This window comes from Lepisosteus platostomus, chromosome 4, assembly GCF_059453375.1.
Source record: "Lepisosteus platostomus isolate fLepPlt1 chromosome 4, fLepPlt1.hap1, whole genome shotgun sequence".
In the NCBI taxonomy this organism is placed as follows: Eukaryota; Metazoa; Chordata; class Actinopteri; order Semionotiformes; family Lepisosteidae; genus Lepisosteus; species Lepisosteus platostomus.
Window position 1 is genome coordinate 46,818,558 of NC_142614.1, and position 144,179 is coordinate 46,962,736.

General features: G+C 36.4%; 3 protein-coding genes across 11 annotated transcripts; 2 read left to right on the top strand and 1 right to left on the bottom strand.

Annotated features, from left to right (window-relative positions):
* Nucleotides 1–1,491: 1,491 nt before the first annotated feature.
* On the top strand, nucleotides 1,492–49,183 carry LOC148673263 (soluble lamin-associated protein of 75 kDa-like). Of its 3 annotated transcripts, none has more exons than XM_088629685.1 (13): nucleotides 1,492–1,819; nucleotides 34,748–34,884; nucleotides 35,776–35,875; nucleotides 36,062–36,147; nucleotides 37,002–37,173; nucleotides 39,222–39,401; nucleotides 40,593–40,715; nucleotides 40,817–40,923; nucleotides 41,353–41,407; nucleotides 41,643–41,751; nucleotides 42,273–42,438; nucleotides 42,935–43,150; nucleotides 43,870–49,183. In XM_088629685.1, exons 2-13 carry the CDS (start codon nucleotides 34,750–34,752, stop codon nucleotides 44,467–44,469), a joined length of 2,049 nt encoding a protein of 682 aa, XP_088485811.1. In that variant the 5' UTR covers nucleotides 1,492–1,819; nucleotides 34,748–34,749; the 3' UTR covers nucleotides 44,470–49,183. The 3 variants fall into 3 exon arrangements, with proteins under 3 accessions (XP_088485811.1, XP_088485810.1, XP_088485812.1); XM_088629684.1 differs by lacking the exon at nucleotides 1,492–1,819 and adding an exon at nucleotides 19,413–19,554; XM_088629686.1 differs by lacking the exon at nucleotides 1,492–1,819 and adding an exon at nucleotides 19,413–19,554 and having other exon boundaries at nucleotides 40,817–40,917.
* Nucleotides 49,184–50,065: 882 nt separating this feature from the next.
* On the bottom strand, nucleotides 50,066–55,641 carry nsa2 (NSA2 ribosome biogenesis homolog (S. cerevisiae)). Its single transcript, XM_088629687.1, has 6 exons — nucleotides 55,487–55,641; nucleotides 54,012–54,199; nucleotides 53,228–53,378; nucleotides 52,034–52,213; nucleotides 50,634–50,826; nucleotides 50,066–50,337 (listed from the first exon to the last, which is right to left on the bottom strand). Exons 1-6 carry the CDS (start codon nucleotides 55,487–55,489, stop codon nucleotides 50,270–50,272), a joined length of 783 nt encoding a protein of 260 aa, XP_088485813.1. The 5' UTR covers nucleotides 55,490–55,641; the 3' UTR covers nucleotides 50,066–50,269.
* Nucleotides 55,642–55,713: 72 nt separating this feature from the next.
* Nucleotides 55,714–72,445, top strand: gfm2 (GTP dependent ribosome recycling factor mitochondrial 2). Of its 7 annotated transcripts, XM_088629680.1 has the most exons (23): nucleotides 56,107–56,228; nucleotides 56,372–56,421; nucleotides 56,670–56,742; nucleotides 57,149–57,231; nucleotides 57,342–57,423; nucleotides 57,746–57,791; nucleotides 58,262–58,359; nucleotides 58,983–59,108; nucleotides 59,875–59,963; nucleotides 60,528–60,616; nucleotides 61,396–61,456; nucleotides 61,786–61,971; nucleotides 63,970–64,050; nucleotides 64,606–64,754; nucleotides 65,864–66,004; nucleotides 67,285–67,384; nucleotides 68,085–68,274; nucleotides 68,734–68,810; nucleotides 69,673–69,811; nucleotides 69,888–70,073; nucleotides 70,733–70,848; nucleotides 71,228–71,410; nucleotides 71,947–72,445. In XM_088629680.1, exons 4-23 carry the CDS (start codon nucleotides 57,181–57,183, stop codon nucleotides 72,073–72,075), a joined length of 2,319 nt encoding a protein of 772 aa, XP_088485806.1. In that variant the 5' UTR covers nucleotides 56,107–56,228; nucleotides 56,372–56,421; nucleotides 56,670–56,742; nucleotides 57,149–57,180; the 3' UTR covers nucleotides 72,076–72,445. The 7 variants fall into 7 exon arrangements, with proteins under 7 accessions (XP_088485805.1, XP_088485806.1, XP_088485803.1 ...); XM_088629679.1 differs by lacking the exons at nucleotides 56,107–56,228; nucleotides 56,670–56,742 and adding an exon at nucleotides 55,714–56,015; XM_088629677.1 differs by lacking the exon at nucleotides 56,670–56,742.
* Nucleotides 72,446–144,179: the final 71,734 nt, after the last annotated feature.

A 144,179-nucleotide genomic window follows, 5' to 3' on the forward strand; every position in this document is an offset into this window, starting at 1 on the left:
TGTTTTGGATTAAATAAACATTGAAAAAATGAGCAAGGGGCACTGTTACTGCAACTTTTTCACAGTCTCACCCCCCATTTAAATGAGAGATGATTTGCAATTTGTGAAGCATGGAACACTGCCCTGGCAGTAAAACTTTGTATGCTTCCCTGATGTTAACAAAAAAGAAGTTTCTTACCACTTCTTGATCACAGGAAGTATTTAATAGTTAAGCACGTTGTAATACAATTTCTAACTTTGTCTTCATTTTGACAAAGGCAGCTATTTCTTTTTTCTTTTATTTTATCTGCAGTCTTGATCATGGTTATTTTTGTTTTCCTTTTAAAACAGAAAACAAATTAGTTAACCCTCCTGGTGGATTTGCATAACAAATATGCTAGTTAATAAAATGTAAATGTAACATGTTAGGTCTAGAGAAACCCAGAATTGATTCACGTTTCTAAGATATTATGTGTGAATCAGCATACTGTATATCAAGTGTGTGGTTAACCTCAATTAAACTTCTCCTGTTCGCTAAAACCTACTGAACACCCAAGTAAAATATAAAGATAGTTTTGGAAATAGCTTTTAAAAATTAGTTTGAAAATCTCCAGCTATAACTTCTGCTGCTAGTAAGTAACAATAAAATGCCTTATCCTATCTATTATTTTCACTAGTTTAAGTTCTAGTAATTTAGAAACAATCATCATCCCGACTTTAATGTGTTCAATATGACACATTTTTGGTTTGAGTTGAGAACCTTAACCCTTCAAAGTATTTTTCCTGGCTCTGTCTGTCCTGTTCTATTTGAGTGACTAGAGAATACAGGTGATAAAACCTTTCATTAATTAAACATTGAAAAACACCCTAGGTAGTCTAAATATACTGCAATTCTTTCCAACATGTATCAGAAACCTCACACTGTTTTGTGGTTTAAAGTATCAGGAAATCATGCTCATAACACACTATGCTCTTCAGCATGCAGCTGTGCAGGAAAGTCCCTGAACCTTTCAGTTAGTTTTCAGAAAACAGAAAGTCCACTGCATTGTCACCACACTACTGTATATAATAATACGATCTGTTGCAGTATGAGACAGGTTTGTTTTTTCCTTCTGAACTGTACACGGAAAGGGATTTTTTCACCACCAATAGCAGGTTTCTTGTTAACTTAAAACATGCTTTTTCAACTGATCTTATCAACTCTTCACCTTGCATTCCAATATATTACTCTGCACTGCCCACCAGGATGGCTGGGATGGGTCAGGTGGTGTTCTGGACCGAAGAGCAAGGGCTCCACAATCCAGGGGTAGCGGTCTACGAACTCCAGAAGGTCCTCTGCTTTACAAAGACAATGGCAGGAGCTGGACGAGTTGGTCCTCTGGGAGGCACGCCAAGTACTGGGCTGAGCAGAGCGCGTGCTATTAACCAGAGACTAAGCCAAGCGCTCGATGTCAGGGTGGATTGGGAAGGCAGGCCAGAAACGTGACCGAGGACCGCTCCTACTGAGACCCAATCCAGTGCAGAGTCCCAGAGGCAGGACAGGACATTGGACGGGCAGAAAGAGGTTGGCAGACTGAAGCAGCATCCAGAGGGGGCATGCCTGGGCAGTGAGCTAGCAGGCTGGAGTGCAGGCTGGAAACAGGGCTGGAGAGGAAAGGAACGACCATCAAGGTCAGCCAGCCCAGCACAGCAGCAGACCCCAGCTCCAGTGCACACACCAAAGGGGGAAAGTGTCACGCCCACTGTGGGGAAAACACAGTGCAATGTGGGCACAAAAAAAGAAGGAACACCTTACGGCCACAGGGGGACGTGAGTGCCAGGAGAACAGAAGTTTGTTCAGGTGGGTAGCTGCGTCAGCATGCGTAGGCTGCAAAGGAACAAGTAATAAGTTTATTCCATCTTGAAAAGAGAAGAAAGAAAACACAACATTTCAGCCCGGGAGCCAGGTCTCTCACACCTGAAGAACACAGTTGAAACGTTGTGCTTTCTTTCTTCTCTTTTCAGCATGGAACAGAAATGTGTGCACTGGCAGCAGGCAGCCACCACAGCTCTCCACAGTGAAAGACAGCTTCCCCAGATGGAGTCCGGGTGGGTTAGGGTACATATAGGCATCAGGAATGTACTTTCAAGCAGGGAAAGAGGAGAAAATGGGAAACAGGCAGACTGGTAACAGGAAGGAAAGCAGGGAAAACATCGCTAGTGCAGGGCAAGGACCGTAAACGCAATTCCAAGCTTGCTGAGGAGAACCTGAACAGGGCTTAAATAGAAGTACCTGATATAGAATGACTACGAGTACTATGCCTCCTTAGTAAGTGCTGCAGGGCAGGTAGGGGAGGGGAGGCGTGACCTGCAGCCACTACAGCTGCACACGCTCCTCCGCTTTGCCACAGTGTGGTGATGACACTCCAGTGATGTTCTCCCAAACCAGTCTATTCAAGATCATTTTTCAAAGGTGAGATATTACTGACAAATAGAACACCAAAATGGAGCTTTCAGCGGATGTCGAAGACAACATTAGTTTTATTTTTATTCCATTTACAGAGCTCGCCTCGTTGTGGCAATGCATGTGCAAGAACAAGGTTTTGAAAATCAACAATTACAATCTTGTGAATTCACCTAAAACAGAGTAGTTTTGTATAATTTGGCAAATGATCTTTCATTAATTAAAGACAAATTTTCCATGGAGCAGAAACTCGTCTCACAAACTAGTGGGTTCTATGTGCTTTAATGAGATTTATACTGGACTTTTAGAAGTGAAGGCCAAGTTCAATCAGCCTCAGCTGTCGGTAATTCATCATCATTCCTGGTGTAATTTCCTTACTTACAACATTATAAATAGCATACCTAATCCCCTTCACTTCATTGCATATGTCTTCAACCCACCCCAACCCCATCTCCACCTGTACAGCTGCCTCTTGGTCACTCCTTGTTCTGTATGGGTGTCCTAGCCCGCACGTCCTCTGGCCAGGAAATCATCTCTTAAAGCCAAATGTATTGTGACTAAAAACTACATAAACCTTTCAATCTGCTTAATTCTTGGATGTTGTTATTCCTACTGTAGTGAATTCAGCTCTAGACGTTACTGAGCTCTTCAGCTCTTAACTGACCACATTTGAAAGGTGTTTTTTCCTAACGCTGCTGTTTTCAGAAGCTCTGGCAGGAAGTGACTGTTTTTTCTCAAGCTGCCAGCTTACCTTTCACTAACACAACCTGGCTGCTCTGTGATGTACATATTAATTGAAGGTCATCAATTAGAGGCTCCTGCCTAATTGCGTGATTAAATTACTAAGAGCCCAACGCAGACATCTTGGCTTTGAGTTTGATTATGTAATTCACACAGACTTTTGGTTGGGTAATACAAAACAATCAAGATCTAGGAAGAAAGTTGACTTTAGAAGGTACAGTATTTTATAGATATACCGCACATTATGTTATAATGTGTTTTGGCGGGCTTAATCAACTAACTATACCACCCTTTTTATTTCAAAGGAAACTCTTTACAACTCTTTACAATAATACAAAAAATATACCTAATTTACTAACCCTTGGCATTAGTTACGGCTTAGACATTATTTGACTATCGAATTAGTATTCTGTAATCTCAACCTTACAGGTATAATTCTAGTTCAAAAAGTATTAAATTTAGGAATACATATGAAAATTGGATTCTTTTTAAAACCAGGAAGGCGTGTAGCTGTCCAGTCATGTTCTCTGTTCTCTCATTTTTCTCACATTTGTTGTCAATACACAGCCCACAAGACTTAACTGCTGCTATTTAGAAACCGATTAATCATCTCTGATTCACTTCTGTTGCTGTGTAGGCAGAAGGCTGCATGACCACCATTGTTTTCTCACACCTCAAAGTGCCTCTGTCTTAGCAACTGCCTCATCAATTGATGTGAAATTTGACAAATATAATGAGCAACCAAAACCGCTTCTGATTTTCTTCTTACAAGATATTTTCCCTGATTACGGAGAGTCATTAAGTTAGCTAACTCTTTCACTGATGACACTTCAAAGGTATCATTCCAGTTCCCTCTGAGTTGACTTGCATTTCATTCACAGTTAAAGTACAGTAAGCATGGAAGAGCACAAACAGATAGTCCAAATAAGTGGAAGTGGAGCAGAAGAGGAACTTGGCTGTTGCTTAGGCAACAGACTGCAACAGGTTTTATTTTTATCTGACAGTCCTTTGTTCAATCAATAAAAATACCACAAGAATTCTGAATTTAGGGAAGTTATATTAAACATTATGCAATGTTTTAGATTGGTTATTGATAAATACACCTGCTCCAATTACTATATAATATACTGTCGCTATTACGTGGGGGTTTAATGAATATTCAGGAGGGATGACAGCAGCCAAGCTTAATTTCACCTCAGCTGCCCTAACCTTGAATAATTCCTGATATTTGTCCTATAAGCATGGTATATCAGCCTTGTCTCCTTCACATTACTCATATGAGTCCCTCCTCCACCCCATCTCCACCAGTGCAGCTCCCCCTTGGTCACTCCTCACTCTGCAGGGAGGTCCTACAGTCATTAAACATTTTAAAATACTTTTAATGCTTGGGTGTTTTTATTTCCCATGAAATATAAAAGAAAGATGAAAATACAGACATAGAATCATGAGTATACATGGAAATGAGGTGTGTATTGTCCTTGAAACACATAACTCATTTGTAACTGTTCTTATAATTTTAACATTTTTCCATTTTCCTCTTGAGTGTCCTATATGGTATGCTTAGAATCAGTAGTGAAATACTGCATCATTTAAATTAAATTGTTTACTAGGCTTTGGAACCTTAAAAGGTTAGGATAACAGGGTGTGTGATGTCTATTTTATACACACATTAAAACATGCTATGTATTTCCGTTTGATGGGTGACTTTATCTCCTGCAAGGGTAAAACATAAGGATGTATATAATAAACATGTCCTGTGCTTATTGTGAGTGACACACAATCCCAAAATCAAATTTCATCCTACTGTACCTGCATATGTAACATAAAGCATATGCCTGCCTTAGAATGAGTTGAAAGGAACTCATTATAAAAAACTTGTGTATAACAAGTTCCTCATTTTAATACGGCCTTTTATGTCCTGCCACTGCAAACATAAACAAACAAGAACCCATTTTCTAACTGCCTTATCAAGACACGGTTGTTCACGTTTCCAGTCTAACCTGGTAAGCTACTGTATGGGCGCAAGGCAGGATACACCCTGGATAGGATGTCTGTCCATTGCAACACACACTCAGACAAACACAAATACACACAATAACACTATGGCCAATTTTTAAAAGAAGCCAATTAGGCTACCAGTATGTCTCTGGGCTTTGAGAGAAAACCTTAGAACCACAAGAAAACTAAATGGAGATCATTATACACAAAGCTACTGTGTATTGCCAAAGTTATTTACAGTAGATATGAGAAACACCAGGCCAACAATGAGCTGACTCTAAAATTTGCAGCTTTTCTTACAGAGGGTGATACAAAACTTTACAAAGGGCCCTCTGACTCCCACCTAAAGATGATGAACATTTTCCAGTTGGATAGCAAAACACAAAATACATTTGTGCAATCGGTGGTGATAGAAGAAAGTCACGTTGGCAGTGATAGCTGAATGGTGGAGCCATCCCAGGGTCGCTAATCAACCTGACATGAAAAGACATAGTTCTGATCAACAACCTTTCTTGAGAATTCAAGATTAATTGAAATTGTCCTAATTTGAAATAATTGTCAAAATAAATGGGTAGAAATGGAATGGTTGCCTTTAGAAACAAGATTTCTGCAACATCCTCCAGATTTTATGGTCTCCAAATGTTGGGAGCAAAACAACAGTTTCCAGGGCTGAATCAGCACCAATTCCTATAACACATGCCTGCTTCACCCTGTTTGGCAGTTCCCCTATGCTGCTAAATGACACCTGCACTCCATTTCCAATAATGAAATACATAAGGTATGAGACTATTACCTTGGTACCAGCTGCATATTGGAGTTTATGCAGATTACTCAGTAACAGTATGTTTATGTAATATAAATCCTTGAGAAATAAAAACGATCTGAAATAGAAAGAAACTGTTTAAAATTGTAACTAGAAATAACCAGTTAAAATAGTAGCATTGGCGAAATATGCTGTTAATTTGTGATGGATATAGACTGTTCACAGTTTCTGGCCAAATCAAAACAGTGCTTTTAAAAAACCTTTTAAATAAAATAAAAACCAGACACTCTTTAGAAATGTTAGTTTGGACATACACTGTAAAAGCAGAGTGAAATACAGCAAAACAAGGAAGAAAGGGAAGCATCACTTTACAACCAAGATGTAAATTCCTGTGTCCATATAATTTACCTTTTAATAAGAACAACTTATTTAATTTGCCTATGCTTATTTTGTTCTAAGCCACTGAAAAAAGTCAATGGTGGTGCTCCAAATGTGAAGAACCAAAATCATCTGCTTTTGATATGATTCTAATCTATGATTGGTAATTTGAATTATAGCTTGAATTTTAAAGAATTCTAAAGATTTTAAAGATAGCTCCCAGGAAACATGTAGGTCCTATCTTCACAGCACAGTGCACAATACTATCAGTTTGGAGTGTTATTTCCTCCATTTTCTTTCATTGTCTCTCTAATGACAGGATAAGGTAATTAAAGAATATTGCATTCTAGGCTCATTAATTAATCAACTCAGTGAGGTACATTTTCAATTAATAATTAAACCCTTTGGCTCATATAACTAACCATGTGCTGTTTGTATAAGTGTATTTAGCATTGAGTTTGAGCAGTGTAAATGCTGAGGGCAAAGGAGCTGACGTGATGCAAATTCCATATTTGCTGTGACCTTTTACCCTGGTGTGCTTTTTCCATAACTCTCATTTCATGGGGCCAAGACGACCAAGCCAAATAATTAATGATCTAATTGATAATATGACCAAAGATGTTTGGGTTACATAATAAAAAGGCCTACAGTATCTGAAATAATTATTTTAGGCCCAAAATTGAGTACATGAGTGCGGACCTAATGCTTTAGGAAGGTTTTGTAAGCAATTTGGCAACTTGCAAGACATTTGTTTATTCCTGTTTATCTGATTCTACTTTATAAGAAAATGAGAGAGCTTCCAGGTCAGATAAAACTTAATATCTATATTCACTTTATACACTTGATGTGAATGTTTTGTGTTTGTCAATTAAAAATTAGAAATATTACATCTCTCTAGGTGTTGGATTGTATAGTTTCACGAGCACTATGAGACGTACAGTGTATTTTACATATCAAAAAAAGGTTACAAGGAGCCCACTGGGCTAATTCACTCTTTTTTAGGCAATGAAAGAATATTGTCCCTCAGAACATGCATTGGTCTAAAGCAAATCAGCATACTCATCCTGTGTGACTGTAATACACTTTAATACAAAAGGGGTTTGGTGTAGGCTCTTTCTGTCTTCATGACATTATAAATTGTCATTATAAACAGTTATGATGTTTATTCTTTTTGACATAAAAATTAGATCGTACTTAATTAAAAATTTTGAAAGTTTTCTTTCAGCTGTGTTTCTAAATGCTCTTTTTTTCTAGTTCTGGCTCTGATTTAGATCTTTGTTTTTTATCTGCAGTTTGACTTTCAACCGCTATCTTTATACCGCAGTTGGGACACACTGCCAACATGAGAGAGGAGAAAAGCAAACTCCTACAGAAACTAGTACACAGTAATGGATCTTTGTGTTAACAGAGTCTAAGCTACAATGTTAAAGGTTTCAAGGAGTTCGGGGACAACTGCAGTGTTTTGAAAAAAACAATTCAAGTCCAGTAGTGAGCAAAGACAAAACTCCAATAATGTCAGCATGAATGAATTTACTCATGAGTGTAAACAGAACTTTCCTTCTTGCAAAGGAAAGTAACTTTTATGATTGTAGAGATGGAATGGGGTACATATTGCCATCTGCTGGTAATTAATTGTGTAACTCACAGAATATGGGATACAGACACACAATTTCAGCTAAGCTTTTTACTGTGCTCATAAACCATCTCTCAGATTTTCTGAATGACCCGCTGGTTTTTAAAAGTCATTGTTTAGGAAAATGACAATTAAAATTTTGTTTCGAACTGCAGTTCAGGTAGCTAAGAGTCTAAAAATACCATGAGGTACAGCTGTATCTTCTGTCTGGTCTATGTACAGTATTTTAATGACTCACCCTCTAAGAACCTATCCCACCATGTGCCAGGATCTGTACACATTGGCCTGTGAAACACTGTGCCAACATGTCTCATAAACATGGGTTATACTACAGGGAGACACAGTGCTTCCAGAAGGGTGGGAGGATTGGCAGTTCGGAGATATTCCACTTCACTAACTCTGTGGCAAAAAATTAGGAGACAGAGGTGGCAGGCAACAACAGTTTTTGCTGATACTGTTTTGTAAAACAATTTTGTTCTATAGAAGAGGGAGTGTGAAGAAATCATGGAGCTTCCCGCACGCCCACTGAGCGTTAGTACTCAGCTGTTGTTTACAGTTGTAGCTGCGAGGTGGTTGGTCGTTCTAGTTTCTATTCTGCTCCCAGTCCTCTCTTTCTTCTTTCCTCTTTTTTTCTCAGCTAGTTTGTTTCTTAACTGGAGACGTTCAATATTCATCCAGTCCTAAGGAAACAGCTGTGCACCTGTGATATAATGTGCTGCTTCTTTGGTACAGGGACTTCATGTGGAGCTACATGAAATGACATGACATACTGTGTGCCTCTGCCTGCTAGGATTCAATTTGTCCAATACAGGGTCACTGGGGGACCAGAGCCTATCCTGGCAAGCAATGGGCTCGAGACAGGATACACCTGGAAAGGACTCCACTCCATCGCAGGGCACATAGGCACAAAAACAGAGATCCACAACCTCACACTGGGGCCAATTTTCCAAGAAAACAATTAACCTACCAGCATGTCCACAACATGCTGTATGGGGAGAAAATACAAACTCCTCCCAGATAACACACCAGGTCCAGAGCCCTAGTGCTGTGAGGCAGCAATGCCATCCACTGCACCACGGTGCTGTCTGGAATTCGACATCCTGTGTATAAACACAATGAACAACACTTTGCTTGTTTTCCCTGCCTCCTAAACCCACCATACTTCTAATGCTACATTTGACTCTTGCATTTGATAAAATTATATGTTTTGTTGTTTATCTGTTTTTGTAGGAAGTCACATTTAAAAAGATCTGCTTTGTTTGATACAGTATTTTGTAGAACTTGGTTAAATCAAATCAAGGCTTGAAAGCTGAGCCTTCTAGACCTTTTTTTTACTTTCATACGATATCTAAGTGTTTTATTGTGCGACACAGTATCCAGAATTGTATAGTATGCTAGACATGGCCTTTGTAGGTAATTGTGTAGCCTGATAATATCATCTGAGATACAAATCCAAACATGTCTTTTGTTTCTTAATCGCTTCTCCATTATATTGCCATCTTTCCTTTTGGGCTTTGTGAGTGTAATAATATTCCTTTTCTGTCTTAGTCAGTTCTCTGTCTTTGGGTCTGAAGTTTATGAGAAACTGCTCTGGGCTGCTTTTCACTGTTTTCACACCTACACGCATTGAAAGGAAAGACAGGAGTTACAACAAAACACACAATGTGTTTCCCCGGGGAAACCCCCTTGTAGCAAAATGAGGTCACAATATGTAAAAGATTTCCAAAGCTGGAACAGCTTAAAGTGAAGGAGTACATGAGGTTTTGGTTAACAGTGTGTAACTACTGCTAATCACAGTAGAGTTAAACACATATCAAAATTATTAATGGCTGCATAAATAAATATATTTTCTAATGTGACTTTATACACTTACTATTCTATATGCTTTTAAATGACTTCTTTCACATTTTGTACAGAGGCAGCACGGCACAGTGGTGCTGTTAAGTTCCAGGCCTGGGGTGCTATTTACATGGAGTTTGTATGTCCTCCCTGTGGGTTTCCTCTAGGTGCTCCGGTTTTCACAAAAAAATGTTTTCGCATGGATGTCGGAAGGGACGAACCATGGAATGGCAGGAGAGCGAAAAAGACCCTATGTGTAGCGGCGAGAAGGGGGTTTGCCCGGGCTCAGCTGTTCAGCTGCCCTCAGGTAGCGGACGTGGGGCGACCTGGTGCTAGGCGGGTTTCAGGGCATCAGAACCTCAATGCTGAGCAAGGAGCAGAGCAGAAGCAGGAAGTAAATAGGCTACACAACAAGACACACAAGAAATACATGAATAATCACAGGGAACTAGAAACATGAGAGAAATAGAGCGCCCTCTAGGTGGACTGGGTGTGACAGTACTCCACCCCTTTAAGGGTGGCTCCTGACGCCCAAAAAAGAGCTGCACAGCACTGGAGGGAGGAAAAACCTCATTTAACTGAAAGGAAACCTCTGGGAGTCCATGGCTGAGAGCTACCCCCTCCTCCGGGGTAAAAAATGTTTATTGAGCAGAGGAGGGGGGGAGGGGCAGCGGTCTGGCCTCAGGAGGAGCAAGACAAAAATAAAACCAGACCGAACAAGCAAAAAGTCAACAACAACAAAAATAAACCCTGACGGAACAGTGGAACAAATAACACATAAGGGCATGGAAGCCAGACCAGGGGGCGTGGGAGCCCGGAGCCAGGAAGACCAGAGGGCGTGGGAGCCCAGAACACAGAAGCAGCATGGGAGCCCGGGACAGAGACAGAGACAGCAGCAGGGGGCATGGGAGCCCGGAACAGGGACAGGGACAGCAGCAGGGGGCGTGGGAGCCCGGAACAGAGACAAAACATGTAACAAATATAAACCCTGAAGGAACAGGGGAACAAACAACACGTAAAAGAAACAACCCACAACAGAGAGGGAGGGCAGGGGGCACAGAAGCCCAGAACCAGGGGTAAAGTAAAAAACCCAAAAGCCAGGAAACAAACAAAAAAAACACTGACGGGGTCTACAGTAGGCTCAGCATTCTGTCACGGATGTCGGGAGGGACAAACTGTGGAATGGCAGGAGTGCGAAAAAGACCCTATGTGTAGCGGCAAGACGGGGGTTAGCCGAGGCTCAGCTGTTCAGGAAATGCCGTATAGAAACCTATGCCCTCAGGTAGCGGACGTGGGGCGACCTGGTGCTAAGCGGGTTTCAGGACATCGGAACCTCAATGCTGAGCAAGGAGCAGAGCAGAAGCAGGAAGTAAATAGGCTACACAACAAGACACACCAAGAAGACATGAATAATCACAGGGAACTAGGAACAGGAGAGAAGTAGAGCGCCCTCTAGGTGTACTGGGCGTGACACAATCCAAAGACATGCCAGTAGATTATATTGGTTTCTTGGAAAAATGGCCCTGGTGTGAGTGTGTCTGTGTCTGCCCTGTGATGGACTGAAATTCTATCTAGGGTCTATCCTGCTTTGTGCCCAAAGCTTGTAGGGATAGACTCCATCTCTCTCATGGTCCCATATGGGATATAGCAGTTATAAAATGGATATGGGAAAAAAAATCAACATAATTTTGATACACCCATAAAAAACATCCACCAGAGTGAATATGAAGCTGAAGTGCCCAGGACCTGCAAGGACTTCAATCTGTACCATGCTGCAGTGTTCCTTAATTATAAGAAGGTTTCAGAGAATTATCAATTAAAGAGCAGCTTGTGGCAAAATAATGCAATTACAAATGGCCTCTTCTTTAATATGCCCTGCTTTCAAGTGATATAAATTCCAGTTACATAACTTGAATACAGTGTGCACCTTACAAATGTCTCCTCCAGAAATAAGAAAAAAAGCCAATGTTACCCTCTAGTGGTCCAAATTATTCCTGCAGCAGCTCACACAACATTGTAGAAAAGGATGGAAGGACTTTCTAGATGCTATCCCCTTTCCAAACTACTACTATGTTTGATATTTTGCTTGCTTTTTTATGTGCATTTGTACAGGAACACTCTTCACTGCCACAGACCTCCAGAGGCAATTTCCACCTGGAATGATATCCCTTCAAACATTATGTAAAGTCTCTGGAAGTACAGTATAGGCAGTAAAGGCCCGGTTTAGGGATTAAATTGAAGCTAAATAAATTAATGTTGTTGTATGTACAATTAAGGGTAATTATAATTACAAATACAAACGCTTAAGGACCGATATTGGGGGGGGTTCTCAAGGAGGCCCAGTATCCTCCCACAGTCCAAAGATGTACTAGTAGGTTAATTGGCTTCTGGGACAATTGGCCCTGGTGTGAGTCTGTATGCTTGTGTGTGTGAGAAATGGAACGGCATCTCGTCCAGGATGTATTCCCTTTTGAGTGGGATAGGCTCTGGCTCCACCATGACCCTGTATTGGATAAAGCATGAAGAAAATGGAAAGATGGAAATTCTGTTTAATTTGTACAATACCAGACTTGTAAAACCCCAATGAAAAAGAAACAACCCTATTCATTTTAAAACAGGGGACTGATTCAAATATTCAAAATCCTCATTAATACTGTCTCTCCTATGGACACCTTCAAAATCAGCACTAAAACATAAACTAGAAGATGCTAATGGAAATTATGGAGGAGAGAGGTTTCCTGTTTTCAGTGTAAATCTGAGAACAGGATGCATTTATTTACACAAAGCATTGTGGGAGCTGCGACAAGCTGCCCAGCTATGTTATTGAAGCTGACACTCTTTCCAGAAACAGCTGGATGAAATCCTTGGATTAGTTATCTAGTGAAAAACAGCCAGATTGGCTCATAGCCCTCTCTATTTTGTAACCTTTTGTCGTGACAGGTGTCCTGCAGTGTCATTCAGCTAGAAGTTGCCCTGGGAAACTATTGCATTTTCATGAGGGCTCATGGTTTTCCAGGGCTGCTCTGACTGGATCCACTTTTTGCAATCTGCCTTAGTTAGTAATTATCCAATTCATTAGTCAATTCCCTGTTTTCTATTTAATGCCAAGGTGCCACTTTTGACGGAGCTTCGTCATTATTAATTTCACCCCGGGTTTTCCTCACTGGCAGTACTGCTTTCACACTCTCTGCTGAATCAGCCTGCACTCCCAGCCCTTGTTTCACTCTGAGGACAAGTTGCAGTCTCAAGCCTACCCTTCAAACTCACTGGGTCCCCTTTTTTAAGAGGCATGCCATTCTGTTTCTCCCAATACCTGAGGCTCCCTTTTTCTGAACAATGGGCTGTGTGTGGAAGCCTCAGCTTCAAGCCTGCTCTCCAAACCTGCCAACACTTACTCTTTTCGCTGTTGTGGTCCTTTACGCAACGTGTCGAACCTCAAATTTGCCGACTTGCACCCCTGACACTCTTGAGGCCTGCCCTTCAAAGCCCGTTTGGTTCCCTTTTCAGGGGGGCTCGCCATTCGGTTTCTTTCCGTACCCCAGATTCCCTTTTTCTGACCAATGGGCTGTATTTAGCAGCCTCATTTTGCCAGGGATGGAGTCATCCGGCTTCTCCTAGAACCCAGGCAAACCTGCCCATTTTTTTTTTCTTTTCCAGTACTGACTGGCCTGGGCCGATTAAGCCCCACCACCAGTAATCAAGTATTTCATAACCGCCTCCTTTCATTTTTCATTCTCCCTCTGTCCCGGAGCACTCACATCCCTATCGGTCAGGTCTCTTCAGGTGTTCCGCCATTCTCCGGTATCTTGCTCTTGGGTTCTGACAAATCACGCAGCTGTGTCGATACACCTTTCTTATGTTCCTATATATTGCCTGTAGAACGGAGCTGAACACAAAGATGAAAGACAAAAAAATATTTGTTTATGTGTTCACATGAAAGGGAGAGAGGCAAAATAACATATTTCTGTTGCTAATTACGTTTCTTATTTAAGCTCCAATGTACTGTTAGGCTATAAGAATGTAAAATATTTGTTAAACAGGCATTATAGGTTGTTGTTTTTGTAATGTTGTTAATAACCATTAGCAAAACTGAGAATCAGTTATTCAGTCTACCTGCATGCTGCTTTAGTCTGCTGGAAGAAGACTATGACTCTCCTAAGTTCCATCTTTGCTCTGTGGAAGACTGTAAACGTTTAAGATTCTGGCTTTCTTTGAATGGGCTGCCTGCATACAGTATAGTCTATTCAATACACAGTTTTGGTGGTGCACCTTTCTTGTTCAGTTGCTAAGAAAAAAGGTAATTATATGGCTTACGTGATACTAAGCCAGAATAACTTCTGGGTTGTAAGCAATGTTTTCAAACCTTTAACCCATTTGAAACTTTCGAAACAATTAGCTACTGTAGCTACCCATTTTTATGCCTCCCTATTTTGAAAGGATTCTGAGATGAAGCTATCAAAGTATCAAAGTTATGGAATCTATTTAGAAATGTCAACTCTATTAATGCTCAGAGAACTTTCTTGTTGGACAACCCCACTGGTATTGTTTTCTGAAATAGATAAATACCTTTTTAGAATATGGAGCAGATATCAAGACTGTGGGTTACACCACAAGCACCTCAAATCAGTCAATGGAGGGAAACAATCAGTGAAGTTTATTAAATATTACATGGAATGGGTAACACTCTGAAGAAGGAATTAGAGTAAATGTTTTGAAGATAGATGGGAAAAAAGGATTGATATTAAATAATGTTTGTGAAATAATAATTGATAATTAATGTTTGTTTAATTTAATTTGTAATAATTTACAAATATAAAATAAGTAACTCAAATATAAAGCATACTTCCACTAAGAAATATAAATATGAAGTAATATATGAACATATACTGTTTACTGTATATGCATATTTTTCAGATGTATTGGTTGTTATGTATTATATATACAGTATATACACCCTGCATTTTCTGGGGGGAGGGGTGGAATGGCAAAATGGGATCATTTTTGTGTATATCTGGTTTTATAACTGTAGATTATTGTTCACATGATAATTATGAAAAATATTTGATGGTAATAAAAAACAAATATAAACAATGAAACAATTAGCTATAATTAAAAATGGCACAGTTGTTTTGAGGGTAAAACGGTTGTACTTCAGACCTCATAAAATATGTGCATTGACAGGTTCTCTCTAGTTTGACAAACATTTCTTTCTACTTCTGTTCTGTTCAGTTCACCCTTATATTATCTGCGTCCTTCTATAAAATGAATGGAAACTTTCTTAATTTAGGGAAAGATAAAATATGGGTAAACTGCACTTTACATTTTGGTTTGAAACCTTTTCCCTTTTCAAAACTCGCTGCAAAATTGCATGAAAATTGTAAAAGGTGATGGGTGCGCCATCATGTGGCAGCAAGAGGACCGTGCAGTCTAAAACTGATGTTCCTTCAGACTGATGTGCTGTAAAACCTTCCAGACACTCCAAGTACTGGAGAAAGAACTATCGTATCATCGTAATGGCAAACCTGTTACACAAGGAATTGACAGTTCAGTTTATTCAATAAAGCTTCATTTAAAAATAAGTAGTTTACCACAATGATAATTGTGGGTTTTTGTGTAAATTTAAGCATACAATGTGTCCTATGTGGAGATTATAATAATAGTAATAAAAAACTAATTTGATATAGTGCCTTTAAAAGCAGTTTGTCAAACAAACCTACAGTGAGAAAAATAGCACACATGGAAGAGACAGAAAAATTACACAATTTCAACAAAGGTTTGGAATTCAGTAGGAAAGCAAAGACACAGAAACAATTGAATCACAGCCGCCCCTCTAAAAGAGGGGTTTGAGTCTTCATTTGAAAATGCTCAGAGAAGGGACTCTCTGACACCTTTAGGTATAAAATTCCAGAGCTTTGGAGCAAAGCAAGAGAAGGCCCTGCGAGGTGGTGTGTAGGACTATAGCAAGCCAGACAGGTACTAGTGTCAAGCCATGTAGAGCCTCATACAGTAGGTGACCATGAGGATTTTGAAGTTGACTCGAAACCTGATAAGAAGCCAGTTCTAGGATGCCTCGTTAGGGGAAATGTGATCACTTCACTAGACCTGATCAGGATTCTGGCTGCACTGAATTATGGACATACTGAAGTTTGTAAAGTGTGGAGTTTAGATACCCCAGTGATCTGAGAGGAGATGAAAGTGTTGACCAACTTTTGAACTACAGATAGCAATAACATAGGACATAGTATAGTGATATTTCTCTGGTGGAAGAATGATGCTTTCACAATATTTTGCACAAACCTCAATTATAAAACATAATAGGTCGAATGCATGCAAAGAGCAGTGCGCTATTGTGGATGGTCAGTAAAATAGCTAATGTTTGAACAGATGGGCTGAATGGCCTTCTCTCGTTAGTAACCTTTCTTATGAAGAAAATAGACTGTAATGAGAAGACAAATTCATAACAAAACCCTGGAAGATTAAAAACTTTTATTTATTATGTAAAATACATTTTTTACATTAGAATCTTACTTAAATATTTCATTAAACTACAGAAATATTTAAGATAAAAAAGAGATATTAACACTTACAGTTGTGAAAATTAATATGTAGAGTGTAAACCTGAAACATTTCTTGTGGTCAACTGCAGCCAACAAAATACAAAACCATGAAGGTCCTTCTTGAATACTCAGCTATTATACTACTGAGAATGACTGCAGGGTTTTAATCTTTTTACTGATAGAAAATGACAAGGTGATGTACAATCTAATCTTTCTTTGAGAATTTAGTGTAGAGTATTATATGTTAGTTCCCATTTCCAGTAGAGAGGAAGTTTTTGACTGTCTCTTTTACAGATACGTCCTTGCTGAGGAAGATGATATAAGACTTTCATTGCTAGCAAAAATACTGCAGTAATTAAAATTTAAACTAATGTTCTTATTATACATGCCTTTCAAGCTTCTGAGAGCCAGTAAGGTGAATGTTTTTCAGGTGCTGCAGAGATTAAAGCTCCTTGAAGGTCAAGAATCACCTCTATTACTACATTTTGTTATAATGCAAATCAGTGGTTTTCAAATAACCTAATGTGAGAGCTCTTTGTTGTATATGAAAATCGTTTTCATTTTGTCACTCCTACATTTACTTCTCCAACACTGGAATGGTGACCTCCATTAAGGCTCTCATTCTGTGCACCTCCTTAGCCATCTTCTCTCTGTATTACTAACTGATCTATCTGAGGCTCTGTCGATTACACCCTCTTTTCTTCTGTTACTTTAATTTGGGATGACTGTGATCTATCACTTGTGCCCTTTACCCTTTGTATCTCCTCTCTTGCTCCTTACTCTTCATCTATGGATGCCCTTTAATCTAGTTAGCCTGGAGTGCATTTGTTCTGCTCAGAATTATTAAAAATGATAGAAATTCCTTACTGATCCCTTCTCTCCCTCCTCCCCGTATTACAGTATTGCTTCCTGTCTGTTATTTAGTCCTCTATTAAGAACCCACAAATTTCTTCTCTGTTACCAGATTATTTCCCCCATTTTCTGCTCCAAAGTGACCCATATCTACTTAACTATCCCTTTCTACAGTAAATCATCTTCAGCTCTCTGCCTTCTTTTCCCCCTGCCTTTTTTCTCACTCCTGATATAATCTCTTCTACATCCACTCACTCCTGATAAAAGCTCTTTGTTCATCCTGTCACACCTGTTTTCATTCTCTACCTCATGATTTCATCTCCTATCCAACCCCTCACTCCTGATTTCATCCTCACACTCTTGATATAATCTCTTCTTCATCCTCTCAATTCTGATTTCATCCTCTGACTCCTGACAAAATCACTTGTTCATCCTGTCACACCTGTTTTCATTGTCTAACTCCTGATTTCATCTCTTGTTCATCCTCTCACTCCTGATTTAATTTCTTGTTCATCCACCCATTCCTGGTTTAAGATCTTGTTCCTCCCACTCCTGATTTCATCCTGTAACCTATGATTTCATCATGAACATTTCATCTGTTCATCCTCTCACTCCTGATTTCATCTGTTGTTCGTCCTCTCACTCCTGACTTAAACTCTTGTCCCCCCACTCCTGATTTCATACACTTGTATCATACCTGTTATATATGATGCAATTGATAATGTATTACTTTCCTGAAGAATCATTTGCTTCTCTGCTTACCTGTGTCTCCATTCACTCTGATTCTCTCCCTCAACTCCTCTGAACTCCAAAGTGACTCTTGACACCACCCCCTTTTTTGGGGCTTGGGTTCCTTTGCGCAATCCTACTGAGCAACACCTACAGTATAGATTCAGCCCCTTCTCTCATACCTGCTAGACCAGTCCCTAGTGACTCACCACTCAACACTACTGCTCCCCTACTTGCTTGGACAACTTAAGGAATCTCAGCCCTGGTGTAACACTTCACTTAATCACTCTGTTCCTACTTATCTCCATTTCTTTCACTATTTATTCTTGTCCTCTGCATTCCCCTTCTTCAGGCCAGCTAATCGTGTCTTCATCTCCAGTATGCCTCGTTGGCTCCTTCTCCTCCCCTGTCCCTTGTGGTGGAACCAGTTGTCACAGGGCATTCATTTCAGAACCGAATTTTCTCCAAAGTAGTTACTGTAGCATTGCTGCCTCGCAGCACTGGGTCCTGGGTTCAACTCTTGGGGTACTATCTGCGTGGAGTTTGTATATTCTCCCTGTGTTTAGTTGGGATTCCCCTGGGTGCTCCCATAGTCTAAAGACATATTGGTGCTGTACATGTAGGTTAATTGGCTGCACTCAATTGCTGGATTTGGATTTCTGATTTTCACTCTTTTGCCTCTCTGTAAACAGAACAAACGCGCATCAGGTTACACCTATAGATTACGTGCCTGTACTATATGTACGATATGTACGGTGTTTGTTGTATCTTGCATTGTTCTTCTTATTGTGTAACTTATTGTATCGTGATCAATTCTACATTTTTTGTTATAACACTTTACACCAGTAGTTGTACAAGTAATTGTTTTGAATTAAGGTCCTGGATTGCATTAATTATAGCGATAAATTAATTTACAGTATCTAATCTGTACATGTATATTCATAGTTAAATATCCATTTTCATTATCAGATAATAAAAAAGGAATCGAAGACCCTTTTCAGATTTAAAAAATGTATATTTTGAAGTACTGTAGTTTTTGTTTCAAAGCGTGACGTGCTAATTGTGTTAAGTAATGTTAACGTTTTGCCGTATAAATGATTAGCGAGTCGATATATGTATTATTTAGGTAATGCACATGATGAAATTTTCAAGTAAGATTTAATAATAACATTTAAATCGTAACATTTCCTCGCAATGCAAATGTTTGTTTTTTATACTTTTGCTAAAAGAAAAGATGCATAATCTAGCAATACACTATTTGAATTTTAGAAAACAATATCAAAATGTAATTTTTATAATGCATTTTGCTCCACCATACAGTAGTTTAAAGTAATGCAATTTTCTTTAGTTTTCTTGATTATTGGTAGCATACTAAGATAGTATAGTCTGATTGCTCACGTTTTAAGCAAATAAGTAAAAAATCCTGTCCTAAATGTTTTGATAAAATGCAGTTACATAAGGGGATTGTCCACGGTCTACAAGGCTGGCTGCTTTAACTCGGGGCAAAGCACAGTGAGTTTGCGTCAGACACAGCGCAGGCTAGTATCAGGCAAGCACTGCGATCCACAGCGGTTTACGGAATTATCAATAATAACACAAACATCCCCGGAAAAGGAAAAGACGACACTACCTCAAGGCAAAGGTGAGGAATTGATTACTTCAACTCCTCAAAGCGAAATTGCATTTTTTTTTCAAGGGTTTAAATATGAAGCGTAAATTAATCAACGATTGTGAATACTGTAGCATGGCCCTACGGGTCTGGAAAACCATCAGTTGGGTAGGATTAGAGACTGCTGGTTAAATCCACCCTGCATCAGAGAATGCACGTACACGTCTAATACCACACTGCGGCGATTGCAATTTTAAGTGCTATTTATTTATTTAGTTTTGATAGCGGGGTGTTTGTGGTAAGAGGAGCAAGCGTAGGAATTTCTAGGCATGGAAATCTATTAAGCCAGATAATGTCAGGTGAGCCAGTCGAAATGGAAAAACCGAAACCGACCGCTTTTCACTCGAGCAAATATATTTTGGTAAAAAGAAAATGTATCCGTTTTGCTCAGGTGCAGCATGATACCTAAGGAACGGAAAATCAAAATCGAATTTGCATTTTGTTTTTAGTTTGTTGATTCTGTTCTGCAAAGTTTTAAGCGAGAATCAGTTGATGTGGAGAGTAATGTCTGTTGAGGTGTGTTATGTGTAAAACATCAGAGGCAATCAAAAATATACATCATGCATTAAAATAAACTTTTTGTAATATTTAGCACAGTTTATACTGGTACCATTGGTTGTGGTATAAATGAAGATATTGGGGTGCAGTAAATTGCCCGTATTAAAATTAAGGCAACTTCCTCCACGTCTAGTGAATGGGTTCCTTTCACCTGGATGAGTCTTCACATTTCTTATAAGGCTTTTATACTGTAAAAAAAAGTACTATTATAAAGTTATAAAGTTTATTTACAAGTACTACTACTGCAATGCAGTATCTGAAAAGTAATCAGAAACTTTGAACGTAAACCTTTTCAATGAATTAACTTTAATTTGCTGTTTTTGTTGATTGTGATATTAACAAAAACACTTTATGCAACTTCTTAAAACCTTTTTGATTAAAGAACTGTACTATCTAAACCTTACGCCAAAAGCTAATGGCAGTCATTTTGTATTGTAGCATTAAGAACTTAGAATAAATTTAGATTTCTAGTAGAAATCTTCCATCCTAGTTAACTTGTGCCTTCCTGATATACCGTATAGCTGACTAGTATCTTTGGCAACTGTATTTTCAGAATACAATATTTACATGCTTTAATTAGGCCTATATATATATATTATTTTTACAGGCACATACACACATCTTGGTGTTCTCTGTTTACAGATATGTTAAATATATTGAAAGAATTAGGTATTTCAAGGCTGCTGAACACTTATTCATCTGAACAAGTGGTAAAGAATTTTAAATGAATTTAGATGAATTGATTAAAATGGGATGTAGGCAGCATATACTTAATTTCTTTGTGTAAAATCTGTGATGTAACAGAAAAGATTAAAAACTCTCTTTACACAAGTGAATAATAGACTGAATCTGCAACCTGATAAGTTGCTTGATCACAAAATTTGCAGAGAGATGCTAGTCTCCTCTAAGGCACAAAATCTACAAAAACAACAATGCTTTTTTTAGAGACTTGTGATTTAATAAATGCTAAATAAATGCTTTTGAACTGGCAGTGTTTTCTTGGCAATCTTGAAGTTTGTACAAGAACTGTTTTGGAATGGTAGCAATCTAAAATGAGCGCATTAACTTGCATAGGAGTTTCAGTAAGAAGTACGATTGAGCACATAAGACTTAATATATAAGAAAATTATATGATTGGTATGTTATGCTCTTACTTCTTTAGTTGAGTAGCAATATTATTATCCATAAAGATTTTTCAAATGTTTGGCTTGGATCATTATAAACCTAATGGGAACTCTACATCATATGGTGCATACTGTAAGTCAGTGTTTCAGCTGGTTAGTTATGAAAAGATAACATTTTATATTTATTTTAACATAAATATCAAGCACAGATATCAAGAACAGATACTGTAGTATTACTACGTTAAAATTTTTTCAAAGTTACTTTCAGATTCTTCTATCTACTTTTTACAAAATGTAAGCAAAGTCAAAAGAGAGGAACAAAACAGCAAATTGTGACAGATGCACTGTAATGCTGACTTTTGAAATGTTTATATTGATGCTGAAAGAAAGATCTTTAAGCCTCCTGGCAATATATCAGCAGTCGTGGTTTGTCTAACAGACCTGGACAGTGAGTTCCATAGACCCAGTGATGCATTTAAAAAATGCTCAACTCTGAAAGGAATATAGACCTAATGGCACTTATCACTTGATCACATGACATGGTTTCCTGCTCAGTTACTTTGTTAATTGAAAGAAACGTGTGTTTTGTAGTGACAACATTACATGCATGCAAGTATTACATATTTTATAAGCTACTCTCCTACTGTATTGCTTTGCTAATACTCAGTTTCTTTAGAAAAGAACATACTGTATTAAAAGTTACACATATATACTGTAAGTGTCTTCTTAAAGTAAAACTGCATTTACTGTTTCTGGGACTGAGAGCATACTGAAAGAGTTATGTAGACATGTTATTTGGAAAACATAGACTTCTGGAAATATTGGCCCTTGTGTGAGTGTGTGCATATCTGTGTCTGTGTGTGCCCTGCGATGGACTGGCATCCTATCCAGGGTGTACCCTGCCTTGTGTCCGTTGTTGGCCAGAAAAGGCTTCGACTCCCCCTTGACCCCGAAATGGATGAAGTGGCTAGAAGATGGAAGGATTGTTGTTTTGTACTGTTTTGTTTTTGCATTCAGACCACATTTCTGATCTTGCAGAGACATCCCTTCAATATTTAAAGCCCATTCCCCCTGAGGGAAGTAAGGTTCAGATGGATCTACTAATGCTCCATACAGGTTTCTGCATCATTTGTAATTCTTCCTGACAAGGGGGTGTGCTTCTGCTAGCTGTAGTGTTTAACCAGGCAGAGAACATGTAGACTGGAGTAGTTCAGAAGCTGTGCAAATTAAAATATACTTCCAGAGATACCATCAGATCTGCTTGCTGACATATCATCTTGATATTCCAGGCCATTAGCTATTCCACGTTTATGAAAAGCAAGAATGTCTGCATTCCTATTGCAAATACTCAAATGAAGGCATCTCCTGAAAAAAATATCTGTATGCTTGGGAGATCTTTCCATCTTTACACCAGAATATGTCTCTAAACATCACAGCATTTTACATGACACCAGACCTATTGCACCCTGCAGCAGGATTAATGACTTCTCTTGATTACCAATGGTTTGCACTTACCAGCTTTGTTGAGGTACTGCACCTACAGTTAAAGCAATTCTGTGCTGACAGCATGTTCCCTTTCTGTATTTCCTCTCCATTGTGCTTTGTCCTCAGTATTCTGGCTCATTTTACACCAAAACTTTTTCTACCTCTTTGTTGCTTTAGTGTCCCTTACAGTCTACTTTACAATTCTTTAAGACCTTTATTTTCACATTTATGATTCTTGTATTCCTCAAACTCAAGGCCCACTTGCCAAATATCACTGTGATCCAGCTCTCTCTTTAACTAAATCAGGATTGCAGAACCCTGTAGTAAACATATTTATTTCCATTACATTAGTGATTCATGTAAGATGTTTAGAACACATCTGCTGCTTATTGTTTAGTAACGGTTCACAAATTCAGTTATGATGCTTTCCTATCTGAGTACAATACATACAATACAACGCCTGTGCTGTCAGAGAACAATGGTGTAAATTATTCAGATCTTCTGATTTCACTTTCTTTTCTGTCTTGGTTTTATGTTTCATTTTCCCGTGCCGTTTGCCGTCTCGCCAGCCTCCTCTCCTTGTAGGACAGGCCTTTCTTGATTGTAAATCTACCTTATGGTCGAGTCAGGCCCATTGGATGACCTGTTAATATCTTTTACCACAGGATGAAGCGTATGGCTATTATTACACTGCTTTTCATTCAAGGTTGTGTTTGCACTGTTTAGCAAATCATTCCATTAAAACTGACTTTACCTTGATATTTGCATCTCATAGGACGCAAAAACAGAAGTCTTTCTACCTTCAGTTTAGAATTGAATCCCATACATGTTATTGAAGGATATTGTCCTCCATGCTGCAGATGCTGAAAAACCCTGTCATTATCACAAACCTTAAGCTTGAACTGGGGACATTGTCATAGGTTTTGTCCACATTTTGATGTATGTAATGTGTGTTTCAAGGGCAGCATGGTGGTAAGGCGGTTAGCATTGCTGCCCCACAGCACTAGGCCCTGTGTTCAGTTCCTGGGGTGCTGTCTGTGTGGAGCTTGTATGTTCTACTCATGTTTGCTTGGATTAGCTCCATGTGCTATTGTTTCTTTCCAGAGTCCAAAAACATACGGGTACATACTAGGCCTCAGGTTCAATTTTTTTGGATTCGTATGTTCTCCCTGTGTTTGCTTGGGTTTCCCCTGGGTGCTCTGGTTTCCTCCCACAGTCCAAAAACATGCTCCTAGGTTAATTGGCTTCTGGGGAAATTGTCCCTGTTGTGACTATGTGTGTCTGCCTTGCAATGGACTGGCATCCCATCCAGGGTGAATCCTGCCTTCTGCCTGTTGCCCCAGTTCCCCCATGACCCTGAACGTGAAGAAGGATTTAGAAAATGGATGGATGGGTAATATGTGTCACCCACCAACACAAGCACATCGAAGTTTAATAAAATCAATGCAGAACCAATGGCATTTTTTGATTCTGTACCTACACCTTTATAGCTCAAATACATATCTTTGATGTGGCTTCAGAATAACTGTGTAAATGGTCATAAAGCTGACTGGTGCCCATTGGAACGTTTTCCTGTGAGATTTCAATTGTATATTTGTTTACTTTTTCATAATCTGTAGCTTCTTTGAGTCGCAGTGGGTTGTTTACAGATTTGAGCATGCCAGATGAGAATGTGTACTGTACGTGACCATGATGAGGCCTGTGTTTGTCTGCTTGAGTAAAAGAAAAAACTCTCTGATGCTTGTGTTCTGTTTTTCAAACAGCAAAGTGGATTTGGATGAGTGGTGTGAATGCTAGGTTGCAGTGAATAATAGGTTACCTCAAATTGATTAATGGTGAAAAAAACATTTTGGTGAAATGGTGAAAAAACAGAGCAACCTTTACTGGTATAGTAGAGGTACAGAAGGTACAGTACAGAGATACTTTAGTTCTAGAAGTACTGGAACAATAGTGCTAAACCTCCATTTTAAAGCTAGATACATTTAATCCAAATACTTTAGTGGTGGTAACCATAGGATGTTGCAGTGACATTAACTGAAGCCAGTGCATAATTGTGTTTTTAAAGTTTATTTCGGTGAGGGTGCTTCATTGTGTCTGACCACACCTTAAGACATCGCCTGACAAATCGGACCACGTGCAGTAAAACCGAAAAATCGGCCCCTCCTTCCAAGCTGCGAGGGGAATCTGGGATGTGGACATACTGTATGTTTTCAGGCAGTTCACACCTCTAGTTTTGTTTAAATTCTGGGCCTCTGGTGGCAACTAAAAAAAGTTTCATTAAATGGAGAACAGATTCTGAAGTTCTCCAACATGTGGCTGCTTGTAAATGTCTCTAGGGCTGTTACATAAGCTGTTGGAGAAAACATGAGTGTTCTTGAACATACTTTTATCATTCTGTTTCAGAGTTTGCTTCAGGGGGCCGTGCTACAACAGCTATTTTGTTGAATGTTGTTTGACCAGTTTATTTTAATTTTTCAGGTGTGAAGAATTTCCTGAGGAGATGGCAGTTCTCAGAACTTTAACTGAAATTTTCCAGTACAGTATATCCCATTTAGAGTGGCGTGCCACAGCCCGTATTAAATATGTAGCCTCTGTAATATTTATGCATGTCATGTATTTAAATGACTCATAAAAGCTAAGATATGAGTAGTAGTTTTAATATCTGTAAATGTTTAAGAGAATGTCAATCTAATTAAAAGCCAGAAATTATTTCCTACACCCATTGACTGGGTCATCATGCAACACCAGGTTTTAATCTGTGTTCTAGCATGCTGAAATCTGCTCATGTTGACGTAGGTATTTTTTATATATGAGTAAGATAAAGTACACCCTGACAGTAGTTGCACAAAGGTGCACAATGCTTTTATATACATAGTAAAACTTTAAAAAGTCAATTTGGTTTTCAGGGTGATGGTCTGGATTTTGTGCTCAAGCAATTTGTGCCAATCACATCAGGGCCAATTCTTTTACAGAAACCGGTTAACCTACAGGTACCAGCATGTGTTTGGACTTTAGGTGGAAACTGGAGCACCCGTAAGAAATCGGGTACAAACCCCATACAGACGGCACCTCAGGAATTGAACTCCGGGCTCCAGAGGTGTAAGGCAGCAGTGTTAAATCGCTAAATTTATGAGACAGTTTATTTGGACTTTTTTTCACTTATTTGATCAGTACATACTCTTTTATACTGGCAAATCCAGGGGAAAGGTAGTTTTAAAAGTATAGTTATAGTGATCGGTTGTAACTTAATGAACAAGTTACAAGTTACTTGTGAAACTGATTACTTTAGTTAGACCTTGGAAGATATTTCTTATAAGCAATTATGTATTACTTAACACGATAACGATACACATACTCCATTGAGCCCTGTAACTGATAACTTGTATAATTAAGAAGTGGGGAGAACAGTTCAATGAACTGTCTCTGAAAGTCCCTCTTTTTATTGCAGGGTATTCTGTTTATGAATATTGTTAAGCATAAAATGAAGCAGTTTTTGAATGTTAATTGTGCTACAGGATCACGATGTGAAAAATGTGAAAGCTGAGTGTTGGAATGCTTTCATCTCTTGCCCTGCCTCTCCTGCCCCTGCAGGTTTTTTCTCATTTCTTGTGCTGTCCACTGGCTGAAACGCAGAGTTCAAGCAGCCATGCCAGCACATGGATGGGAGTGTCGGTTTCCCCACCAGTCAATTCTAACACCTCTTTTTTCAGCTGCAGAGTCTGTTTTCTACTTTCCATCAATTATATCAAACCATGTAATTCCACTTAAAAGAATCCACTCATGGGCTGCTAACAGGAGTCAGCTCCTTGTGGCTCCTTGTAAAATCCTACACTTAATTCTTATTTCCATTCAGTACTTTATACAGAACTTGTCTGGTTTACCATAATGTTTTTTATAGTACCGCTTTTTAATGATTTAAGAAACACTTTGAAGCTATCTAGTTTGTATGAAGTGTTAGTCTTAATGAACTATTTGACAATGCAGAACATTCAGCAGAATGTTTAAAGTATTCTAGTCTACATCTTAGCCAAGGAGTACCGTAATTCCAGAGTTGACACATATGTACACAACAATCTACAGTATTTTGCATTTTTCAAATTCAGGAGATGCTCCTTCCCACAGAAAGCTTTAATTTATTGTCTGTTGTATTTGTGCCTCATAATCGGAGCCCTCCTTTCATTTGCTATAGAATGGTAGTTCTTAAAGTTCACTGTTTCTTGACCTTGTGTAGCCTACATTTTGCTGTTATATTTACTTTTCCTGTGTTCATCTGCCATTTAAAGATAAGTTTAACCTTTCAGAACTATAGTTGTAGGGCTTTGTTTTAGGGTGTTAAAGAATGCATGCAGCATCTGAATTGAATTAGCAGTGTATGTTGTGTGATATTGTTTAGTTACTGTTGCATGTAGCACTTTTGTAATTCAAGTTATTTTGAGGGCAAGACAAAAACAGCTTCTGGTATTTCCTTCTGTGTGAAAGATGTTCAACATATCCGAATATGTTACAGTATTTGATTCCTATACAGCAAATATCAAGAAACCTTGTTTGTATTTATATCTCTACTGTGCTACAGGTATGAAGATTATGTTCTATGCAGATTCCAATTATAGTCTAGTCCTGTTCAAAAGTTTGAGTAGGTAGCTGTCCGCATGCATAGGCTGCAAAGGAACAAGTAAAGATTTATTCCATGCTGAAAGGAAAACACAAGAGACAACATTTTGGCTGTGGAGCCTTCTTGACACCTGAAAAGGGCTCCACAGCTGAAACATAGTGTATCTTTGCTTTTCAGCATGGAATACACTTTTACCCGTTCCTTTGCAGCCCTCTTAAAATCACATATTGTGGCTAAAACCTATTAATTATTTCACTTGGTAAAAGGCCTTCCCTGATATCAGTCTGGCAAATGTGTTTTGGATTTAAGCAAATAAACCTTGCAGTTTCTTGAATACAAAAAAGGTTATGTCAGTCAGGTTCGTACCATTCATGTCGTAAAGTAATAATTTACCTAAATTGTGTATTTCTATAGATTACATTTGACCTTAAGGAGATTAATGCTGTTAACCCTTTCTTATCCAGGTATGTAAGAAACATGGAACGTATACAGTCTTGAATATTTTTATGCAGAAATTTAAAAAAGGTACTGTATAGAATATTTCCCAAGACAATCTTCACACTATAATGAGAACTGTTCTGCACAAGAAGCTGCTGAAATGCATTATAGTATTTTAATGCTGTCTGCGCTACAGTGTTGTGTACTGTACTGTTATTGAGACTGCATTCCTTGTGATGGCTCTGCTCTGAGCACATTAATGTCTCTACACTGCACTCTAGCACAGTTGTGACATGGATTCTGTGTGACAGTTGTGGAGTCACACAAGAGATGAGGCTTAGAGATAAGAACTGATGGACCAGTTAAGCTGCTCACTAGCCCATTAAATTGCTGCATTCTGGGAAACACTGTGCCTTTGATGTTATTTTCTTCTGCTCTGTAATTATACAATTTTTGTTAGTGGTCCTTAGAATTTTTCTGTTATTGTTTTCATATTCAAAATTTCCCATTTTTAAGAAGTCCCCTTTCCAGATTGAAGGCATAGAAGTATTCATGTTTTGCAGTTTTTTTCAGTTTACTTTGTTGATGGACAGTGCATATCGCACTCTACCAAACTGCCACTAGACTAATTGTAGGATACATATTTAATGCTGTGAAAAACACAGAGCTGAACTCTCATTAAACAAGACTAAAACAAGAATAATAATTATAATAATAATAATTGCTTACACTTATATAGCGCTTTTCTGGCCACTCCACTCAAAGCGCTTTACAGGTAATGGGGACTCCTCTCCACCACCAATGTGCAGCATCCACCTGGATGATAGTTTTATGGAATGGTTAGAATGGATTAATGCCTTTAAAAGTTCTGAAGGGGCCTGTAAAAGATTATTGTATTTCAAACGTAGAAAATGGGTTTCCAGCTCTGGTCCTTGAGTAATGCAAGTTTATCCCTGATTTCCTTCCAACTAATCTGTCTGCTACTTATTTGGACCAATATTGACTTAAAAATGAATACATTTACAATTTTTCTCATAAGAGATGTTTGTGAAATTCCATGGCACATCCATTAAAGTCTGAAGGCTTGTCACTGTGCCACAACATGCCAGTTGGGAAACACCACTGTAGTTTCTATTTGTGTCCTCAGGTTTGTGGTTTAGTACTGATTCTGAAGGAGTTTATTAGGTTGACCTTATGCATTTGATGATTTGATTTTGAATACCTGGATTAGGTTCCGGCTTTGTTCTAGGACTAAAAAGATGCGGTTCTATTGGCCTGTCATGGACAGTATCTTTAGGATATTGACGATAAAGGTAAAGGATATTACTGTACTTTGAGTCTGTGATGCATGTGGCTGCACTTCATCTAATTCCGTTTTTCCAGAATTATACAATGTTTATTTCCAAACTAGTCTAACATGATGAATTTGTCTAACAGAGTAAAAACTTGTTTTTGGAAACCATGAATGCCTTCCTAGAGCACAGAAAGAGAACTTTATCTGAGATGAGAGATAGCTAAGTCTTCATTTTCAAATTATTCATTTATTTTTACACTCTTTATAATCTGTCATCACATACCCTTAAAATAAACCAATATTAAATTTTCCTGAAGTACCCTCTTGTCTGAAGCCACACTACCTATTGAGTGGAATCAGATAACTTGAAAAGTTGCCTCACACAGTATAAGCAGGTTAGTAGAGCACATGTCTATTCTTATAATTCAGATGTCACTTGAAAATGTGTTGACAATTCAGGATATCGAGGAACATAGCTGGCAAAAAGGAAAATAATTCTTCTTTACATCAATGTTTCTTTTTTGTCCCAGTAACATGCCATATTTTTCTGAAAAGTAATGTCCACCTGGTTTGCGGACATTAATGAAAACCTAATACAGTAACTGTCAATAAACAGCGATTCTCAATCTGTCCCCATTAAATCACTTTTAACTCTGCCTGATCCAGCAATTACAAGTATGGTTGCATCACATATGTGCCATTTAGTCATTTAGCCATTTAGGCCCTGGTGTGAGTGTGTGTTTGTGTCTGTCAGCTGCAGAAAAGGATCATCATGGACAGCAGAAATTCCTCTGATAATGTAAACTTTGTTGCCATAGTTCCACACTGGTTGGCATTTGATTGTGCTGTAGAGTGTAGGTTAAAGGCTTCAGTACTCTGTACAGTCTAGAAACAAAGCCAGCTACACGAGAAGCAAAATAGTGAGTCTCTGTTTTCTGTTTAAAATTTGTATGTGGTGTATATTTAGTGTAGTAATAGTGTTTTCCAGTATCATTTGTTAATTGATGTGCTTCTTTGGTGAGTTGTATGCCTCTAGGATTTAGCAGTCAGAGTGACAGCTGCTGTGGTTATAAACACAGTACTGTTCATTAATTGCAAAAAGTAAGGGTTCTTCATGTCTAGGAACAAGACTGAAATTGTCAGCTGATTTCAGAACTGCTTCAAAAATCTGAATTAAAGGAAGGTAGCACATTACTGCTAACTGCAGATTATGCAATGTAAATGGAGAGCCAACTGCTTTTCAAGTTCCAGGACAGCTAAAGTTAACTATGCTTTTTTAACTTTATGGAGAACAGTGGCTGATTGCATCATGAGTTTTGAACACCACATTCAGTATTACAAATGTGATCCAGAGTTCTTCTCATTTTTGAATGATAAAGTAAAGGGTCTCCACAATGGGAGGCTAAAGACCCTGGAGGAAGGTACAGAATTACAGAAATATTTAAAAAATATCTGGTATTTCTCTGTGTACGTAGAACGAACATTCTTGCCATGAGTCAGGCCAAGCCTACAGCAAGAGGATGATCGACATGGTTATGAAAAATGCCCACTTAAACATAAATGTTAAAAAACAAGGTATTTAAATGTTTAGTTTGGGAAGATCTTTGTTGTATTTGTTTTGAACATAATGAATGATCTTGTAGCTTCTGCATTTGGTCTTTAACAATATCCTTGAAAGCTTTCACATACTGTATAACTTGCAGATTAGAATGCTTAAAATTCAACTGTGCTTCTTTAATCTCTTTAAGCAAGAAGTATGCACAGAAAAAATTGATTGATGTAGCAATTGAACAAATAAAATAACTTAGAAATTGGAAACATGTTCCTCAGACCTTGAAGGCGAAAAAAAGTCAAAGGGGAAATGAAAGTATTTTCTAGAAAAGAATAGCTTCTCTACTTTATTTAAGCTCCTGGAATTGTAAGCTGTGTTTTTGCCATCTGTTTAAAATAATGTGCATTTTCTCTTAAAAGACACCTTTGCCAGCAAAGAGGGATCAAATCTCCAAACTCAGTGAACCCAGTTTTCACCACAACACTGTATGAAACTCCATAGTGAAGAAAGTTTAAGAGAAGGAAAATGTATTTCAAACATTATATGTATTTGGCAAATGTTCAAATTTAGTTTGGTTTATTTGATTTGACACAGTGTTTCAATTTGGACTTGACTTCTTGTGATCCTCTGACTTGTGTTTTGCGTACATCAGATCTATTGTAACATTTGTTTTTCTTAGCACATCTTTTGTTTTGAAGTCTCACACAAACATTTTCTCTGTCGTCTTCTAACAAAAAAGAAATGCAAAGGCTTTAATGTGTTTTCCAGTTTTGTGTCTGACCATATTTCTAAAAAAGTGCTTCCCACCTTCTTTCTTATCCATTTCAATCTCCTGGACGTGTTGCTTGATGTGAGAATCTGCTATAAAGCCACGATAACTTTTATCCCAGCGCTGTTAGCATGTAATTAATTTCCTCATTTACAAATGAACCAATATGCTAACATGTTTCAGAACATTTCAGTGAGATCCACTCCATCATTTTGTTCACAGTCAGGTTAGTAAAGTATATGGCGGTCTGTCCCTGTGGTCTCTGTTCATTTCAATTTTCATTAATTTGGAAAATGGAAAAAAAAATCTAGAAAACTAATACAGGTAAAGAATCTCACCAACCTTCAATGGGATTTTGATAAGGAAACTCAGAGGCCATTTATCCCCATCTAATCCATTTGGCTTCTGGTTGCTTATTGAGCCAGAACACATAATTGAGCCACTTCATGAAGGAGCCCAGTGTACAAAGTGTACAAAGAGTGGATTAAGAACATGACTAACTACGTTAACTTCTTGCTCACTATTGATTCTGAAGATGTCTATTGAGTTGCCTTGGAGGAGCAAGTCAGTTTAATGTTAGCCTTTCCGATTAAATTATTAAAATATAACATTTAATATTATTCCCTGCTCAAAATGATAGACTAGAAAGTTGCAAACCCTAGAATGTTAGTGGGCATCTCAGTGGTCCAGTGGTTACAATTGCAGTCTTAAAGTGCTAGACTCCCGGGTTCAATTCAAGACTTTGGGTGCTATCTGTGTGGTGTTTATATGTTCACCCTGTGTTCATATGGGTTTCCTCTGGGTGCTCTGGTTTCAAGTTCAAGTTCACTTTTATTTGTCATTCCAGCCACATACAAGTATACAGTGGAACAAAATATCGTTCCTCCTGGTCCACGGTGCAAATACAGACAGGACAGACAGGGCACTGACATAGACACTGTAGACAGGATGCACATAGTGCAAAGTGCAGATAGTGCAAATACTTAATACAATATGCACAACACACTGGGGGGATTTCAACCCTGTTTCTGGAATTGGGGTGGGTGCAAATAGATTCCAGGGTGTTGAGGAGCCTGACAGCCTGCGGGAGGAAGCTGTTACAGAGTCTGGTGGAGCTAGCCTGTAGACTGCGAGATCTTTTTCCAGGTGGTAGGAGGGCAAAGAGTTTATGGGAGCGTTGGGAGGGGTCATCTACTATACTGAAGGCCCTATGTAAGCAGCGTTTGTGATAGGTGACAATTCATTGGTTGCAGGGCCTTGCGGTCTGAAGCGTCGAATTCCCAAACCAAAACATGATACATCTGCTCAAGGTGCTCTCAATGGTGCTTCTGTAGAAAGTGGTAAGAATGGGCGGGGGAAGGTTTGCTCTCCTCAGTTGCTGCAGTCTCCCAGAGTCCAAAGAAATACTAGTAAGTTAACTGGCTTCTGGGAAAATTGACCCTGGTGTGAGTGTGTGGTTGTGTCTGTCAGCCCCATGATGGACGCGTCCCGTTCTGGGTGAATCCCGGCTTGTACCCATTTCTTGATAGGACAAGTTTCAGCTCCCCTGCAACCCTGAATTGGAAAAAGTGGTTAGGAAATGGAGGGATAATATTTTTCAAAATTCTAACCCTATGTCGTTAACATTTCTTGTTTTTGAATTTATAGAAATGTACCAACAGCCTGGAAGTGAAATCTTTTTTTTTTCTTATGGGAAACAGTGTTTAGAGGAATGCTAAAAAGTAGTTGGCAACTCACATTTTCTTTTCTTAATTATTCCACCATGTTTGGTTGCAGGGCAACCTGTGAGCCATGCTTTCAGTCCCATTACAAGATGTGGGTACAGTGGCCTCTTTCATTATCCAGTCAGACCAATTAAGCAATTAAAATAACGGTGCTTGCCAAAATCCTCAGATGAATAAAGCTCAATTGGAAGAGACTGCTATAAAAACATGGAGTGGGCTGTTAAAATAATTATGATTAGTGGATCCAGAAGAAATGTACTATGGTATCTATTGTTTTTGGCTTTTTTCACAGGAGCTTATATCAAACTCTTTGTTTTAGCATTGCAACATGTATTAGACAGTTTAAACTTTTTAAATGTATGCATTATGATTAGATAAAGATGGTTCATAGAATAAAGTCTGTGAAATTGTGGCATTTTGTTTTTCTTTTAAATACACAATGTTTTTTTTTCATAGGCATTGTTATCACTTTCATGCACTAGCTCTCTGTATCCATAATCCCTTGGAGATAGCTATTCTTTCTGACAGCTTCAGGTGGATTTTAACTAAGAGAGCAAGTACTATGTGGAAAGCAACATCTGTGGTTCAGTTCTGCCCGTGAAAGATTTATGTATTGCAAACCCGTTTCTGTTCATTGTACTTGTTTTTTAAAATTTTGCTGCTGTCACCACAGAAGCAAATGCATCATATTTTGTACATAGTAGCAAATCCGCAGGTGCTCTAAGTAATTTTATCTCCAGAAAAATTAAACTCTTACCAATGCATAAAGATTGAGTAATACAGATTTAGTTTGTTGAATAGTAAGGTTGAAAAATTAGGTTTGAGTTAGGTTTGAAAATTGTTTGGAGTTTGAAACCGTGGAAGTGGAACAAAATGTTTTGAAAGTTTACCTTTGACAGGTCGACAGCTTACAGACCTGAGAAACAAACTAGACAGTTATCCCATTGTATTTTGTGTAAAATGTATAGAAATTATAAATAATCCATTGTCCTTTAATTGTTTATGTAATCAGATAGACCAGTTGAGAACCAATTTTCATTTACAACAGCAACAACAACAACCTGGAAACTCGTTTACACTGCAGGGTGTTTACTGGAGCAATTTTTGTAAAGTACCTTGCTCAAGTGCACTCTAACCTAGTGATTTGAACCTACAACCTCCTAGCTGGGATACCAGACCCTTGACCAATGTTGGAAGTACAAGTTGTAGAGATGCAAGAAGTCATAGCGCCATTTATTAAAGGATTGGGATGTTTTAATTTGTGAGGAAAGGGGCTATTTCTGGAGAATACTGAAGAAACCACACACAAGGTGTATCCACCACATAGTTCTAAATTCCAACAGTGGTAGCAGTGAGGGTTTTATAGTTTGAATACAGCTATGATCTCCCTATGTTATGACCATGAAATTACTGACCATTGGCTACATATTAAAACGTCCACATATGGCATAGTGCCTGTTTCTGATAATGTTATCTCCATCTTTCGGTTATTTCTGGAATGACACAACATTCAACAACAGGAATGTGTTTAAAATGTGCTCAGACCAGGTCACAGGAATGACCTCAGGCCAGAGTCAAATTTCTATAGTCTTGGGTTTTGTGTTTTCTAGGGATGGAATTCCCTGTGGATGCCCTGGCTACCTTCAGTCATGAAGACCTTGGGCGCTCAGCAGAAGATTATATGTCTAACCTTCTCTACAGCAACCCTGACAGCCCTGAGTACTTCGCCCTGCCCAACCAGAGACAGGTAGAATAAAATACACATCCAACACAAGCTATATTCCCTTTATTGAGCTAAAGGCAATTTATTTCAGTCATTTAGGTTTTATCATACATACCTGTATAAGGCTTGTGATGCACTTGCTGCAACTTGTTGCAAGAGAAATTTGCAAAAAGACATTGGGTGTCAACCTGTTATCTCTTATTTCGTAATGAGAAAGGAACTATATATAGTTTTATTACCGCAGATTCATCTGTATATCATTTTGAAGATTGTTCATAGATTACTAAGACACGAGCAGCTAGACTGGCTCAGTGGTCTTCACTTAAGGATTGTTTCTCAAGCAAGTAGAGGAAGGGGCAAAAGAATACATTCTGAGCTGTCTGATGAGAAATTCAACAATTGCTTTTTTTTCTGTACAATCATTGTGTACATTTAGAATGAATATTTTCTACACTGCAGGAGCATCATACCATCTTGTTTTGTTCAAAGCTAATTCAGAATATCAAGTGAAATAACTCTGGAGAAACCAGGGAACACAGGAAGACATCCCGATGGCAGTGGGCCCTTTGATTACTTAGTAGCTCAGCTAGGCTTATCAAGGTTCTCTGTTACACAGAAGCCTTTAAGATTTCCTGTTCTGTGTGTCACTTCTGTAGAAGCATACACCCTGTCTTTGCTTCCTAATTCTGTTCCATAGAATACTTTATGGACAAGGTCGTTTCTGACCTGTCTATAAAGTTTGTAAGTAGTGGTGTGAACTGAGCTTTGAGAACATCTTTCTTTCCTTTGTGTGGGCCTGCGAGATCTTTAGCCCTTCGTTACTGACTTATACATACCCAGGCCTGAAAAGCATGTCTGTAATTTCCCATGATGCCGTGGCTGACATACTGTATTTCTCACTTTTGTCTCTGACAGATTCCTCTGAGTCTTTCGACTGTGGGCATCGTTCCGCTGTATGGAGCTGATGTAAAACACAAAGTCCTGGCCCTGTTTGCACCAGAGGATCAATTCACAGGTAGTCCCAGATCACTGGTTGCACAAATCGCCAAGATGCAAAGGTGTTGGTTTTTGTATTGTTTAAATAATGATTAATTATCAACAGTCAATGCATGCCTGCCATGTAATTACTGGAGTGCCTATGCTTTATTATTTTGTTAATTAATGTTTTATCACCACGTTTGTTTCTTCTGTTTTCTCAAAGCTGTAGCACTGTACCTAATGCATCAGTGGTGGGCTGTAGAGGACATACTCAAAACTGCAAATCCTTCCCGAAATGGACTCCTGGAGGTAAGTGCCACTCCTCTGAAACTAAGCACAGGCATTCATGCAGCTAATATTATAACATTCACTGTCCCTTTCTAGGAAGGTATTTAATTATATGATGCCAGAACACTGCTAGTTTGAAGTTTTTTAGTTGAGTTCATAATTTCAATCTTAGTATGTTATTATGTGGCATTGACCATTCAGTTCTCTAAACAGGCCAGTGCACAAGATATCCAAATAGTACATTCACAATCAAGATAACACCAGGAAAACAGTCAGGAAATCTTAATTGAACACAAAGTAGAACATGACCAACTCTTCCTGAATAATTAATTACTCTCGAATTTGCAGCTTTTTCTTTGTCTCTGATCTTTTGTACACCTATGGTATGAAATTCTTCTTCCAAATTATAGAACAAAATGTATATTCAAAAATAAATGTAAGATGAGATAAGTTCACTTTATTAGCATTATACAATTTCTTGCATTAGGAATTCGTCTTTTTCACATACCCCAGCTTGCTCTCCGTGAGACATACAGACACACAGACAGGGAGAGAAGCTTGGGGTCGGAGCGCAGGATCAGCCATTGTACAGCACCCCTGGAGCAGTTGGGGTTAAGGGCCTTGCTCAGGGGCCCAACGGAGTAGGATTCCTATGTGTACAAAACAATACACAGACAAAAGATTTGGCTTAGGGAATCGGTATTACTAGACTGTGGGCCTGTAATGTACAGAATGCTTTTATTATATGTGATTTTTGTTTTATCTCTGCAAAACAAATTTCCTTTAATATCCTCCTAAATCTACAACCAATGACAGGAAATGTGATGAACTGAAACACTGCTCATGATAAAACTGTTTTTTTTTTTGTTTTGTAGGTGAAATCCCTTGGGGAGAGGATAGTTCTGTATGTCCTCAATCGCATAATTTATAGAGCCCATGAAATGAGCAAAAATGAAGCCCCTTTTCTTTGCCACAGTGAAAACAGTTTTGCCAAAATTCTTTGGAAAGATGGAGAGGCCGTTGGATTTTATTCAGTGAAACCAGAAGGTAAATCCTTTTTTTCCAAGAAATGCTGAGAAGGGGGTATACTGGTTGATCAAGGTTCCTTGCATTTCTGCAAAGTCATTCACACTATCAATGGTCACATTATTTAACTTAGCCACAACTCGGCAGCATGCTGAGCTGCTGGTCTGCCAATCTCCAGTCTGGCTAACCACTGGAACATCTCGAAAGAGCAAGTTTTGCATTTTATAAACAAGTGAATTCATAGCTCGATCAAAGACCGTGTCCTGCTAAACTATGGAGAGAACTGGTTTCAATTTTCAACTTTAAAGCTTGAGTCACTACCATTCAGGTAGCCTCTTCATGTTCGAGCTGTCCTGCAAACAGTAAAGACACGCCTGTCCTCTGCAATCATATCACTTCAGATAAAGTCAACAGCAGAGACATACTTGTGACATGCTGCTGCATGCAAACCCACAACTATTCCAACTGTTCTCCAACTCTGACGGCCCCAATCTGGAGTAGCGTGAGGGCAGCTCTGTGCTGTGTCTTCATTTTACCATCATTGACTCAAATTGTTGTTGCCCTTCTGCTAGGCTATCTTCTTAAAACCACATCTCCAAGACTTTTATTTTGGGGTTTCAGAAGGGCTTTTGGGATCACCTCCCACTTTTTCCTTTGGTGGTTTATGTTATGCATACGTACTGTATATAAAAGGAGTAATTATAAAAGATACAATAGGCTACATTTTGGGTGTTTTCTTTAATTTGTGTTCTGAATCTCTTTAAAATGAATGACCAGTAGCCTGAAGGCATGCTGCAAATATAACAATGATAATGGATAAGAAAAGGCAAGCCATTTGCTTGTAATGATAAAAGCTTGATTATCCAGTATCCCCATCATTAGAATTTTCAGCCCACCAAGTGACTCAGCAGCCACATTGTGACACAGTAGTTTTAGTCCATACAGTAATTTAACCTCTGTGAAAAAAGGTGACTCTTTTTTTCAGTTACAAATCTATTTGAATTTAATTTCCATTTATGCGTTCTGGGTTGACATCATTGTACCCTTTTGAGTTGTGACAGTTGACTAGATGAAATGTGCTGCAACTTTGCATGAGGGTGGCAAACCTGCTTTAAATATTTTAATGTAAGATTGAACATGAAATGAGAAGGCTGAACAATGGCATTGTTGTAATATGGAAAACTGAATTATAGCATAAAAGAAATGATGCTGACCAATTTGTATTAGTGGCTGCTATTAAAAAGCAAATGTAATATGTAATAAACTTTGGAATTTTAAAAATGTGCTGTTTTCTTTTGCTTTTATTAGATCCATACTGGATCATGTGCTTTGCCAGAAAGAATATTCCTCTGTTTTTCAATCTTTAATGCATGACACCACACTTAAAAAAAAAAGTCTTATGCAGTGTTCCTTTTAACTGTAGCAGGTTTTTCACATTGCTGGTTTTATGGAAACCAGTATTACTTAGGAGTGTTTCCTTATCTATTGTATCAGTGGAGATTAGAAATGCAGCTCAGATTCTATTTCAGATTCCTGAAGAGACTGGAGAGCATTTTATATTTAAAAAAAAATTCTCACTTTTCATGCGCCAGAAAGAGAGTGCATGAGTGAAAGAGTTGATTTAAGAAGAGTTGATTGGTACAAGAATCTTGTTAATTCTTAGAGAAATATGGAACAGGATTTAAACTTTTGTTTGAAATCAGTGTTTAAGGGTGTTTTGGGCATCATCCTCAAAGTAGCAAAGAAAGAAATGTTTTGAACACATCGTGTGGCTTTTTCATATCATTGTTACATATTTTAAAAATGTTACTTTGGATGAAAAAAAGCACAGAACTTAGTGGAGTGAAAAAGAAAATATATTCATGCACAGTACCACAAGTTCTGACTGAATCGAATGCTTTTTCTTACTTCTAAATATGGAATCTTGTTAGGAATATTTTAAAGGTGTAAAAGATGTGATTTTTTTACATTGGTAGAAAGCTACAGTATGATGCTTTTTAAATACTAGCACACTTGTTATATTTGGAAAAATGAAACACTAACATGAGCCTCTTGGTTGTCGGCTACAGGCAGTTTGTGCAGCAGTTACTTAACTCAGCGGTACCAGCTTCCTGTCCTGGACTCAATATTTGTCAGGAAGAGGCATCGTGGAAAAGGATACGGACTCCAGATACTTGAAGACTTTGTTGACTGCTTTAATGAGGAGTCACTGGGTTTGAAATACCCCCTCTCGTCTGCTATGTGTAGAGGTATTTACATAACGGGGATGGAGGTGGTGGTGATGTCATTAACTTATTGTGTACCATGCTACATAGCGGTTTGGCAGCCTGTTGTATTTGAAGGGTTGAAGTTTACAAAATTACATTAGTTCTGTACTTTTTTTTTCTTGAGATTGTTTTAAGCAGCTACCAATCATGGCACAGTAGGAACGTTCATAGATGCAAAAGATCAGCTGAAGACCTTGAACACCCTGTACCTGATTCGATACCTGTCCTGTCGACGTGTTGTTCTGTAGAAAACTATATATATCAAAAGTGAAACTATTAACAGTGGAAATCAAGGATGACCAACATTGAAGAACAAAGGCAAAACATCTTGATGAATAGTTTGACTGTTTTGGCTAAAATCCAATGCATTATAGGCCTTTACAGGGTACAGTATGTGTAGAGCAGCGACTTTCCTAATTGTCCTGGAACTTGGTACAGAGGGAAGAAGCATTGTTCAGTTGCTCATGCACAAAGAATTAAAAATTCTAGAAATGATATTCAACACAGCACAAATATTTATTATTTTTAAGATTAGAAATTTGAATTATTTTCTATTTCATACCCACCCATTTTGTAATGACCAGTTGTTTATCAGCATGGGTACTATGAAACCCTGCACTTTGGATTTGTGGCCTATGTACTCCCTTCTCCAGTATGCTCACTGGTCAGAGGCCATTTGACACCCCATGCAACATGTATTTCATTACATAAAACTTGTAGTTTGCATTATTTTGAATTTGTATGTATGTATTATATAAAAGCAGGAAAAACAATCCAGTGTATAGTACATAGCTGTTCAGGTGTTTATTATACTATTCCCAGAGCCAGAATGTGTACAGCATAGCAGGTAGGTCACTGAATGCTTTGAGAGTTTTCAGTTGATCTAGATTTTCAAAACTCATTTAAATCTCAGTGAAACTAAATCCGTGTTTAATTTTTTTAATTTGTTGGGATTTGTTTAGAGTAAGTACTCTTGTTTTTACCCAAAGAGCCTATCACAGTGTGTTTTCCACCTGTGCATGTGTGTAGTTTCTAAAAATGTAGTACTGCATGAATTAGGACACACAAGTTCTATTTAGGACGTTAAATATGAAAGTAGTGTTAAGGCTTTGGTGACCCAGCTCTTACAGTTACATCATTGTAAATTTGCCTTTTTGGTGTTTACTCCTTCAGTGTGTGAGCAGTATCTCAATAAGTACCCTGAAGACCAAGACTTGCTGTGGGAGGTTGAGGGTATTGGAGGGCTGTTCCAGAGGTCCCCTGTCACCAGCAGAATACAGGTCCTGGCTTTGAAGAGTAAGGCTCAACTACAATCTAGATTAAAGACAATTGTTATTTTTATGAAACAAAGATACTGTCATTTGTGGTTATTTATTTCTTTTTTTGGTGTTTCTAAGAGAATTTCCAATCTCAGATGGAGTTTCAGACATCAGCAGAGAATGAAACCCTAGTGTTGGAAGAAAACGAAGACGCAGAGCCCACTCTAAATTCAGAAAAAGTTGCTGTATGTAATTTCCTTTGCCTTTTGAAAAGAATGTTTGACACCTTTGAAGGTACCTCATTAAAACTGTTTACACACCTAGCTGATCAGCGGGACGTTTAACAGTAGGGAAACAATCCTAAAATAAGTCACTTCAACTAAATGACTTCAATTAAAACCAGAAAAAGAAAGCTCTTTATAATCCAGGCTTTCTGCGTTATTTTGTGTCCCTTTAAGGTAAAATAAAGAAACATTCACAATTAAGAGTTGTCTTTCTTTTCAATAATGCCATCCATAATGAACTCAAAGTGAAAAATAGATACATGAAAAGCAATTTTTCCTTTATCTTTAAGTATGTTTTATCAAAAAGTCCTGTTTTTCCATAACATGACGGTTTTGTTACATTTAACTGGTTTGTACAGCAGTTTTTAATACTTGGTGGTACTTTTGCAGGAAGAAGAAGAAAAACTAACCAAACACAGTAATGTAACAGAAGCTGTTGAAGAAGGCAAGTAATGCATTTATCATAATTTTGTTTGTTCATTAACTACAAAGATACAATCTTTGTTTTAGACTTCAACTTGTTCTGTTGTATTTGTTTTGTAAATTGAACGTTCTTCAAATTACATGACATACAAAACACAACAAGTTGAAGGTGCTGCAGCTAAATCCTCTGGAGTGCGTTTTAAATAAATTGATGTGGTATTAGGTGTTCAATTTGTTTCTGTCGTCTCCGTTTTCAGGCATTGAAGACACGCCTGTGTCGACGCGTACCAGAAGCAATCAGTACAGACGCAAGAGACTGAGGGAAGAGGTGGAGGAAGAGGAAGACGCTCTAGAAAAGGTTAACAGGTAATCATTCTCCGATGTATGTTACAGTATGTGTTGTTAGCATCATTTTCAGGCTAATGAAATACCTTCCTTGTGTTTGTGTGGGTTACCTCTGGGTGCTCTGTTTTTTCCTGTAATGCAAAGACATACAGATGGGTGCATTGGCTTCTGGGAAACCTGACCCTGGTGCGAATGTGTCCCTGTCTGTGTCTGCCCTGCGACAGGCCTGACATTGTGCCCAGGGTGTACCCAGCCTTGCGCTCGCTTCTTCCGGGTTAGGCTCTGGTTCCCTGGTGACCCTGTATTGGACAAAGCGATAAGAAAATGGATGGGATGGATTGAAATACCTTCTGAGGTGGTACCTTTTAAATTAAAAGTGTGTTATTTAACCTGCAGAGGGATATTATTTGCAGATATTTGCAGTGTGATGCTTTTGAAAACTTGTATTAAGATGGATGAGCTGACTCTAAGGAAGAGAGCGAGTTGAAGCTTTGCGCAGATTTTGGTTCCAGAGGTGTCCTCTATCATCTGATTTACTGTAGGGTGGAGACAGAGGAAGCTCTTGTTGAAGCAACAGCAGGAGATGAGGGAGCTGAAAAAGAGCCTGAGCTACAGGAGACTGAGCCTCCTGCTGAGAAGGCGGAGGAGGCCCAGGGGACTGAAGAGCAAGGCCAGACTGAGGAAGGCACAGAAGAGGAGCAGACACTGGTAAGGGTGAACAGTGCACAACTACTGAAGACTTGAAGTTAGATGTGTCCCGAGTTTACAGTTCTGGGAATTAATTCTGAGGGGTCAAGCGGATGTACAGTATTTGACACATTTTGACTGTATGATTATACAGTATAAACATACATTTCAGAATGTTCTAGGATGAGGCCTTGACAGGGTATTATAAGGAGAAAAATATTATTTGATTAATTCAGAAATATTCATTGTTCTTTTATTTCTTTTGTTTTTCTTTTGATCTTTTCACTGCCGTGTTTCCAGTTCTTGCAGTGCCTAAGCGCGTTATCTAAAACTGCAGCGTTTTTTAGCTTATTTCATACATTATTGTTGTAAATTTTCTTACACATCTGAAATGACACTGTTACCCAACAGTTATTCCATCTTTAATTAAGTAACATGGGGCGCAGGGAGAAACTCAATTGTGTATGAAAAGCGGGGTTTTAAGGGCTTTATTTTCTTACACGGAATAATGTTGCAGGAAAGAGAGCTGTTCAAGACGTCTGACATGGAGCCGGTGAACGGCGAAGTGACAGATGATTTGACGCAGACGTCCTCGGTGGCTGAAGAGGGAACGACCAGCGAGCTGTCGGATGGCCCGCCCCATGTGCAGTCCGACAGTCCGGAGGAGGAGGCTGCAGCCACACAGGACACTGTGAACCTGGAGCAGCTGACCCAGAAGGATACAGAGGAAAAGGTGTTGGACTAGCCCGTTTAGTCTCTCCCACACCAGTGGGAATAACCATTTTGATTTGAGACCTGTACATTTTAACAGAAACCTGGCTTTAGACAAGTTTTTAGCTGTTCTTAATCCATGGTGAAAAGCTGTGCGACACACGCACAGTGCTTTGACACTTCTTTCACTCCATTGAAAACGCAAGGTTATAGTGGTTTGGATTGTGGGTCTTAGAACTGCAGACTTCTGTTTTTTTGTTATTGGAAGATCTTAATAAACAGAAGGGCCCTTTCACTTGGGTTAATTTGGCCAGAATTATAAAGTGTTCTCAGTGCTCCATGATTTATGTGTGCCTATAAAATCAGGAGGATGCTGATTAACAAGGAACAGGAATTTTTTCAGCAGTAAATTTCTAAATGACACAAGTCCCAGTAACTCCAAAGCCTAATGGACACCTTTTCACTACTGAGTTTTATTTAGAAGTAATTCATATATCTTAAAGTAAAAAAACAAAGATTTTCAGTTAACTTTCTTCTAAATACTGTACTGTACATGTATGAAAGCTTAATATATAGCGTATGTCCTTTAACAGTTCTGTATATTCTCTTGTCTGTGTCCTGGGTGATTCTCTGTTAATTGGGTTACTGGCTATGATTAAACTACACAATGAGATTGAATTCCCTATTCATATTAAACCTTTATTTCTTGTGTGTTTATTTATCTGCTTTTAAATCCTGCAGGATGATATGGATGAAAGTTCTGCAACAGCTACCGAAGACACCACTGAGGAAGAAGCCGTTTTGTTGGAAGAACAGATTGAAACGACCACAGAGAAGGAGACTCCCCAAAAGCAAGACCTGGCTGTCCCTGAAGTGCCCCTTGAGGCTGAGGCCGAGCCGAGCGAGGAAGTGCCCCCAGAGAAATCCAGAAGTGCTGAAAAAGATGCCCAAGCTGGTGATGCTGCTCCAGAAGAAGAGAGAGAACCTTCTGAGAAACCCAGCCTGTCAGAAGAGGATAACCAGCAGGTCGAGGCAGATGAAGAGGATCCTTCAGCTCCTATGGATCTCAGTCATGACACTTTGCTGGTCGTGGGCCTAAAAGATGTGTCTTTCCAATCACCAGAGGGGGAGCAAGATAAGAGTCATCTTGCAGAGCCAGGTGAGAAAGAGGAGGAGCAGGAGGAAGAGAAGGAAAAGGAAACTGCCCCAACAGCAAAGGAGGAAGTGGCCGAGAGGAGTTCTGATGATGTGGATAGTGAGCCCCCTGTCGTGGACAGGAGGGTATTGAGGAGGAAGGCTAAAACGGCAAGGGGACCAGCTAAAAAACGGAGTAAGACTTAAGAAAACACATGTGATGCAGTTGAAAAGTAATATTTGCAATAGATGTTTTTAGAGGGGGTTTTAGGGTAAAGGTTTTAATGGTACTGGGTACAAGATCTTTAATGTTTTTATTTCATTTATATAGAAATCAAGTTTTTTTTAAATATGTATACATTTTTATGAAAAAATCCAACAAAAGAGTTAAGGGACGTGCCTGTACTACATTGGAGAAGTTTTATATCAATCCTGGCATCATAGTTCGTAGATGTTGAAATGGCAGTGTCCTAATTATTTGTGACTTTCAAGATAGTAGTTTGCTGCTCTGTTTTCCTCAATTCAGTTGTTTTTTGTCATAGTCGATGGTTACATTTGTTTAAAGCTATTTTCTTTCCCCACACTGAATCAAAGCTGGGTCTGTAACAGTAAAATAAACCCAGTGGTTTGGATAAGAAATGTGGAAAAGCAAATTTTCAAGCTCATCATTTACACATGGATATCAGCACAGGGTCAGCAAGAATTTAGTTTTTTTAAACTGAATTTGTCCATGCTTCCTGCCATTCTGTGGCAGGAATGAGACTAGGGTATGTATCCGCAATGCAACTCAAGACATTTCACCTTTGAATAAAGTTTTATATTACTTATTTTTTACAGATTAAAACTGCATACCAGGTATCAAAGCACAAAAACATTAACTCATATCACCATTCTCTGCATTTCCTGATTTATACTACTTTTGTCTGAAGTCCTGAAAATACTTTCATATTTGTTACCCATTAGCTTGTAATCTCCTTTTATAGAAATCTACCTTTATGTGTAAACAGACATAAACAAGCATATATAAACAGCGGTGAAACGAGGGGATCAGTAGAGAATGTACTGTATTCCTACATGACTGTTGGTGAAACAGATTATACAAATACAAGAATTTTATCCAGTTGCAAAAATTCGAAGTTATGGATGTAACAGGTTTTTATTATGATGAACTATCTAAATTAAAACATGTAATGTGAATAAAGTATCTCAGGATTACCTGACATTTACAGTATATCTCTGTGGGTTTGCATTTGGTATAGTGGAGGCTGGATTCACATACTGGGGTTGATCCAAAGTTTGTAGTGCTGAAACAATGCTGTGTCACCAAGACGGATTGGCTATCTGATGTGAAGGCACCTCTCACTGTGGATTGGATTGCAGCAAACCCTCTTATCATATCTGGGGTGGTCTTGGAAGATGCGTTAACATCAGCAACAAAGTAGAAACATTCCACACCCAGGATTCCAAAGTTACAGAAAGCCCCAGTAATGTGGTTATGGTCTGAATCTTTAATGATATTTTGGCTTTAAACTCTGCTTAGTTTTAAAGGACAACTGTCTGGCCATGTGCAATAGAAATTCTGAACCCCCTCACCAACCAAGAGGGTGCTGCATAACCAGAGGAAATGGAGGTGAAGGAGGGGTGTTAGTGCGACAGACGCATTACATTTCAAATTGATACCCTAGAGCTGGTGATTGAGAGGAAGTGGGGTTTGTTCCCCTTCTTTTGAATTCCATGAAAGGGTGTCATGCAGAAACATATCAGCTTCTGTTTATTGGGCATTCATAATCTGGGTTTGTGGTGCAGCCTTAGGTGACTAAACACTGTATGTAGGAATACATCCATTTCTTAGCTGAACTAAATTAGTAGTCCTGTCCTGTTTTGTTAGCAGTAATAGTAATGGTTTTGCTATAGTTACACTGACACACTTGAGTAACAAAGTGTTATACAGTACAAGGGCTTATTGTGTGTCCTTATGCTCAGGAGACATTTGTGTTTGTCCATGTATCTATGTATGCACTTAGGTAAACTACTTCCGATGATATTCTTGAATGATTATAGAGTGTGATTCATATAAAAACCTTTGAAGTTTATCATAACCTTAAGGTCAATTTAAAATTGGCTTCGATCATGCATTTTATAAGAACATAAAAAAGCTTCAAATGAGAGGAGGCCAATTTGCCCACCTAACACATTTGGTAGTTATTAGCTAACTAATCAACTAGCTAAGTGTCTCATCCAGCTGTTTCTTGTAAAAAATCTAACGGGTGTCGGCTTCATCAACATGGCTGGGTAGTTTGTTCCATACTCCCTCAACTGTGGGATTATAGATGTGCTTTCCACTCCTGGTTTTAAATCCTGACTTGAACCTAGGATTCTGAGTTCAGTAGTGTAGCATACTGTACATCACTTGAAGCACTGCTTTAGATACTGCAGATGCTATTCTCTTGATTTGTAACTATGCTTGCTTTCACACAATACTACATTTCATTTTTGAAAACGATTGCATTTCAAAGACCCAATAACCCTGACTACCACTGAAGGCAAAATACAGTGCCAAAAAATACTGCCGTGTTTCTAATTTTCTTACAGTGCCCCCCCCCCCCCCCCCCCGTGCTCTCCTTAGATTTGTAATTAGAAAAAAAAAACTGGGTCAAATTATACTCGTTTTTTCTTCTTTTTTTAAAGGGTGTTTGGATAATAGCACAGTATTTAGTTTCCTAAAACGATTTCAAGAATGTTAACCTATAAATGTGTTTTTAAAATGTGGGTGGTATTTTGAAGTTGTACCATTTTAAAATAAGAACATCAAGGCTCTTGTACCATTCAACCTAGTGACACAAAAACACCAAGTAAACTTCCAACTATTGAGTTCTCCCATTTTTATTAAAATATATTTATAAGATAGATTTATAGAAAGGCATAGTCCTAACAACAAATCCAGAAAGTTATTGAAATGGTCCAGATTCAATAATAATTAATCTAATTGATGTTAAGGATACTAGTATAGTACATACAGTACTCTCATTTGTTGATTTCCTTCATCTTCACAGTCATAGCTCAAAATGTAGTAAATGCATTTTGACTTTTGTCTGCATCCAATTGAATACAGTAATATAAAACTGAATAGTTACTGTACATTAAGGAATTTAGTATATGTAACAAAAATGCTTCACAAAGAACACTTTTTTGTATTAGACCCAGGAATCTCTTTGTACAAACCCTGCCTGCTTGAACTATTTTCAGACTCTAGTGGTGCATTTAGGAAGCTATTGGGGAAAAATATTTCAAACATTAATTCACAGAAAACACATTAGGAGATAGCTGGCTAGAAGAAAATGCTGCACTGGGAGAAAGAAGGATTTAGAGATGTCGTGCAAAAGCTGTCAACAAATTCTGGAATATGGGACTAGAATAGTGTTTTTAAAAACAGATGCCCAACCAACAATCCACTGTGCTTACTGCATCTCTGAAGTTCTGTGTTCTTGACCTCTTGACCTTAACTGCCCTTATCCATTAACTCAGGATTTTCACAGTGCCTTGTGTGTATGGAGGCTCATTAATTCAGACACTTGCAAAAGGCAATCTTTCATATAAGTCGTCTGTGGATTTTTCCACATTAACCAAAGCATTATGGGATAATCAGTTAATTCTACTTTTAATAAATGTAGTGCTTGATTTGTAACTCACGTCTATTGTTCCATTTTTGGCCATACGAGAATAAAAAATCTGGTACCCTGACACCTTGAACATTATTTCTGAAATATTTAATGATTCGGTGGCACAGAAGTGCAATCTTTTTTTTCTGTGATTCACCTTGGGAAGACAAGCCCATAAACATCTGCTCATGGAGACATGAACATAATCACTGTCGATTTACTTGTTTATTACCAAAGCAGGCTCTGGTTTTGTCTAAAATCATATGCAGAGATACTGATCACTACCTTTTCACAACTGATCTGTTTTTTATTTTTGGTCTTCCATGTTGTCGAAAGGGAATATGCAAGTTTAGATTAGCATTGTTAAAACCCTAAATGTTTTTTCCCTACAAGTTGGGTAAATTAACCTTTAGAAAGCTTATAGCTATTTTTTTAGTAAACCACTAAATGTTTCAAAAAATGGTCCTTACTAATTTTTCATTAAAACACAAATCTCAGTTATAGTATGGTGGAAGTGAATTAGGTTTTGAGAGATACATTGGCTATGCTTAACAACTTTATAGGTCGTGAAGCTTAACTTTGTAGAGTTCAGCTTTATCAGGTTCTGTAGTGAAATCTGGCGAGGAGGAGCTTGGTGCAGGGAATGGAAAAGCTGCACTAATTCTGCTCAAGTCTGCAGATCAACCTTTCATTTCTAAAATACCAATCCAATTGAACACCTTGATTTCGTAGTATAAATGATTAGCACTCAGTGTAAGGTTCTTACTATAGTAGGCGGTTGCATGTTTTTAAGGGAACACTTTTGAAGGGAAAGTTTACTGCAGCAATTTAGTCTTTTGTATTCTTGTTTTCCAATTACGTCCTGGCACCTATACCCAAACCTTTGCATTTGCCTCATCTGATGCACAGAACTCAAAAGCCATGGAAAAGATTGTTTCACTAGCGTAACCTAAAAGTATTATCATTTGTAAAACTGCCAGCAGTTTCATTCCTGATTTTTGTGTCACAATTTTAGCCTGTATGGTAAATGTTCATGGTTTGTGCTTAAGATCCAAGATATGTTAAGATGGCAAACAAAAGGATAGTTATGCTGCTCTAGTTTTTTACCTGAAATTTTACTGATTATCATTAACATTTTGGTATTGGTAGACCTTTAAGAAACAATGTGCATTAGTTATTTGTGTTTACTGAGCCCTTTTTTCCAATGCTGTGATTTGTAACATTAATATATGAGTATGATTAAAGATATTTCTTGTTGAAAACTGCAGTTTTGTCATTTAACACCCCTACTCTTTTCGAGAAATGCCCTGGGATTTTTAATGACCACAGAGTCGGGACCTCAGTTTTACATCTCATCCGAAGGACGGTGCCTGTTTACAGTATAGTGTCCCCATGGCTATACTGGGGCTTTAGGACCCACATGGACCTTAGTTTTTCCCAGAAGGTCTCCCATCCAGGTACTGACCAGGCTCACACCTGCTTAGCTTCAGTGGGTTGCCAGTTGTGAGTTGCAGAGTGATATGGCTGCTGGTGATAATACTAATACTGATTAACATTGTAGTAATATCAGTAAATCAATAATTAGCTCTGGGAAAACTGGCCCTGCTGCGAGTATGTCTGCCATTTCCCCTGCTGCTTGCTTGTATGTGTTCTGGCTTCCCCGTGACACTGAATTGGATAAAGTGTTTGAAAATGAATGGATGGACTACATAAAGCGCTGCTGTCACCACAGGCAAATGAGTCTGTGTCCACTTAAGAGCTAAAAAGTCTTAATTTCTGTTCTTATATAAAACTGCATCCTTGGGTCTAGAAAAGCATTTTATAAATAAGTTGATTAATTTGCAAGAACATATTGTGGTGCACTCTCTCCCTTTATCATAACATGATTATACTTTCTACAGTAATTATATTTCTATAGTACTGTACTGTGACAGGATGATCTGTAGTCAGTTGGTGCTTCCCATGAAATATTATTTTTTATACACATCACAATCCAACCATCATTTTAAATTTCAGAAGGATGTAAGTACAACATTTTAGTAGTTTCATTTAGTAATGCTTCCATCATTGAACTTAGATATTTCTTAGAACTAGAGGTGGCTCCAGAATACATCCATCTGAACTGAAGTTTAAACATCACAACATAGGCAAAAATAATGAGTTTATTTTGCTTTCTTGTCTTCATTACAAGTAACCAGTGTGGCAATGGGTGTCGCTGGCCACTGTTCAGTGCTGACTCTTCTATCTGGATGTTATCCTTTAAAAGCTGCTTCTGACTTTCTGGAATCTTAGAATGGGCATCAAGTCCTGGTCTCTGTCCAAATGGTACAGTTCATAAAGCAGTGTCTTTACACAAGCAAAACTGCATTAATGCATCCATCATTTTCTGGGTTGTTTGTTACTTGGGCATATTTACCTAAAAGGAAATACAAAAAAATATTAAACTCCATCATCCACAAATTACATCCAGATAAGAAAAGGTAGACCTGCACTGCAAGAGCTGTATTGCAACGAGACATTCAAAGAAACACACTTTAATATACACTTCTACCTCCATCTGAACCCCTACATACAACATCTGTTTTCAAGTGAGTGCAAATGTTGCAGACCTTTCGCTTTAATTTTAAAAGTACTTCAAAAAGTACTCGCAGGCAATTGGATAGAAACAATTCACAAAAAAGCCATAAGAGCTAACCCAAAATCAGATCTTACCCCAGATGACTTTGCCCCCCTGTGTGACCAGGCCAAGCTCGCTGACGTTGACCTCAATTACTGTGCCCTTGGTGATCACTCCCAGAGAGGTGTACAAGGGGGACGAGGGGTTCTTTTTCACACCAAGGATTGGAAGGCAAAAAGTGGCTTTTAGCTCCGGATGCGTTACGTGTGCTTTCTTGAAACGTAAACCCTAAAAAGAGACACCACACGCATTATGTCAAAGGCGACATGCAACTCTTAATCCAGCGTGGTTGACATTTTGTCACAAGAACTTGCCAGTATGAATTAAGAGAACACATTGTATATGGAGAACGCAGAAGCTTTCTAACAAATGACTCTTCATGACAGTATTCGAGGACCGTGCAGCAGTATGGCAAACTAATAGAAGCAGGGGTTGCATTTAGAGGTTATCGAAATTATCTTCTTCCCTAACAGATTTCACATTTTGTAATGTTTTGTAAGCAAACCACAACATTCTTAATAAAAACCAGCAAAGTCCATATCCTTGCTTTATGACCCAACTGTAGAATGCTTTTAACATTGCTCTTAACGAGTATTTTTGTTGCTAAAACAAGAAATTAAAAAGGATACAAGAATAATAACAGAAGCATGGAACTGTTCTAATGAATAAGAGACGCTACATCAAGGCTTGAGATTTGACAAGCAATCACTGCTTTTCCCTCTTTAAAGAACTCTCTCCACAGTGCCGTCTCCAAAGGTCAATAACCTTATTTAAATGTGTTAACTGCTTGTTAACAAGTACTTTAATTCACACTTCTTTTCAATGATTAGGATAATGTATCATTAGCAGAATGAACATGGCACTGTCATTTCTGAACAGATTGGTCAGGCTGTGTAGAAAATAACATTGATTACAACACGTGCATGGCAGCCACCAGTAGTTATGGTAGACTTGATCAGCAATTACACAAGAGCATGCCACTATATGAAATATAAACACATTCTTTGAAATCCAGTATACACACAGTAAAAAGAACGGGATACAAAGATAATTCTTAATCTTATAAATATTTTTGTATAACCCTTATAATAATATAATATGTAGCACCCATAGTACTGAAATGTGCTTAAAGCTTTGCAGTTTCTCACTCTAAATATTAAACCTCCTTTAAAAGATATTTGCTTATAACGTTTTTTATTGTGGAGAAAAACTACACATAATAAGACAATTAAATTTACACTGTCATAGCACAGTTGTTGGTGTTGGTTCTGAGCATGAAATAAAAATTAAAAAGGAATCTGATCTTATCCAGCAGCTAGCCCCTGTTAGTCCATATAAAATATTTTAAAAATGTAACTGAGAATACGTTCGCAAAGGGAACAGGGTGATTAAACTGCAATTAACTTCAGGTCTTGCCATGTTCCTTGCTGCTTACCATGGGTCTGATGAATCTCTCGTATTTGGGTGGCTTACGAGTGAATCCATCTCCAACGAAGCACACTTTGGTGACCATTCTCTTCCATGCTTTCTTTTGCCTCTTTCCTGTGCGAATGACCTTGAGCACCTCCGTCTCACCCTGAGCTCGTACTTTGGGTAGTGGAACTTCCCATTTACCCTAGAGGACAACAAAGCTTTAGTTATTCATATTACAGAAAACAACACTTTTACTCCAATGGGTCATATAATCATTTATTCTAATACAGGACACACCTATTAATACCAATCAAGCAACTCCTAGATAAGGAACAGGTACTCGATACACCTGGAAGTCCACAGTACTTTTTGCTTCAAAACATTACTTTTCAATTCTTAGTTGCTGTTCAATGGTAATATCTGCCGTGCTGGCAAAATATAAAAAAATGTTCATGTGTCTAATGACCTGTAACGTAAAAAGGATAAGAGGAAGAAAAGTAGAAGATGATTGTACTAATAGTGCCTAAGAACACAAAAGACACTTACAAGTTACTCTAATACATCAGGTGTCAGATAATTCCTGTAGGCTTAGCATATTGTTTTCTTTTCTCAGCACACGTTCTCTGTTAACAAACTGCTAATTAAATGGATAATGGTAACATTTCTAACCAATTCTATAATTGGTTATAGAACCAAGCTATAACTGTAGCTTTAATAAATTGAAGATTTTTGAGTAATAAACTGTAAAACACCTTAAGAAACATTCTATATTGCTGTGAAAATGTTGATGAAATGATGTATGAAAGGGATATTAACTGCCTTATTGACTACTTGGATTGTAACCAACGGAAGATGGTAAACTCTTGAAAAAAAATGGGTTTAAATTATCTAAATCATTCTAGCTAAATGCTAGAAAACTATCTTTGTAACTTGTTCACTTTGTAAACTTTCCCCGTGTCTTAATAAAATGGGGATCATTTAATAACCTTTGTCACAGATGCATTAGCTAAAACTTAAGAACTTTTCCCACATATGTGTCAGTTTTCTGTAAGGGAAAACACATGCTAAAAGGGTTTTAACTTTCTCTTCTTGCATTCCTTTTAACTTTCCTGACTGGATGCAAAAAGGCAGGCAAAAACCATTTTTTTCCATTAGATTTTGAGTAAAGTCTGCCCAGCCATTACTATGCTATAGAATCCCAGGCTTCAGTACTTACAGCCTTTTCCTTCCTCTTCTGTTTGATCATGTTGGAGAGAACTTTGGCACGGGATTGCCCTTCGCGATCCAGCAGGTAAGCAGGTACCGCTCCTGTTGGCGTCTTGTCGTCGTTCTTCTGCTTCGTCTGTCTCTGCTCATGCATTTTGATGCTATCAAAACAAGATGACATTTTTAATTTGTAGCCACCAGCTATATTACCCTGCAACTCACAACTGGCAACCCACTGAAACTAAGCAGGTGAGAGCCTGGCCAATACCTGGGCTACAGACCTCCTGGGAAAGCTAAGGTTGCTGCTGGAAGAGGTGTTAGTGGGACCAGTAGGGGGCACTCACCCTGCAGTCGGTGTGACTCCTAATGCCCAAGTGTAGTGATGGGGACACTTTACTGTAAAAAGGCGCTACCCTCCGGATGAAACGTAAAACTATGGTCCTGATTCTCTGTGGTCGCAGGGTGTTTCTCGGAAAGAGCAGCCGTGTAACACTGGTGTGCTGGTCAAACTGCCCCCTGGCCTTTACCAATCACAGCCTCCTAATAATCCCCGTCTATGAATTGGCTGCATTACTCTGTTCTCCTCCCCACTAATAGCTGATATGTGGTGAGCGCGTACTGGTGCACTTTGGCTGCCGTTGCATCATCCAGGTGGTGGAGGGGAGTCCCCTTGATCTGTAAAGTTCTCTATAAGTGTAATCGTATTAGTATTACTGCGATACTATCCCTAAAATCCCGATTCCCCATCTCTTGTTCAACTCGTGGGGTACAATTACATTAACTGCTGTACTCACGTCTTTTTCATCTGGATCTTTTCAGCGTGTCTCTGCTTGTGGTAAAGTTTGGCCTTCAGGCCGATCATCTTCCTGGCCTTCTGTGACCGCTCGTGGGCCTCCCGGCCCTCCTTCTTCCTCTTCTTCTCATGGTAGTCCAGGCGGTAGCCCTGCCGCTTGCGGTGCAATTCAATGTGTTCGTTCTGAGGCTGGGAAAGGCGAGGGAGGACAACAGTAATCAGCAGCAGCGGACATCCGTGACAGTGCTTTGAAAACTCTGACACTGTTTAACCAGTGCTCAGACCACAAGACTGCAAAAAGAAAAGATCAGGCTTTCAGGTCCTGAACCTGGAGGGCTGTGATATGTCAGCAGGCCTTCATTCCACCTTTCATTAACAAGTTCAAAAAGCTTGATTACTGTCTTAATCAGTTTACCTGCTTCTCCCAGGTCTTCAGGTGCTGCTTTAAAGAGACCTAGAGAAGCAGACATGCTGGCCCTCCAGGAGTAGAACCGGAGTTGTTTGAATTTTAGTTTGCTGTATTATTGTTTTTTTTTTTTCTAAATTAGGACTTTTACATGTTCATTTAAAAACAATACAATAAACGCACAGTACTGTTTCCTTCTCTATCTCTCCTCTCCTGCACTGTCATCTGTGCATGATTTAATCCTTGTCTCAATTTTGAAATGAACAGAGCTCTTATTTTCCAGGACAAACAAAAGAACATTTAAGAAACTACAAATTTCAGTCCAATATTCTTCTTATTATTAGGCTGATGCTTTTACCTAAATTGACAGGAGGTTTTATTCACTTATACATCTGGAAATCTTACTGGAGCAGTCTGATTACGGTGATTTGCTCAAGGGTAAAACCCACAACACTGCAGGTCCAAGTCCAGAGCTCTGACCACAAGACCTCCATGAATGTACAGTTAAGAGTCTGAATTTTAATATATTTACAGTATAAGCTCCAGCAGTGTTTAGTTACACACCTGTAACAATTTATATAGATTTACTACACGCAATTATTAAGAAATTATATTACTTTTATTTCCTTACTCACATATGAACTTAACGTTTTCCGACAAAGCTAAAAAAACAGACCCAACCACATTTTATTTAAAACATAAATTAATCACCTTTTAAAATACAGTTATTAAGATTGGAATTGTGCTTCATGTCTAAGCCAACCATACTAACGCATCACTCACATTAATAATTTTCTATAATATTGGTTCCATATACTAACATATTAAAATAAAACATAAGGAACAAAACAGATCATAACGAGTAAATATCTTATGATTATTCAGTTTTTAATAAGACACCAACAACGTTTTAAAAACAAACCTGGACAAGTACAGAAACTGAAAAACAACACACTGGCCTGTAACAGACGACTCTGATGTTAAAATCTAGCATTTCCAGCCGTCACCGCCACGTGTTTTCAACAAAAATTACAAACAGCCGATTTCTGATACTGAGCTCGGTAACTTACCATGATGAAGACTACTCTGTTTTACAGATTCCAGGTAAACAGTGCTATCCGGGAGGGGGGTATCCTTTCTTTTTGCTCCTTTTTTAAACCTTAAATTTCCCAACTCCTTTCTCCCCCGTCCCCCAGTGGAAAAGGAAGTTCAGCCCACAAATACAACGTCACATACGGAAAAACCGGAAAAGACGTTAGCTGGAGCAACAAAATAATATCACCGCACGGACGTTTACGTCTTCTACAACTTAATTATGTGGATTTTCTGTCGTCTTTATTTTTTTGGAATAACCTCTGTAAACATTCTTCAGATCATAGGACACATTAAATATACTATATTATAATTGTCTTTTCTTCTTCTGCAAGAATGTGAATTAAATCCAGAATAAGAAAATATATGTTCTCTCTTGAAATTGGGTGTGCTTCGTTTATCATCGTTGGGATAGTTCACCTTGCAGTGGTAATAGTATAACCAAAGCCCAGAACTATGAGACCGGTAGTTATGTGCAGAAGTTGCAAAATGACGGGTTCGTGAAAGGTAAATAAAAGAAAACTTTTCGCCTTGGGGGCTTCTTCACGTTCTGTAGAAAATGAACTGATTAGTTAATTCGAGTTTCTCTCCGGAACTTTCTTTTACAGTAGTACAGTTACCCGGGAGAATTTATTTTCAAGAAACACCCCTTTAGCAGGTTTGCAGGGGCATGTGAAGGAAATGTCACGCTGGGCTGCGGTAGTTGTATAGCTGTCTTTGGTAAGATGTGGATAGTCTCTTAGTTGCGTGATCAGTAAAACCAAAACTTGTTTCAGTTGGCTTACTTTAAAAATAATGTATACAAATGAGCTTTTCGCTGTTTCCAAAAAGCAACTAATATTTAATTGATGTCATTTCATCAGGACGTCTAGACGATGGTCTAGCCTAGCTTCAGTCTGGAAATAGTGTACAGGTAAGGTCAACCTGTTCATGGGTGCAGTATTTATATAATTGGTTAGCTTTAATGACGTTTCCTTGAAAACGAGACAGATTAAATTGTTCTTAAATTAGTTTAATGGTCCTCGAACAACAAAACACCGTTCTCAGTCCCAATATATTCCTGTAGACACACAAATATAACTTTTGCCATGACAGAAACCTACTGTATAAAAGGCGGAGAAAAAAAGAAAAGTCAGTTGATGTGAAATGTTTGTTTTTCAGTGGTTTTGTCGCAACGTATATATTATCTTATTATTTATAAACGAACAAATATAGGGGAAACGGAAAGACTAAGGTAACCACAACTATCATGCACTATATTGTACAATTCTTAACACAATTCTAAGTTTTTAATAAGTATAATTTAAAAAAAGCAATTCAGCAACAACCATACAATTATGTTTCTGGCTTCTAATCTACATGAACAAAATTATCAGATTAATCAGTATAAATAAGACATTGTAAGACATTCAATGTTCAGAATTGTAGACTGCTCAGATCCAAACTGAAATGTATGATCATATATCTCCTGTTTTAGCTTGTTTGTATTAGTTTCCTATGGATTTAATTTAAAAAATCCTCAATTGTTACTACCCTTATTTTGTGTTGTTGTAAACTGCCTTGAGATGATGTTTTGAAAGGATCTATGTAAGAGAAATGTTATCTTCAATGTTACCTGTGGTGTTTTCATTTTATTTCAGAAGTCCCGTCTGAAAATAATTTTACAGTGTTAATGAGGATGACAGTATCACACATGCGTTGGTCTTCCAAACTCTGCAGTGGGGTAAGATTCAAACAAGATATTGATAAATGTGTGCATTGTGTATTTGTACTATGGTAATCTATAAAAAGACATTGGATTATTTTTGCTGAGGTTTGTGTGTCTGTTTCTAGTGCACTCAATGCTGGAAGACCAGATGTCAAGCTGAGTTTAGATGGAGATTACAAGGAAACAGGAACTACAGTTTCTTACAAGGCACGTTTTATAAAATAATTGACTTGCTAATGCTTGGGTACTTGAAGGCCCATTTCAGTAAGGATGAGTAATTATAACAGGAAATAAGAATAATAGAAATATTTACATTCAAAGCACAATACCCTCACATAGAGGTCACAGAGTTGTATCTTAATACTGATTGTGCAAAAGAAGGTTTCAAATTTGTTCTGAATTTTTATATGTGGTAAAGATCTTCATTAACTCAAGTGTTCGTGTGTCATTAAACATTAACTTGTTAAACTGTACAAGCATCCCCCAGAGAGAAGTGTCTTATAATCTGTTTTTTTAATCTAAATTATAGAAGATGTCAAGTCAGTACGAGGAGTGGTCAGCCCAGATATATCTAAGTAAGTATTACACAGATCCTTGTGGCCTGAGAGATTTCACTCTATCTGTAATATATATTATAATATATAATTCTATGATCATCACTGCTCAATACTGATAAAACATATTGCTGCTATAAATCAGCTCATTTTATTGTTGCAATAACAATGCAACATGAGATATTATGATTTATTATTATACATCAAGGGCATATCAGAAAACACCACATGGTTCTAAAGGCTTTCTTTGAGCTTCATGCGTGGTACTTGTGGAATACAGTATTATATAATGCAGTATATTTTATGCTGTTATCCACATTCTGATTTACCCCAATCATTTTTGTCTAATGTAAAGTTCTGTTAATATGGCACAGTCTGTTGAACTGCTCCACTAAAGTGTTTTGTTTTTTCACATTTTTGTTTTCCTCTTATCCTTTTTTTTTATAATTGATTTTAAAGAGTGGACATTTCTTTTGCTTTTCTGTCTTCAGAATCCGCAACATCGGCATCATGGCTCACATTGATGCAGGAAAGACTACAACAACAGAAAGAATGCTGTATTATGCAGGATATACCCGGGCTCTAGGAGGTGAATCTAGTTTTTAACACATGTATTTACCTCTAATGTTCATTATAAATAGCATGGTAGTTTTCATTAACCAATCTTGGGATTCCTAAAGAATAAATGACTATGGAAGCTGAAATTCCTCTTTCTCTAAGCTTAGATCCTCATGATGATGATGTCATTTTAGGGTTTTGCTTTTCAGTAAACCTTGCATCACTGAATGTCTTTTTTTTTTAACTGCAGCAACAGTGTGTTAGTTCTAAAAATGAATGTGCTGTGCAAAGTTGCTAAACTGGAACCACAAAAAAGTGTTTTGTACTCTGGGTCCAGTAATGCTAGAAATCCGTGTGATGGTCTTTCAAACTTCTGGTAAATATTTGAATGTTCTATAAACATGCATCTTAAGGTGATGTTTATATTTTCACGTAATAAAATCTACCAATTACACAATTAGTACTTCTAGAAATTTGTCAAAAATAGAATGGGCTTTTTTCACAAATCTGATTTTATGTGCTGTAATCAGTTAATCACTTGTTTTTATCCATAATTTCAGTTGAAGGCTGTGTGAAGTCTAAGTGTCTGTGTGATTGTCTAAAGGAGTTTGGACTCTTAAACATATTTATTTGTTTAAAAACGATGTACCTTAGATGTTGACGATGGCGATACGGTGACAGACTTCATGGCGCAGGAGAGAGAGCGAGGCATCACTATTCAATCTGCTGCTGTGACCTTCGACTGGAAAGGGCACAGGATTAATCTCATAGACACTCCAGGTACAGACGGGACGCTGTGTGTCATGTGAGAAGAGACACTTTTACAGTACAGTCTGAATTTGTCAGTGGTTGAACTTACAGTAACAGTATAGTACCATTACATAGCAATATACAACATATTAGTTTATATATAAGGAGACAATAAATATTTAAGATCTAGCAGACAAGCATATTTAATAAAATGCACGTGCTCTCTTGTGGACAGTTAAGACTTTCTAGGTACACATCAGCCTTGCAATATTTACTGTATATATGCTACCTCATATGCAGTAGATATGTATAATCCAGTAAACTGTCTGCCTACTGATCTGCATCTGTCTATGCCACATGCCTTGGCCAGCCAAACTACCAGATATGTATGTTTTTGCTTCTGCTCTGTTTTATGCTGGGTGTTATGCCTCTGTTGGGTTTGGTTGTCAGACCTCGTTTTGATAAGACGACTGTACATTTGCTGCTAGCACACCCTGCTTTAATGATATTCCTTGGAAATCTCTACTCAAAGAAAAAAAAATAGACCAGAGAGAGAGAGAATCCTCTAAGGATTGAAATGTTAGATTACATTTGTGCTTGTTTTTATACATGAAACAGTAAAGGATAACTTTGGTTTTAGAGAGTAGGGAACTATTTTCATGGCTGACTAATCTTTTTTTTGGTTGCACCTCTATCCCTTTATTCATTGACTAGCAGTCTCTCTTTTTTCGCAGGCAGAGCATATTGCATGTTTCCGTTGATTTAAGGAATAAATTCATGTTCTTGTCCTTGACAGGCCATGTAGATTTCACAGTGGAAGTGGAGAGAGCTCTGCGAGTGTTAGACGGAGCTGTAGCTGTATTTGATGCCTCAGCGGGTGTGGAGGTGGGTAGGATTCTGACCTGGTTTGAGAGTCTCACGTATTTAATTTCTTTTTTTTGTATGCAAGACAGAAAACATAAAGATTTGTTATTAAAATATCAAGCATCATGACATTGCATTTAAGTTAGTAATGTTGTTGTTTCCAGTACCTAAAACTTTATTAATCTCCTTGAAGTACTGGTATATTTTAATATAAAATCATAGCTCACTTCTTTACAATTTTCATGAATGTTTGAGATCTGCTTTTCAGAAGTAAGTCTTATTTAGGTATTGAAGGAGGACAAAGCTCTTCCTGTTAAACATAAGAGGCTGAGTGAAATTAAAAACTCTTTAGTCTTTCTGTTGTGAAAACAAACAGCAAACTTTCAAGTTTCATTTTTTCATCTAATACCCTTTCTTTGTTTAGATCGTATCTGCAAATATTGCAAAAAAAAAAGGTTAGAGCGCTAGCAGGTTAAGTTTTTGACTTGTTCTTACAAGCCAACAGCTAGTGCTCTATGTAATGAAAGACGAAGCCGTGTGACAGATGAATTTTGTTGTGAGTTGTTATTTTCTCTGTGCTCCCAGGCTCAAACTCTCACAGTGTGGCGTCAAGCTGACAAGCATCACATACCGCGGATCTGCTTTCTCAACAAAATGGACAAGCCTGGAGCCAGGTAAAAAAATCCTCAGAGGCAAGAAAATCACCTTCTGGAGTGGCTAGTTCCTTTATTCTCTGGAGGTAAAATGTCCACTTAATAGCAGTCCATTGAGACGAGCAGTTTGCCTAGCTGGAGAATGATTCCACCGTCATATCAGCAAAGTGTTAATAAAAGCTATTTCATTTCCCCATAGTAGTTCTTGATTTCATTACCCCTTTATTACATTTGTGCTACAATTTTGCAAGTTTTTAATCTGAAGCCTTGAAGTGTGATTCAGACTTTCTTTAAAATTTGCTAAATGGAAAATTTAGTATTTGCTGTTTATAAAGGCTGGTGTAGTTGTCTTTGCCATTAGTCCTTTACCTAGTATTCACTGAATAATCTTGCCACCTCTAGTAAGAAAGTATTATACACTCTTTCCACGCGATTTGCAATTTGGCTTACTCACAATGTTGATTGGCAAGCCTGGCTTGAGAGGTGTTCTCAAAGCTTCTAGAACATTCCCAGAGCCCTGAAGATTCTCAGACTGTCTCCAAGGCTGAATTCAAAATTGAATTGCCGGCATTTTCCTTTGCTGCCTTCTTCTACACATCTTCTTGAAATTTACTGCGATCTATTTTCGTTGTATGGAGACAATTCAGGAATGTATCTCTTGTGAACTTATTACACTGTACTTATTCATATTTTCTGTTGCGTCAATATTAGTGTTAAATTGTAAAATGTTAAACTTTTAATTTAAAGTTTACTTTAAATTTAATTTTAAATTTATTTAAATTACTAAACCTATTTTTCAGTTTTTCCTATTCAGTTGAGAGCATCAAGAAGAAACTGAAGGCAAATCCAATGCCTTTACAGGTAATATTGGAAAAGTCTTAAGACATCAGAACTGTAAGTTTAGTAAAGTACAAATGTAAAATTCCAAAATGTTTTTATTTTCTGGAGAGACGCTGGTACCTTTTCCATCCTGTGTGTTTCATCCTGTTTTTATTCCTTATTGTAAATTGTGGTATATACTGTAGTTACAGACAGATCATGAGTAGAAAAGTAATAATAATTGAACTGAATTAAAGGAATATGACATCTTTCTCAAAATAAATATCTGCTAAAGAAGATTAAACTTTCTTGTTTGCTATCTGTTTAACTTTGATAGCTCCCTGATGTTATGTCTTCTTTTTGCATCACAGCTGCCTATTGGAAGTGGTAAATGTTTCACAGGGTTGGTTGATTTGGTTACCAATGAAAGACTGATGTGGCACACAAACTCTCGAACAGACGACGGACGAGCGTTTAAGAGTAGACCCATCAGCTCCACAGATGATCCTGAACTACATAAAGAAGTCAAAGAAGCAAGAAGTGCCCTTATAGAACAAGTAAAGTTTTAAAGTAAATGCATCATGCACAGTATACCATCCTTCTTGTTGAACTTGTTTCAAATGTGTAATTAGCCACAAACACAACAGATAAAATTAATTAGGCATACAGTAGTATTGTACTGTAATGCACTGATATTGATTATTTTTTGTGCTTAGCCTTAACCTAAAAGTACCTAAGTCTTCTGTTGTTTAATATATGATATTTTATCACCTAAATCCTCTCTAGTTACAGTATATAGATTTATAATAAATTCCATCTGTACCAAAACCTTAGTATTTCACAGGTTGAAAACATTTTAAAAACAAAGTTAATGGTGAGTTCCCATTAAAGATGACAGTTATCCATAGGGCGAGCCTCTGGATTCAATGCTCAGCTCGACTTAATGCTGCAGTAACCAGGATTAATTCTGGCTGTTGTGCTCTTGTATGGACTTTATCTTTTTTTTTTACCTTGGTTCCCAATACTACTTATTTTTCATTTTATTATTAGATGATACAAGTAGACAGAAGTTTAAAATCATATATTTTAAGCAAAATCACTGGTAAAATCATTTAAATTCTATGCTTATGAATAAGAGCAAAGATTTCTGTGAGCTATTGAAAAGCCAGAAGTCACCAAATATGTGTATGCACACGTGTACAGCTCTGTCAGAAGTTAAGGAAACTAGATTCAAGGTTAGAAGGTCTTTTTCTATAAAACTTAATTTTCATTTTTCACTTAAGAAATAATAAACACAAAACAGATAGACTTAAAGGAGTCCATTGTATACCTTGTATTTTTCTTTTTATTTAGTTGATTTACATCTGAATATCTTGTAGTGTGATTTGTACCTGTTAAAGGTACTCACAAACTCGCAGGTTGATTTCTTTGACCTTGGGTTCGAGCCTGTTACTATCAGACTGTGACCAGGACTTCCCAGGCAGTGGAGTATAGTTGGGGGGGTAAAGTGGGATTATTCAGCCAGGACTCTGAGAGAAAAATAACATTCAGAACAATTGATAAATAAACAACTTTAAATGTCACAGACATGCCTGATCAGGATATAATGTTTTTTTTTTACACAATAAAATTGACTTCATGGTTTTGTTGGCCTTCAAATGTGAGAAATGTACATTAACTATAAGGATTTCTTTCTTATCACCTTTGAAACTGCTTGTATTTAAAGCTGAACAATCTCAATCTACTGTAGGTAGGTATACTCAGATAGCAGATACATTTGTGAATAACCGGGGGCTTTTGCTAACTAGCTTTCTTGCTCATATGTTCAAAAACTCTTTTAAAATCTTCATCTTAAATTGATTTCAAACTTTGATGATGAATAACCAAAGCTTTTTCAATATTGCATCTGTGAAGTTGCTAAGATAGTTTTGTATGATTGCAGTGGGTCATAAATCATTTTCTGAAATGTGGCCCACCACACAAACTGTTTCCATTCAAAAACCATCTGGTCAGTTAACTCCATACTTAGTATGTGTTAGTGGTGATATTAATAAAATATAAATTCAGATTCCTTTTTAAATCAAGCAAACTAACAGCCATTTCTTAAAAACATCAGACTACTACTGTTATAAGAACTGCTCCATGGATTGCCTCAAAACTTGTTTTGGTTTCATTACACTAAAATATTTGCTTCAGAAATGTATTAGACATTATGTAGAAACATATTTAAGTCCACAGCGGGTCTCATCAAAAGCTGTTTGGCTAATTAACTTATTTGGTCCATTCTGAGTTCCGCTTTGATTAGTCTCAGTTCTCTCATACTGTAAGTGGGGACTTATGTTTGTCAAAACTACCCTTTTCTACTTTTATTTTATTGGTAATAATACCAACTTTTGTAGTAAAAATAAGGTTTTTCTTTGTGACTGCATTTGCACTGTTCATTAGGTTAAGAGCTGTGATAACTACCTAGACCTAGTTTCAAATTATCTGTCAGACCCAGTCATTGAGTAAAGGGTAACAGAAATGTAATTCTAACTTCTGATTGATATTTGCAGGTTGCTGATCTGGATGATGAATTTGCTGAACTAGTGTTAGGAGACTTCAGTGACAATTTGGACTTGATGCCTCTCGAGAAAGTAAGACGTCACAGTTAAAGTTGTCTAACTAGTAATGGGCTAGATCACCTTTCTGTTGACTCTGTTGTTTGTCCAGGATCTAGTGAAAATACACAAACACTATTATATTACAATCTTGTAGAACCATAAACAAAATGACTAGACAATCTGAGATGTCAGGTAAATCTCTTACCAGAATTTCCTGTATATCAATATGACTTATTGCACCTTCGTGTCTTGATTAATAATTACAATTCCCTGCATTTGCACCCGTGTTTGCATGGGTTTCCTCCAGGCATTCCGGTTTCCTCCCGCAGTCCAAAGACATACTGGTAGGTTAGTTGTCTTCTGGGAGAATTGGCCCTGGTGTGAGTGTGTGTGTCTGCGTGTGCCCTGCGATGGACTGGTGTCCTGTCCAGGGTGTTCCGTGCCCCCCCGTGACCGTGAACTGGATGAAGAGGTCAGAAAACGGATGGATAGATGGATAGATAGATGGATTTCCTTATTGCGGGGTTAGGGGAGAATGTAATAGAAAGCTCGATGTAAATATGCTCATCAGCAGTGTCCCGTCTTAAGCTGCAGGCTGCGATTCGCCGGGTGACTCTGGCTCGGAGCGCTGTTCCTGTGCTGTGCGGAAGTGCCCTGAAGAACAAGGGAGTGCAGCCGTTACTGGACGCCATCAACACATACCTGCCTGCGCCCAATGAAAGACACCATGACCTCCTGTGAGTACGGTGCTAATGACTTCAGTGTCTCTTTTGAGACATTTAAATTAGGGTGACCATATTTTGGTTTTCAAAAAAAGAGGACAGGGATGGTAATCGACACTTGACACATGCCTCCAAAGTAATGAATCTTTATTACTTTTTCTAATAAAAAATCAATTTAAACTCTCTAGTTATTTTTAATCTTCTTACTAAACTTTTAAAAAGTTGCAGGGCTGCTATTTCTCTTTCATATTGGCAAATAAGGAAAAAACTAAACTATAGCCCTATTTTAAACTTTTTTTTTCTCCATTTTAACACATCAAAAGTCTTAACATCTGAGGGAAAAATTAAGACATCATAACTTAGGAGAAGTCCTCATTGGTTGCAAAAATGATCAATTCTAATGAAACATTTTGAAATATAATGAAATAAGTTAAACATTGCTATTTCTCATGGCCATAAAAACAACCACACACACAAAAACCCTTTCTGAGCTACACTGCTTGTAAGTTCAAAACATCTACTGGTAATACATGGAATGAACGAAAATATGTAGGCCTATGTTTGTTTCACAGTCTGAGTAATGAGCAAAACAAAATCCCGGACAATTTTTGGAATTTTATAAATCCTGTTCAGACCGATATTTTTGGTCTCAAAAAAAGGACATGTCCGGGGAAAAGAGGATGTCTGGTCACCCTAATTTAAACACTTTCTTTAGTTTCTGTCTATAAACTATATTTATCTGTTCATTTAAAATTCTGTTGATCTTTTCCGATGCAATCAAAGGATTTATCCTCTCACTGTGATTTTACCTTCCAATAACAGTTGTAATTATTGCTGTGTCATGCAGGTGTTTTTGCCGGTTTGTTTTGGGTTTACTTTCCGATCAAAAGGGAGAAGGAATCTCAGACCTGCTTACCTTTGAATTATGGAAAACAGTAGATAAAGTCACAGAAACAGAAATAGCACTGCTTGTAAAACATAGTTGTTTTAAATAGAAAACACTTTTACACTTCTGTGTTTATATTTTTCTCTGTTGAACAAAAATATTTAATCCTTATGTAAAGTGTAGCACATAATGTAAAATGAATATATAAAATAATAACACCTGCTTTCACTTTATTTAGGAGCTGCTATAAGGATGATCTGTGTGCCCTTGCTTTTAAAGTTCTCCATGATAAACAGCGTGGACCTCTAGTGTTTGTCCGCATCTATGCAGGAACCATGAAGCCCCAGTCTGCTGTCTACAACATGAGTAGAAATACCATGTAGGTATACGGATCTGACTTCAAATGCAGTAGAATCTGATCAAAGACATCATTAATAATGACAGGATTTTTAATAAAAAGCATAATTTTGTGAAATTGAATAAGCAGTAACGAGTCAGTGTAATGCAAAATGGTTTCAGATTAAATGCACTTAGTTAACTGTGCAGTGGGCTGACTGACCTTCAGAAAATTTGTTTAGCATTAATAGGTTGACTCTCACTGGCCTGTGTTGCCACACAATCTCTTTTTAAAGTTCAGAGTGCCAGCTCCGATCTGCTTTCTGTCCTAGAGTAAGACCGATTCTTCAGTATTTTTCTACTATTTTGGTACAAAGGATACAAATGTTAGAGTCAGCATTATAAAAATTAAGTGAAGAAAACAGAATCACTAAGTTTTTCTAGAACCAGCAAAAACCTTCCAAGATTATTAGCTGATAAGAGATTTGATTGTACATTGGAACAAGAAAAGTGAAATAATAATTCTCCAATAAAGGTTCTGAAACTAGAGGTGTGGTTACCCATTTCAAGACAGAAGAAAATATCTTGAAAAGTCAGAAGTGATTATAATTGCTTTTGCACTAAAAACTGTTCCTATTTATGTGGAACAGCAGCCATATCACCCTGCAACTCACAACTGGCAACCCACTGAAGCTAAGCAGGTGTGAGCCTGGGAGACCTCTTGGGAAAAAATAAGGTTGCTGCTGGAAGAGGCGTTAGTGGGGCCAGCAGGGGGCGCTAACTCTGCGGCTCATGTGGGCCCTAATGCCCCAGTGTAGTGACGGGGACACTATACTGTAAACAGGTAAACAGGATGAGACGTAAAACCGAGGTCCTGACTCTCTGTGGTCATTAAAAATCCCAGGGTGTTTCTCGAAAAGAGTAGGGGTGTACCCCGGCGTCCTGGCCAAATTTCCCATCGGCCTTCTAACAATCCCCCTCCATAAATTGGGTTCATTACTCTGCTCTCCTCCCCACTGATAGCTGATTTGTGGTGAGCGTTCTGGCGCACGATGGCTGCCATTGCATCATCCAGGTGGATGCTGCACATTGATGGTGGTGGAGGGGATCCCCATTACCTGTAAAGCGCTTTGAGTGGAATGTCCAGAAAAAGCGCTATATAAGTGTAAGCAATTATTATTATTATGTGTAGAATCTATTGAGATGATGTGCTGTTTAGCCGTACAACACAGTATTTGATATGGAGATCCCTTTTTATTTTCTTTTTATCCTTACAGGAGAATCAAATGTGGATTTTATTTGTTATCTCTTGCATCCATCTAGGGAGAGGATGAGTCGGCTCTTGCTTCCATTTGCTGACCAGCATGTTGAGATTCCTTCTCTAACTGCTGGAAATATCGCTCTCACTGTTGGCCTGAAGCAGGTGAGCCTTCCATATTCCACCACCAAGAGTAGAAGAAACCACATACCCAAATCAAATTGCTCTGTGGCTGGGGTTCTGTAATATCCTTCAAGCATAACTACAATGCTGTTTTCATAATTCAGGATTAGAAAGAATCAGCATTGATGAATGCATTTCAAACCATAATGAAACATGTAACATTAACGTATAATCCTCCATTTTAAATTAAAAAATTGACTACATTTCTAGGTATGGACAGTGCCATATTCTGCGATTTAGAACTGGGCAACCAGACGTCCGATGAGGTGAATTACACTGTAAACAAGCAGGCTTGTGAATACTTTTAATCCAATAGAAATATTACTCTTGAATTTAAGACTGTTTTGCTGACAGAAAAGACTTACTTGTTAACTCTGCATGCAGATCATGTTGGAACATTTCTGCGGGCAAGTGTCTGCTACACAACCTGTACTCGCACACCTTATTACATTAGCCATTTCAGTGACTAGTGAGCTGGAAGGGCTGCATCACATTGCAATTCTCGCAATCTCTCAACAACATGGCGACTGTAAAGTACTGACACAAAGTTCACAATTTTGTACTTAATTCTGAATTTAAACCATTTTGCGATTCAATGAATTTGGTTTGTCACCTAGGTTTAGTAACCGGTCTGAGAAATTGGGATTGCAGTTCCCCTTTAAATAATAAAACTTTTTTGCAGACTGTCACTGGGGACACCATTGTCTCCTCCAAATCTTCTGCAGCAGCTGCCGCCCGCAGAGCTGTCAAAACTCACGGCAAAGAGCAATTTTCAGGCCGGGAGCAGGAGACCCTCGTTCTGGTGGGAGTAGAGATCCCTGAGCCTGTTTTCTTCTGCACCATTGAGCCCCCTTCAATGGCCAAGCTGCCAGGTAGATGCTTTTCAGTAGTCAATAGCTTGAAATATTATTTAAAGAGCAAATTTGGTTGAATACAGTAGGTAAAATACTCAGTAATGATTTTGATTAAATGTTCTCTCATTAATACAGTTATGTAAAAAGTCTGATTAGGGCATTTTTCCTTTAGTTCCTGAGCGGTCAGGAACGGCAATCTAAATTCAAAACTCAAATATTGTGTAATAAGATTTTGTGAAAGTGTATTTGTTTGTCCAGTTTCAATTCTGTTATAGGAGGTTGTTTTTTTCTGCTGTATTTTGTAAAATTAACTTTTTAATGTTTGACTGTTCATTGGATCCTAACTTTAAGGTTTGGGTATGTCAGTAATTTACCTAAATTTGAGTAATGTTGCCCTAATGAAGTGAGCAGTGTTTAGATTTAAGATGCATTCAGACCCAGCTAAAAGCCTCTTCTTTGTTTCGGCTATTCTGGAAGACTTGGAGCATGCCCTGACTTGCCTGCAAAGGGAAGACCCCAGCCTGAAAGTCAAGACAGATCCCGACTCAGGACAGGTGATAATAATTAATTGCCAGTTATTTTTGTTTTTTATATAAAAAGAGTAAAGATAATGTGCACACCTTCCTTTGATACATATACTGTGGAGTTGTCTTTCTACAGCTGAGTTAAATCTGAGTTAAATTATTGATGTACATGTTCGATGATAAAACATAAGCATCTAACAAGCCAGCTTTATGTTCCACTCAAGGAAACCCAGTCACGGTTGGCAATTTATAAGATAAGATAGATAAGATAAAATCACTGTATTGGCCATATACAATTTCTTGTATTCGGAATCTGTCTTTTTGCATACCCTACCTTGCTCTCCAGGAGACACAGACTGGGAGGGAAGCTTGCGGTTAGAGCACACGGTCAGCCATTTATACGGCACACCTGGAGCAGTTGGGGTTAAGGGTCTTACTCAGGGGCCCAAGTAGTAGCTGGAGTAGGATTCCTCTGAAGGCCATGGGATTCAAAACACAGCTGCAGATCCTTAGGCACAGAGCCACTGCACCATATTGGGTGTACTCCAGTCTTGTATCATGTGTAATTGGATGTGCAGAAGGATTCATTTATTATCTGTATGAGCCTATGTGGGGTTAAGATCCAGTTATGACCATAAGTGAAAAGTGATGGGAGTTCTTGCCTTGTTATTTAGTAAACATAAACTGATTTTAGACCATAGTCTTTTGATGTTGTTAAGGAAGGGCTAAGGCATTAGCAAGCAAGGCATTAGCAGGACACAAGTGCCCTGCAGACTCCAAAGTGATGTGTTACAACACAGGTTATAGCACCTTGGTACAGCTTACTGTTGTAATTTAGCGCCTTAGTGATTTCTACTGTTTTGTCAAATTAATTTGCCTTATTCTTTCAAAGACTGTACTGTGTGGAATGGGGGAGCTACACATTGAGATCATTCATGATCGAATAAGAAGAGAATATGGCATTGAGACTCACCTTGGACCTCTACAGGTGGCCTACAGGGAAACCATCTTGCAGTCGGTTTCCACCACAGGTAACACATTCACACTTAGGCACAATATGCCAGTAAAATATTCAGTATGCCAGTAAAAGTTGTTCTCCTCTGTCAGACACACTGGACAGGAGCGTTGGAGACAAGAGACACCTGGTGACAGTTGAGCTGGGAGTGAGCCCCTGCGCAGAGGGTAGCTCCACTTCTGCCCCTGCCATCAGCTTTGAGGACAGTGTGGAAGAGCAGCTTCCTTTGGATGTGAAACAGGCAGTGGAGAATGGAATACAAAGTGCTTATCTCCAAGGTAATGGGGCTCTTAAATGGACTTGGGCTGTCAGTGACAGGAAGTTTTCTGTGGTTATTAAAGCACCATTATTTGGGTCAGTTTCAGATTCTGATACCATGAATAGCTTCCTATACAGAGGATGTGTACTATTGTATGACAAAATGTCCAAAAAAAGTTTATCCCATTTGATATTGTGATAATAAAGTCATGTATGTGAAGACTCACCTTGAAGCATTATTTTTAAGCACTGCAGTTTGCATAAACTCTGGTTGTTTACATGTCTTTTGTTTTGAACAACTTTTCATTTAACTTCTTAAGAGTCAGTAGTGGAGATCAAGTTCTGGTGCTACGGTGTCAATTTTTACTGACGTGTTTGAAATAGTGATGTATATTTTGTACATTTTATAAGTCCTTTAAAATTATACTTTCATATGTTATGCTGTCTAATTAACTAAGGTAAGGAGTATTTATGGCATTTAATATTTATGGTGTATACACAGCTGAAGAGAGGTTTTGAACTACTCCACCTGAATTAGGTAGTGTTAAATAATGACATAGATGTGTAGGTGTACTGTCAAAAAAGCTTCTAAAAAGCTGCAGTTTTACATGTTTGTCCATGTGATTTCTACATATGCAGCCATTTCCTGATTCTCCAATGCCATTAAATGTAATTCCAGGTCCACTGCTGGGGTTCCCGGTGCAGGATGTGGTCACTACAGTTTACTCTGTCAGCATACAGCCTGGGACATCAATGGCCATGGTCTCAGCCTGTGTGTCTCGCTGTATGCACAAGGTAACATTTACTCAGAAAGGAAAGATGAAGACTAGGATAATCATGCAGTGCAATACAATTTTTGAAATCCGCAGAGGCCCAAACCTGAAAGCTTAAAAAACAAGGATGTGAGCTGTTGACTAAGTGCACTGGGAGCAAGCGCTCATGATGGAAGACTGATTTCTAGAAAGTAGTCCCCAAAATGAATAAACCAACGAAAGAAAATATATGTAGAAAGAAAAGTCATTGCTTATTGCAAGACAGAAGTTAAAGATGCAATTGTTAAATGTTCTGAGTAGCCCAGGGCACAATACATAGTGGTTAGAAGAAGTGTTGTGCTGTTTTTTATCATGTGATCAGGTTCTTATAGTGCAGCCTGTTTCTGCTCTGTTACCCAAAGGCTCTTAAGCAGGCTGGAGGACAGGTGCTGGAGCCATTGATGAGTCTTGAGATAACAGCCAATGAGGAGCACCTGGGTGCTGTGCTGGGAGACCTGGCGCAGAGGCGTGGCTGTATTCATGAGATCCAGAGTCGACTGGACAACAAAGTGGTGATGGCTTCTGTACCTCTGGCCGAAATGATGGTACATACTGCATCACTGACTCAGATATCTACCAGGCTCTTGGATTTCTATATGTGCCTGTTTTATTCCACATTTCTACCATGCAATCATCATTGAAAGTGTCATAAAGCACGCTTCGTTTTTATGTACCAGTTCTTTAATATTTAAACAATCTATTTGATGCTGCTTTAACATATTGTTAAACCAATATGCCAACAACAAAATCAGTTTGGTTTCTTCCAGTTTTATTTAAAAATACAACTCAAATAAATATCAAATGATATGTTAACTAATGTTTACTCCTGCATTCAGTCTTAATCTATTCAAATTTATTGATTAATAGACTGGCCAAAAGACAGGGGTTTTGTGAGAGAGTAAAGGTTTATTTTTTGTAAAGAACATTTTATAAGTTTGTCTGTCCTTCAGGTTTCATTACTATATGGGTTTTGTTGTTTAAAAACATTTAAAACAAAATATTCATCAGGAAACAATGGAGTGTGATGGGAGTGAGCATTTCTTTACAAAGATGATTTTTCTTTTGTTCATCTTTCTCACAGGGTTACTCCACCGTCCTTCGCTCTTTGACATCTGGCACTGCCACCTTCACACTGGAACTGTCCAGCTACGAAGCCATGACTGCCCATGATCAGAACACCCTTCTCAGCCGAATGACAGGAGTGGCATGAAGCCTTCAGCCAAACATCTTTGAACCAAGGAGTACAAGAAACTGTTTCACTCTTGAAAGCACCAGGCTCATACAAAATACAAAATGGGCTTTGTCTTTTAAGAAGGGGTTGAACAGACCTGCATTTCCTTTCATGTGTTGTCATCCATTTTGCTACATGATATAACTTTGGAAACACACTAAATTGACTTAAAACTTTGGAATTTCCTGCTAAAATCCTCTTAATAAATTATGTGCAAAACCTCTGACTGACAGAGTAGGATAGGTTATTGTTATAGATAAATTAAGATGTACTGAACAAAGTAACATTTTACACACTTGCACGGATTATCTTTTTATACAAGTCAATAAAAGTTTAAAATGCACAAGCATTGCAAAAGTTACCGCCTTTTTCTTTCAGTCTTATTTCCACCGTGGAGTCTTAGATCATGGTTGAACTGAGTTTAATGGGACATATTTTAACATGGAGTGTTGCTACGGCTGCAAACATCAGTACCTCTTCCAACAGGAGACACTTTTATGTTCAAATGCGGAACTTTGTGGGTCACAAGGGTCAGCTTGCAACAGTTCTCGCCTCAAAAGCTGAGGAGTCCTCATGCGTCATTCTGTTGCGGTGGGAGACATGAGTGAGCACAGTGTCGTGTGTTGATGAGAAGTTGCTCAAACCTAACATTTCCGAAGTGGTGGAATGGGCAGTACGGGCATAAATACGATGGTGGAGCGTTGATAGTGCTACGCCGAAATAACAGATTTGCAACTTTTTTTTAGTCAAGAAGCAATACAAAAAAGAAAAAATCTCCCACTCCTCCTCACTGAAACATTCATCGCAGTGGCAGCTCCTCCACCTTCTTCGTCCCAAAACGCGACTCTTAACTTCACAAAAAAGATGAACGAGGTCGTATCTTGTAATTGTAATTGCATTTTCCAAATTCCCAGTTTGCAGATTTATTTTAATTTGTATTAATAATGTATAATCTTCATTTCAAAAATATTTTTTTCACCCGAGTATTTGTTTTCAATTAACCTGAACGTCATTTTCACAGATCGGGTCTCATGTACTGTAGGTCACGTGCTCAATCTGTAAAGTGCCACACAGCAATCAGCGTGTCATCTCTGAACTCACAATTGCATTATTAAGAAGAGAGTGACACATTGCTCAAGGGGTTAAAATGATTGTAGTTTCTCATATGTTATTACTTTAGCTAATGCTCTACGCCAGGGCATATGTAAAAAAAAACTTGTACGCCCGGTAGTAATGGTCAAGAGATTGGCAAGCTATTGCAGCAAAACCTTCCCGGATTAGGAATACCGCAGCAAAGCAGAAAGGTACCTAAAGATTTTAGGAGTAGTAACAGTAACCTTTAAGAGAAGTTGCTTTCACTGAGACTTTATCTGGGATAACATTAGTGTTTCACTATAGTTCTACTAGTTAAAAATAGTCTGGTATACGTTTTTAAAAGTTATTTGATATGAAATGTGTGCCCAAAAGGGAAATGTGTCTGAATTGCCCGACAAGCAGCAGTTCAAAATAACCTGTTTTAACTTTCAATCTCTTGCCATGGGCTTTAAAATCACAGGCATGTTAACAAATAAAGCCAAAATGTATTAGTTGTTTCTTTTAGGCCACGTAAGCATTAACTTACATTGATTACACTTATTGGTGGAACGGGCAGTACGGGAATAATTACGATGGTGGAGCATCGATAGTGTTACGCCAAAATAACAGATTTGCAACTTTTTTTTAGTCAAGAAGCAATACAAAAAAGAAAAAATCTCCCACTCCTCCTCACTGAAACGTTCATCGCAGTGGCAACTCCTCCACCTTCTTCATCTCAAAACGCGACTCTAGCTCCACAAAAAAGATGAACGAGGTCGGACTTTGTAATTGGAATTGCATTTTCCAAATTCCAAGGTTACAAATGTATTTCAATTTCTATTAATAATATTTAATCTTCGGGTAAAATATTTTTTTCACCCGAGCATTTGTTTTCAATCAACCTGAACATCATTTTCACAGATCGCGTCTCATGTAGGTCACATGCTCAATCTGTAAAGCGCCACACAGCAATCAGCGCGTCATCTCTGAACTCACAATTGCATTATTACTGAGAGAGTGGCGCATTGCTCAAGGGGTTAAATTGATCGTAGTTTCTCATATGTTATTACTTTAGCTAATGTAGAGTGCTAAAAAAAACATGCATGGCAGCGACAGAGTTTTATTTTTGTGTGGTTACTGCGCATCTGCAACCTTGCAACCTGGTAAAGGTCAGGTGAAGTCTATTTTCTAAATTAGACTCCGGTTTTCTATGCTGTGTAACCAAAGTGGTAAAAAATACTGTTTTTTACATTGGGTGTCAGCAGAAGTCTCTGTCGATTTTCCGTTAAGACCAGGTTCAGTAAAACATCATGCAAACGGTGCCCTTTTAAGAGCTCCCATTTTACTATCCTGAAAGCAGCTAATTCGTTTGATAAAAATCGATGTGTATATCAATAAAGATGTACATTTGTACAGTTCAAGATTTGTAAAAACTCGTGGGAAGGCATGGGGGTGTAGCGACGCTTTCCAGCACGTGGTGAACCGAAGCGACAGCCAGTAAGAGATGGGAGTCGCAAAAGCATCGTTGGCCGGGGAAAGGAGCAAAAGAAACGTTTTTTTTTAAAGGTGACATTTTATAAATGGAAATACAAACATATCCAAAAACGATAACAAGTAAAGAGTGGGGTGTGAATTCGAGCACTGGTCTTGTTACTTTTGTATGTGTGCTTACTTTATTCACCTACTATAAGTCTGTTTCTGCACTGCTGAGTACATTTCCAGGAGCCGTTTGTTTTACACCAGAACCACACATCATATTAAGAAAATAAGTATTTCCCACAAGACTGTCACAGAACACTATACTGATCATCTAGTAGTTCAAAACAGCAGCCAGTTCTGTCTAGGGCCTGTTCAAGAAAACATGTCATGAAATACATACTCTGTATGCACAATCCATATCTCTACTGAATTTCTTTATGACTTCAAAATACCTTTTTTCCTTCTTATGTTTTATGGTCCCAATAAATTAATTCTCTAATCACACTGTCTTTTCTTCTGATATTGCCAAGTTTTTGTCCTCTCTACCAGATTATGAACAGTGCATGATAACGCTTTCTAGTAGTCTCACCTTGTAGTCTGTTTTCAGATCTGACCTTAAGACCCTGGCAGTCACATAGATCTTATGATGTATTCTGTATATTGTCTTCTGTATATTGATTTATTTGGTAAAATTATCTCTCCTGAATGTGCACTTTCCTAAGAAACAATGTCTTCTGAAAACTGCTATGTAAAATAAAGATTAATTATTGATCATCTCTTTAAAAAAATAAAACTAGACTAAATTTGTAACTGGCACAGTTCTTTATATCAGGAGTGTCAGACTCAATTTCTTCAGGGCCTTGAGTCTTCTAATGTTCCACATGTTCTCTCAGTTATATGCTATATAGATTATACTGTTAATGCAGCTTCACAGTTATCTTCACTTCCATTCAAATAGTCATTATTTAATCACACTGATTAGGCCTTTTTGTTTTTATTAGAATTTCTGAAATATTTCGACATATACTGTTTTTCCACCATCTCTAGCTCAAATACATACTCAAAAATCTTGAAATTAAGCTGCCAGTATTAGACAAGTCCAAAGTGGTTCATGGAGGAAATAGAAACATATCCTATATCCTATACAAATTGATCATGCTAGTGATTCCAATACTTATTTTTGATACATTTTTAATGCCTTGGTATACATATCACATGGGCAATATCAATCGCCAGACAGGATTGTACTTTAATGGTCAAATTAGAACAATAAAATTACAAACAGAATGTTTGGGTACACCGTATAACATGAAGTGTGTAGCTTACTCCCTTCAGCATTGAGACTATACATAAGGTTTACAACACTAGTAAAATCGCATTTATAATACTGCATTCATTTTTATTCACCATACCCCTAAAATTACATTAGGTAATTAAATGTTCACACTTTTAAAGTTCAGTGGATTGGTGAATTCATAAAAATGAAAAAAGAAAAAACAAAACAAAAACAAAAGTAGTGAGAGATATTCCAGTTTATAAAAAACCAAGGAGTGTAGATGGGGTCAACCATTTTTTTGTAGCAAAAGAGCCGCAACTTGAAACTAAAAGAGAATTAATTCTTGAAAGATGCCGTGGTATTGATGCTTCAATAAAATGGCTGGGCTGCTTGTTACTTTGGAGAGCTGTGGGTGCTTTCAACAGGATTCCTAGTTACAGTAGGTGTCTTAAGGCCCAATCTGGGCTCCTTGAAGTAGCAGCTAGAAATTGGATCTATATACAGTTAGGGGTGGCTTCTCTTGTTCTTCAGATTACAATCTGTATGTTTCATATTGTTTTATAATCATCAAGGAGTTGACTTGAATTAACACTCATCTTTTATAAGCATGCTGCCTATAAACTCTGCAATTACAAATCAGCAAATAGACAACGTTAGCACTAAGTACAGCCCCCTATTTCTGTGTCTCCAGTTGTAAATTATGGAATAGAACTGCCTCCTTAGAGTTTGCTGCATTTTGGTTTATAAAATCATTAAGAAGAGATTTAGTACAGTCCATACAGGTCTGATTGTTTGTAATCCCATATTTTTCATGTTTGATTTATACAGTACATTTCATTACATCTGTCAATATGCGATGTTACTGTTGTAATGCTTGAGTTGAGTACCGATAACACATCACAACACTTTGAGGAGTTTTGATTGAGTGCCAGTTTCAGTACTCATCATTTTTAATGTAGTAAATCAGAATAGTTTGTAATGAAAACTGTGTTAAGTAAGTAGACTGGAACCAGTGATCTCTCTGTCCGAATTTGGACATTTTATTGAAATAAAGAGGAGTTTACTGTTTGGACTCGGTGGAAGAAAACAATATTGCATAAGCGTCTAATGTTCTGCATTCAGTCCTTAGGTTAATGTTCTCCAATGAACTAAAAGAGGGATTGATGAGTCCAAGAACTGTTCTTAAATTAATCTGAAATGATCACTATATCAGCTAACTGTCAACATGCTTACTAAAAATGATCTACAGATTTAAATGTCTCTTGCTGTCTTTCTACATAAAATATGTAAGGATATTATTAAGGTTCAATTACAGTACATAGAAAAGACAAGATATGGAAATGAGTAAAACATGCGTTTGCTACAAAAACTATGCAGGTTTTCTGGAAATCAAACATTAAGCATTAACAAGCACTGAGAACTGTTAGGAATCCCTGGTAGGAAGATACACGGATCCTGTGCAGACGCAGGCACGGGTGATAGATGAGGCAGGCGAACAAACCAAAACGAGAGGCAAGGTCGTAGTCAAAAGGCGAAAGTCGTAATCCAGGAAGTTCTCCGGTAGCAGACAGTCCGAGGCGAGAGGCGAGATGCAAAGTCGAAAAGGCAGAAGGGGAATCCAAAATCCAGAATAAACGTGGTACGGGGGGGGGGGGACCATCATGTAAAGCTCTCAAGGAGTAGACTCAATGCGCAGGTGGTTTAACTCGTGCGGCGGCGTTTGTTAATAATCACCCGCTGCTGGGGCTGATTAGCTCGCTTACGATTTGATCTTGACTGCCTGGTGGTCGTGACAAGAACTTCATTGTTCCTGCCTCTCAGATGGACAGAGATCCCTGGTCTCCCCAACTGAGTGGCTCCTCTGAGAAAGACCTGCAGTTCACTAGAACAATGAATATAAGTCAGGAAAATGCAAAACGTGCCAAACACTTTGGTAAGTACCTGATTTATGCTTCCTAGACGATTAATTTCAAGATGAGTGATGAGTTGAGATCTGTAGTTATCACTGTGTGTACAGTCTGTTTTGAATTATTTAGCTAATTCTGAACCCAGAGAAAAAAAGAGTAATTTAGGTTCACAATTACTCCACCAAAATCATTCCAAACATTTCTGACCATGGTGTGGTAAAGGAAAGTGAAGTACATTTCCCTCCTTGTGTGAGGAAAAAGACATGTGCTCCTGGTAGGGAGTAGTCTGTGTCAGTAACATGCTGTATGTTGGCAGGGCTTGAGGAGATGAAGTGGGCTGTGCGTGTGCAGTGCTACAGTATATGTATGAAACACCAGGCACATTGAGAGCTCCTGCACGATTAGCAGTTGCTATAAAAAAAGATTTTCTGCTGTCCCTGTCAGAGCTGAGGACATGATCAAGATAAATTGGAATCAGGACTTTATTAACAGAGCTTTGATGGGATTAACCTGCTTTGCCAAAGTGCATTGATTCCCATTATTGGTGTTTGTGTGGTCACCTATTGTGTTGATTCCTGTCTTTTCAATGCATCTGTCCTCTGCTGCTTCTATATCTTCTCCCCTGTCCCAAACCCTCTCATGGCAAAACAGCAGCTTGTTCTGATCTTGCCATCAAGCTAGAGAGTAAGAATATTCCTCTTCAGACTAATATTTACTGATCGGTCTATTAAAGCAATGCTTCTCAACCCTGCTTCTGGAGTGTCTTTTACTTTTCCTTCTTGCTGATCTCTAAATGATTGAGCCTGAATGATTCTTTTTATTTGGTGATTTGACCTTTTCAACCTGTTTCTACTTTTAGACTTTGGTTTCAAAGACTGCTACGGACATGTTATGCAAAAATAAAAACTGACAAATAAATTTCCACCTACTCTGCCCTCAGTTTTCTTATTAAGTGGTAGTTGTCTTATTTGTGTCTTAGCATCTCTGAACAGGATACAAAATGATGGTATGATGTTAATTAGTATTTGGTGATGCCACTTTGTCAAAGACTTAAACCAGGTGATTTCAATCATTGTACGTATCATACTGTAGACTGCAATGTGAATTTAATCTCAAAAGGTCCAATCACTTCATTCAGTCCATTACTTGAATGAAGGCAGGTATGACAAAACTGAGCATTGATGGTATCCAACTACTTTTGAATTAGCTTAATCAAGACCTCAGCTGGCATGGTGGTATTCCAGTACTGGGGATGAGTTTTTTCTGAGTTAAAATCTGTAGAAACTTCAGTAGAATTTTCCAGGGTTCTTCCATAGTTTAGTTCCAAATAACTGATCAAGTTTGCATTGGTAATTAGTAATTAGGAATAACTATATGTAGATCGCTATTGCACTGGGGTTCCTAGATAAGTGTGTAGATCTGATGGGCAGCATGGTGGTACAGTGATGAGCATTGCTGTCTTGCAGCACTGGGGCTCTTGGCTCACTTCCTGGTGTGCTGTCTGCAACACTAAATTAAATAAAGTGGTTAGAAAATAAATGTGATCTAGTTGCTTTTTTTATTTTTCATGAATGCCTTTCCTACTGTGTCCTTCAGGTGAAGCCCGTGAGAATTGCCCTGTGCTAACTAAAGCCACGCTTGTGCGTTCTCGCTGTTTCTCCAATGGAATCAAGACTGTGCCTCCGAACGCCCAACCCAGGTCTGTCCATGACACACGGCCCTCAGAAATGTACACATTCAGAGCAATTAAAATGCTGCCCTTACAGCTCAAGACGGTTGTGGCTTTCATAAACAGTGCACTGAAGCTCGTTTTCCAAACTTGTAACTTTGTTTTTGCTTACTGCCACACAGGTAGCCTCCTACTTTAATGAACATCTTTTCTGTTTTTTTTGTGGCGGCTGGAGTGAAGAGTGTTGATAAAGTTAGGTTGTTGTTCAAGCTGGCATCTTTTGTGGTTTTATGTGCTTCAAAGCAAGATTGTGAACTTGGCAAGGGAGTGAACAGAGTTGACAACACTGCTCGAACTCTGTAAAGATGACCCAGCAGTGTTTATCATTTTTTCACTTTTCTCCACTGTGTCTCCATTTGTGTCTTGTCTACAGGTCCGATAACTCCCCTCTTTTAGTAGCAAGACCTCGCTTGGCTGGAGTTCCCTCCAGAAAGCTGATGGCTGCTTCCAGAGTGGAGGACAGCCCCAACCAAGGTGCTGACAGCTGGAGCTGCTGGCCTGTCATTTGTTTGAATGAGTTTGCTTGTGTGTATGAATGTGTGCTGAGAAACCAGCCGTGAGACTGGGCAGAACTGAAAGTAACCTAGTAGCTCTAGGTTTGAACAGTACAGCACAGTAGAGATTGAAACTTCCTGTCTGCTGGGACATTTAGAGTTAAAGAGATAAAGAAGATAAAGACCTTGCCGATTATTCTTCTCAGTCAGTTCTTGTATTTGCCCTCCTTGTGTTGAGGTTGGTGTGTGTGTGTCAGTGCGTCTGCTACTGTGGGCTGTTGTGTTGTGAGATTGGTGAAAAGGGTGACAGTTCTGAAGGATGTTGAGAAATGTTGACCTTGTTTTGTAGGGGTGACCTCAGATGTGAGTGTAGCGGGACAACAACTGACCTATTGTAACGGGCCTGCTGAGCCTGAGGAGGACAGGCTGATAGTGGTGTCCCCACCTGCTGCCAGACCCCCGGGCCGTGTGCCCCGCAGAGTTTCCAGAATCCCCACATGTGAGTCGGCTGCACCATTGGTTAAGATGTCACTAATGATAATAGGGACTGGTACCAGAGTTACATGCAAAACCTCACTGTTAACAAAAACTCTCTAATGGCCTGTGAAGAGGGATTTATTACAGACTTGACACTATTCCTTTCTAACATCCCACCTTCATAACTGTACAAAACAAAAATAAACTTACCTTTTTATCCGTGATACAGGATTCTCCAGCATCAGGGAAAAAAAAATGTATTACTGTGTACTTGGTTCTGCTCAGTCTTTTTAAACTGCCTTGCATCAAGAGAAGGCTCTTCTACTGCTGCTGATGTGGTAAAAACATTATGTTTCTAACATTAGTTTTCTTGAATGTTTTTAGGAGTCCTTTGGTAAAAGTTTAGAGGATAGTAAGACTGGCCTTGGGGATCATTGTATTGTTTTATTGATTTTGAGGATCGTTTTGATTTTGGTGAGTTATTAATGGGCAACAGTATGTTGGCAGGGCTTGAGGAGATGAAGTGGGCTGTGTGTGTGCAGTGCTACAGTATATGTATGAAACACCAGGCACATTGAGAGCTCTTACATGATTAGCAGTTGCTATACAAAAAGATTTTCTGCTGTCCCTGTCAGAGCTGAGGACATGATCAAGATAAATTGGAATCAGGACTATATTAACTCCATAGACATCTTCATTATAAACAGTAAATCAAACTTGGGAGTAAAAGTAGAAACGATAAAGGAAGTGCATCTAAAACCATGAAGTAAAGAACTAGCTACAGTACTTCAGTGTTGCTGTAGCTGATAGCCTGCAACAAATATTTGGATTAGATCCTTGTATCTTTTGCTCAAAGTCGGTTCTTCAGGGAAGACCGCAACCGCTGTCCAAAGTGTCTGAAATGACAAATCTTTGCATGAGACTCATTGCACCACGGAGTTGCAAAGCTGGCTCCTTGAAGCATATCACCATCTTACCCGTCTCAGAAAAGCGCGAGGTTGTACCTGGTTTCCTGAGAGTCGTCTTGTGCCAGCCGAGTGGCAGCAGGCAGGATGCGGTTGGTGATATCCCTGGGGAGGTTACGTGCACCCATCCTCTCCACCAGGTCTGCCAGGTGATGTGCCATACACGCCCTCACTCTGGAGTTTAGGTGTATTGTATATTACTGAGCTGTTACTTTGACTGAAACCATATCAGCTTGTCACCTAACCATTGGCAATGTGGACCTCCAGTGCTTAACCAGATTTCTTTTTAAAATGATAAATGTTTGCATTTCACCGTCTAATGTTGTTTTTATATTTTTGTTAAGTATGTTAGCATTTTATGGCAGCATGGTGGCGCAGTGGTTAGCATTGCTGCCACGCAGTGTCCAATGGGTTCAATTTTGGACCTAGGGTGCTATCTGCTTGTGTGTTCTCATGTGTTTCTGGTGTGAGTGTGCACGTGTCTGTGTCCAAGGTTTGGCCGGATTTACACCCGCTGTTTGCAGAAATAGGCCCAGCTACCCTAAACGTAAATTACCCTTCATAGCTCCTGGAGTCAGACCCTAAGATTCTGGGTATTATTCTATTCTGTATATTTCTGCCCTCACCTCAGACCTCCATGCATCAGTGCGTTGATTGCACGAGCAGGGGTACAGCTCTGCACCATGCAGTCTAGTGTGCTGTCTATGCCTTGTCGGATGAAGGTGTTGGATTCTCCGGCTTTGTGCAGCAGCACCTTAACTGTGTTGCTCAGTTTCGGGTCCATACCTCTCTGCAGGTAGGTGAACATGTCACCCAGACACACCACTGCCATCCTAGACACAACTGATCGCAAGTTCTTCACCTGGGGAAAGGCAAACCACTGTTAGCACTGCAGAGCCTCGTCTGTGCCCCTCTCTTGAACCGTTCTCTATAAATGGGTCAGAATGGATACAAAAACGGTGAAAAGCAATCATACAAATGAACAATTAATATTTTGGAGAGATCACACCTCCTGCAGAAGCTCTAGGGAGACATCATGCAGTCTGCTGATCAGGATGGCGGGGTGGTGTTGGGACAGACGCCTTAAGAAGGTCAGTCCGTCAACCTTCCTCTCCCTGAATTCAGTGAACGGAAAGAAATACATCAACCAGGACAAGGAAAGAGGTCTAACTGTATAGAGCTATGGGCAACAAGGTCTGTATTTTCACTAGTTAGAACTGTATTCATAGAAAACGGAATAGGTGGATGCTGATTGTACTGCTTTAAGCCTACCAGTCGTCAGAGGCCAGAAACTGAAGGCTCTGGGTGAGCGTCAGCTCAGGCCTAGAGAAGCATTGCAGCCCAGGGTGCTCTGGACCATTTCTCCTCTTCCCTTTAAGGGCAGGGGACAGCTCATCTAAAGGTCACAACAGAGTGGGGAAACATTCTGTGATCAGTTTGGTCACCACTGATTTGACTACAGCAGATCGTGAAAGGCTTCTGCCTGAGGGCATCAGTAAAAAAGCTCTAGAAGAAGGAAAAAAACCTGACCTTGAAAGAAAGTGGTGGAAGAAAGTGAGAAAGAAAATCAGTGCAGATGTGTGGGAGATGCTGATCTGACCTGTGAAATGGGGGGTACTGTTCAGAGATGGAAAAGAGACGTTATCCCTCTCCTCTGAAGATTCATCCCTCCCTGTCATGCGCAGGCGTTTCTTAACAATCCCCACGCTCCTCCACTGGTCCTGGATGTGCCCCATCTTGTGGGCTGTTACTGGTAGCTTTGCTTTCTCCTGTAATAACAGACAAGCACAAGTTAACCCTGGGGAATCCTGGCATGGCTCGGTTTTGAGACCAGCTGGACCAGTCCTGGTAAAATTTTTTACTTTGAGTCCTCTGAAATATTTAGGACCTCAAGACATAAATTGTTTCACAGCATTGAATAGTAATTCATAGTATTCATATACTTTTACTTGTACTTGCTCCACCTAAAAAAAACCAATACTGATGTGTCAGTATCAATGTCAGTGCCAGTATTAGCAAATTAGAAACAGAAATTGCAATTGTGTAGCCAGCAACAAAATCACCCTGGGAACAGGATAGTGATAGGAAAGGAAAGGATAGTGTTTAGAGTAATCAGCTGCTCAGATCTCAGCTAAAACTAAATTGCACAAGAATATATCATCTCTTGCATAAACACCTAGGATTGTAAAAAAAAGAATCCATACAAATTAACAGAACAGATCTGATTTAATTTACTTTTCTAAAAAGAGAAGAATAAAACATTTTGTAACTACTTGTCACCCTCAGGACTTGGTTGCTGTTGTTTGTATTTTTGGGGAAGTACAGTATAAAAACATTTTCACATACACATACAGTATATTCAGAATTTAAAAACACTTCAATAAACTCTATATATTTTTTCTACTGCGTCTTATAATTATTATTATTATTGGATGCCGTTAGAGTTGTGATCATAACATTTATTTAACTAGGGACAACAACATCCAAGAACTGAATGTTTTGTGAATGCTTGCAATACCTACTGAAGTAGGATACAAGATGTAAAGACGAGGTTAATTTTAAGTCCTTTCTGCATGAAGATTAGACTTCTAAGGCTGGAGTTTATGGCAGGAAGGGGGTTTACTGATAAGGATTCCAGATGCGAGCTAGGAAACTCCCTGGGGGCTTAATCCCTGAACATTTGGCCAAAAGGCTGTAAACTGGCCAAACACATGACCTCCCCCCTTTACTATAATAACGAGTGACATCAGAAGTGGCAAGGAAGGGCTATACAGTATAAACTAAAAGTTTGTACCGACACTTGGAACAATACTTCGGTTTTGTTGTTTCTTGTGGGAAACAAGACTTCGGCTTTATTGTTCCTTGCATGCAGTAAACTCTTCTGTTTAACTTCATCTCGGGATCCAGAACCTTATTCTTTCTATTAAAACACTACCTAGAAAAAATTGGTTTAACCCATTTGGTTAGTAGGCAGCCAGCCTCCTGGCCAAAAGACAAGCAGTCTCGAACCCCAGTCATTTGAGTGAACTGAGGGGTAGCTGCAAGGTGGAGGTTTTAACAAGTTCTTTGGAAAATCCTTGAACAATTAAATACATTTTACAGTCACTGCCTGTGAAAACTGCCTAATGCAGCATTAGAACAGAAGAAGATGCTTGGAATAAAAGTTAAATCAATATAAAATACAGTTATATACTGTATACAGAGTACATATGCTGATGAAGACAATTACTAATTATGTTTGATGGTTCTTGATGTCTAAATTGTTTTTGATGTCTTGATGTGAAGCTAAAAGCTTTGGCAGAACGAAATGAAGTTCTATACAGTGAAAATGAAAAAGCAAAAGAAGAAATAGAACGTCTCAAGAACGAATTAGGGAAATGCAGTAATGTGAATGTAACACCTAAATTATATCCAGATCTGAGACCTTTAAAAGGCAAAAATGAGGACTGGGACAGATATCCCGACTGGCCGTATCCAGAAGGGGGGTCGGATTGGGAAGACACTTCATATGATAGAGATAGAGACGGGTCCTGGCAACCCCCAGGTCATAACGTTTTTACAGGGAAAAGACAAGAGTCTCCGAGCCCAGTTAGGGGTATAAGCAGGGCTGAGAGATCTAGTAGTGAAAGATCAGAAGACAAAGACGGGTACAAATCCAAGCCTGAGGATATAGACCGATGGGCTAAAGAAGTGCCTCACCCTAAGTCAGGCATGCAGCAAACCTGGAGTGCACTTCAAGACTGAAAGGATACATATGGGATTAGACCTATAGAAGCGGCAATGATTTTGAGAAGAGTTGGTGAAAGAAAGGCAGGGCAGTTAAAACAGGTGTGTAAAAGAAAGAACCTGGGAGAAGGGTGGGAATTAGTGTGGAGATTTTTGAAAGAACATTACCCACCGAAAACTGACTGGAGAAAAGTAACAGCATGTCAGCAGAAGGAAAGTGAGGATGTTTCAGATTTTACAGAAAGGTTTATAATTCTATGGATAGAATACTCCGGGTTAGCAGATGAAAAGGAAGTGAATGAAGATACTTCCACAGTAATAAAACAAATTTGCTTCAGTAGGTTACTGTACCTGACAATCAAAAATGGTCAAAAATCCAAAGTTTGCAAACACACTTTCTGCATGATGATCTCACTTATTTTTGCATTTCAGTCTATATAAAATGATGTCTTGCGGTAAGATTTAGTGGCAATTGTAATACGAACCTTTACATGGAACAATATGTGCTTATTGTATACTTTATTTTCTGATGCAGGTTACAAAAAGAAGAAATAGTGCAAATTTAAAACGGATTCACATTAGATACATTCTTTATACGCCAACACTGCTACATTAAGTATTTCTGAGTGATCTGGAGTCATTTGGGTAACATTTTTAGCACAGTGTTTTGATGCCAGGATTTTGAAACTTTTTCTATAAGTACCCGAGCTAGGGTTAGGGTTAGGGTTTAAACACTCCTGGAAATGTTTTGATGCATTTTCTGTGCTTTAAGATGCATTTAAATTCCAGGAAAGGTGTTGTTTTGTTGTTTCCTCAACAAATACATTTTGCCCAATTTTGCAGTTTTTGCTTAGCCATGTACCTGTCAATCAAAAATGGTCAAAAATCCAAAGTTTGCAAATACACTTTCTGCATGATAATCTCACTTATTTTTTCATTTCAGTCTATATAAAATGATGCTTTGCGGTAAGATTTAGTGGCAATTGTAATACGAACCTTTACATGGAACAATATATGCTTATTGTATACTTTATTTCTGATGCAGGTTTCAAAAAGATGAAATAGTGCAAATTTAAAACCGATTCACATTAGATACATTCTTTATACGCCAACACTGCTACATTAAGTATTTCTGAGTGATCTGGAGTCATTTGGGTAACATTTTTAGCACAGTGTTTTGATGCCGGGATTTTGAAACTTTTTCTATAAGTTCACGAGCTAGGGTTAGGGTTAGGGTTTAAACACTCCTGGAAATGTTTTGATGCATTTTCTGTGGTTTCAGATGCGTTTAAATTCCAGGAAAGGTGTTGTTTTGTTGTTTCCTCAACAAATACATTTTGCCCAATTTTGCAGTTTTTGCTTAGCCATGTACCTGTCAATCAAAAATGGTCAAAAATCCAAAGTTTGCAAATACACTTTCTGCATGATAATCTCACTTATTTTTTCATTTCAGTCTATATAAAATGATGCTTTGCGGTAAGATTTAGTGGCAATTGTAATACGAACCTTTACATGGAACAATATATGCTTATTGTATACTTTATTTCTGATGCAGGTTTCAAAAAGATGAAATAGTGCAAATTTAAAACAGATTCACATTAGATACATTCTTTATACGCCAACACTGCTACATTAAGTATTTCTGAGTGATCTGGAGTCATTTGGGTAACATTTTTAGCACAGTGTTTTGATGCCGGGATTTTGAAACTTTTTCTATAAGTTCACGAGCTAGGGTTAGGGTTAGGGTTTAAACACTCCTGGAAATGTTTTGATGCATTTTCTGTGGTTTCAGATGCGTTTAAATTCCAGGAAAGGTGTTGTTTTGTTGTTTCCTCAACAAATACATTTTGCCCAATTTTGCAGTTTTTACTTAGCCATGTACCTGTCAATCAAAAATGGTCAAAAATCCAAAGTTTGCAAACACACTTTCTGTATGATAATCTCACTTATTTTTTCATTTCAGTCTATATAAAATTATGCTTTGTGGTAAGATTTAGTGGCAATTGTAATACGAACCTTTACATGGAACAATATATGCTTATTGTATACTTTATTTCTGATGCAGGTTACAAAAAGAAGAAATAGTGCACATTTAAAACAGATTCACATTAGATATATTCTTTATACGCCAACACTGCTACATTAAGTATTTCTGAGTGATCTGGAGTCATTTGGGTAACATTTTTAGCACAGTGTTTTGATGCCGGGATTTTGAAACTTTTTCTTTTAAGTTCCCGAGCTAGGGTTAGGGTTAGGGTTTAAACACTCCTGGTAATGTTTTGATGCATTTTCTGTGCTTTCAGATGCATTTAAATTCCAGGAAAGGTGTTGTTTTGTTGTTTCCTCAACAAATAAATTTTGCCCAATTTTGCAGTTTTTGCTTAGCCATGTACCTGTCAATCAAAAATCCAAAGTTGCAAATACACTTTCTGCATGATAATCTCACTTATTTTTACATTTCAGTCTATATAAAATGATGTTTTGCGGTAAGATTTAGTGGCAATTGTAATACGAACCTTTACATGGAACAATATATGCTTATTGTATACTTTATTTCTGATGCAGGTTACAAAAAGAAGAAATAGTGCAAATTTAAAACAGATTCACATTAGATACATTTATTATACTCCAAGACTGCTACATTAAGTATTTCTGAGTGATCTGGAGTCATTTGGGTAACATTTTTAGCACAGTGTTTTGATGCTGGGATTTTGAAACTTTTTCTATAAGTACCCAAGCTAGGGTTAGGGTTTAAACACTCCTGGAAATGTTTTGATGCATTTTCTGTGCTTTCAGATGCGTTTAAATTCCAGGAAAGGTGTTGTTTTGTTGTTTCCTCAACAAATACATTTTGCCCAATTTTGCAGTTTTTGCTTAGCCATGTACCTGTCAATCAAAAATGGTCAAAAATCCAAAGTTTGCAAACACACTTTCTGTATGATAATCTCACTTATTTTTACATTTCAGTCTATATAAAATGATGCTTTGCGGTAAGATTTAGTGGCAATTGTAATACGAACCTTTACATGGAACAATATATGCTTATTGTATACTTTATTTCTGATGCAGGTTACAAAAAGAAGAAATAGTGCAGATTTAAAACAGATTCACATTAGATACATTTATTATACTCCAAGACTGCTACATTAAGTATTTCTGAGTGATCTGGAGTCATTTGGGTAACATTTTTAGCACAGTGTTTTGATGCTGGGCTTTTGAAACTTTTTCTATAAGTACCCGAGCTAGGGTTAGGGTTAGGGTTTAAACACTCCTGGAAATGTTTTGATGCATTTTCTGTGGTCTCAGATGCATTTAAATTCCAGGAAAGGTGTTGTTTTGTTGTTTCCACAACAAATACATTTTGCCCAATTTTGCAGTTTTTGCTTAGCCATGTACCTGTCATTCAAAAATGGTCAAAAATCCAAAGTTTGCAAACACACTTTCTGCATGATAATGTCACTTATTTTTTCATTTCAGTCTATATAAAATGATGCTTTGCGGTAAGATTTAGTGGCAATTGTAATACGAACCTTTACATGGAACAATATATGCTTATTGTATACTTTATTTCTGATGCAGGTTACAAAAAGAAGAAATAGTGCAAATTTAAAACAGATTCACATTAGATACATTTATTATACACCAAGACTGCTACATTAAGTATTTCTGAGTGATCTGGAGTCATTTGGGTAACATTTTTAGCACAGTGTTTTGATGCCGGGATTTTGAAACTTTTTCTATAAGTACCCGAGCTAGGGTTAGGGTTAGGGTTTAAACACTCCTGGAAATGTTTTGATGCATTTTCTGTGGTCTCAGATGCATTTAAATTCCAGGAAAGGTGTTGTTTTGTTGTTTCCTCAAGAAATACATTTTGCCCAATTTTGCAGTTTTTGCTTAGCCATGTACCTGTCAATCAAAAATGGTCAAAAACCCAAAGTTTGCAAACACACTTTCTGCATGATAATCTCACTTATTTTTGCATTTCAGTCTATATAAAATGATGTTTTGCGGTAAGATTTAGTGGCAATTGTAATACGAACCTTTACATGGAACAATATATGCTTATTGTATACTTTATTTCTGATGCAGGTTACAAAAAGAAGAAATAGTGCAAATTTAAAACAGATTCACATTAGATAAATTCTTTATACGCCAACACTGCTACATTAAGTATTTTTGAGTGATCTGGAGTCATTTGGGTAACATTTTTAGCACAGTGTTTTGATGCTGGGATTTTGAAACTTTTTCTATAAGTACCCGAGCTAGGGTTAGGGTTAGGGTTTAAACACTCCTGGAAATGTTTTGATGCATTTTCTGTGGTCTCAGATGCATTTAAATTCCAGGAAAGGTGTTGTTTTGTTGTTTCCTCAACAAATACGTTTTGCCCAATTTTGCAGTTTTTGCTTAGCCATGTACCTGTCATTCAAAAATGGTCAAAAATCCAAAGTTTGCAAATACACTTTCTGCATGATAATCTCACTTATTTTTGCATTTCAGTCTATATAAAATGATGTTTTGCGGTAAGATTTAGTGGCAATTGTAATACGAACCTTTACATGGAACAATATATGCTTATTGTATACTTTATTTCTGATGCAGGTTACAAAAAGAAGAAATAGTGCAAATTTAAAACGGATTCACATTAGATACATTCTTTATACGCCAACACTGCTACATTAAGTATTTTTGAGTGATCTGGAGTCATTTGGGTAACATTTTTAGCACAGTGTTTTGATGCTGGGATTTTGAAACTTTTTCTATAAGTACCCGAGCTAGGGTTAGGGTTAGGGTTTAAACACTCCTGGAAATGTTTTGATGCATTTTCTGTGCTTTCAGATGCGTTTAAATTCCAGGAAAGGTGTTGTTTTGTTGTTTCCACAACAAATACATTTTGCCCAATTTTGCAGTTTTTGCTTAGCCATGTACCTGTCATTCAAAAATGGTCAAAAATCCAAAGTTTGCAAACACACTTTCTGCATGATAATGTCACTTATTTTTTCATTTCAGTCTATATAAAATGATGTTTTGCGGTAAGATTTAGTGGCAATTGTAATACGAACCTTTACATGGAACAATATATGCTTATTGTATACTTTATTTCTGATGCAGGTTACAAAAAGAAGAAATAGTGCAAATTTAAAACAGATTCACATTAGATACATTCTTTATACGCCAACACTGCTACATTAAGTATTTTTGAGTGATCTGGAGTCATTTGGGTAACATTTTTAGCACAGTGTTTTGATGCTGGGATTTTGAAACTTTTTCTATAAGTACCCGAGCTAGGGTTAGGGTTAGGGTTTAAACACTCCTGGAAATGTTTTGATGCATTTTCTGTGGTCTCAGATGCATTTAAATTCCAGGAAAGGTGTTGTTTTGTTGTTTCCTCAACAAATACGTTTTGCCCAATTTTGCAGTTTTTGCTTAGCCATGTACCTGTCATTCAAAAATGGTCAAAAATCCAAAGTTTGCAAACACACTTTCTGCATGATAATGTCACTTATTTTTTCATTTCAGTCTATATAAAATGATGTTTTGCGGTAAGATTTAGTGGCAATTGTAATACGAACCTTTACATGGAACAATATATGCTTATTGTATACTTTATTTCTGATGCAGGTTACAAAAAGAAGAAATAGTGCAAATTTAAAACAGATTCACATTAGATACATTCTTTATACGCCAACACTGCTACATTAAGTATTTTTGAGTGATCTGGAGTCATCTGGGTAACATTTTTAGCACAGTGTTTTGATGCTGGGATTTTGAAACTTTTTCTATAAGTACCCGAGCTAGGGTTAGGGTTAGGGTTTAAACACTCCTGGAAATGTTTTGATGCATTTTCTGTGGTCTCAGATGCATTTAAATTCCAGGAAAGGTGTTGTTTTGTTGTTTCCTCAACAAATACATTTTGCCCAATTTTGCAGTTTTTGCTTAGCCATGTACCTGTCAATCAAAAATGGTCAAAAACCCAAAGTTTGCAAACACACTTTCTGCATGATAATGTCACTTATTTTTTTCATTTCAGTCTATATAAAATGATGCTTTGCGGTAAGATTTAGTGGCAATTCTAATACGAACCTTTACATGGAACAATATATGCTTATTGTATACTTTATTTCTGATGCAGGTTACAAAAAGAAGAAATAGTGCAAATTTAAAACAGATTCACATTAGATACATTTATTATACTCCAAGACTGCTACATTAAGTATTTCTGAGTGATCTGGAGTCATTTGGGTAACATTTTTAGCACAGTGTTTTGATGCCGGGATTTTGAAACTTTTTCTATAAGTACCCGAGCTAGGGTTAGGGTTAGGGTTTAAACACTCCTGGAAATGTTTTGATGCATTTTCTGTGGTCTCAGATGCATTTAAATTCCAGGAAAGGTGTTGTTTTGTTGTTTCCTCAACAAATACATTTTGCCCAATTTTGCAGTTTTTGCTTAGCCATGTACCTGTCAATCAAAAATGGTCAAAAACCCAAAGTTTGCAAACACACTTTCTGCATGATAATGTCACTTATTTTTTTCATTTCAGTCTATATAAAATGATGCTTTGCGGTAAGATTTAGTGGCAATTCTAATACGAACCTTTACATGGAACAATATATGTTTATTGTATACTTTATTTCTGATGCAGGTTACAAAAAGAAGAAATAGTGCAAATTTAAAACAGATTCACATTAGATACATTCTTTATACGCCAACACTGCTACATTAAGTATTTCTGAGTGATCTGGAGTCATTTGGGTAACATTTTTAGCACAGTGTTTTGATGCCGGGCTTTTGAAACTTTTTCTATAAGTACTCGAACTAGGGTTAGGGTTAGGGTTTAAACACTCCTGGGAATGTTTTGATGCAATTTCTGTGCTTTCAGATGCGTTTAAATTCCAGGAAAGGTGTTGTTTTGTTGTTTCCTCAACAAATAAATTTTGCCCAATTTTGCAGTTTTTGCTTCGCCATGTACCTGTCAATCAAAAATGGTCAAAAATCCAAAGTTTGCAAATACACTTTCTGCATGATAATCTCACTTATTTTTGCATTTCAGTCTATATAAAATGATGTTTTGCGGTAAGATTTAGTGGCAATTGTAATACGAACCTTTACATGGAACAATATATGCTTATTGTATACTTTATTTCTGATGCAGGTTACAAAAAGAAGAAATAGTGCAAATTTAAAACAGATTCACATTAGATACATTCTTTATACGCCAACACTGCTACATTAAGTATTTTTGAGTGATCTGGAGTCATTTGGGTAACATTTTTAGCACAGTGTTTTGATGCTGGGATTTTGAAACTTTTTCTATAAGTACCCGAGCTAGGGTTAGGGTTAGGGTTTAAACACTCCTGGAAATGTTTTGATGCATTTTCTGTGCTTTCTGATGCGTTTAAATTCCAGGAAAGGTGTTGTTTTGTTGTTTCCTCAACAAATACATTTTGCCCAATTTTGCAGTTTTTGCTTAGCCATGTACCTGTCAATCAAAAATGGTCAAAAATCCAAAGTTTGCAAACACACTTTCTGCATGATAATGTCACTAATTTTTTCATTTCAGTCTATATAAAATGATGCTTTGCGGTAAGGTTTAGTGGCAATTGTAATACGAACCTTTACATGGAACAATATATGCTTATTGTATACTTTATTTCTGATGCAGGTTACAAAAAGAAGAAACATTGCAAATTTAAAACAGATTCACATTAGATACATTTATTATACTCCAAGACTGCTACATTAAGTATTTCTGAGTGATCTGAAGTAATTTGGGTAACATTTTTAGCACAGTGTTTTGATGCCGGGATTTTGAAACTTTTTCTATAAGTACCCGAGCTAGGGTTAGGGTTAGGGTTTAAACACTCCTGGAAATGTTTTGATGCATTTTCTGTGCTTTCAGATGCGTTTAAATTCCAGGAAAGGTGTTGTTTTGTTGTTTCCACAACAAATACATTTTGCCCAATTTTGCAGTTTTTGCTTAGCCATGTACCTGTCATTCAAAAATGGTCAAAAATCCAAAGTTTGCAAACACACTTTCTGCATGATAATGTCACTTATTTTTTCATTTCAGTCTATATAAAATGATGCTTTGCGGTAAGATTTAGTGGCAATTGTAATACGATCCTTTACATGGAACAATATATGCTTATTGTATACTTTATTTCTGATGCAGGTTACAAAAAGAAGAAATAGTGCAAATTTAAAACAGATTCACATTAGATACATTTATTATACTCCAAGACTGCTACATTAAGTATTTCTGAGTGATCTGGAGTCATTTGGGTAACATTTTTAGCACAGTGTTTTGATGCCGGGATTTTGAAACTTTTTCTATAAGTACCCGAGCTAGGGTTAGGGTTAGGGTTTAAACACTCCTGGAAATGTTTTGATGCATTTTCTGTGGTCTCAGATGCATTTAAATTCCAGGAAAGGTGTTGTTTTGTTGTTTCCTCAACAAATACGTTTTGCCCAATTTTGCAGTTTTTGCTTAGCCATGTACCTGTCAATCAAAAATGGTCAAACATCCAAAGTTTGCAAACACACTTTCTGCATGATAATGTCACTTATGTTTTCATTTCAGTCTATATAAAATGATGCTTTGCGGTAAGATTTAGTGGCAATTGTAATACGAACCTTTACATGGAACAATATATGCTTATTGTATACTTTATTTCTGATGCAGGTTACAAAAAGAAGAAATAGTGCAAATTTAAAACCGATTCACATTAGATACATTCTTTATACGCCAACACTGCTACATTAAGTATTTCTGAGTGATCTGGAGTCATTTGGGTAACATTTTTAGCACAGTGTTTTGATGCCGGGATTTTGAAACTTTTTCTATAAGTACCCGAGCTAGGGTTAGGGTTTAAACACTCCTGGAAATGTTTTGATGCATTTTCTGTGCTTTCAGATGCGTTTAAATTCCAGGAAAGGTGTTGTTTTGTTGTTTCCTCAACAAATACATTTTGCCCAATTTTGCAGTTTTTGCTGAGCCATGTACCTGTCATTCAAAAATGGTCAAAAACCCAAAGTTTGCAAACACACTTTCTGCATGATAATGTCACTTATTTTTTCATTTCAGTCTATATAAAATGATGCTTTGCGGTAAGATTTAGTGGCAATTGTAATACGAACCTTTACATGGAACAATATATGCTTATTGTATGCTTTATTTCTGATGCAGGTTACAAAAAGAAGAAATAGTGCAAATTTAAAACAGATTCACATTAGATACATTTATTATACTCCAAGACTGCTACATTAAGTATTTCTGAGTGATCTGGAGTCATTTGGGTAACATTTTTAGCACAGTGTTTTGATGCCGGGATTTTGAAACTTTTTCTATAAGTACCCGAGCTAGGGTTAGGGTTAGGGTTTAAACACTCCTGGAAATGTTTTGATGCATTTTCTGTGGTTTCAGATGCGTTTAAATTCCAGGAAAGGTGTTGTTTTGTTGTTTCCTCAACAAATACATTTTGCCCAATTTTGCAGTTTTTGCTTAGCCATGTACCTGTCAATCAAAAATGGTCAAAAATCCAAAGTTTGCAAATACACTTCCTGCATGATAATGTCACTTATGTTTTCATTTCAGTCTATCTAAAATGATGCTTTGCGGTAAGATTTAGTGGCAATTGTAATACGAACCTTTACATGGAATAATATATGCTTATTGTATACTTTATTTCTGATGCAGGTTACAAAAAGAAGAAATAGTGCAAATTTAAAACAGATTCACATTAGATACATTTATTATACTCCAAGACTGCTACATTAAGTATTTCTGAGTGATCTGGAGTCATTTGGGTAACATTTTTAGCACAGTGTTTTGATGCCGGGATTTTGAAACTTTTTCTATAAGTACCCGAGCTAGGGTTAGGGTTAGGGTTTAAACACTCCTGGAAATGTTTTGATGCATTTTCTGTGGTCTCAGATGCATTTAAATTCCAGGAAAGGTGTTGTTTTGTTGTTTCCTCAACAAATACGTTTTGCCCAATTTTGCAGTTTTTGCTTAGCCATGTACCTGTCAATCAAAAATGGTCAAACATCCAAAGTTTGCAAACACACTTTCTGCATGATAATGTCACTTATGTTTTCATTTCAGTCTATATAAAATGATGCTTTGCGGTAAGATTTAGTGGCAATTGTAATACGAACCTTTACATGGAACAATATATGCTTATTGTATACTTTATTTCTGATGCAGGTTACAAAAAGAAGAAATAGTGCAAATTTAAAACCGATTCACATTAGATACATTCTTTATACGCCAACACTGCTACATTAAGTATTTCTGAGTGATCTGGAGTCATTTGGGTAACATTTTTAGCACAGTGTTTTGATGCCGGGATTTTGAAACTTTTTCTATAAGTACCCGAGCTAGGGTTAGGGTTTAAACACTCCTGGAAATGTTTTGATGCATTTTCTGTGCTTTCAGATGCGTTTAAATTCCAGGAAAGGTGTTGTTTTGTTGTTTCCTCAACAAATACATTTTGCCCAATTTTGCAGTTTTTGCTGAGCCATGTACCTGTCATTCAAAAATGGTCAAAAACCCAAAGTTTGCAAACACACTTTCTGCATGATAATGTCACTTATTTTTTCATTTCAGTCTATATAAAATGATGCTTTGCGGTAAGATTTAGTGGCAATTGTAATACGAACCTTTACATGGAACAATATATGCTTATTGTATGCTTTATTTCTGATGCAGGTTACAAAAAGAAGAAATAGTGCAAATTTAAAACAGATTCACATTAGATACATTTATTATACTCCAAGACTGCTACATTAAGTATTTCTGAGTGATCTGGAGTCATTTGGGTAACATTTTTAGCACAGTGTTTTGATGCCGGGATTTTGAAACTTTTTCTATAAGTACCCGAGCTAGGGTTAGGGTTAGGGTTTAAACACTCCTGGAAATGTTTTGATGCATTTTCTGTGGTTTCAGATGCGTTTAAATTGCAGGAAAGGTGTTGTTTTGTTGTTTCCTCAACAAATACATTTTGCCCAATTTTGCAGTTTTTGCTTAGCCATGTACCTGTCAATCAAAAATGGTCAAAAATCCAAAGTTTGCAAATACACTTCCTGCATGATAATGTCACTTATGTTTTCATTTCAGTCTATCTAAAATGATGCTTTGCGGTAAGATTTAGTGGCAATTGTAATACGAACCTTTACATGGAATAATATATGCTTATTGTATACTTTATTTCTGATGCAGGTTACAAAAAGAAGAAATAGTGCAAATTTAAAACAGATTCACATTAGATACATTTATTATACTCCAAGTCTGCTACATTAAGTATTTCTGAGTGATCTGGAGTCATTTGGGTAACATTTTTAGCACAGTGTTTTGATGCCGGGATTTTGAAACTTTTTCTGTAAGTACCCGAGCTAGGGTTAGGGTTAGCGTTTAAACACTCCTGGAAATGTTTTGATGCATTTTCTGTGGTTTCAGATGCGTTTAAATTCCAGGAAAGGTGTTGTTTTGTTGTTTCCTCAACAAATACATTTTGCCCAATTTTGCAGTTTTTGCTTAGCCATGTACCTATCAATCAAAAATGGTCAAAATCCCAAAGTTTGCAAACACACTTTCTGCATGATAATGTCACTTATTTTTTCATTTCAGTCTATATAAAATGATGCTTTGCGGTAAGATTTAGTGGCAATTGTAATACGAACCTTTACATGGAACAATATATGCTTATTGTATACTTTATTTCTGATGCAGGTTACAAAAAGAAGAAATAGTGCAAATTTAAAACAGATTCACATTAGATACATTTATTATACTCCAAGACTGCTACATTAAGTATTTCTGAGTGATCTGGAGTCATTTGGGTAACATTTTTAGCACAGTGTTTTGATGCCGGGATTTTGAAACTTTTTCTATAAGTACTCGAACTAGGGTTAGGGTTAGGGTTTAAACACTCCTGGAAATGTTTTGATGCATTTTCTGTGCTTTCAGATGCGTTTAAATTCCAGGAAAGGTGTTGTTTTGTTGTTTCCTCAACAAATAAATTTTGCCCAATTTTGCAGTTTTAGCTTCGCCATGTACCTGTCAATCAAAAATGGTCAAAAATCCAAAGTTTGCAAATACACTTTCTGCATGATAATCTCACTTATTTTTGCATTTCAGTCTATATAAAATGATGTTTTGCGGTAAGATTTAGTGGCAATTGTAATACGAACCTTTACATGGAACAATATATGCTTATTGTATACTTTATTTCTGATGCAGGTTACAAAAAGAAGAAATAGTGCAAATTTAAAACAGATTCACATTAGATACATTCTTTATACGCCAACACTGCTACATTAAGTATTTTTGAGTGATCTGGAGTCATTTGGGTAACATTTTTAGCACAGTGTTTTGATGCTGGGATTTTGAAACTTTTTCTATAAGTACCCGAGCTAGGGTTAGGGTTAGGGTTTAAACACTCCTGGAAATGTTTTGATGCATTTTCTGTGCTTTCTGATGCGTTTAAATTCCAGGAAAGGTGTTGTTTTGTTGTTTCCTCAACAAATACATTTTGCCCAATTTTGCAGTTTTTGCTTAGCCATGTACCTGTCAATCAAAAATGGTCAAAAATCCAAAGTTTGCAAACACACTTTCTGCATGATAATGTCACTTATTTTTTCATTTCAGTCTATATAAAATGATGCTTTGCGGTAAGATTTAGTGGCAATTGTAATACGAACCTTTACATGGAACAATATATGCTTATTGTATACTTTATTTCTGATGCAGGTTACAAAAAGAAGAAATATTGCAAATTTAAAACAGATTCACATTAGATACATTTATTATACTCCAAGACTGCTACATTAAGTATTTCTGAGTGATCTGAAGTAATTTGGGTAACATTTTTAGCACAGTGTTTTGATGCCGGGATTTTGAAACTTTTTCTATAAGTACCCGAGCTAGGGTTAGGGTTAGGGTTTAAACACTCCTGGAAATGTTTTGATGCATTTTCTGTGCTTTCAGATGCGTTTAAATTCCAGGAAAGGTGTTGTTTTGTTGTTTCCTCAACAAATACATTTTGCCCAATTTTGCAGTTTTTGCTTAGCCATGTACCTGTCAATCAAAAATGGTCAAAAATCCAAAGTTGCAAATACACTTTCTGCATGATAATCTCACTTATTTTTACATTTCAGTCTATATAAAATGATGTTTTGCGGTAAGATTTAGTGGCAATTGTAATACGAACCTTTACATGGAACAATATATGCTTATTGTATACTTTATTTCTGATGCAGGTTTCAAAAAGATGAAATAGTGCAAATTTAAAACAGATTCACATTAGATACATTCTTTATACGCCAACACTGCTACATTAAGTATTTCTGAGTGATCTGGAGTCATTTGGGTAACATTTTTAGCACAGTGTTTTGATGCCGGGATTTTGAAACTTTTTCTATAAGTTCACGAGCTAGGGTTAGGGTTAGGGTTTAAACACTCCTGGAAATGTTTTGATGCATTTTCTGTGGTTTCAGATGCGTTTAAATTCCAGGAAAGGTGTTGTTTTGTTGTTTCCTCAACAAATACATTTTGCCCAATTTTGCAGTTTTTACTTAGCCATGTACCTGTCAATCAAAAATGGTCAAAAATCCAAAGTTTGCAAACACATTTTCTGTATGATAATCTCACTTATTTTTTCATTTCAGTCTATATAAAATTATGCTTTGTGGTAAGATTTAGTGGCAATTGTAATACGAACCTTTACATGGAACAATATATGCTTATTGAATACTTTATTTCTGATGCAGGTTACAAAAAGAAGAAATAGTGCACATTTAAAACAGATTCACATTAGATATATTCTTTATACGCCAACACTGCTACATTAAGTATTTCTGAGTGATCTGGAGTCATTTGGGTAACATTTTTAGCACAGTGTTTTGATGCCGGGATTTTGAAACTTTTTCTTTTAAGTTCCCGAGCTAGGGTTAGGGTTAGGGTTTAAACACTCCTGGTAATGTTTTGATGCATTTTCTGTGCTTTCAGATGCATTTAAATTCCAGGAAAGGTGTTGTTTTGTTGTTTCCTCAACAAATAAATTTTGCCCAATTTTGCAGTTTTTGCTTAGCCATGTACCTGTCAATCAAAAATAGTCAAAAATCCAAAGTTTGCAAATACACTTTCTGCATGATAATCTCACTTATTTTTTCATTTCAGTCTATATAAAATGATGCTTTGCGGTAAGATTTAGTGGCAATTGTAATACGAACCTTTACATGGAACAATATATGCTTATTGTATACTTTATTTCTGATGCAGGTTACAAAAAGAAGAAATAGTGCAAATTTAAAACAGATTCACATTAGATATATTTATTATACTCCAAGACTGCTACATTAAGTATTTCTGAGTGTTCTGGAGTCATTTGGGTAACATTTTTAGCACAGTGTTTTGATGCTGGGATTTTGAAACTTTTTCTATAAGTACCCGAGCTAGGGTTAGGGTTAGGGTTTAAACACTCCTGGAAATGTTTTGATGCATTTTCTGTGGTCTCAGATGCATTTAAATTCCAAGAAAGGTGTTGTTTTGTTGTTTCCTCAACAAATACATTTTGCCCAATTTTGCAGTTTTTGCTTAGCCATGTACCTGTCAGTCAAAAATCCAAAGTTGCAAATACACTTTCTGCATGATAATCTCACTTATTTTTACATTTCAGTCTATATAAAATGATGTTTTGCGGTAAGATTTAGTGGCAATTGTAATACGAACCTTTACATGGAACAATATATGCTTATTGTATACTTTATTTCTGATGCAGGTTACAAAAAGAAGAAATAGTGCAAATTTAAAACAGATTCACATTAGATACATTTATTATACTCCAAGACTGCTACATTAAGTATTTCTGAGTGATCTGGAGTCATTTGGGTAACATTTTTAGCACAGTGTTTTGATGCTGGGATTTTGAAACTTTTTCTATAAGTACCCAAGCTAGGGTTAGGGTTTAAACACTCCTGGAAATGTTTTGATGCATTTTCTGTGCTTTCAGATGCGTTTAAATTCCAGGAAAGGTGTTGTTTTGTTGTTTCCTCAACAAATACATTTTGCCCAATTTTGCAGTTTTTGCTTAGCCATGTACCTGTCAATCAAAAATGGTCAAAAATCCAAAGTTTGCAAACACACTTTCTGTATGATAATCTCACTTATTTTTACATTTCAGTCTATATAAAATGATGCTTTGCGGTAAGATTTAGTGGCAATTGTAATACGAACCTTTACATGGAACAATATATGCTTATTGTATACTTTATTTCTGATGCAGGTTACAAAAAGAAGAAATAGTGCAGATTTAAAACAGATTCACATTAGATACATTTATTATACTCCAAGACTGCTACATTAAGTTTTTCTGAGTGATCTGGAGTCATTTGGGTAACATTTTTAGCACAGTGTTTTGATGCTGGGCTTTTGAAACTTTTTCTATAAGTACCCGAGCTAGGGTTAGGGTTAGGGTTTAAACACTCCTGGAAATGTTTTGATGCATTTTCTGTGGTCTCAGATGCATTTAAATTCCAGGAAAGGTGTTGTTTTGTTGTTTCCACAACAAATACATTTTGCCCAATTTTGCAGTTTTTGCTTAGCCATGTACCTGTCATTCAAAAATGGTCAAAAATCCAAAGTTTGCAAACACACTTTCTGCATGATAATGTCACTTATTTTTTCATTTCAGTCTATATAAAATGATGCTTTGCGGTAAGATTTAGTGGCAATTGTAATACGAACCTTTACATGGAACAATATATGCTTATTGTATACTTTATTTCTGATGCAGGTTACAAAAAGAAGAAATAGTGCAAATTTAAAACAGATTCACATTAGATACATTTATTATACACCAAGACTGCTACATTAAGTATTTCTGAGTGATCTGGAGTCATTTGGGTAACATTTTTAGCACAGTGTTTTGATGCCGGGATTTTGAAAGTTTTTCTATAAGTACCCGAGCTAGGGTTAGGGTTAGGGTTTAAACACTCCTGGAAATGTTTTGATGCATTTTCTGTGGTCTCAGATGCATTTAAATTCCAGGAAAGGTGTTGTTTTGTTGTTTCCTCAAGAAATACATTTTGCCCAATTTTGCAGTTTTTGCTTAGCCATGTACCTGTCAATCAAAAATGGTCAAAAACCCAAAGTTTGCAAACACACTTTCTGCATGATAATCTCACTTATTTTTGCATTTCAGTCTATATAAAATGATGTTTTGCGGTAAGATTTAGTGGCAATTGTAATACGAACCTTTACATGGAACAATATATGCTTATTGTATACTTTATTTCTGATGCAGGTTACAAAAAGAAGAAATAGTGCAAATTTAAAACAGATTCACATTAGATAAATTCTTTATACGCCAACACTGCTACATTAAGTATTTTTGAGTGATCTGGAGTCATTTGGGTAACATTTTTAGCACAGTGTTTTGATGCTGGGATTTTGAAACTTTTTCTATAAGTACCCGAGCTAGGGTTAGGGTTAGGGTTTAAACACTCCTGGAAATGTTTTGATGCATTTTCTGTGGTCTCAGATGCATTTAAATTCCAGGAAAGGTGTTGTTTTGTTGTTTCCTCAACAAATACGTTTTGCCCAATTTTGCAGTTTTTGCTTAGCCATGTACCTGTCATTCAAAAATGGTCAAAAATCCAAAGTTTGCAAATACACTTTCTGCATGATAATCTCACTTATTTTTGCATTTCAGTCTATATAAAATGATGTTTTGCGGTAAGATTTAGTGGCAATTGTAATACGAACCTTTACATGGAACAATATATGCTTATTGTATACTTTATTTCTGATGCAGGTTACAAAAAGAAGAAATAGTGCAAATTTAAAACGGATTCACATTAGATACATTCTTTATACGCCAACACTGCTACATTAAGTATTTTTGAGTGATCTGGAGTCATTTGGGTAACATTTTTAGCACAGTGTTTTGATGCTGGGATTTTGAAACTTTTTCTATAAGTACCCGAGCTAGGGTTAGGGTTAGGGTTTAAACACTCCTGGAAATGTTTTGATGCATTTTCTGTGCTTTCAGATGCGTTTAAATTCCAGGAAAGGTGTTGTTTTGTTGTTTCCACAACAAATACATTTTGCCCAATTTTGCAGTTTTTGCTTAGCCATGTACCTGTCATTCAAAAATGGTCAAAAATCCAAAGTTTGCAAACACACTTTCTGCATGATAATGTCACTTATTTTTTCATTTCAGTCTATATAAAATGATGTTTTGCGGTAAGATTTAGTGGCAATTGTAATACGAACCTTTACATGGAACAATATATGCTTATTGTATACTTTATTTCTGATGCAGGTTACAAAAAGAAGAAATAGTGCAAATTTAAAACAGATTCACATTAGATACATTCTTTATACGCCAACACTGCTACATTAAGTATTTTTGAGTGATCTGGAGGCATTTGGGTAACATTTTTAGCACAGTGTTTTGATGCTGGGATTTTGAAACTTTTTCTATAAGTACCCGAGCTAGGGTTAGGGTTAGGGTTTAAACACTCCTGGAAATGTTTTGATGCATTTTCTGTGGTCTCAGATGCATTTAAATTCCAGGAAAGGTGTTGTTTTGTTGTTTCCTCAACAAATACGTTTTGCCCAATTTTGCAGTTTTTGCTTAGCCATGTACCTGTCATTCAAAAATGGTCAAAAATCCAAAGTTTGCAAACACACTTTCTGCATGATAATGTCACTTATTTTTTCATTTCAGTCTATATAAAATGATGTTTTGCGGTAAGATTTAGTGGCAATTGTAATACGAACCTTTACATGGAACAATATATGCTTATTGTATACTTTATTTCTGATGCAGGTTACAAAAAGAAGAAATAGTGCAAATTTAAAACAGATTCACATTAGATACATTCTTTATACGCCAACACTGCTACATTAAGTATTTTTGAGTGATCTGGAGTCATCTGGGTAACATTTTTAGCACAGTGTTTTGATGCTGGGATTTTGAAACTTTTTCTATAAGTACCCGAGCTAGGGTTAGGGTTAGGGTTTAAACACTCCTGGAAATGTTTTGATGCATTTTCTGTGCTTTCAGATGCGTTTAAATTCCAGGAAAGGTGTTGTTTTGTTGTTTCCACAACAAATACATTTTGCCCAATTTTGCAGTTTTTGCTTAGCCATGTACCTGTCATTCAAAAATGGTCAAAAATCCAAAGTTTGCAAACACACTTTCTGCATGATAATGTCACTTATTTTTTCATTTCAGTCTATATAAAATGATGCTTTGCGGTAAGATTTAGTGGCAATTGTAATACGAACCTTTACATGGAACAATATATGCTTATTGTATACTTTATTTCTGATGCAGGTTACAAAAAGAAGAAATAGTGCAAATTTAAAACAGATTCACATTAGGTACATTTATTATACTCCAAGACTGCTACATTAAGTATTTCTGAGTGATCTGGAGTCATTTGGGTAACATTTTTAGCACAGTGTTTTGATGCCGGGATTTTGAAACTTTTTCTATAAGTACCCGAGCTAGGGTTAGGGTTAGGGTTTAAACACTCCTGGAAATGTTTTGATGCATTTTCTGTGGTCTCAGATGCATTTAAATTCCAGGAAAGGTGTTGTTTTGTTGTTTCCTCAACAAATACATTTTGCCCAATTTTGCAGTTTTTGCTTAGCCATGTACCTGTCAATCAAAAATGGTCAAAAACCCAAAGTTTGCAAACACACTTTCTGCATGATAATGTCACTTATTTTTTTCATTTCAGTCTATATAAAATGATGCTTTGCGGTAAGATTTAGTGGCAATTCTAATACGAACCTTTACATGGAACAATATATGTTTATTGTATACTTTATTTCTGATGCAGGTTACAAAAAGAAGAAATAGTGCAAATTTAAAACAGATTCACATTAGATACATTCTTTATACGCCAACACTGCTACATTAAGTATTTCTGAGTGATCTGGAGTCATTTGGGTAACATTTTTAGCACAGTGTTTTGATGCCGGGCTTTTGAAACTTTTTCTATAAGTACTCGAACTAGGGTTAGGGTTAGGGTTTAAACACTCCTGGGAATGTTTTGATGCAATTTCTGTGCTTTCAGATGCGTTTAAATTCCAGGAAAGGTGTTGTTTTGTTGTTTCCTCAACAAATAAATTTTGCCCAATTTTGCAGTTTTTGCTTCGCCATGTACCTGTCAATCAAAAATGGTCAAAAATCCAAAGTTTGCAAATACACTTTCTGCATGATAATCTCACTTATTTTTGCATTTCAGTCTATATAAAATGATGTTTTGCGGTAAGATTTAGTGGCAATTGTAATACGAACCTTTACATGGAACAATATATGCTTATTGTATACTTTATTTCTGATGCAGGTTACAAAAAGAAGAAATAGTGCAAATTTAAAACAGATTCACATTAGATACATTCTTTATACGCCAACACTGCTACATTAAGTATTTTTGAGTGATCTGGAGTCATTTGGGTAACATTTTTAGCACAGTGTTTTGATGCTGGGATTTTGAAACTTTTTCTATAAGTACCCGAGCTAGGGTTAGGGTTAGGGTTTAAACACTCCTGGAAATGTTTTGATGCATTTTCTGTGCTTTCTGATGCGTTTAAATTCCAGGAAAGGTGTTGTTTTGTTGTTTCCTCAACAAATACATTTTGCCCAATTTTGCAGTTTTTGCTTAGCCATGTACCTGTCAATCAAAAATGGTCAAAAATCCAAAGTTTGCAAACACACTTTCTGCATGATAATGTCACTTATTTTTTCATTTCAGTCTATATAAAATGATGCTTTGCGGTAAGGTTTAGTGGCAATTGTAATACGAACCTTTACATGGAACAATATATGCTTATTGTATACTTTATTTCTGATGCAGGTTACAAAAAGAAGAAATATTGCAAATTTAAAACAGATTCACATTAGATACATTTATTATACTCCAAGACTGCTACATTAAGTATTTCTGAGTGATCTGAAGTAATTTGGGTAACATTTTTAGCACAGTGTTTTGATGCAGGGATTTTGAAACTTTTTCTATAAGTACCCGAGCTAGGGTTAGGGTTAGGGTTTAAACACTCCTGGAAATGTTTTGATGCATTTTCTGTGCTTTCAGATGCGTTTAAATTCCAGGAAAGGTGTTGTTTTGTTGTTTCCTCAACAAATACATTTTGCCCAATTTTGCAGTTTTTGCTTAGCCATGTACCTGTCAATCAACAATGGTCAAAAATCCAAAGTTGCAAATACACTTTCTGCATGATAATCTCACTTATTTTTACATTTCAATCTATATAAAATGATGTTTTGCGGTAAGATTTAGTGGCAATTGTAATACGAACCTTTACATGGAACAATATATGCTTATTGTATACTTTATTTCTGATGCAGGTTACAAAAAGAAGAAATAGTGCAAATTTAAAACAGATTCACATTAGATACATTTATTATACTCCAAGACTGCTACATTAAGTATTTCTGAGTGATCTGGAGTCATTTGGGTAACATTTTTAGCACAGTGTTTTGATGCTGGGATTTTGAAACGTTTTCTATAAGTACCCGAGCTAGGGTTAGGGTTAGGGTTTAAACACTCCTGGAAATGTTTTGATGCATTTTCTGTGGTCTCAGATGCATTTAAATTCCAGGAAAGGTGTTGTTTTGTTGTTTCCTCAACAAATACATTTTGCCCAATTTTGCAGTTTTTGCTTAGCCATGTACCTGTCAATCAAAAATGGTCAAAAACCCAAAGTTTGCAAACACACTTTCTGCATGATAATGTCACTTATTTTTTTCATTTCAGTCTATATAAAATGATGCTTTGCGGTAAGATTTAGTGGCAATTCTAATACGAACCTTTACATGGAACAATATATGTTTATTGTATACTTTATTTCTGATGCAGGTTACAAAAAGAAGAAATAGTGCAAATTTAAAACAGATTCACATTAGATACATTCTTTATACGCCAACACTGCTACATTAAGTATTTCTGAGTGATCTGGAGTCATTTGGGTAACATTTTTAGCACAGTGTTTTGATGCCGGGCTTTTGAAACTTTTTCTATAAGTACTCGAACTAGGGTTAGGGTTAGGGTTTAAACACTCCTGGGAATGTTTTGATGCAATTTCTGTGCTTTCAGATGCGTTTAAATTCCAGGAAAGGTGTTGTTTTGTTGTTTCCTCAACAAATAAATTTTGCCCAATTTTGCAGTTTTTGCTTCGCCATGTACCTGTCAATCAAAAATGGTCAAAAATCCAAAGTTTGCAAATACACTTTCTGCATGATAATCTCACTTATTTTTGCATTTCAGTCTATATAAAATGATGTTTTGCGGTAAGATTTAGTGGCAATTGTAATACGAACCTTTACATGGAACAATATATGCTTATTGTATACTTTATTTCTGATGCAGGTTACAAAAAGAAGAAATAGTGCAAATTTAAAACAGATTCACATTAGATACATTCTTTATACGCCAACACTGCTACATTAAGTATTTTTGAGTGATCTGGAGTCATTTGGGTAACATTTTTAGCACAGTGTTTTGATGCTGGGATTTTGAAACTTTTTCTATAAGTACCCGAGCTAGGGTTAGGGTTAGGGTTTAAACACTCCTGGAAATGTTTTGATGCATTTTCTGTGCTTTCTGATGCGTTTAAATTCCAGGAAAGGTGTTGTTTTGTTGTTTCCTCAACAAATACATTTTGCCCAATTTTGCAGTTTTTGCTTAGCCATGTACCTGTCAATCAAAAATGGTCAAAAATCCAAAGTTTGCAAACACACTTTCTACATGATAATGTCACTTATTTTTTCATTTCAGTCTATATAAAATGATGCTTTGCGGTAAGGTTTAGTGGCAATTGTAATACGAACCTTTACATGGAACAATATATGCTTATTGTATACTTTATTTCTGATGCAGGTTACAAAAAGAAGAAATATTGCAAATTTAAAACAGATTCACATTAGATACATTTATAATACTCCAAGACTGCTACATTAAGTATTTCTGAGTGATCTGAAGTAATTTGGGTAACATTTTTAGCACAGTGTTTTGATGCCGGGATTTTGAAACTTTTTCTATAAGTACCCGAGCTAGGGTTAGGGTTAGGGTTTAAACACTCCTGGAAATGTTTTGATGCATTTTCTGTGCTTTCAGATGCGTTTAAATTCCAGGAAAGGTGTTGTTTTGTTGTTTCCTCAACAAATACATTTTGCCCAATTTTGCAGTTTTTGCTTAGCCATGTACCTGTCAATCAAAAATGGTCAAAAATCCAAAGTTGCAAATACACTTTCTGCATGATAATCTCACTTATTTTTACATTTCAATCTATATAAAATGATGTTTTGCGGTAAGATTTAGTGGCAATTGTAATACGAACCTTTACATGGAACAATATATGCTTATTGTATACTTTATTTCTGATGCAGGTTACAAAAAGAAGAAATAGTGCAAATTTAAAACAGATTCACATTAGATACATTCTTTATACGCCAACACTGCTACATTAAGTATTTCTGAGTGATCTGGAGTCATTTGGGTAACAGTTTTAGCACAGTGTTTTGATGCCGGGCTTTTGAAACTTTTTCTATAAGTACCCGAGCTAGGGTTAGGGTTTAAACACTCCTGGAAATGTTTTGATGCATTTTCTGTGCTTTCAGATGCGTTTAAATTCCAGGAAAGGTGTTGTTTTGTTGTTTCCACAACAAATACATTTTGCCCAATTTTGCAGTTTTTGCTTAGCCATGTACCTGTCATTCAAAAATGGTCAAAAATCCAAAGTTTGCAAACACACTTTCTGCATGATAATGTCACTTATTTTTTCATTTCAGTCTATATAAAATGATGCTTTGCGGTAAGATTTAGTGGCAATTGTAATACGATCCTTTACATGGAACAATATATGCTTATTGTATACTTTATTTCTGATGCAGGTTACAAAAAGAAGAAATAGTGCAAATTTAAAACAGATTCACATTAGATACATTTATTATACTCCAAGACTGCTACATTAAGTATTTCTGAGTGATCTGGAGTCATTTGGGTAACATTTTTAGCACAGTGTTTTGATGCCGGGATTTTGAAACTTTTTCTATAAGTACCCGAGCTAGGGTTAGGGTTAGGGTTTAAACACTCCTGGAAATGTTTTGATGCATTTTCTGTGGTCTCAGATGCATTTAAATTCCAGGAAAGGTGTTGTTTTGTTGTTTCCTCAACAAATACGTTTTGCCCAATTTTGCAGTTTTTGCTTAGCCATGTACCTGTCAATCAAAAATGGTCAAAAATCCAAAGTTTGCAAACACACTTTCTGCATGATAATGTCACTTATGTTTTCATTTCAGTCTATATAAAATGATGCTTTGCGGTAAGATTTAGTGGCAATTGTAATACGAACCTTTACATGGAACAATATATGCTTATTGTATACTTTATTTCTGATGCAGGTTACAAAAAGAAGAAATAGTGCAAATTTAAAACCGATTCACATTAGATACATTCTTTATACGCCAACACTGCTACATTAAGTATTTCTGAGTGATCTGGAGTCATTTGGGTAACATTTTTAGCACAGTGTTTTGATGCCGGGATTTTGAAACTTTTTCTATAAGTACCCGAGCTAGGGTTAGGGTTAGGGTTTAAACACTCCTGGAAATGTTTTGATGCATTTTCTGTGGTTTCAGATGCGTTTAAATTCCAGGAAAGGTGTTGTTTTGTTGTTTCCTCAACAAATACATTTTGCCCAATTTTGCAGTTTTTGCTTAGCCATGTACCTGTCAATCAAAAATGGTCAAAAATCCAAAGTTTGCAAATACACTTCCTGCATGATAATGTCACTTATGTTTTCATTTCAGTCTATCTAAAATGATGCTTTGCGGTAAGATTTAGTGGCAATTGTAATACGAACCTTTACATGGAACAATATATGCTTATTGTATACTTTATTTCTGATGCAGGTTACAAAAAGAAGAAATATTGCAAATTTAAAACAGATTCACATTAGATACATTTATTATACTCCAAGACTGCTACATTAAGTATTTCTGAGTGATCTGAAGTAATTTGGGTAACATTTTTAGCACAGTGTTTTGATGCCGGGATTTTGAAACTTTTTCTATAAGTACCCGAGCTAGGGTTAGGGTTAGGGTTTAAACACTCCTGGAAATGTTTTGATGCATTTTCTGTGGTCTCGGATGCATTTAAATTCCAGGAAAGGTGTTGTTTTGTTGTTTCCTCAACAAATACATTTTGCCCAATTTTGTCGTTTTTGCTTAGCCATGTACCTGTCATTCAAAAATGGTCAAAAATCCAAAGTTTGCAAACACACTTTCTGCATGATAATGTCACTTATTTTTTCATTTCAGTCTTTATAAAATGATGCTTTGCGGTAAGATTTAGTGGCAATTGTAATACGAACCTTTACATGGAACAATATATGCTTATTGTATACTTTATTTCTGATGCAGGTTACAAAAAGAAGAAATAGTGCAAATTTAAAACAGATTCACATTAGATACATTTATTATACTCCAAGTCTGCTACATTAAGTATTTCTGAGTGATCTGGAGTCATTTGGGTAACATTTTTAGCACAGTGTTTTGATGCCGGGATTTTGAAACTTTTTCTGTAAGTACCCGAGCTAGGGTTAGGGTTAGCGTTTAAACACTCCTGGAAATGTTTTGATGCATTTTCTGTGGTTTCAGATGCGTTTAAATTCCAGGAAAGGTGTTGTTTTGTTGTTTCCTCAACAAATACATTTTGCCCAATTTTGCAGTTTTTGCTTAGCCATGTACCTGTCAATCAAAAATGGTCAAAATCCCAAAGTTTGCAAACACACTTTCTGCATGATAATGTCACTTATTTTTTCATTTCAGTCTATATAAAATGATGCTTTGCGGTAAGATTTAGTGGCAATTGTAATACGAACCTTTACATGGAACAATATATGCTTATTGTATACTTTATTTCTGATGCAGGTTACAAAAAGAAGAAATAGTGCAAATTTAAAACAGATTCACATTAGATACATTTATTATACTCCAAGACTGCTACATTAAGTATTTCTGAGTGATCTGGAGTCATTTGGGTAACATTTTTAGCACAGTGTTTTGATGCCGGGATTTTGAAACTTTTTCTATAAGTACCCGAGCTAGGGTTAGGGTTAGGGTTTAAACACTCCTGGAAATGTTTTGATGCATTTTCTGTGGTTTCAGATGCGTTTAAATTGCAGGAAAGGTGTTGTTTTGTTGTTTCCTCAACAAATACATTTTGCCCAATTTTGCAGTTTTTGCTTAGCCATGTACCTGTCAATCAAAAATGGTCAAAAATCCAAAGTTTGCAAATACACTTCCTGCATGATAATGTCACTTATGTTTTCATTTCAGTCTATCTAAAATGATGCTTTGCGGTAAGATTTAGTGGCAATTGTAATACGAACCTTTACATGGAATAATATATGCTTATTGTATACTTTATTTCCGATGCAGGTTACAAAAAGAAGAAATAGTGCAAATTTAAAACAGATTCACATTAGATACATTTATTATACTCCAAGACTGCTACATTAAGTATTTCTGAGTGATCTGGAGTCATTTGGGTAACATTTTTAGCACAGTGTTTTGATGCCGGGCTTTTGAAACTTTTTCTATAAGTACCCGAGCTAGGGTTAGGGTTAGGGTTTAAACACTCCTGGAAATGTTTTGATGCATTTTCTGTGGTCTCAGATGCATTTAAATTCCAGGAAAGGTGTTGTTTTGTTGTTTCCTCAACAAATACATTTTGCCCAATTTTGTCGTTTTTGCTTAGCCATGTACCTGTCATTCAAAAATGGTCAAAAATCCAAAGTTTGCAAACACACTTTCTGCATGATAATGTCACTTATTTTTTCATTTCAGTCTTTATAAAATGATGCTTTGCGGTAAGATTTAGTGGCAATTGTAATACGAACCTTTACATGGAACAATATATGCTTATTGTATACTTTATTTCTGATGCAGGTTACAAAAAGAAGAAATAGTGCAAATTTAAAACAGATTCACATTAGATACATTTATTATACTCCAAGTCTGCTACATTAAGTATTTCTGAGTGATCTGGAGTCATTTGGGTAACATTTTTAGCACAGTGTTTTGATGCCGGGATTTTGAAACTTTTTCTGTAAGTACCCGAGCTAGGGTTAGGGTTAGCGTTTAAACACTCCTGGAAATGTTTTGATGCATTTTCTGTGGTTTCAGATGCGTTTAAATTCCAGGAAAGGTGTTGTTTTGTTGTTTCCTCAACAAATACATTTTGCCCAATTTTGCAGTTTTTGCTTAGCCATGTACCTGTCAATCAAAAATGGTCAAAATCCCAAAGTTTGCAAACACACTTTCTGCATGATAATGTCACTTATTTTTTCATTTCAGTCTATATAAAATGATGCTTTGCGGTAAGATTTAGTGGCAATTGTAATACGAACCTTTACATGGAACAATATATGCTTATTGTATACTTTATTTCTGATGCAGGTTACAAAAAGAAGAAATAGTGCAAATTTAAAACAGATTCACATTAGATACATTTATTATACTCCAAGACTGCTACATTAAGTATTTCTGAGTGATCTGGAGTCATTTGGGTAACATTTTTAGCACAGTGTTTTGATGCCGGGATTTTGAAACTTTTTCTATAAGTACTCGAACTAGGGTTAGGGTTAGGGTTTAAACACTCCTGGAAATGTTTTGATGCATTTTCTGTGCTTTCAGATGCGTTTAAATTCCAGGAAAGGTGTTGTTTTGTTGTTTCCTCAACAAATAAATTTTGCCCAATTTTGCAGTTTTAGCTTCGCCATGTACCTGTCAATCAAAAATGGTCAAAAATCCAAAGTTTGCAAATACACTTTCTGCATGATAATCTCACTTATTTTTGCATTTCAGTCTATATAAAATGATGTTTTGCGGTAAGATTTAGTGGCAATTGTAATACGAACCTTTACATGGAACAATATATGCTTATTGTATACTTTATTTCTGATGCAGGTTACAAAAAGAAGAAATAGTGCAAATTTAAAACAGATTCACATTAGATACATTCTTTATACGCCAACACTGCTACATTAAGTATTTTTGAGTGATCTGGAGTCATTTGGGTAACATTTTTAGCACAGTGTTTTGATGCTGGGATTTTGAAACTTTTTCTATAAGTACCCGAGCTAGGGTTAGGGTTAGGGTTTAAACACTCCTGGAAATGTTTTGATGCATTTTCTGTGCTTTCAGATGCGTTTAAATTCCAGGAAAGGTGTTGTTTTGTTGTTTCCTCAACAAATACATTTTGCCCAATTTTGCAGTTTTTGCTTAGCCATGTACCTGTCAATCAAAAATGGTCAAAAATCCAAAGTTGCAAATACACTTTCTGCATGATAATCTCACTTATTTTTACATTTCAGTCTATATAAAATGATGTTTTGCGGTAAGATTTAGTGGCAATTGTAATACGAACCTTTACATGGAACAATATATGCTTATTGTATACTTTATTTCTGATGCAGGTTACAAAAAGAAGAAATAGTGCAAATTTAAAACAGATTCACATTAGATACATTCTTTATACGCCAACACTGCTACGTTAAGTATTTCTGAGTGATCTGGAGTCATTTGGGTAACATTTTTAGCACAGTGTTTTGATGCTGGGATTTTGAAACTTTTTCTATAAGTACCCGAGCTAGGGTTAGGGTTAGGGTTTAAACACTCCTGGAAATGTTTTGATGCATTTTCTGTGCTTTCAGATGCGTTTAAATTCCAGGAAAGGTGTTGTTTTGTTGTTTCCTCAACAAATAAATTTTGCCCAATTTTGCAGTTTTAGCTTCGCCATGTACCTGTCAATCAAAAATGGTCAAAAATCCAAAGTTTGCAAATACACTTTCTGCATGATAATCTCACTTATTTTTGCATTTCAGTCTATATAAAATGATGTTTTGCGGTAAGATTTAGTGGCAATTGTAATACGAACCTTTACATGGAACAATATATGCTTATTGTATACTTTATTTCTGATGCAGGTTACAAAAAGAAGAAATAGTGCAAATTTAAAACAGATTCACATTAGATACATTCTTTATACGCCAACACTGCTACATTAAGTATTTTTGAGTGATCTGGAGTCATTTGGGTAACATTTTTAGCACAGTGTTTTGATGCTGGGATTTTGAAACTTTTTCTATAAGTACCCGAGCTAGGGTTAGGGTTAGGGTTTAAACACTCCTGGAAATGTTTTGATGCATTTTCTGTGCTTTCAGATGCGTTTAAATTCCAGGAAAGGTGTTGTTTTGTTGTTTCCTCAACAAATACATTTTGCCCAATTTTGCAGTTTTTGCTTAGCCATGTACCTGTCAATCAAAAATGGTCAAAAATCCAAAGTTTGCAAATACACTTTCTGCATGATAATGTCACTTATGTTTTCATTTCAGTCTATATAAAATGATGCTTTGCGGTAAGATTTAGTGGCAATTGTAATACGAACCTTTACATGGAACAATATATGCTTATTGTATACTTTATTTCTGATGCAGGTTACAAAAAGAAGAAATAGTGCAAATTTAAAACAGATTCACATTAGATACATTCTTTATACGCCAACACTGCTACATTAAGTATTTCTGAGTGATCTGGAGTCATTTGGGTAACATTTTTAGCACAGTGTTTTGATGCCGGGATTTTGAAACTTTTTCTATAAGTACCCGAGCTAGGGTTAGGGTTAGGGTTTAAACACTCCTGGAAATGTTTTGATGCATTTTCTGTGCTTTCAGATGCGTTTAAATTCCAGGAAAGGTGTTGTTTTGTTGTTTCCTCAACAAATAAATTTTGCCCAATTTTGCAGTTTTTGCTTAGCCATGTACCTGTCAATCAAAAATGGTCAAAAATCCAAAGTTTGCAAATACACTTTTTGCATGATAATGTCACTTATGTTTTCATTTCAGTCTATATAAAATGATGCTTTGCGGTAAGATTTAGTGGCAATTGTAATACGAACCTTTACATGGAACAATATATGCTTATTGTATACTTTATTTCTGATGCAGGTTACAAAAAGAAGAAATAGTGCAAATTTAAAACAGATTCACATTAGATACATTCTTTATACGCCAACACTGCTACGTTAAGTATTTCTGAGTGATCTGGAGTCATTTGGGTAACATTTTTAGCACAGTGTTTTGATGCTGGGATTTTGAAACTTTTTCTATAAGTACCCGAGCTAGGGTTAGGGTTAGGGTTTAAACACTCCTGGAAATGTTTTGATGCATTTTCTGTGCTTTCAGATGCGTTTAAATTCCAGGAAAGGTGTTGTTTTGTTGTTTCCACAACAAATACATTTTGCCCAATTTTGCAGTTTTTGCTTAGCCATGTACTGTACCTGTCATTCAAAAATGGTCAAAAATCCAAAGTTTGCAAACACACTTTCTGCATGATAATGTCACTTATTTTTTCATTTCAGTCTATATAAAATGATGCTTTGCGGTAAGATTTAGTGGCAATTGTAAAACGATCCTTTACATGGAACAATATATGCTTATTGTATACTTTATTTCTGATGCAGGTTACAAAAAGAAGAAATAGTTTAGATTTAAAACAGATTCACATTAGATACATTTATTATACTCCAAGACTGCTACATTAAGTATTTCTGAGTTATCTGGAGTCATTTGGGTAACATTTTTAGCACAGTGTTTTGATGCCGGGCTTTTGAAACTTTTTCTATAAGTACCCGAGCTAGGGTTAGGGTTTAAACACTCCTGGAAATGTTTTGATGCATTTTCTGTGGTTTCAGACACGTTTAAATTGCAGGAAAGGTGTTGTTTTGTTGTTTCCTCAACAAATAAATTTTGCCCAATTTTTTAGTTTTTGCTTCGCCATGTACCTGTCAATCAAAAATGGTCAAAAATCCAAAGTTTGCAAATACACTTTCTGCATGATAATGTCACTTATGTTTTCATTTCAGTGTATATAAAATGATGCTTTGCGGTAAGATTTAGTGGCAATTGTAATACGAACCTTTACATGGAACAATATATGCTTATTGTATACTTTATTTCTGATGCAGGTTACAAAAAGAAGAAATAGTGCAAATTTAAAACAGATTCACATTAGATACATTTATTATACTCCAAGACTGCTACATTAAGTATTTCTGAGTGATCTGGAGTCATTTGGGTAACATTTTTAGCACAGTGTTTTGATGCTGGGCTTTTGAAACTTTTTCTATAAGTACCCGAGCTAGGGTTAGGGTTAGGGTTTAAACACTCCTGGAAATGTTTTGATGCATTTTCTGTGGTCTTAGATGCATTTAAATTCCAGGAAAGGTGTTGTTTTGTTGTTTCCTCAACAAATACATTTTGCCCAATTTTGCAGTTTTTGCTTAGCCATGTACCTGTCAATCAAAAATGGTCAAAAACCCAAAGTTTGCAAACACACTTTCTGCATGATAATCTCACTTATTTTTGCATTTCAGTCTATATAAAATGATGTTTTGCGGTAAGATTTAGTGGCAATTGTAATACGAACCTTTACATGGAACAATATATGCTTATTGTATACTTTATTTCTGATGCAGGTTACAAAAAGAAGAAATAGTGCAAATTTAAATCAGATTCACATTAGATACATTTATTATACTCCAAGACTGCTACATTAAGTATTTCTGAGTGATCTGGAGTCATTTGGGTAACATTTTTAGCACAGTGTTTTGATGCTGGGCTTTTGAAACTTTTTCTATAAGTACCCGAGCTAGGGTTAGGGTTAGGGTTTAAACACTCCTGGAAATGTTTTGATGCATTTTCTGTGGTTTCAGACACGTTTAAATTGCAGGAAAGGTGTTGTTTTGTTGTTTCCTCAACAAATAAATTTTGCCCAATTTTGCAGTTTTTGCTTAGCCATGTACCTGTCAATCAAAAATGGTCAAAAATCCAAAGTTTGCAAATACACTTTCTGCATGATAATGTCACTTATGTTTTCATTTCAGTCTATATAAAATGATGCTTTGCGGTAAGATTTAGTGGCAATTGTAATACGAACCTTTACATGGAACAATATATGCTTATTGTATACTTTATTTCTGATGCAGGTTACAAAAAGAAGAAATAGTGCAAATTTAAAACCGATTCACATTAGATACATTTATTATACTCCAAGACTGCTACATTAAGTATTTCTGAGTGATCTGGAGTCATTTGGGTAACATTTTTAGCACAGTGTTTTGATGCTGGGATTTTGAAACGTTTTCTATAAGTACCCAAGCTAGGGTTAGGGTTTAAACACTCCTGGAAATGTTTTGATGCATTTTCTGTGCTTTCAGATGCGTTTAAATTCCAGGAAAGGTGTTGTTTTGTTGTTTCCTCAACAAATACATTTTGCCCAATTTTGCAATTTTTGCTTAGCCATGTACCTGTCAATCAAAAATGGTCAGAAATCCAAAGTTTGCAAACACACTTTCTGCATGATAATCTCACTTATTTTTACATTTCAGTCTATATAAAATGATGCTTTGCGGTAAGATTTAGTGGCAATTGTAATACGAACCTTTACATGGAACAATATATGCTTATTGTATACTTTATTTCTGATGCAGGTTACAAAAAGAAGAAATAGTTTAGATTTAAAACAGATTCACATTAGATACATTTATTATACTCCAAGACTGCTACATTAAGTATTTCTGAGTGATCTGGAGTCATTTGGGTAACATTTTTAGCACAGTGTTTTGATGCCGGGCTTTTGAAACTTTTTCTATAAGTACCCGAGCTAGGGTTAGGGTTAGGGTTTAAACACTCCTGGAAATGTTTTGATGCATTTTCTGTGGTCTCAGATGCATTTAAATTCCAGGAAAGGTGTTGTTTTGTTGTTTCCTCAACAAATACATTTTGCCCAATTTTGCAGTTTTTGCTTAGCCATGTACCTGTCAATCAAAAATGGTCAAAAACCCAAAGTTTGCAAACACACTTTCTGCATGATAATGTCACTTATTTTTTTCATTTCAGTCTATATAAAATGATGCTTTGCGGTAAGATTTAGTGGCAATTCTAATACGAACCTTTACATGGAACAATATATGCTTATTGTATACTTTATTTCTGATGCAGGTTACAAAAAGAAGAAATAGTGCAAATTTAAAACAGATTCACATTAGATACATTCTTTATACGCCAACACTGCTACATTAAGTATTTCTGAGTGATCTGGAGTCATTTGGGTAACATTTTTAGCACAGTGTTTTGATGCCGGGCTTTTGAAACTTTTTCTATAAGTACTCGAACTAGGGTTAGGGTTAGGGTTTAAACACTCCTGGAAATGTTTTGATGCATTTTCTGTGCTTTCAGATGCGTTTAAATTCCAGGAAAGGTGTTGTTTTGTTGTTTCCTCAACAAATAAATTTTGCCCAATTTTGCAGTTTTTGCTTCGCCATGTACCTGTCAATCAAAAATGGTCAAAAATCCAAAGTTTGCAAATACACTTTCTGCATGATAATCTCACTTATTTTTGCATTTCAGTCTATATAAAATGATTTTTTGCGTTAAGATTTAGTGGCAATTGTAATACGAACCTTTACATGGAACAATATATGCTTATTGTATACTTTATTTCTGATGCAGGTTACAAAAAGAAGAAATAGTGCAAATTTAAAACAGATTCACATTAGATACATTCTTTATACGCCAACACTGCTACATTAAGTATTTTTGAGTGATCTGGAGTCATTTGGGTAACATTTTTAGCACAGTGTTTTGATGCTGGGATTTTGAAACTTTTTCTATAAGTACCCGAGCTAGGGTTAGGGTTTAAACACTCCTGGAAATGTTTTGATGCATTTTCTGTGCTTTCTGATGCGTTTAAATTCCAGGAAAGGTGTTGTTTTGTTGTTTCCTCAACAAATACATTTTGCCCAATTTTGCAGTTTTTGCTTAGCCATGTACCTGTCAATCAAAAATGGTCAAAAATCCAAAGTTTGCAAACACACTTTCTGCATGATAATGTCACTTATTTTTTCATTTCAGTCTATATAAAATGATGCTTTGCGGTAAGATTTAGTGGCAATTGTAATACGAACCTTTACATGGAACAATATATGCTTATTGTATACTTTATTTCTGATGCAGGTTACAAAAAGAAGAAATATTGCAAATTTAAAACAGATTCACATTAGATACATTTATTATACTCCAAGACTGCTACATTAAGTATTTCTGAGTGATCTGGAGTCATTTGGGTAACATTTTTAGCACAGTGTTTTGATGCCGGGCTTTTGAAACTTTTTCTATAAGTACCCGAGCTAGGGTTAGGGTTAGGGTTTAAACACTCCTGGAAATGTTTTGATGCATTTTCTGTGGTCTCAGATGCATTTAAATTCCAGGAAAGGTGTTGTTTTGTTGTTTCCTCAACAAATACATTTTGCCCAATTTTGCAGTTTTTGCTTAGCCATGTACCTGTCAATCAAAAATGGTCAAAAATCCAAAGTTTGCAAATACACTTTCTGCATGATAATGTCACTTATGTTTTCATTTCAGTCTATATAAAATGATGCTTTGCGGTAAGATTTAGTGGCAATTGTAATACGAACCTTTACATGGAACAATATATGCTTATTGTATACTTTATTTCTGATGCAGGTTACAAAAAGAAGAAATAGTGCAAATTTAAAACAGATTCACATTAGATACATTCTTTATACGCCAACACTGCTACGTTAAGTATTTCTGAGTGATCTGGAGTCATTTGGGTAACATTTTTAGCACAGTGTTTTGATGCTGGGATTTTGAAACTTTTTCTATAAGTACCCGAGCTAGGGTTAGGGTTAGGGTTTAAACACTCCTGGAAATGTTTTGATGCGTTTTCTGTGCTTTCAGATGCGTTTAAATTCCAGGAAAGGTGTTGTTTTGTTGTTTCCTCAACAAACACATTTTGCCCAATTTTGCAGTTTTTGCTTAGCCATGTACCTGTCAATCAAAAATGGTCAAAAATCCAAAGTTTGCAAATACACTTTCTGCATGATAATGTCACTTATGTTTTCATTTCAGTCTATATAAAATGATGCTTTGCGGTAAGATTTAGTGGCAATTGTAATACGAACCTTTACATGGAACAATATATGCTTATTGTATACTTTATTTCTGATGCAGGTTACAAAAAGAAGAAATAGTGCAAATTTAAATCAGATTCACATTAGATACATTCTTTATACGCCAACACTGCTACATTAAGTATTTCTGAGTGATCTGGAGTCATTTGGGTAACATTTTTAGCACAGTGTTTTGATGCTGGGCTTTTGAAACTTTTTCTATAAGTACCCGAGCTAGGGTTAGGGTTAGGGTTTAAACACTCCTGGAAATGTTTTGATGCACTTTCTGTGGTTTCAGACACGTTTAAATTGCAGGAAAGGTGTTGTTTTGTTGTTTCCTCAACAAATAAATTTTGCCCAATTTTGCAGTTTTTGCTTAGCCATGTACCTGTCAATCAAAAATGGTCAAAAATCCAAAGTTTGCAAATACACTTTCTGCATGATAATGTCACTTATGTTTTCATTTCAGTCTATATAAAATGATGCTTTGCGGTAAGATTTAGTGGCAATTGTAATACGAACCTTTACATGGAACAATATATGCTTATTGTATACTTTATTTCTGATGCAGGTTACAAAAAGAAGAAATAGTGCAAATTTAAAACCGATTCACATTAGATACATTTATTATACTCCAAGACTGCTACATTAAGTATTTCTGAGTGATCTGGAGTCATTTGGGTAACATTTTTAGCACAGTGTTTTGATGCTGGGATTTTGAAACGTTTTCTATAAGTACCCAAGCTAGGGTTAGGGTTTAAACACTCCTGGAAATGTTTTGATGCATTTTCTGTGCTTTCAGATGCGTTTAAATTCCAGGAAAGGTGTTGTTTTGTTGTTTCCTCAACAAATACATTTTGCCCAATTTTGCCATTTTTGCTTAGCCATGTACCTGTCAATCAAAAATGGTCAGAAATCCAAAGTTTGCAAACACACTTTCTGCATGATAATCTCACTTATTTTTACATTTCAGTCTATATAAAATGATGCTTTGCGGTAAGATTTAGTGGCAATTGTAATACGAACCTTTACATGGAACAATATATGCTTATTGTATACTTTATTTCTGATGCAGGTTACAAAAAGAAGAAATAGTTTAGATTTAAAACAGATTCACATTAGATACATTTATTATACTCCAACACTGCTACATTAAGTATTTCTGAGTGATCTGGAGTCATTTGGGTAACATTTTTAGCACAGTGTTTTGATGCCGGGCTTTTGAAACTTTTTCTATAAGTACTCGAACTAGGGTTAGGGTTAGGGTTTAAACACTCCTGGAAATGTTTTGATGCATTTTCTGTGCTTTCAGATGCGTTTAAATTCCAGGAAAGGTGTTGTTTTGTTGTTTCCTCAACAAATAAATTTTGCCCAATTTTGCAGTTTTTGCTTCGCCATGTACCTGTCAATCAAAAATGGTCAAAAATCCAAAGTTTGCAAATACACTTTCTGCATGATAATCTCACTTATTTTTGCATTTCAGTCTATATAAAATGATGTTTTGCGGTAAGATTTAGTGGCAATTGTAATACGAACCTTTACATGGAACAATATATGCTTATTGTATACTTTATTTCTGATGCAGGTTACAAAAAGAAGAAATAGTGCAAATTTAAAACAGATTCACATTAGATACATTCTTTATACGCCAACACTGCTACATTAAGTATTTTTGAGTGATCTGGAGTCATTTGGGTAACATTTTTAGCACAGTGTTTTGATGCTGGGATTTTGAAACTTTTTCTATAAGTACCCGAGCTAGGGTTAGGGTTAGGGTTTAAACACTCCTGGAAATGTTTTGATGCATTTTCTGTGCTTTCAGATGCGTTTAAATTCCAGGAAAGGTGTTGTTTTGTTGTTTCCTCAACAAATACATTTTGCCCAATTTTGCAGTTTTTGCTTAGCCATGTACCTGTCAATCAAAAATGGTCAAAAATCCAAAGTTGCAAATACACTTTCTGCATGATAATCTCACTTATTTTTACATTTCAGTCTATATAAAATGATGTTTTGCGGTAAGATTTAGTGGCAATTGTAATACGAACCTTTACATGGAACAATATATGCTTATTGTATACTTTATTTCTGATGCAGGTTACAAAAAGAAGAAATAGTGCAAATTTAAAACAGATTCACATTAGATACATTTATTATACTCCAAGACTGCTACATTAAGTATTTCTGAGTGATCTGGAGTCATTTGGGTAACATTTTTAGCACAGTGTTTTGATGCCGGGCTTTTGAAACTTTTTCTATAAGTACCCGAGCTAGGGTTAGGGTTAGGGTTTAAACACTCCTGGAAATGTTTTGATGCATTTTCTGTGGTCTCAGATGCATTTAAATTCCAGGAAAGGTGTTGTTTTGTTGTTTCCTCAACAAATACATTTTGCCCAATTTTGCAGTTTTTGCTTAGCCATGTACCTGTCAATCAAAAATGGTCAAAAATCCAAAGTTTGCAAATACACTTTCTGCATGATAATGTCACTTATGTTTTCATTTCAGTCTATATAAAATGATGCTTTGCGGTAAGATTTAGTGGCAATTGTAATACGAACCTTTACATGGAACAATATATGCTTATTGTATACTTTATTTCTGATGCAGGTTACAAAAAGAAGAAATAGTGCAAATTTAAAACAGATTCACATTAGATACATTCTTTATACGCAAACACTGCTACGTTAAGTATTTCTGAGTGATCTGGAGTCATTTGGGTAACATTTTTAGCACAGTGTTTTGATGCTGGGATTTTGAAACTTTTTCTATAAGTACCCGAGCTAGGGTTAGGGTTAGGGTTTAAACACTCCTGGAAATGTTTTGATGCGTTTTCTGTGCTTTCAGATGCGTTTAAATTCCAGGAAAGGTGTTGTTTTGTTGTTTCCTCAACAAACACATTTTGCCCAATTTTGCAGTTTTTGCTTAGCCATGTACCTGTCAATCAAAAATGGTCAAAAATCCAAAGTTTGCAAATACACTTTCTGCATGATAATGTCACTTATGTTTTCATTTCAGTCTATATAAAATGATGCTTTGCGGTAAGATTTAGTGGCAATTGTAATACGAACCTTTACATGGAACTATATATGCTTATTGTATACTTTATTTCTGATGCAGGTTACAAAAAGAAGAAATAGTTCAAATTTAAAACAGATTCACATTAGATACATTTATTATACTCCAAGACTGCTACATTAAGTATTTCTGAGTGATCTGGAGTCATTTGGGTAACATTTTTAGCACAGTGTTTTGATGCCGGGCTTTTGAAACTTTTTCTATAAGTACTCGAACTAGGGTTAGGGTTAGGGTTTAAACACTCCTGGAAATGTTTTGATGCATTTTCTGTGCTTTCAGATGCGTTTAAATTCCAGGAAAGGTGTTGTTTTGTTGTTTCCTCAACAAATAAATTTTGCCCAATTTTGCAGTTTTTGCTTCGCCATGTACCTGTCAATCAAAAATGGTCAAAAATCCAAAGTTTGCAAATACACTTTCTGCATGATAATCTCACTTATTTTTGCATTTCAGTCTATATAAAATGATGTTTTGCGGTAAGATTTAGTGGCAATTGTAATACGAACCTTTACATGGAACAATATATGCTTATTGTATACTTTATTTCTGATGCAGGTTACAAAAAGAAGAAATAGTGCAAATTTAAAACAGATTCACATTAGATACATTCTTTATACGCCAACACTGCTACATTAAGTATTTTTGAGTGATCTGGAGTCATTTGGGTAACATTTTTAGCACAGTGTTTTGATGCCGGGATTTTGAAACTTTTTCTATAAGTACCCGAGCTAGGGTTAGGGTTAGGGTTTAAACACTCCTGGAAATGTTTTGATGCATTTTCTGTGCTTTCAGATGCGTTTAAATTCCAGGAAAGGTGTTGTTTTGTTGTTTCCTCAACAAATACATTTTGCCCAATTTTGCAGTTTTTGCTTAGCCATGTACCTGTCAATCAAAAATGGTCAAAAATCCAAAGTTGCAAATACACTTTCTGCATGATAATCTCACTTATTTTTACATTTCAGTCTATATAAAATGATGTTTTGCGGTAAGATTTAGTGGCAATTGTAATACGAACCTTTACATGGAACAATATATGCTTATTGTATACTTTATTTCTGATGCAGGTTACAAAAAGAAGAAATAGTGCAAATTTAAAACAGATTCACATTAGATACATTTATTATACTCCAAGACTGCTACATTAAGTATTTCTGAGTGATCTGGAGTCATTTGGGTAACATTTTTAGCACAGTGTTTTGATGCCGGGCTTTTGAAACTTTTTCTATAAGTACCCGAGCTAGGGTTAGGGTTAGGGTTTAAACACTCCTGGAAATGTTTTGATGCATTTTCTGTGGTCTCAGATGCATTTAAATTCCAGGAAAGGTGTTGTTTTGTTGTTTCCTCAACAAATACATTTTGCCCAATTTTGCAGTTTTTGCTTAGCCATGTACCTGTCAATCAAAAATGGTCAAAAATCCAAAGTTTGCAAATACACTTTCTGCATGATAATGTCACTTATGTTTTCATTTCAGTCTATATAAAATGATGCTTTGCGGTAAGATTTAGTGGCAATTGTAATACGAACCTTTACATGGAACAATATATGCTTATTGTATACTTTATTTCTGATGCAGGTTACAAAAAGAAGAAATAGTGCAAATTTAAAACAGATTCACATTAGATACATTCTTTATACGCCAACACTGCTACGTTAAGTATTTCTGAGTGATCTGGAGTCATTTGGGTAACATTTTTAGCACAGTGTTTTGATGCTGGGATTTTGAAACTTTTTCTATAAGTACCCGAGCTAGGGTTAGGGTTAGGGTTTAAACACTCCTGGAAATGTTTTGATGCATTTTCTGTGCTTTCAGATGCGTTTAAATTCCAGGAAAGGTGTTGTTTTGTTGTTTCCTCAACAAACACATTTTGCCCAATTTTGCAGTTTTTGCTTAGCCATGTACCTGTCAATCAAAAATGGTCAAAAATCCAAAGTTTGCAAATACACTTTCTGCATGATAATGTCACTTATGTTTTCATTTCAGTCTATATAAAATGATGCTTTGCGGTAAGATTTAGTGGCAATTGTAATACGAACCTTTACATGGAACTATATATGCTTATTGTATACTTTATTTCTGATGCAGGTTACAAAAAGAAGAAATAGTTCAAATTTAAAACAGATTCACAGTAGATACATTTATTATACTCCAAGACTGCTACATTAAGTATTTCTGAGTGATCTGGAGTCATTTGGGTAACATTTTTAGCACAGTGTTTTGATGCCGGGCTTTTGAAACTTTTTCTATAAGTACCCGAGCTAGGGTTAGGGTTAGGGTTTAAACACTCCTGGAAATGTTTTGATGCATTTTCTGTGGTCTCAGATGCATTTAAATTCCAGGAAAGGTGTTGTTTTGTTGTTTCCTCAACAAATACATTTTGCCCAATTTTGTCGTTTTTGCTTAGCCATGTACCTGTCATTCAAAAATGGTCAAAAATCCAAAGTTTGCAAACACACTTTCTGCATGATAATGTCACTTATTTTTTCATTTCAGTCTATATAAAATGATGCTTTGCGGTAAGATTTAGTGGCAATTGTAATACGAACCTTTACATGGAACAATATATGCTTATTGTATACTTTATTTCTGATGCAGGTTACAAAAAGAAGAAATAGTGCAAATTTAAAACAGATTCACATTAGATACATTTATTATACTCCAAGTCTGCTACATTAAGTATTTCTGAGTGATCTGGAGTCATTTGGGTAACATTTTTAGCACAGTGTTTTGATGCCGGGATTTTGAAACTTTTTCTGTAAGTACCCGAGCTAGGGTTAGGGTTAGCGTTTAAACACTCCTGGAAATGTTTTGATGCATTTTCTGTGGTTTCAGATGCGTTTAAATTCCAGGAAAGGTGTTGTTTTGTTTTTTCCTCAACAAATACATTTTGCCCAATTTTGCAGTTTTTGCTTAGCCATGTACCTGTCAATCAAAAATGGTCAAAATCCCAAAGTTTGCAAACACACTTTCTGCATGATAATGTCACTTATTTTTTCATTTCAGTCTATATAAAATGATGCTTTGCGGTAAGATTTAGTGGCAATTGTAATACGAACCTTTACATGGAACAATATATGCTTATTGTATACTTTATTTCTGATGCAGGTTACAAAAAGAAGAAATAGTGCAAATTTAAAACAGATTCACATTAGATACATTTATTATACTCCAAGACTGCTACATTAAGTATTTCTGAGTGATCTGGAGTCATTTGGGTAACATTTTTAGCACAGTGTTTTGATGCCGGGATTTTGAAACTTTTTCTATAAGTACCCGAGCTAGGGTTAGGGTTAGGGTTTAAACACTCCTGGAAATGTTTTGATGCATTTTCTGTGGTTTCAGACACGTTTAAATTGCAGGAAAGGTGTTGTTTTGTTGTTTCCTCAACAAATAAATTTTGCCCAATTTTTTAGTTTTTGCTTCGCCATGTACCTGTCAATCAAAAATGGTCAAAAATCCAAAGTTTGCAAATACACTTTCTGCATGATAATGTCACTTATGTTTTCATTTCAGTGTATATAAAATGATGCTTTGCGGTAAGATTTAGTGGCAATTGTAATACGAACCTTTACATGGAACAATATATGCTTATTGTATACTTTATTTCTGATGCAGGTTACAAAAAGAAGAAATAGTGCAAATTTAAAACAGATTCACATTAGATACATTTATTATACTCCAAGACTGCTACATTAAGTATTTCTGAGTGATCTGGAGTCATTTGGGTAACATTTTTAGCACAGTGTTTTGATGCTGGGCTTTTGAAACTTTTTCTATAAGTACCCGAGCTAGGGTTAGGGTTAGGGTTTAAACACTCCTGGAAATGTTTTGATGCATTTTCTGTGGTCTTAGATGCATTTAAATTCCAGGAAAGGTGTTGTTTTGTTGTTTCCTCAACAAATACATTTTGCCCAATTTTGCAGTTTTTGCTTAGCCATGTACCTGTCAATCAAAAATGGTCAAAAACCCAAAGTTTGCAAACACACTTTCTGCATGATAATCTCACTTATTTTTGCATTTCAGTCTATATAAAATGATGTTTTGCGGTAAGATTTAGTGGCAATTGTAATACGAACCTTTACATGGAACAATATATGCTTATTGTATACTTTATTTCTGATGCAGGTTACAAAAAGAAGAAATAGTGCAAATTTAAATCAGATTCACATTAGATACATTTATTATACTCCAAGACTGCTACATTAAGTATTTCTGAGTGATCTGGAGTCATTTGGGTAACATTTTTAGCACAGTGTTTTGATGCCGGGCTTTTGAAACTTTTTCTATAAGTACTCGAACTAGGGTTAGGGTTAGGGTTTAAACACTCCTGGAAATGTTTTGATGCGTTTTCTGTGGTTTCAGATGCGTTTAAATTCCAGGAAAGGTGTTGTTTTGTTGTTTCCTCAACAAATACATTTTGCCCAATTTTGCAGTTTTTGCTTAGCCATGTACCTGTCAATCAAAAATGGTCAAAAACCCAAAGTTTGCAAACACACTTTCTGCATGATAATGTCACTTATTTTTTCATTTCAGTCTATATAAAATGATGCTTTGCGGTAAGATTTAGTGGCAATTGTAATACGAACCTTTACATGGAACAATATATGCTTATTGTATACTTTATTTCTGATGCATGTTACAAAAAGAAGAAATAGTGCAAATTTAAAACAGATTCACATTAGATACATTTATTATACTCCAAGACTGCTACATTAAGTATTTCTGAGTGATCTGGAGTCATTTGGGTAACATTTTTAGCACAGTGTTTTGATGCCGGGATTTTGAAACTTTTTCTATAAGTACCCGAGCTAGGGTTAGGGTTAGGGTTTAAACACTCCTGGAAATGTTTTGATGCATTTTCTGTGGTTTCAGACACGTTTAAATTGCAGGAAAGGTGTTGTTTTGTTGTTTCCTCAACAAATAAATTTTGCCCAATTTTTTAGTTTTTGCTTCGCCATGTACCTGTCAATCAAAAATGGTCAAAAATCCAAAGTTTGCAAATACACTTTCTGCATGATAATGTCACTTATGTTTTCATTTCAGTCTATATAAAATGATGCTTTGCGGTAAGATTTAGTGGCAATTGTAATACGAACCTTTACATGGAACAATATATGCTTATTGTATACTTTATTTCTGATGCAGGTTACAAAAAGAGGAAATAGTGCAAATTTAAAACAGATTCACATTAGATACATTTATTATACTCCAAGACTGCTACATTAAGTATTTCTGAGTGATCTGGAGTCATTTGGGTAACATTTTTAGCACAGTGTTTTGATGCTGGGATTTTGAAACGTTTTCAATAAGTACCCAAGCTAGGGTTAGGGTTTAAACACTCCTGGAAATGTTTTGATGCATTTTCTGTGCTTTCAGATGCGTTTAAATTCCAGGAAAGGTGTTGTTTTGTTGTTTCCTCAACAAATACATTTTGCCCAATTTTGCAGTTTTTGCTTAGCCATGTACCTGTCAATCAAAAATGGTAAAAAACCCAAAGTTTGCAAACACACTTTCTGCATGATAATGTCACTTATTTTTTTCATTTCAGTCTATATAAAATGATGCTTTGCGGTAAGATTTAGTGGCAATTCTAATACGAACCTTTACATGGAACAATATATGCTTATTGTATACTTTATTTCTGATGCAGGTTACAAAAAGAAGAAATAGTGCAAATTTAAAACAGATTCACATTAGATACATTCTTTATACGCCAACACTGCTACATTAAGTATTTCTGAGTGATCTGGAGTCATTTGGGTAACATTTTTAGCACAGTGTTTTGATGCCGGGCTTTTGAAACTTTTTCTATAAGTACTCGAACTAGGGTTAGGGTTAGGGTTTAAACACTCCTGGAAATGTTTTGATGCGTTTTCTGTGCTTTCAGATGCGTTTAAATTCCAGGAAAGGTGTTGTTTTGTTGTTTCCTCAACAAATACATTTTGCCCAATTTTGCAGTTTTTGCTTCGCCATGTACCTGTCAATCAAAAATGGTCAAAAATCCAAAGTTTGCAAATACACTTTCTGCATGATAATCTCACTTATTTTTGCATTTCAGTCTATATAAAATGATGTTTTGCGGTAAGATTTAGTGGCAATTGTAATACGAACCTTTACATGGAACAATATATGCTTATTGTATACTTTATTTCTGATGCAGGTTACAAAAAGAAGAAATAGTGCAAATTTAAAACAGATTCACATTAGATACATTTATTATACTCCACGACTGCTACATTAAGTATTTCTGAGTGATCTGGAGTCATTTGGGTAACATTTTTAGCACAGTGTTTTGATGCTGGGATTTTGAAACTTTTTCTATAAGTACCCGAGCTAGGGTTAGGGTTAGGGTTTATACACTCCTGGAAATGTTTTGATGCATTTTCTATGGTTTCAGATGCATTTAAATTCCAGGAAAGGTGTTGTTTTGTTGTTTCCTCAACAAATAAATTTTGCCCAATTTTGCAGTTTTTGCTTAGCCATGTACCTGTCAATCAAAAATGGTCAAAAATCCAAAGATTGCAAATACACTTTCTGCATGATAATCTCACTTATTTTTGCATTTCAGTCTATATAAAATGATGCTTTGCGGTAAGATTTAGTGGCAATTGTAATACGAACCTTTACATGGAACAATATATGCTTATTGTATACTTTATTTCTGATGCAGGGTACAAAAAGAAGAAATTGTGCAAATTTAAAACAGATTCACATTAGATACATTTATTATACTCCAAGACTGCTACATTAAGTATTTCTGAGTGATCTGGAGTCATTTGGGTAACATTTTTAGCACAGTGTTTTGATGCCGGGATTTTGAAACTTTTTCTATAAGTACCCGAGCTAGGGTTAGGGTTAGGGTTTAAACACTCCTGGAAATGTTTTGATGCATTTTCTGTGGTTTCAGACACGTTTAAATTGCAGGAAAGGTGTTGTTTTGTTGTTTCCTCAACAAATACATTTTGCCCAATTTTGCAGTTTTTGCTTAGCCATGTACCTGTCAATCAAAAATGGTCAAAAACCCAAAGTTTGCAAACACACTTTCTGCATGATAATGTCACTTATTTTTGCATTTCAGTCTATATAAAATGATGCTATCGTATTGTAATACGAACCTTTACATGGAACAATATATGCTTATTGTATACTTTATTTCTGATGCAGGTTACAAAAAGAAGAAATAGTGCAAATTTAAAACAGATTCACATTAGATACATTTATTATACTCCAAGACTGCTACATTAAGTATTTCTGAGTGATCTGGAGTCATTTGGGTAACATTTTTAGCAGTGTTTTGATGCTGGGATTTTGAAACTTTTTCTATAAGTACCCGAGCTAGGGTTAGGGTTTAAACACTCCTGGAAATGTTTTGATGCATTTTCTGTGGTTTCAGATGCATTTAAATTCCAGGAAAGGTGTTGTTTTGTTGTTTCCTCAACAAATACAATTTACCCAATTTTGCAGTTTTTGCTTAGCCATGTACATGTCAATGAAAAATGGTCAAAATTCCAAAGTTTGCAAACACACTTTCTGCATGTTAATCTCACTTATTTTTGCATTTCAGTCTATATAAAATGATGCTTTGCGGTAAGATTTAGTGGCAATTGTAATACGAACCTTTACATGGAACAATATATGCTTATTGTATACTTTATTTCTGATGCAGGTTACAAAAAGAAGAAATAGTGCAAATTTAAATCAGATTCACATTAGATACATTCTTTATACGCCAACACTGCTACATTAAGTATTTCTGAGTGATCTGGAGTCATTTGGGTAACATTTTTAGCACAGTGTTTTGATGCTGGGATTTTGAAACTTTTTCTATAAGTACCCGAGCTAGGGTTAGGGTTAGGGTTTAAACACTCCTGGAAATGTTTTGATGCATTTTCTGTGGTTTCAGACGTGTTTAAATTGCAGGAAAGGTGTTGTTTTGTTGTTTCCTCAACAAATAAATTTTGCCCAATTTTGCAGTTTTTGCTGAGCCATGTACCTGTCAATCAAAAATGGTCAAAATCCCAAAGTTTGCAAACACACTTTCTGCATGATAATGTCACTTATTTTTTCATTTCAGTCTATATAAAATGATGCTTTGCGGTAAGATTTAGTGGCAATTGTAATACGAACCTTTACATGGAACAATATATGCTTATTGTATACTTTTTTTCTGATGCAGGTTACAAAAAGAAGAAATAGTGCAAATTTAAAACAGATTCACATTAGATACATTTATTATACTCCAAGACTGCTACATTAAGTATTTCTGAGTGATCTGGAGTCATTTGGGTAACATTTTTAGCACAGTGTTTTGATGCCGGGATTTTGAAACTTTTTCTATAAGTACCCGAGCTAGGGTTAGGGTTAGGGTTTAAACACTCCTGGAAATCTTTTGATGCATTTTCTGTGGTTTCAGACACGTTTAAATTGCAGGAAAGGTGTTGTTTTGTTGTTTCCTCAACAAATAAATTTTGCCCAATTTTTTAGTTTTTGCTTCGCCATGTACCTGTCAATCAAAAATGGTCAAAAATCCAAAGTTTGCAAATACACTTTCTGCATGATAATGTCACTTATGTTTTCATTTCAGTGTATATAAAATGATGCTTTGCGGTAAGATTTAGTGGCAATTGTAATACGAACCTTTACATGGAACAATATATGCTTATTGTATACTTTATTTCTGATGCAGGTTACAAAAAGAAGAAATAGTGCAAATTTAAAACAGATTCACATTAGATACATTTATTATACTCCAAGACTGCTACATTAAGTATTTCTGAGTGATCTGGAGTCATTTGGGTAACATTTTTAGCACAGTGTTTTGATGCTGGGCTTTTGAAACTTTTTCTATAAGTACCCGAGCTAGGGTTAGGGTTAGGGTTTAAACACTCCTGGAAATGTTTTGATGCCTTTCTGTGGTCTTAGATGCATTTAAATTCCAGGGAAGGTGTTGTTTTGTTGTTTCCTCAACAAATACATTTTGCCCAATTTTGCAGTTTTTGCTTAGCCATGTACCTGTCAATCAAAAATGGTCAAAAACCCAAAGTTTGCAAACACACTTTCTGCATGATAATCTCACTTATTTTTGCATTTCAGTCTATATAAAATGATGTTTTGCGGTAAGATTTAGTGGCAATTGTAATACGAACCTTTACATGGAACAATATATGCTTATTGTATACTTTATTTCTGATGCAGGTTACAAAAAGAAGAAATAGTGCAAATTTAAATCAGATTCACATTAGATACATTTATTATACTCCAAGACTGCTACATTAAGTATTTCTGAGTGATCTGGAGTCATTTGGGTAACATTTTTAGCACAGTGTTTTGATGCCGGGCTTTTGAAACTTTTTCTATAAGTACTCGAACTAGGGTTAGGGTTAGGGTTTAAACACTCCTGGAAATGTTTTGATGCGTTTTCTGTGGTTTTAGATGCGTTTAAATTCCAGGAAAGGTGTTGTTTTGTTGTTTCCTCAACAAATACATTTTGCCCAATTTTGCAGTTTTTGCTTAGCATGTACCTGTCATTCAAAAATGGTCAAAAATCCAAAGTTTGCAAACACACTTTCTGCATGATAATGTCACTTATTTTTTTCATTTCAGTCTATATAAAATGATGCTTTGCGGTAAGATTTAGTGGCAATTGTAATACGAACCTTTACATGGAACAATATATGCTTATTGTATACTTTATTTCTGATGCAGGTTACAAAAAGAAGAAATAGTGCAAATTTAAAACAGATTCACATTAGATACATTTATTATACTCCAAGACTGCTACATTAAGTATTTCTGAGTGATCTGGAGTCATTTGGGTAACATTTTTAGCACAGTGTTTTGATGCCGGGATTTTGAAACTTTTTCTATAAGTACCCGAGCTAGGGTTAGGGTTAGGGTTTAAACACTCCTGGAAATGTTTTGATGCATTTTCTGTGGTTTCAGATGCGTTTAAATTCCAGGAAAGGTGTTGTTTTGTTGTTTCCTCAACAAATCAATTTTGCCCAATTTTGCAGTTTTTGCTTAGCCATGTACCTGTCAATCAAAAATGGTCAAAAATCCAAAGTTTGCAAACACACTTTCTGCATGATAATGTCACTTATTTTTGCATTTCAGTCTATATAAAATGATGCTTTGCGGTAAGATTTAGTGGCAATTGTAATACGAACCTTTACATGGAATAATATATGCTTATTGTATACTTTATTTCTGATGCAGGGTACAAAAAGAAGAAATAGTGCAAATTTAAAACAGATTCACATTAGATACATTTATTATACTCCAAGACTGCTACATTAAGTATTTCTGAGTGATCTGGAGTCATTTGGGTAACATTTTTAGCACAGTGTTTTGATGCCGGGCTTTTGAAACTTTTTCTATAAGTACCCGAGCTAGGGTTAGGGTTAGGGTTTAAACACTCCTGGAAATGTTTTGATGCATTTTCTGTGGTCTCAGATGCATTTAAATTCCAGGAAAGGTGTTGTTTTGTTGTTTCCTCAACAAATACATTTTGCCCAATTTTGTAGTTTTTGCTTAGCCATGTACCTGTCATTCAAAAATGGTCAAAAATCCAAAGTTTGCAAACACACTTTCTGCATGATAATGTCACTTATTTTTTCATTTCAGTCTATATAAAATGATGCTTTGCGGTAAGATTTAGTGGCAATTGTAATACGAACCTTTACATGGAACAATATATGCTTATTGTATACTTTATTTCTGATGCAGGTTACAAAAAGAAGAAATAGTGCAAATTTAAAACAGATTCACATTAGATACATTTATTATACTCCAAGACTGCTACATTAAGTATTTCTGAGTGATCTGGAGTCATTTGGGTAACATTTTTAGCACAGTGTTTTGATGCCGGGATTTTGAAACTTTTTCTATAAGTACCCGAGCTAGGGTTAGGGTTAGGGTTTAAACACTCCTGGAAATGTTTTGATGCATTTTCTGTGGTTTCAGACACGTTTAAATTGCAGGAAAGGTGTTGTTTTGTTGTTTCCTCAACAAATACATTTTGCCCAATTTTGCAGTTTTTGCTTAGCCATGTACCTGTCAATCAAAAATGGTCAAAAACCCAAAGTTTGCAAACACACTTTCTGCATGATAATGTCACTTATTTTTGCATTTCAGTCTATATAAAATGATGCTATCGTATTGTAATACGAACCTTTACATGGAACAATATATGCTTATTGTATACTTTATTTCTGATGCAGGTTACAAAAAGAAGAAATAGTGCAAATTTAAAACAGATTCACATTAGATACATTTATTATACTCCAAGACTGCTACATTAAGTATTTCTGAGTGATCTGGAGTCATTTGGGTAACATTTTTAGCAGTGTTTTGATGCTGGGATTTTGAAACTTTTTCTATAAGTACCCGAGCTAGGGTTAGGGTTTAAACACTCCTGGAAATGTTTTGATGCATTTTCTGTGGTTTCAGATGCATTTAAATTCCAGGAAAGGTGTTGTTTTGTTGTTTCCTCAACAAATACAATTTACCCAATTTTGCAGTTTTTGCTTAGCCATGTACATGTCAATGAAAAATGGTCAAAATTCCAAAGTTTGCAAACACACTTTCTGCATGTTAATCTCACTTATTTTTGCATTTCAGTCTATATAAAATGATGCTTTGCGGTAAGATTTAGTGGCAATTGTAATACGAACCTTTACATGGAACAATATATGCTTATTGTATACTTTATTTCTGATGCAGGTTACAAAAAGAAGAAATAGTGCAAATTTAAATCAGATTCACATTAGATACATTCTTTATACGCCAACACTGCTACATTCAGTATTTCTGAGTGATCTGGAGTCATTTGGGTAACATTTTTAGCACAGTGTTTTGATGCTGGGATTTTGAAACTTTTTCTATAAGTACCCGAGCTAGGGTTAGGGTTAGGGTTTAAACACTCCTGGAAATGTTTTGATGCATTTTCTGTGGTTTCAGATGTGTTTAAATTGCAGGAAAGGTGTTGTTTTGTTGTTTCCTCAACAAATAAATTTTGCCCAATTTTGCAGTTTTTGCTGAGCCATGTACCTGTCAATCAAAAATGGTCAAAAACCCAAAGTTTGCAAACACACTTTCTGCATGATAATCTCACTTATTTTTGCATTTCAGTCTATATAAAATGATGCTATCGTATTGTAATACGAACCTTTACATGGAACAATATATGCTTATTGTATACTTTATTTCTGATGCAGGTTACATAAAGAAGAAATAGTGCAAATTTAAAACAGATTCACATTAGATACATTCTTTATACGCCAACACTGCTACATTAAGTATTTCTGAGTGATCTGGAGTCATTTGGGTAACATTTTTAGCACAGTGTTTTGATGCCGGGATTTTGAAACTTTTTCTATAAGTACCCGAGCTAGGGTTAGGGTTAGGGTTTAAACACTCCTGGAAATGTTTTGATGCATTTTCTGTGCTTTCAGATGCGTTTAAATTCCAGGAAAGGTGTTGTTTTGTTGTTTCCTCAACAAATAAATTTTGCCCAATTTTGCAGTTTTTGCTTAGCCATGTACCTGTCAATCAAAAATGGTCAAAAATCCAAAGTTTGCAAACACACTTTCTGCATGATAATGTCACTTATTTTTTCATTTCAGTCTATATAAAATGATGCTTTGCGGTAAGATTTAGTGGCAATTGTAATACGAACCTTTACATGGAACAATATATGCTTATTGTATACTTTATTTCTGATGCAGGTTACAAAAAGAAGAAATAGTGCAAATTTAAAATAGATTCACATTAGATACATTCTTTATACGCCAACACTGCTACATTAAGTATTTCTGAGTGATCTGGAGTCATTTGGGTAACATTTTTAGCACAGTGTTTTGATGCCGGGATTTTGAAACTTTTTCTATAAGTACCCGAGCTAGGGTTAGGGTTTAAACACTCCTGGAAATGTTTTGATGCATTTTCTGTGGTTTCAGATGCGTTTAAATTCCAGGAAAGGTGTTGTTTTGTTGTTTCCACAACAAATACATTTTGCCCAATTTTGCAGTTTTTGCTTAGCCATGTACTGTACCTGTCATTCAAAAATGGTCAAAAATCCAAAGTTTGCAAACACACTTTCTGCATGATAATGTCACTTATTTTTTCATTTCAGTCTATATAAAATGATGCTTTGCGGTAAGATTTAGTGGCAATTGTAAAACGATCCTTTACATGGAACAATATATGCTTATTGTATACTTTATTTCTGATGCAGGTTACAAAAAGAAGAAATAGTTTAGATTTAAAACAGATTCACATTAGATACATTTATCATACTCCAAGACTGCTACATTAAGTATTTCTGAGTGATCTGGAGTCATTTGGGTAACATTTTTAGCACAGTGTTTTGATGCCGGGCTTTTGAAACTTTTTCTATAAGTACCCGAGCTAGGGTTAGGGTTAGGGTTTAAACACTCCTGGAAATGTTTTGATGCATTTTCTGTGGTTTCAGACACGTTTAAATTGCAGGAAAGGTGTTGTTTTGTTGTTTCCTCAACAAATAAATTTTGCCCAATTTTTTAGTTTTTGCTTCGCCATGTACCTGTCAATCAAAAATGGTCAAAAATCCAAAGTTTGCAAATACACTTTCTGCATGATAATGTCACTTATGTTTTCATTTCAGTGTATATAAAATGATGCTTTGCGGTAAGATTTAGTGGCAATTGTAATACGAACCTTTACATGGAACAATATATGCTTATTGTATACTTTATTTCTGATGCAGGTTACAAAAAGAAGAAATAGTGCAAATTTAAAACAGATTCACATTAGATACATTTATTATACTCCGAGACTGCTTCATTAAGTATTTCTGAGTGATCTGGAGTCATTTGGGTAACATTTTTAGCACAGTGTTTTGATGCTGGGCTTTTGAAACTTTTTCTATAAGTACCCGAGCTAGGGTTAGGGTTAGGGTTTAAACACTCCTGGAAATGTTTTGATGCATTTTCTGTGGTCTTAGATGCATTTAAATTCCAGGAAAGGTGTTGTTTTGTTGTTTCCTCAACAAATACATTTTGCCCAATTTTGCAGTTTTTGCTTAGCCATGTACCTGTCAATCAAAAATGGTCAAAAACCCAAAGTTTGCAAACACACTTTCTGCATGATAATCTCACTTATTTTTGCATTTCAGTCTATATAAAATGATGTTTTGCGGTAAGATTTAGTGGCAATTGTAATACGAACCTTTACATGGAACAATATATGCTTATTGTATACTTTATTTCTGATGCAGGTTACAAAAAGAAGAAATAGTGCAAAGTTAAATCAGATTCACATTAGATACATTTATTATACTCCAAGACTGCTACATTAAGTATTTCTGAGTGATCTGGAGTCATTTGGGTAACATTTTTAGCACAGTGTTTTGATGCTGGGCTTTTGAAACTTTTTCTATAAGTACCCGAGCTAGGGTTAGGGTTAGGGTTTAAACACTCCTGGAAATGTTTTGATGCATTTTCTGTGGTTTCAGACACGTTTAAATTGCAGGAAAGGTGTTGTTTTGTTGTTTCCTCAACAAATAAATTTTGCCCAATTTTGCAGTTTTTGCTTAGCCATGTACCTGTCAATCAAAAATGGTCAAAAATCCAAAGTTTGCAAATACACTTTCTGCATGATAATGTCACTTATGTTTTCATTTCAGTCTATATAAAATGATGCTTTGCGGTAAGATTTAGTGGCAATTGTAATACGAACCTTTACATGGAACAATATATGCTTATTGTATACTTTATTTCTGATGCAGGTTACAAAAAGAAGAAATAGTGCAAATTTAAAACAGATTCACATTAGATACATTTATTATACTCCAAGACTGCTACATTAAGTATTTCTGAGTGATCTGGAGTCATTTGGGTAACATTTTTAGCACAGTGTTTTGATGCTGGGATTTTGAAACGTTTTCAATAAGTACCCAAGCTAGGGTTAGGGTTTAAACACTCCTGGAAATGTTTTGATGCATTTTCTGTGCTTTCAGATGCGTTTAAATTCCAGGAAAGGTGTTGTTTTGTTGTTTCCTCAACAAATACATTTTGCCCAATTTTGCAGTTTTTGCTTAGCCATGTACCTGTCAATCAAAAATGGTAAAAAACCCAAAGTTTGCAAACACACTTTCTGCATGATAATGTCACTTATTTTTTTCATTTCAGTCTATATAAAATGATGCTTTGCGGTAAGATTTAGTGGCAATTCTAATACGAACCTTTACATGGAACAATATATGCTTATTGTATACTTTATTTCTGATGCAGGTTACAAAAAGAAGAAATAGTGCAAATTTAAAACAGATTCACAATAGATACATTCTTTATACGCCAACACTGCTACATTAAGTATTTCTGAGTGATCTGGAGTCATTTGGGTAACATTTTTAGCACAGTGTTTTGATGCCGGGCTTTTGAAACTTTTTCTATAAGTACCCGAGCTAGGGTTAGGGTTAGGGTTTAAACACTCCTGGAAATGTTTTGATGCATTTTCTGTGGTCTTAGATGCATTTAAATTCCAGGAAAGGTGTTGTTTTGTTGTTTCCTCAACAAATACATTTTGCCCAATTTTGCAGTTTTTGCTTAGCCATGTACTGTACCTGTCATTCAAAAATGGTCAAAAATCCAAAGTTTGCAAACACACTTTCTGCATGATAATGTCACTTATTTTTTCATTTCAGTCTATATAAAATGATGCTTTGCGGTAAGATTTAGTGGCAATTGTAAAACGATCCTTTACATGGAACAATATATGCTTATTGTATACTTTATTTCTGATGCAGGTTACAAAAAGAAGAAATAGTTTAGATTTAAAACAGATTCACATTAGATACATTTATCATACTCCAAGACTGCTACATTAAGTATTTCTGAGTGATCTGGAGTCATTTGGGTAACATTTTTAGCACAGTGTTTTGATGCCGGGCTTTTGAAACTTTTTCTATAAGTACCCGAGCTAGGGTTAGGGTTAGGGTTTAAACACTCCTGGAAATGTTTTGATGCATTTTCTGTGGTTTCAGACACGTTTAAATTGCAGGAAAGGTGTTGTTTTGTTGTTTCCTCAACAAATAAATTTTGCCCAATTTTTTAGTTTTTGCTTCGCCATGTACCTGTCAATCAAAAATGGTCAAAAATCCAAAGTTTGCAAATACACTTTCTGCATGATAATGTCACTTATGTTTTCATTTCAGTGTATATAAAATGATGCTTTGCGGTAAGATTTAGTGGCAATTGTAATACGAACCTTTACATGGAACAATATATGCTTATTGTATACTTTATTTCTGATGCAGGTTACAAAAAGAAGAAATAGTGCAAATTTAAAACAGATTCACATTAGATACATTTATTATACTCCAAGACTGCTACATTAAGTATTTCTGAGTGATCTGGAGTCATTTGGGTAACATTTTTAGCACAGTGTTTTGATGCTGGGCTTTTGAAACTTTTTCTATAAGTACCCGAGCTAGGGTTAGGGTTAGGGTTTAAACACTCCTGGAAATGTTTTGATGCATTTTCTGTGGTCTTAGATGCATTTAAATTCCAGGAAAGGTGTTGTTTTGTTGTTTCCTCAACAAATACATTTTGCCCAATTTTGCAGTTTTTGCTTAGCCATGTACCTGTCAATCAAAAATGGTCAAAAACCCAAAGTTTGCAAACACACTTTCTGCATGATAATCTCACTTATTTTTGCATTTCAGTCTATATAAAATGATGTTTTGCGGTAAGATTTAGTGGCAATTGTAATACGAACCTTTACATGGAACAATATATGCTTATTGTATACTTTATTTCTGATGCAGGTTACAAAAAGAAGAAATAGTGCAAATTTAAATCAGATTCACATTAGATACATTTATTATACTCCAAGACTGCTACATTAAGTATTTCTGAGTGATCTGGAGTCATTTGGGTAACATTTTTAGCACAGTGTTTTGATGCTGGGCTTTTGAAACTTTTTCTATAAGTACCCGAGCTAGGGTTAGGGTTAGGGTTTAAACACTCCTGGAAATGTTTTGATGCATTTTCTGTGGTTTCAGACACGTTTAAATTGCAGGAAAGGTGTTGTTTTGTTGTTTCCTCAACAAATAAATTTTGCCCAATTTTGCAGTTTTTGCTTAGCCATGTACCTGTCAATCAAAAATGGTCAAAAATCCAAAGTTTGCAAATACACTTTCTGCATGATAATGTCACTTATGTTTTCATTTCAGTCTATATAAAATGATGCTTTGCGGTAAGATTTAGTGGCAATTGTAATACGAACCTTTACATGGAACAATATATGCTTATTGTATACTTTATTTCTGATGCAGGTTACAAAAAGAAGAAATAGTGCAAATTTAAAACAGATTCACATTAGATACATTTATTATACTCCAAGACTGCTACATTAAGTATTTCTGAGTGATCTGGAGTCATTTGGGTAACATTTTTAGCACAGTGTTTTGATGCTGGGATTTTGAAACGTTTTCTATAAGTACCCAAGCTAGGGTTAGGGTTTAAACACTCCTGGAAATGTTTTGATGCATTTTCTGTGCTTTCAGATGCGTTTAAATTCCAGGAAAGGTGTTGTTTTGTTGTTTCCTCAACAAATACATTTTGCCCAATTTTGCAGTTTTTGCTTAGCCATGTACCTGTCAATCAAAAATGGTAAAAAACCCAAAGTTTGCAAACACACTTTCTGCATGATAATGTCACTTATTTTTTTCATTTCAGTCTATATAAAATGATGCTTTGCGGTAAGATTTAGTGGCAATTCTAATACGAACCTTTACATGGAACAATATATGCTTATTGTATACTTTATTTCTGATGCAGGTTACAAAAAGAAGAAATAGTGCAAATTTAAAACAGATTCACATTAGATACATTCTTTATACGCCAACACTGCTACATTAAGTATTTCTGAGTGATCTGGAGTCATTTGGGTAACATTTTTAGCACAGTGTTTTGATGCCGGGCTTTTGAAACTTTTTCTATAAGTACCCGAGCTAGGGTTAGGGTTAGGGTTTAAACACTCCTGGAAATGTTTTGATGCATTTTCTGTGGTCTTAGATGCATTTAAATTCCAGGAAAGGTGTTGTTTTGTTGTTTCCTCAACAAATACATTTTGCCCAATTTTGCAGTTTTTGCTTAGCCATGTACCTGTCAATCAAAAATGGTCAAAAATCCAAAGTTTGCAAACACACTTTCTGCATGATAATCTCACTTATTTTTGCATTTCAGTCTATATAAAATGATGCTTTGCGGTAAGATTTAGTGGCAATTCTAATACGAACCTTTACATGGAACAATATATGCTTATTGTATACTTTATTTCTGATGCAGGTTACAAAAAGAAGAAATAGTGCAAATTTAAAACAGATTCACATTAGATACATTCTTTATACGCCAACACTGCTACATTAAGTATTTCTGAGTGATCTGGAGTCATTTGGGTAACATTTTTAGCACAGTGTTTTGATGCCGGGCTTTTGAAACTTTTTCTATAAGTACCCGAGCTAGGGTTAGGGTTAGGGTTTAAACACTCCTGGAAATGTTTTGATGCATTTTCTGTGGTCTCAGATGCATTTAAATTCCAGGAAAGGTGTTGTTTTGTTGTTTCCTCAACAAATACATTTTGCCCAATTTTGCAGTTTTTGCTTCGCCATGTACCTGTCAATCAAAAATGGTCAAAAACCCAAAGTTTGCAAACACACTTTCTGCATGATAATGTCACTTATGTTTTCATTTCAGTCTATATAAAATGATGCTTTGCGGTAAGATTTAGAGGCAATTGTAATACGAACCTTTACATGGAACAATATATGCTTATTGTATACTTTATTTCTGATGCAGGTTACAAAAAGAAGAAATAGTGCAAATTTAAAACAGATTCACATTAGATACATTTATTATACTCCAAGACTGCTACATTAAGTATTTCTGAGTGATCTGGAGTCATTTGGGTAACATTTTTAGCACAGTGTTTTGATGCCGGGATTTTGAAACTTTTTCTATAAGTACCCGAGCTAGGGTTAGGGTTAGGGTTTAAACACTCCTGGAAATGTTTTGATGCATTTTCTGTGGTTTCAGATGCGTTTAAATTCCAGGAAAGGTGTTGTTTTGTTGTTTCCTCAACAAATACATTTTGCCCAATTTTGCAGTTTTTGCTTAGCCATGTACCTGTCAATCAAAAATGGTCAAAAATCCAAAGTTTGCAAACACACTTTCTGCATGATAATGTCACTTATTTTTGCATTTCAGTCTATATAAAATGATGCTTTGCGGTAAGATTTAGTGGCAATTGTAATACGAACCTTTACATGGAATAATATATGCTTATTGTATACTTTATTTCTGATGCAGGGTACAAAAAGAAGAAATAGTGCAAATTTAAAACAGATTCACATTAGATACATTTATTATACTCCAAGACTGCTACATTAAGTATTTCTGAGTGATCTGGAGTCATTTGGGTAACATTTTTAGCACAGTGTTTTGATGCCGGGCTTTTGAAACTTTTTCTATAAGTACCCGAGCTAGGGTTAGGGTTAGGGTTTAAACACTCCTGGAAATGTTTTGATGCATTTTCTGTGGTCTCAGATGCATTTAAATTCCAGGAAAGGTGTTGTTTTGTTGTTTCCTCAACAAATACATTTTGCCCAATTTTGTAGTTTTTGCTTAGCCATGTACCTGTCATTCAAAAATGGTCAAAAATCCAAAGTTTGCAAACACACTTTCTGCATGATAATGTCACTTATTTTTTCATTTCAGTCTATATAAAATGATGCTTTGCGGTAAGATTTAGTGGCAATTGTAATACGAACCTTTACATGGAACAATATATGCTTATTGTATACTTTATTTCTGATGCAGGTTACAAAAAGAAGAAATAGTGCAAATTTAAAACAGATTCACATTAGATACATTTATTATACTCCAAGACTGCTACATTAAGTATTTCTGAGTGATCTGGAGTCATTTGGGTAACATTTTTAGCACAGTGTTTTGATGCTGGGATTTTGAAACGTTTTCTATAAGTACCCAAGCTAGGGTTAGGGTTTAAACACTCCTGGAAATGTTTTGATGCATTTTCTGTGCTTTCAGATGCGTTTAAATTCCAGGAAAGGTGTTGTTTTGTTGTTTCCTCAACAAATACATTTTGCCCAATTTTGCAGTTTTTGCTTAGCCATGTACCTGTCAATCAAAAATGGTAAAAAACCCAAAGTTTGCAAACACACTTTCTGCATGATAATGTCACTTATTTTTTTCATTTCAGTCTATATAAAATGATGCTTTGCGGTAAGATTTAGTGGCAATTCTAATACGAACCTTTACATGGAACAATATATGCTTATTGTATACTTTATTTCTGATGCAGGTTACAAAAAGAAGAAATAGTGCAAATTTAAAACAGATTCACATTAGATACATTCTTTATACGCCAACACTGCTACATTAAGTATTTCTGAGTGATCTGGAGTCATTTGGGTAACATTTTTAGCACAGTGTTTTGATGCCGGGCTTTTGAAACTTTTTCTATAAGTACCCGAGCTAGGGTTAGGGTTAGGGTTTAAACACTCCTGGAAATGTTTTGATGCATTTTCTGTGGTCTTAGATGCATTTAAATTCCAGGAAAGGTGTTGTTTTGTTGTTTCCTCAACAAATACATTTTGCCCAATTTTGCAGTTTTTGCTTAGCCATGTACCTGTCAATCAAAAATGGTCAAAAATCCAAAGTTTGCAAACACACTTTCTGCATGATAATCTCACTTATTTTTGCATTTCAGTCTATATAAAATGATGCTTTGCGGTAAGATTTAGTGGCAATTCTAATACGAACCTTTACATGGAACAATATATGCTTATTGTATACTTTATTTCTGATGCAGGTTACAAAAAGAAGAAATAGTGCAAATTTAAAACAGATTCACATTAGATACATTCTTTATACGCCAACACTGCTACATTAAGTATTTCTGAGTGATCTGGAGTCATTTGGGTAACATTTTTAGCACAGTGTTTTGATGCCGGGCTTTTGAAACTTTTTCTATAAGTACCCGAGCTAGGGTTAGGGTTAGGGTTTAAACACTCCTGGAAATGTTTTGATGCATTTTCTGTGGTCTCAGATGCATTTAAATTCCAGGAAAGGTGTTGTTTTGTTGTTTCCTCAACAAATACATTTTGCCCAATTTTGCAGTTTTTGCTTCGCCATGTACCTGTCAATCAAAAATGGTCAAAAACCCAAAGTTTGCAAACACACTTTCTGCATGATAATGTCACTTATTTTTGCATTTCAGTCTATATAAAATGATGCTTTGCGGTAAGATTTAGTGGCAATTGTAATACGAACCTTTACATGGAACAATATATGCTTATTGTATACTTTATTTCTGATGCAGGTTACAAAAAGAAGAAATAGTGCAAATTTAAAACAGATTCACATTAGATACATTCTTTATACGCCAACACTGCTACATTAAGTATTTCTGAGTGATCTGGAGTCATTTGGGTAACATTTTTAGCACAGTGTTTTGATGCCGGGCTTTTGAAACTTTTTCTATAAGTACTCGAACTAGGGTTAGGGTTAGGGTTTAAACACTCCTGGAAATGTTTTGATGCATTTTCTGTGCTTTCAGATGCGTTTAAATTCCAGGAAAGGTGTTGTTTTGTTGTTTCCTCAACAAATAAATTTTGCCCAATTTTGCAGTTTTTGCTTCGCCATGTACCTGTCAATCAAAAATGGTCAAAAATCCAAAGTTTGCAAATACACTTTCTGCATGATAATGTCACTTATGTTTTCATTTCAGTCTATATAAAATGATGCTTTGCGG

Excerpts from the sequence above, each read along its gene's own strand:
- LOC148673263 (XM_088629685.1), top strand. The coding sequence starts at position 34,750 with ATGGAATTCCCTGTGGATGCCCTGGCTACCTTCAGTCATGAAGACCTT. Across the intron at positions 35,876-36,061 it reads ACCAGAGGATCAATTCACAG|CTGTAGCACTGTACCTAATG; the intron begins GTAGTCCCAGAT and ends GTTTTCTCAAAG. Across the intron at positions 41,752-42,272 it reads GCTCTAGAAAAGGTTAACAG|GGTGGAGACAGAGGAAGCTC; the intron begins GTAATCATTCTC and ends GATTTACTGTAG.
- nsa2 (XM_088629687.1), bottom strand. Across the intron at positions 50,827-52,033 it reads AGAGATTCATCAGACCCATG|GGTTTACGTTTCAAGAAAGC; the intron begins GTAAGCAGCAAG and ends GTCTCTTTTTAG. Across the intron at positions 50,338-50,633 it reads GGGGGGCAAAGTCATCTGGG|GTAAATATGCCCAAGTAACA; the intron begins GTAAGATCTGAT and ends ATTTCCTTTTAG.
- gfm2 (XM_088629679.1), top strand. The coding sequence starts at position 57,181 with ATGAGGATGACAGTATCACACATGCGTTGGTCTTCCAAACTCTGCAGT. Across the intron at positions 67,385-68,084 it reads TCACTGTTGGCCTGAAGCAG|ACTGTCACTGGGGACACCAT; the intron begins GTGAGCCTTCCA and ends ACTTTTTTGCAG. Across the intron at positions 70,849-71,227 it reads TGTCTCGCTGTATGCACAAG|GCTCTTAAGCAGGCTGGAGG; the intron begins GTAACATTTACT and ends TGTTACCCAAAG.